At 45.6% G+C, this 132,586-nt stretch overlaps 1 protein-coding gene and 1 long non-coding RNA gene across 2 annotated transcripts; one reads left to right on the top strand and one right to left on the bottom strand.

The window, feature by feature from the left end:
* Positions 1-19,647: 19,647 nt before the first annotated feature.
* Positions 19,648-101,919, top strand: LOC141111265 (indolethylamine N-methyltransferase-like). Its single transcript, XM_073603409.1, has 4 exons — positions 19,648-19,826; positions 30,629-30,836; positions 52,538-52,543; positions 101,392-101,919. Exons 1-4 carry the CDS (start codon positions 19,676-19,678, stop codon positions 101,813-101,815), a joined length of 789 nt encoding a protein of 262 aa, XP_073459510.1. The 5' UTR covers positions 19,648-19,675; the 3' UTR covers positions 101,816-101,919.
* On the bottom strand, positions 79,783-90,063 carry LOC141111266 (uncharacterized). Its single transcript, XR_012236407.1, has 2 exons — positions 88,779-90,063; positions 79,783-83,568 (listed from the first exon to the last, which is right to left on the bottom strand). It is a non-coding gene; the product is annotated as an uncharacterized lncRNA (long non-coding RNA).
* Positions 101,920-132,586: the final 30,667 nt, after the last annotated feature.

The following is a 132,586-nucleotide window of genomic DNA, read 5'->3' as shown; positions in this document are numbered from 1 at the left end:
AATACACCTCTGTACCGGCGGTGTGGATGGGGGACTTTAATATGACCCTCATTCCCACTCTAGACCGAATGGGCACACCGGACCTCCCCCTAAACCCACCGGCCCATACCAGACTACACTGGATACTAGGGATGAGCTTCGAGTTCGAGTCGAACTCATGTTCGACTCGAACATTGGCTGTTCGCAAGTTCACCGAACAGCGAACAATTTGGGGTGTTCGCGGCAAATTCGAATGCCGCGGAACACCCTTTAAAAGTCTATGGGAGAAATCAAAAGTGCTAATTTTAAAGGCTAATATGCAAGTTATTGTCATAAAAAGTGTTTGGGGACCTGGGTCCTGCCCCAGGGGACATGGATCAATGCAAAAAAAAGTTTTAAAAACGGCCGTTTTTTCAGGAGCAGTGATTTTAATAATGCTTAAAGTCAAACAATAAAAGTGTAATATCCCTTTAAATTTCGTACCTGGGGGGTGTCTATAGTGTGCCTGTAAAGGGGCGCATGTTTCCTGTGTTTAGAACAGTCTGACAGCAAAATGACATTTTGAAGGAAAAAACTCATTTAAAACTACTCGCGGCTATTGCATTGCCGACAATACACATAGAAGTTCATTGATAAAAACGGCATGGGAATTCCCCAAAGGGGAACCCCGAACCAAAATAAAAAAAAAAAAAATGACGTGGGAGTCCCCCTAAATTCCATACCAGGCCCTTCAGGTCTGGTATGGATATTAAGGGGAACCCCGGCCAAAATTAAAAAAAAAAAATGACGTGGGGTTCCCCCTAAATTCCATACCAGACCCTTCAGGTCTGGTATGGATTTTAAGGGGAACCCCGCGCCAAAAAAAAAAAAAAAAAACGGCGTGGGGTCCCCCCAAAGATCCATACCAGACCCTTATCCGAGCACGCAACCTGGCAGGCCGCAGGAAAAGAGGGGGGACGAGAGTGCGGCCCCCCCTCCCTCCTGAACCGTACCAGGCCACATGCCCTCAACATTGGGAGGGTGCTTTGGGGTAGCCCCCCAAAACACCTTGTCCCCATGTTGATGAGGACAAGGGCCTCATCCCCACAACCCTGGCCGGTGGTTGTGGGGGTCTGCGGGCGGAGGGCTTATCGGAATCTGGAAGCCCCCTTTAACAAGGTGACCCCCAGATCCCGGCCCCCCCCCTGTGTGAAATGGTAAGGGGGTACATAAGTACCCCTACCATTTCACGAAAAAAGTGTCAAAAATGTTAAAAATGACAAGAGACAGTTTTTGACAATTCCTTTATTTAAATGCTTCTTCTTTCTTCTATCTTCCTTCATCTTCTGGTTCTTCTGGCTCTTCTGGTTCTTCCTCCGGCGTTCTCGTCCAGCATCTCCTCCGCGGCGTCTTCTATCTTCTTCTCCTCGGGCCGCTCCGCACCCATGGCATGGGGGGGAGGCTCCCGCTCTTCTCTTCTTCTTTTCTTCTCTTCTTCTCTTCTTCTCTTCTTCTTTTCTTCTTTTCTTCTTTTCTTCTCCGGGCCGCTCTGCAATCCATGCTGGCATGGAGGGAGGCTCCCGCTGTGTGACGGCGCTCCTCGTCTGACAGTTCTTAAATAACGGGGGGGGGCGGGGCCACCCGGTGACCCCGCCCCCCTCTGACGCACGGTGACTTGACGGGACTTCCCTGTGACGTCACGGGGAATGCCACAGGGAAGTCCCGTCAAGTCACCGTGCGTCAGAGGGGGGCGGGGTCACCAGGTGGCCCCGCCCCCCCGTTATTTAAGAACTGTCAGACGAGGAGCGCCGTCACACAGCGGGAGCCTCCCTCCATGCCAGCATGGATTGCGGAGCGGCCCGGAGAAGAAAATGAAGAAGAGAAGAAGAGAAGAAAAGAAGAAGAGAAGAGCGGAAGCCTCCCCCCCATGCCATGGGTGCGGAGCGGCCCGAGGAGAAGAAGACAGAAGACGCCGCGGAGGAGATGCTGGACAAGAACGCCGGAGGAAGAACCAGAAGAGCCAGAAGAACCAGAAGAACCAGAAGATGAAGGAAGATAGAAGAAAGAAGAAGCATTTAAATAAAGGAATTGTCAAAAACTGTCTCTTGTCATTTTTAACATTTTTGACACTTTCTTCGTGAAATGGTAGGGGTACTTATGTACCCCCTTACCATTTCACACAGGGGGGGGCCGGGATCTGGGGGTCACCTTGTTAAAGGGGGCTTCCAGATTCCGATAAGCCCCCCGCCTGCAGACCCCCACAACCACCGGCCAGGGTTGTGGGGATGAGGCCCTTGTCCTCATCAACATGGGGACAAGGTGTTTTGGGGGGCTACCCCAAAGCACCCTCCCAATGTTGAGGGCATGTGGCCTGGTACGGTTCAGGAGGGAGGGGGGCCGCACTCTCGTCCCCCCCTCTTTTCCTGCGGCCTGCCAGGTTGCGTGCTCGGATAAGGGTCTGGTATGGATCTTTGGGGGGACCCCACGCCGTTTTTTTTTTTTTGGCGCGGGGTTCCCCTTAAAATCCATACCAGACCTGAAGGGTCTGGTATGGAATTTAGGGGGAACCCCACGTCATTTTTTTTTTTAAATTTTGGCCGGGGTTCCCCTTAATATCCATACCAGACCTGAAGGGCCTGGTATGGAATTTAGGAGGACTCCCACGTCATTTTTTTTTTTAAATTTTGGTTCGGGGTTCCCCTTTGGGGAATTCCCATGCCGTTTTTATCAATGAACTTCTATGTGTATTGTCGGCAATGCAATAGCCGCGAGTAGTTTTAAATGAGTTTTTTCCTTCAAAATGTCATTTTGCTGTCAGACTGTTCTAAACACAGGAAACATGCGCCCCTTTACAGGCATACTATAGACACCCCCCAGGTACGAAATTTAAAGGGATATTACACTTTTATTGTTTGACTTTAAGCATTATTAAAATCACTGCTCCTGAAAAAACGGCCGTTTTTAAAACTTTTTTTTGCATTGATCCATGTCCCCTGGGGCAGGACCCAGGTCCCCAAACACTTTTTATGACAATAACTTTCATATAAGCCTTTAAAATTAGCACTTTTGATTATTCATGTTCGTGTCCCATAGACTTTAACGGTGTTCGCATGTTCGAACGAACTTTTTTCCTGTTCGCATGTTCTGGTGCGAACCGAACAGGGGGGTGTTCGGCTCATCCCTACTGGATACTGACTGATTTTGCTCTTGTTGACACTTGGCGCCACAAACACCCACACTCTAAAGTCTTTTCATGTTTCTCAGCCAGTCATAACACAATGTCACTAATGCCGCGTACACACGAGCGGACTTTCTATCCTACTTGGTCCGGCACACTTTCCGACGGACTTTGTCCGCCAGGTGCGCCGGACTTTAAAACGAACGGACTTGCCCACACACGCCGGGATTTTCCGGCGGGCTAAGTCCGCCCGTCTTTCCGACGGACTTTCGCCGGAGTTCCGGCGGACTTTCAGAATGAACGGACTTGCCCACACACGGACAAGTCCGTTCATTTTGAACGTGACTCAGGTGCGACGGGACTAGAAAAGGATGTCAATCTTGCCGCTTTTATCGGCTAGATTGACACCTTGCGAGCCCCGTCGCGGGGCATACCAGGCCCTTAGGTCTGGTATGGATTATAAAGGGGAACCCCGCTACGCCGAAAAAACGGCGTGGGGTCCCCCCTAAAATCCATACCAGACCCCGATCCGAGCACGCAGCCTGGCCGGTCAGGAAAGGGGGTGGGGACGAGCGAGCGCCCCCCCCCTCCTGAACCGTACCAGGCCACATGCCCTCAACATGGGGGGTGGGTGCTTTGGGGGAGGGGGGCGCCCTGCGCCCCCCCCCCCAAAGCACCTTGTCCCCATGTTGATGAGGACAAGGGCCTCTTCCCGACAACCCTGGCCGTTGGTTGTCGGGGTCTGCGGGCGGGGGCTTATCGGAATCTGGGAGCCCCCTTTAATAAGGGGGCCCCCAGATCCCGGCCCCCCACCCTATGTAAATGAGTATGGGGTACATGGTACCCCTACCCATTTACCTAGGAAAAAAGTGTAAGTAATAAAACACACCACACAGATTTTTAAAATATTTTATTAAACAGCTCCGGGGGGGGGGTCTTCTTCCGGCTTCGGGGGTCCCTCCGCTTCATCTTCTCCCGGCGTCCGGTTGGTTCTTCTCCGCTCTCCGGCCTCTTCTCCCGGTGTCGCAGGTCTTCGGCCGGCCCCTCCGCTCTCTTCATGTAGCTCTATTGCGAGCGGAGGTCCGGACTTCTGGGCTTCTTGGCTTCTTGGCTTCTCTTCTCTTCTCTTCCCCCAGATGTTGACACGACGCTCTCTCCGGCTGGACTGGTCTCTGAGGGCTGCGTTGTGACTTATATAGGCGGAGACCCCGCCCCCATATGATGTCACAGTCCCTGGGCATGCTGGGACTGTGACGTTTTAGGGGGCGTGGTCGGGGGGCGTGGTCGACCACGCCCCCTAAAACGTCACAGTCCCAGCATGCCCAGGGACTGTGACATCATATGGGGGCGGGGTCTCCGCCTATATAAGTCACAACGCAGCCCTCAGAAACCAGTCCAGCCGGAGAGAGCGTCGTGTCAACATCTGGGGGAAGAGAAGAGAAGAGAAGCCAAGAAGCCAAGAAGCCAAGAAGCCCAGAAGTCCGGACCTCCGCTCGCAATAGAGCTACATGAAGAGAGCGGAGGGGCCGGCCGAAGACCTGCGACACCGGGAGAAGAGGCCGGAGAGCGGAGAAGAACCAACCGGACGCCGGGAGAAGATGAAGCGGAGGGACCCCCGAAGCCGGAAGAAGACCCCCGAAGCCGGAGGAAGATCCCCCCCGGAGCTGTTTAATAAAATATTTTAAAAACCTGTGTAGTGTGTTTTATTACTTACACTTTTTTCCTAGGTAAATGGGTAGGGGTACCATGTACCCCATACTCATTTACATAGGGTGGGGGGCCGGGATCTGGGGGCCCCCTTATTAAAGGGGGCTCCCAGATTCCGATAAGCCCCCGCCCGCAGACCCCGACAACCAACGGCCAGGGTTGTCGGGAAGAGGCCCTTGTCCTCATCAACATGGGGACAAGGTGCTTTGGGGGGGGGGGGCGCAGGGCGCCCCCCTCCCCCAAAGCACCCACCCCCCATGTTGAGGGCATGCGGCCTGGTACGGTTCAGGAGGGGGGGGGGGGCGCTCGCTCGTCCCCACCCCCTTTCCTGACCGGCCAGGCTGCGTGCTCGGATCGGGGTCTGGTATGGATTTTAGGGGGACCCCACGCCGTTTTTTCGGCGTAGCGGGGTTCCCCTTTATAATCCATACCAGACCTAAGGGCCTGGTATGCCCCGCGCTCGCCGCAATAGGAAGATTTGTTTTTCCTATTGCAGCGAGCGCGAGATGCAATACCATCCCCTCGTGTCGTATTTGGTCTGTCGGACCAGCCTACACACGAGCGGGCTTTCCGTCGGACCAGCACACACACGAGCGGACTTTCCGCCCGAAACTGAGTCCGACGGAAAGATTTCAAACATGTTTAAAATCTAGGTCCGGCGGGCTTTTGGGAAGAAGTCCGCCGGAAAAGTCCGCCGCCGCCCACACACGGGCGGATTGTCCGGCACACTCTGGTCCGCCGGACCAAGTATGCCGGAAAGTCCGCTCGTGTGTACGCGGCATAATTGATTTTATTATAATTTCAAAGACCCTGATGCCTAAACTGGGAGATGCGGGCTTTGCTCCGTGAATACTCTCAGATCACGCCCCTTATTGGATTACAATTCAGCTCCTCAAGGCCTCCCCTGCTCCTCCTTGGCGGTTAAACCCGTTTTGGCTGACTGCCCTGCAGGACCAAGATGATATCCCCACGGAATTGCAATACCATTTTACAGCCAAGAGGGAGTCAGCCGCACTGGTGTAGTGTGGGAGACGTTTAAGCTCCACGCCCACTCCCTGCTCTCCACACGTATTAATAGACTTAAGCGATCATCGAAACTCATTGTCCAACAGGCTACAGAACACCTACAGGTGCTGGAGGAGGCATTCTACCGGGACCCTTCGCCTAGCACTGCCAACAATCTCAAGATCCAGACGCGACAGGTCTCCCAACTACATATTGAGAAGGCCAAGCAACGCATCTTTTTCTGCAGGCAAAGGGTATTTGAGTACGGAGAAAGATCGGGCAAACTCCTTGCATATCTTGCTCACTTAGATTTGCGTCCCCCGGTGGTGGTGTTGTTAACTGACCCCCAGGGGAACGACGTCACTGATCCGCAACAAGTAGCAGAGGAATTTGCAAGATTTTACCGCGCACTTTACACCTCCCGGGTCACTCACACTCCCCAAGATACCAAAGACTATTTAGCGAGAATTAAATTCCCTAGATTGACTGATGCCCAACGTGAACTTTTAGAAGCTCCCATTACTAAGGAAGATATCTCTGAGGCCATCTCCTGTCTGGCTACATCTAAGGCTCCGGGTTCAGACGGCCTACCACTTGAATTTTATGCCACCTACTCTGAAATTTTAATCCCTAAACTTCATGATCTATACAAATCCATATTTGATACGGGAATCCTACCCCCCTCTATGAGAGAAGCTCAAATTGTGGTAATCCCTAAGCCTGGTAAGGACCCTAAATACCCGGAGTCTTATAGACCCATCTCCTTACTACAGGTAGACATTAAAATACTTGCCAAGATTCTAGCCTCCCGCCTTAACCAGGTCATTCTTTCCCTGATCCACCCTGATCAGACAGGCTTTATGCCGGGGAAGAACACTGCTATGAATATTCGCCGTCTATTTATGAATATTCAGGGGTCCCACGATGAAGTCGGCTCGAGGGTCGTGGTGACTCTGGACGCCACCAAGGCCTTCGATTCTGTGGAGTGGAACTACCTATGAGAGTGCCTCTCAAGATTTGGACTTGGCCCCAACTTTGTCCGCTGGGTCCAGCTCCTGTATCAATCCCCTAAGGCTAAGGTGTTTGTAAATGGCTGGCTCTCCAATCAATTCCCACTGGAGAGAGGGACCCGACAAGGCTGTCCCCTCTCCCCCATGCTGTATGCATTGGCTGTGGAGCCGTTGGCCATTATGGTTCGTGTGGACACCAATATTCGAGGCCTCAGGATAGGGAATCTTGAAGAAAAGATTGGGATGTATGCAGATGATACGCTCCTCTACTTGGCCGACTCGGGTCCCTCCCTCGTAGCAGCCCTCCACTCCATAGAGCATATTGGTAGTCACTCGGGCCTAAGCATAAATTTGTCTAAATCCCAGATCCTTCCGATTAACCATTTCCCCCCTGCACTCACATCACCCCCTCTGATGCTCCCCAGGGTCTCTGTAATCAAGTACCTCGGTGTGCAGGTTACTAGATCGCTTACAGACTACTCACTCCTGAATATTGAACCCTTGTACACTCTGATCAAGACTAAGACACAATATTGGGCTCAACTACCCCTGGGTGTCATGGGATGCATCAGTCTAGTCAAAATGATACTTCTCCCAAAAATACTCTATCTGGTGTGGCATGCTCCCCTGTATATACCACAAAAAATTTTCAAGACAATTGAATCTATTCTCAATTCGTTTATATGGGGACACAGCAGACATAAATTATCCTGGAAAATACTTAAGAACCCAGTGACATTGGGAGGAGTTGCTCTTCCAGATTTTCAGGACTATTATCTTGCCTCCCAATTATCCCACTTCTATCATTTTGACAAGAACGAGCTACCAAGATACCAACTACTAATCTGTGAACACCCTAATAACCCTGCTCATACCCCACTTCAGTCAGTCCTAAGGGCCCCATCGACAGGACATACCCCCCAATACAAAGCAAGCATGTTGACACATCATCGAAGGGTGTGGCGGTTGGCACTACAAAAGCTTGGGACTCCGCTGATTCATTCCCACACCCCCTTTGGTTCAACACATGCATGCCTGAGCTGTTGTCTATCCCAGACCCCGAGGTTTGGATACGCAACGGAATCTTGTATATACACCAGATTATGACCACCACAGGACTTAAAACATTCCAAACACTAAAAGACGAATTCTCACTTTCCAACCACCTCCTTTTCAGGTACTTACAACTTCGCCATGCTATACAAACTCAGTTTGCTGGTTCTAACCCATCCCTTATAGTCCCCTCCATAGTTGACACGATTACAGGTGCCGAGCCAGCCAAACTAATCTCTACTCTCTACTCTGCCATCCGTCTTCCCAACTCCGTAGCTTTGGCCTATAGTGCTAAGACTAGATGGGAGGCGGACGTTGGACTGATTGAGGATGAGGATTGAGATGAGATCTTTTAAGACATTAAAAAAGTTTCCCCTAAACTGTCAGACTGCCTAACACAGTTATATATTATACATAGGACATATCTGACTCCTCAGAGGTTAGTGCGCTTCAAACCCATGTATAATCCAGGATGCTGACTATGCGACTACACCCCGGGCTCCTTTTATCACCTCATATGGTCCTGCCCAACTATTCAAGCGTATTGGATACAAGTAATATGCTCCCTGCATGATCAAATGGGCTCCCCGGCTACCCTAGATCCTAAGATGTGTCTGCTCGGTCTGCTACCTGACTTAGATGCTGACAAACCCCTCTGTACCTTTTTACATGAAACACTATTCTTGGCGAGAAAAGTGATTGCCCGTAATTGGATGCAGGCCCTACCCCCTACAATCCAGTGTTGTAAAAAAGAAATCAATGACACTCTCCCATATAAGAAGCTGATTTATGTACATAGAGGATGCCCACTTAAATACGAGCAGGTCTGGAACAGATGGTTGGAGGATGGTGAAACATGTACTTGAAATGTTGTCATGTTCATCTCTTATCTTCTTCTCTCCTGTTCCCCCCCTTTTTTTTTTCCCCCTTCTTCTCTATTATGTACCGGCTTCATGTCCGATGGATATGTTATCCTATATCATGTAGATGACTTAATCTACTCATGTATATATTACTGATTTGGCCATGTTGACTTATGTTATTTTATGTACCAAGCATATATTTTCTCAATAAAGTTGGTTTTCTAGTTAAAAAAAAAAAAATTCGTACCTAGGGGGTGTCTATAGTATGCCTGTAAAGGGGCGCATGTTTCCTGTGTTTAGAACAGTCTGACAGCAAAATGACATTTCAAAGGAAAAAAAGTCATTTAAAACTACTCGCGGCTATTAATGAATTGCCGGTCCGACAATACACATAACAGTTCATTGATAAAAACGGCATGGGAATTCCCCACAGGGGAACCCCGAACCAAAAGTAAAAAAATAACTAATAAATACAGGAGCAGGGGATTATAACGGTGCTAGAGTGAAAGGTATGACAATAAGAAAGAGATATAAAATTACAAATATTTTATTTCACATTAAATACATAGATGGAGCAATAAGATAATTAACAACAACAAAAAAAAAACATAAATATTGCGTGTGACCCAAATGCAGTAGGGTGGGCCAGATGGAGAAGGCCTTTGAAATAAGGGCTCGGTTTCCTACATGTTTCGCCAAGCCATTGGCTTCCTCAGGGAACTAGAGCTCTAATGCAATACCATAAAAATCTATACATTGGGATGCAAAAAACATCATGTAAGTAAATAGGAACATTAGAATGGACAGTTATAAATATTACTAGATAATGGTATGTTGTGGCTGGACACCTTCACACGGGGAGGCAACCACGTACAGACCCCGGGATCCCAAACATACCTGAGCAACAGACACCCAGGGGGCGCGCGGCGAAAGACCCCCGGAAGGGGGGTGGGCAGGCTGCACCGTATATGTGCTTGCAGGGGGCACACAGAAAACCTGGCAATTAAATATATTGATATTTAAGAGTTAATAGTAGGTATATGGATATTGGGTATTTATAGAACATTTAGTTTGAGGAACAAGGGGGGATAATGCATTATACATCAATTATGTGGGGCATAAAAGCCTCTAAAGAACTTACACTAATAATTAAAAGCAAGTTGATTAATCAAAGGGAAAACGCCTGTAGATGGATGCCAGGATATACAGGAACATATGGTAAATGTTGTTAGGTAATGACCTAAAGGAGGACATAAACAAATTGGCATTGTGGGTATATTAAACAATGATTTTGTGGAAGGGTAAAACAAATGAACAAAAAATTGCTTACCTAATGAGCTATTTGCAAGACATGTGACTAACACCAGATACCAGTGTTCACATGATTTGCATAAGAATAGGATTGAAAGGTGGCAGGGAGTTGCTAGGTCCTAAAAGAGGATAATTAAAAAGAAACTAGATTAGGAATGAAGGAGTAATTTAATTGGGAATGGGAGGCTGAAATGAATGGCAAAAGACAGCTTACCTAGTAAGCCATTCAAAAAAACATGTAACTGTATAGGTATCGGTGTTCACAGAGTTACCACAGAGGTCACAAGTTGAGCAGTAGCAGAGAGTTAATGAGTCCTGGGGAGAGATGGATACAAGCTAAGTAGAATAAAAAGGCAATTTGTTAGGAGTAGCTAAGAAGGTAGATCATAATCCAAGATTACCTGGCTAGTATGTGCAGAGCAGAGACAGGCGTTTCCTACGTCCAGCGTAGTGATCTAGGACTGGCCGGCTACTTATGTGCCCCCCACACCTGATCAGATAGTGATCAGGTGTGCAGACGCTAGAAAAAGGTGTCCGCGCGTGCGTACTGGACAGCACCCGGGAGACTACAAGCTCCGGCATGCATCGCGCGCGCATGCCCAGGCAGCACGGCCCCGCACAGCCAATGGGAGGATGGAGACGCCACGGAGCAGGCGGTCCCAAGGCGCCACCAAACTCCCATCCACCGATGGATTGCAGGAAGCCGGGCAGCGTGAGCAATGCGCGGACACCTGGGGCAGACAAGGATTGTACTGCCCCGGGCATCCGTACAAGCACCGGCAGCGCTAGCTCTGTCCAGCCCGACAGGGGGCCAGAACAGCGCCACCCCATGGGATGAATGAGGAGCAAGCGATGAAAGCAATCAAGGGGTCGGACCCCCCAGTAATGAAATGAGACATGGGCAGGGGCGCAGGATGAGGGGAAGGTTCCCAAATCGGCCCAACATTCCCCAGGGGTCTCTGGGGGCAGATGGAATAACCCTGCGCCTCGGCCCGCAGTATCCAGCCACAAAGGCCATACGAAACATAGAGAACCACAGGGTCCAAGTTAAACAAAAAATATGAATAGCATGCAAACAAATACAGAAACTATTGCAACACTGATACAAATAAAGTGTGTATGATAAAGCAGGAAGCATCAAAAAAAGGAATAAAGAAATGTCGATTCGGCAATGTCATAAGGTGCAAATACAGGGGTAGATGTTAACATGAACATGTTTTGTGAACCACTGTTATTGTTGTAATAAGATGTCGAGAACTATGCAAGAAGAGCACAGCGACAAACCATGGCAGAAGGAAAAAGGAGAAAAAAAGAAGAAAAAAAAAGAAAAACGAAAACACAAGCGAAAGGAGACGAGAAGATGGAAGGAAGAGAGAAATAGTAGGAGAAACACTATACATGGCGTGAGTGGGAAAGGGACATGTAGAGCCTAGATACATGAGATTTTGGGGTAGATGAAATGAACTTGAACTAGCGGATAGCGTGACTCACAAGAAAGGTTTGAAGCTTATGTGTTCATTAAGCCCGGGGAATTTTGTGGCCTGTAAGGTGTGGATCCATTTAGTTTCCAATTGTAATAATCTGTTATCAATGCTCCCACCTCTGGCATGTAGAGGAACATGTTCGAGTGCGGAGAATTGAATACAATAGGGGTCAGAGTTGTGATGAGCGGCAATGTGCCGATTAATGGCTGTAGTAGTGATATTTTTGTATAACGGTTTAATGTGGTCTCGAATGCGAACCTGAAAGGGACGCTTGGTTTTTCCGACGTAATACGAGCCACATTGGCATTGGGCCAAGTATACGATTCCTACGGTGGCGCACGTGACTCGATGTTTAATGGTGTGAGTTCTTCCATTAGGCAGGATCACTTCCCTAGAATTAATTACAAAGGCGCAAACATCACATTTGCCACACTGGTATGTTCCAGTGCCAGTGGGTATATGTGGAGTGTCACTTGAGTGATGACTTTGAATTAGTCCGTCTCGAAGTGAGGGAGATCGACGATATGTGATATCGGGGTGAGTTTTGACATATTTTGAAATTGTGGGATCTGCCGTTAGTAGCGGCCAAAATTGGTTAAGAATGTGTCTGATTTGGGTATGTTGTTTGGAATACTGGGTAATTAGTCGTACAGGTTGTCTAGTGTCTGGGGATTTGTCAGAAAAAACAAGGTCCTTTCTATTGTATTTTTTTGCCTTGTTGAAGGCTTTTTTCAAAAGAGAGTGGCTGTAGCCTCTGTCCAGAAGTCTACTATAGAGTTCCTGTGCTGCCTGGAAAAAAATCTCCCTCAAGAGTACAATTTCTTTTTAGTCTGAGATATTGGCTGAACGGAATGCTTCTCAGCAAGGGCTTGGGGTGAGCACTACTGGTGTGCAAAATTGTATTACCCGATGAGGGTTTCCGATATAGGGCAGTGTGTATCTGGCCATTGGAATGTAGACTGATCTGGAGGTCCAGAAAGTGGATCTGCGACTGGCTGCATTCCATGGTGAATTTGAGATTGAACACATTCTGGGTTAGGTGCTCAACAAAGAGCATGAGTTCATCTTTGGTGCCTGACCAGAACAGTAGTATATCGTCTATATACCTGTACCAAGATATGACCTTGGACAGGAGAGGAATGGAATGGGCCGTGTCAAACACTTCTCGCTCCCACCCCCCCCAGGTACAGGTTGGCGTAGGCAGGGGCACATTTGGTCCCCATAGCCACGCCCTGTACCTGGAGGTAGTGGGAGGAGCCGAACATGAAATAGTTGCGTGTCAATATGAAACTGAGTAATTGAAGAACGAAGTCTCCGTAAGCATCATATTTTGGGCCTCTCTCTCGGAGTAATTTTTCAATGACTAAAGTGCCTCTTTTGTGTGGAATGATATTATATAGACTTTCAACGTCTAGGGCTACCAGCCAGGTGTTTTTTGGTAGGGATTGGCCATCTAAGATACGGAGAAGATGGATAGTATCTTTTATATAGGAAGGCAGGGAGGTGACAGGGGGTGCCAAATATTTATCGACTAATGCACTAGCATGTTCTGTGAGGCACTTCCGTCCAGAAATGATAGGGCGGCCTGGTGGATGAATTAAAGACTTATGAAGTTTGGGTAGGGAATAAAAGGTGGGAGTTTTTGGTTCCCTGACATTAAGGAAGTTGTGGGGCCGGGTAAGGATTGTGGGGATGAAGCCCTTGTCCCCATCAACATGGGGACAAGGTGTTTTGGGGGCTACCCCAAAGCACCCTCCCAATGTTGAGGGCATGTGGCTTGGTACGGTTCAGGAGGGGGGGCCTCCTGAGCCTTTAAAATTAGCACTTTTGATTTCTCCCATAGACTTTTAAAGGGTGTTCGAATTTGCAGCGAACACCTCACAGCCGATGTTCGAGTCGAACATGAGTTTGACTCGAACTCGAAGCTCATCCCTAGTTTCTAGTACTTATATTTGGTGTACACATATGTTTTATTTTCTGGATACTATGTACAAAAATATATCTTTATTAGGGCCTGTTCACACTGGTGCGCTGTGCGAGATTGCATGTGATTCGCACCGCACTGCAGTGCAAATCAAATGTGATGTCCGTGCAGTGCAATTTCAGCCATACAGATAGTGCATCGCATTCAGACTAAACTCGCACAGGACCCTTTTTTGGTCCACCTCAGAATCGGATCGCATGGGTGTTCACACCTATGCGATCCGATTCATGTCTGAACTGTCAGTTCGCAGTGCGATATACAAGCTGAAATGGGGGTGTCATTAACATTGTATGACACTCCCCAGCAGTTCACATATGGCAGTGTGAACTGCCGTGCGAGTCGAGTGTGATGTGGGAACCAGCAGTGGATTTGCAGGGTTCCCGCATCGCAGCAGTGTCAACCGGCCTTAGTCTGCATAGTGAAATGTCTGCACAAAGGAAGATTATAGCTTGATTGGCACACCCTTTCTTATCGTTCATCCGCTATAAAGATAAAAGACAAAATTCTATAAGGGGTGTGGTTTATGAAAAGCGGGAGGGGTCAAAAACGATGGGCGGGGTCTGGCGCCCCCCAATCCAAAAACTTCACCAGCCACCACTGGTATGGTGTTGCTTTTCAGGGGTTGGACTTGGCCCCTTAGTTCCAGTGAGGGGAACTCTTAAGCCATCAGCATACCAAGACATTTTGTACAATTTCATGCTCCCAACTTTGAGGGAACAGTTTAAGCATGGTCCCTTCCTGTTCCAACATGACTGCACACCAATGCACAAGGCAAGGCTCATAAAGACATGGATGAGCAAATTTGGGGAGGAGGAACTTGACTGACCTGCACAGAGTCCTGACCTCAACCCAATAGAACACCTTTGGGATGAATTAGAACAGAGACTGCGAACCAGGCCTTCTCGTCCAACATTAGTGCCCGACCTAACAAATACACTTCTGGAAGAATGGTTAAACATTCCCATAGACATACTCCCAAAGCTTGTGGACAGCCTTTCCAGAAGAGTTGAAGCTGTTATAGCTGGAAAGGGTGGGTCAACTCAATATTGAACCCTACGGACTAATGCCCCGTACACACGGTCAGATTTTCCGACGGAAAATGTGTGATAGGACTTTGTTGTCGGAAATTCCGACCGTGTGTAGGCTCCATCACACATTTTCCATCGGATTTTCCGACACACAAAGTTTGAGAGCAGGCTATAAAATTTTCCGACAACAAAATCCGGAATCGGAAATTCCGATCGTGTGTACACAAATCCGACGGACAAAGTGCCACGCATGCTCAGAATAAATAAAGAGATGAAAGCTATTGGCTACTGCTCCGTTTATAGTCCCGACGTACGTGTTTTACGTCACCGCGTTCAGAACGATCGGATTTTCCGACAACTTTGTGTGACCGTGTCTATGCAAGACAAGTTTGAGCCAACATCCGTCGGAAAAAATCCATGGATTTTGTTGTCGGAATGTCCGAACAAAGTCCGACCGTGTGTATGGGGCATTAGATTGGGATGCCATTAAAATTCATGCACATGTAAAGACAGGTGTCCCGATACTTTTGGTAATATAGTGAATATACCCAGGTGCATGTGCAAAATTCCTTTTGCTGATATACCTTTTTGTACATTGGATGGATGTATGTACTGTTAATAACCTTTTCTTATATAAAGCTTGTATTATTTCCATACAGGTGTGCATTTTTAGGCATTGTGAAGCACAATTTGTTAAAGTATAAAAAAATTATATAAACAGCAATGGCACTCACAAGCGGGTGTGGTGGGGGATGAAGTTTGCAGTGGATGGGAAGTCCAAGTGTGAACTGGGAGCTATGGTCTTTATCCATTATAGGAAGAAGGCAAGCTGTATAGAGGGAGCGAGATCAGCCTGAGATCTGTCCAGAGGGAGCCAGTGTCGAGCTGCCCTGTATAGCCGGGATGGTTCGTCTGGTGTTCGGATATCCATCCAAAGTATGTATCTCCAGTGGGAGTGTACAGAGGAGCTGCCAGTCCATCTGCCATGAGAACCAATGAGAACGCATTTCAGAAGCAAGCCACACTATTTTCAACAGCCTCTTTTTATTATTGACATTTATTCTTATACCACCGGGAATAAGACTTTTTTTTTCTGTTTATTTTAATCAGTTGCTTAATTATATCCTATGACCTTATATCCTATGACCATGGGATTGGCACAGAGATAGCGCTGTAGTGTATTGTGTTTTGTGGTTTTATCTTTATACTTATGGTTAATGGTATATGCTGATAAATTTACCACAGCTCTGTCACTTTAAAAGCATGAATATTTGCCTTGGACTGCTTGCTGTTTATCAAGTACCAGAATTTTAGGCAGTTGTTTGTACTATTAATCTTTATCCACAGTGCTGTTCTTCTCATGCTAATATTATCACATCAATAATACCATACATGATCTCATCATATATGCATTTGTGCATAAACTACAAAATTAATGAAATTGGTATAATAATTTTCTATTTCTTGTTATATCAGTTTCATTCGTTTTGTATATAATGCACAAATGCATACAGTATATGATGAGATCATGTACGGTACTATTGCTGTGATAATATTAGCATGACAAGGACAGCGCTGTGGATAGAGATTAATAATTGTATATGCTGGTTGCAGTAGTTCCTTTGCACCCAATTACTTTGTTTAGATTTCTGTTTAATTTCTGAGGAAGGGAGTCCCCACTGTTCACAGAGGCCCTGCCCTGGGTGGAGACACTGCCAACTTTATTATTAAACTCACACTTCTACTTACTGACTATTCTGGTTCTCTTATTTTCCTTGGGTTTAGTGCAATATCCTGTTTGGGATTGCTATTTCCCATACCCGCCCCCCCAAAAGAAAAAGTGAACTACACTCTTTAAACTTTTAGTCAGGAAAATATGAAATATTGCATACACTTCCATAATATTTACTAATAATATTTCTAGTCAGAAGACAAGCATTTCCAATTTTCTAATTTTTCTGTCTATAAAACCTGGTACATACTAATGTCGCGTACACACGATGGGACATTCCGACAACAAAATCCATCGGATTTTTTCCGACGGATGTTGGCTCAAACTTGTCTTGCATACACACGGTCGCACAAAGTTGGTCGGAAATTCCGAACGCCAAGAACGTGGTGACGTACAACACGTACGACAAGCCGAGAAGTGCTGCTCTTCTGCTTGATTCCGAGCATGTGTGGCACTTTGTGTGTCGGAATTGTGTACACACGATCGGAATTTACGCAATCGGATTTTGTTGTCGGAAAATTTTAACGCCTGCTCTCAAACTTTGTGTGTCGGAAATTCCGATGGAAACTGTCCGATGGAGCCCACACATGGTTGGAATTTCCGACAACAAGCTCCGATCGCACATTTTCCATCGGAAAGTCCGACCGTGTGTACAGGGCATTACAGTTTTTTTTTTCAGACTGAACAAAAAAAATGAAGAGCTCGGGAGGAGCCACTTTCCTAACTATCTGATGTTAGCGATCTCCCTGGCTGAGCTATTGTGTTCTGACAGGAGCCCCTGCCAGAAAACACTGGTCAGCGCTCGAAGCCATTGGCTGAGTACGCTGATGGGGTGGTGATCAGCAGACCTTTTTCACTCATGCCCCTTCAACAGAAGGGCCGAATGTCAGCCAATTTCTATTGAATCGATCTTTGCAACCTGACGTGTGGCCTGTGTGTGTGGCCCTTACAGGAGTTGTAAAGTCAGAAGGTTTTTTTTATCTTAATGCATTCTATGCATTAAGATAAAAAGCCTTCTGTATGCAGCAGCCCCCCCAGCACCCCTAATGCTTACCTGAGCCCCATCTCTGTCCATCAATGTCCATGAGTGTCTCGGCCATCTGAGACTCTCCCTCCTGATTGGCTGAGACTCAGCAGCGGTACCCACTGCTGTCAATAAAAATTAGTCAGCCAATCAGGAGAGAGAGGGAGTAGGGCCGGCCCGCAGTTCCATGTCTGAATGGACACAGGGAGCTGTGACTTGGCTCGGGTGCCCCCATAGCAAGCTGGTTGCTCTGGGGGCACTCAACAGGAGGGAGGGGCCAGTAGAGCCTAAGAGGAACCTGAGCAGAGGAGGATCCGGCTGCTCTGTGCAAATCCACTGCACAGAGGAGGTAAGTATGACATGTTTGTTATTTTTATAGAAAAAAAATTAGACTTTACACTCAATTCTGAATATAACTTGTAGATGATGCTAATCATTTCCCAAAATTTACATTCTTCACTTGCAGAATATTGGAAACTTTCCCTGTAATGCCCATTTAATACTTTATTCAGAGAGGAAATTCAAGAGAAAGAAATGCACCTAAATTAGTTTATCAAGCAGGGTTTTAAATGTGATTCTGAACAGGAAAACATAACCTCTCCGGAGGTGTTACCACTTGCTGATTGCATTGTTAATGCACGGATACTGGATTTCATCAGGAAAAATGAAAATGAATGCATTTTAATCTCTAACCACCTCTGTACCATGTGCACATCTTCAGACCACCTCTGTATGATTCATGTCCGTATCCTCTGACCAGCTCTGTACCATGTTCACATCCTCTGACTACCTTTGTATCATGTCCACAATCTCTGACCACCTCTGTATCATGTCAGCAATCTCTGACCATCTCTTGTCTTGTATCATATCTGCAGTCTCTGATGGGAAGTCTGGAGAGGCATTGAAAGTTAGAACGCCCCCGGGATGGGGATTACAGGAGGAGTCAGTGTGGACTGTGGAGAAGAGACTATAGCATAAAACCAGAGCCACCAAGCTGGAGCCGACTGACTGAGCCCTGCACGGTGCTCCTGAGAGGAGGTCAGTGACAGCGCCATCAGGCCAGTCTGGGGGGGGGTCACTGGTGTAAGTGGGGAGTAAATACAATAATGTAAGGGGGCTCTGATATAAAGGTTCCCCCTTATATAAGGAACCCCCCCTACGTTAGTGTATTCACTCTGCAGTGGGTGGACTGGACTCTGGTCACCAGAGTGCCCCCCACATCAGAGTTCCAGGTGTTCCCCTTTCCATCAGTCTGCAGGGGGATTTCTGCAAAACCTGGTGTATAGGGGAACTCTGATGTAAAAGGCAATGCTGCAGACCCTAATGTAAGTGGGAACTCTGGTATAAAGGGGAATGGAGTGGACTCTGATAAAGGGTGGTCTCTGGTGACCAGAGGCCACCCCTTTACATCAGAGTTCCCCTTTAGATCATGATCTGCAGAATTCCCCTTTATGTCAGAATTCCCTTGCACTGTAAGGGGGAATCCTGCAAACTCTGATGTAAAGAGGAACTCTGTGTTTTTGACATTTGTTTAACTTAAACACATTACTAATAGCACTAGCTACATGTTTATAGTGTAAATATTAATATTTGCACTGTTTAGCAGTGAAAACTGCCATTTTAAGTACATTTGCAGTGTCATAAAAAAATTTGGCTCTGTCAGTAAATTTCATGATTTTCCCCAGTAAAAAATTGGTGCTGTTTGTAAATTTTGGCATCCTGCCAGTAAATTGCACTTCGGGGGGTTGACAACACTGAATCCTTGTAACCAACTACAAGAAACGTCTTACCTCCGTGATTGCGAACAAGGTTTTCTCCACCAAGTACTAAGTCGTATTTTACATGGGGATCAAATACTTATTTTAGTCACTGAACTGCAACTCAATTTTTAGCATTTGTTTTATGTGGTTTTTCTGGATTTTTGGTTGATATTCTGTCTCTATCATTACAAAAATACACCTATGATAAAAAATTATAGACCCTTCATTTCTTTGTAAGTGGGCAAACTTACAAAATCTGCAGGGGATCAAAAAAATATTTTCCCCACTGTATAATATTTGGGTGTTCTAAGTCATTTTCTAGCAAAAAATACAGATTTTTACTTCAAAACAACAAATGTAAAAAGAAATCCTGGTCTTAAAGTCATTAAACCTTTGCAAACTCAGATGGCAATCATACCTCAGTCAGCACTATTCCCATGACTGCTTTATAAATATATTTATGATTATATTACAATAAAATGTAAACACCTTATTTCAAAAGAATATAAATAGAACTCAAACATTAAAGTTTAGTTGAAAGCAGAAATCAAAGAGGTGAAGTTCAGCATTGCAGGACGATGGATTCCACAACTCATAAACTCTATCATGTACATGGAATGGATTCCAGAAGTCATCTTGATATGTATTTCTCTAATAAGGAGGACATGGTCTTTGCAGAGGATACTTTAAAATTTCCAATGGCGATGATTCACTATCAGTTCAGCACCGGTATGTACAGCATAGATTGATATTTTCAACAAAAAATGTTGTTAATAAATCTAAGAGTATCATTCACATAAGTGGCAGTCCCCATAGCTCTGACCTCACAGCTTCCTATTGCTGGTAGAGGGGGAATGCTTTATTTCTTACTCAAAAATCAAACTGTTTCTATAAAAAAAAATATATACCTCACTATGGGCTCTTCCACATTTTGTTGTCTTACAACCTGCAATTGAAATTTATTTGATTGTTTTTTTTTAACACTGAGGTACATTAAATTAAATTAAATTTGTAAATAAATAACAATAACAACACAAAAACATTGGGTTTCCTCTGGAGCAACCAATCGCCCTCTGATTTAGTATAATTGGTTGAATAAAGTCTACTTTTGGGTAATTAATGTTCCTGGAGTAAGCAAGTCCAGGATAAGGGTTTAGACCAGTACCAATCAAGGTTGGGTTCTAGAAATAATTTTTAGAAACTTCTCCAGTGGGTTTTGAAAAACATTTAATTGTGAAAAGCTGTCTTGGGTGCCACTGCCATGGGAGGCAAACAACAACTTCCAGATTAAGCCTCTGTCCATTTACTCCATCCAATGGCACAATGAAGGGATGGAGAACTTCAACTTGAAGTTTAGAGGTCAACAGTGGCAGCCTGATCCAAAGAAGATTATTGTAAAACAGAATCATAAAATGGTACCACATTTTGATGAGACGATAACAAATGATAATTTATTTCTTATGACTGTTTTATTTGGTGAATATGTCACTCTTAGTCATTATATTATCACTTTTTATGTATTTGCTTGCAAAAGGTAAATTCACAAACATTATCATACTTGTTTTCTATCTTTAAGGCCCAGTTTACACTTGTATGACTTGTCATGCAACTTTGGACCCCAAAGTCACATGACAAGTTGCACCCCATGTTTTCCAATGAGTACTGTTCATATTTGTGCAACTTAAGACTCAGGACTTTTTTCCTTTCACTTTTAGGAGCGTCATCCGTTTTTTTTTTTTACAGATTAAAAACGTCTCTCCATGTTATTCTATGTCTCCACATAAGTTTATAGGAGCTTTTAGTGGCATAGGCGTTTTCAAGCTGCAAAAAACCCCAGGGCCAGCGTGTTCTTGAGCAGCAGTGTTACAGCTGTAAAAAATGCCTGACAGCTAAAAGCATGTTAATGCTGTATACAGTGTTAGGCCGTGTCAATCATTTTTAAGCTGTAGTAATTGGATTTGGGAGTGGAAAATAGAAGAGGGCAGAGAAACACTGCTCAACACTAATGCAGCTAAACGCAGCTAAACACAGCTAAATGGGCATTAACGCCAATGCAAAATGCTTCTAAAAGCACGTCTTTCCTGGTGTCAGTACTGGCTTTGCAGCTTGCTTTTTTTAACGCACTGTGTGCATGAGGCCTTAAAATCACAGTGACTATAAGTAGTTCCTGTACTACTTTGGTCAGACTTTCATGCAACATGAGGGCCATAGACTTCAATGTAAACCCTCAAAAGTCACATGAAAGTCACACCTGAATCATATACATGTGTGTGCGACTTTGTAGAGCATACAGAGTCACATGGTCAAAGCCAAAGTCACAGCAAAGTCGCATCAAGTCACACTGTAAAGTCACAGTGGAAATCACACAATTTTGAAGTCGCACGAGTGTGAATGGAGCCTAAATGATCAGAACATATGTAGAACAAAGTGACTGTTTCTCTGCAAATGGCCCTCTGACCCCTTTATACTATATTGCTCATCTGGTGCTTTCATATATGGAGGATAATGTGACATACAGTATCTCTCAAAAGTGAGTACACCCCACACATTTTTGTAAATATTTTATGATATCTTTTCATGTGACAACACTGATGAAATGACACTTTGCTACAATGTGAAGTAGTGAGTGTATAGCTTGTATAACAGAGTTATGCCCCGTACACACGGTCGGACATTGATCGGACATTCCGACAACAAAATCCTAGGATTTTTTCTGGTGGATGTTGGCTCAAACTTGTTTTGCGTACACACGGTCGCACAAAGTTGTCGGAATTTCTGATCGCCAAGAATGCGGTGATGTCAAGCACGTATGACGAGACTACGAGACTAGTAAAGGCCAGTTCAGAACCAAGCGCGGCACCCTTTGGGCTCCTTTTGCTAATCTCGTGTTAGTAAAAGTTTGGTGAGAGACGATTTGCGCTTTTTCAGACTCGTGGCTTTCAGATCGTTTTCTGCCATTCAGTTTGTGCTTGTGGGTTTGTATCGGCTCTTCAGTGCATGCAAGCAAGTTTCGCGTGACTTAGTCATTGTGTTCTTGTGCGTTCGTTACTGTTTTTCAGGTCGCTCTTCACAGGCCTTGCTGTTCTTCAGTGCGTTCTGTTACTTCGTTCTGAGCAGCCGACCGTTTTCTAGCCATGTTGCGTATGCGTACTCCTCGTAGAGTTTGTGCTGTGCGAGGGCTTGGTGTTGGGGTCCTGACCTTGACACAAGTCCAGTCCATGAACAGCGTGGGGAGGAGTTCATGGACCAAGAATTGGTTGATTCAGCGTGACCAGTTCTCTCATATGCCTTTGCTCTGTGAGATCCGTGAGAATAATCCTGATGATTTCAGGAACTTTCTCAGGATGACGGACCCCGTATTTCACCATCTGTTGGCTTCGCTGACCCCTTATATTAGCAGGCAGGATACCTGCATGAGGCAAGCCATCACTCCGGAGCAGAGGCTCGTCGCTACCCTGCGGTACTTGGCGACTGGGAGAAGTCTGCAGGACTTGAAGTTCTCGACAGGCATCTCCCCCCAGGCTCTGGGTATCATCATCCCAGAGACCTGTTCTGCCATCATCCAGGTCCTGCAGAAGGAGTATATGAAGGTAAGATTTGTATCCTTTAATGTCACATTTTATTGTATTTAATGTTTGATAATGTATTGTATTTCTTTCCTCATTCCCTAATTACCATGATTGGAATATGCTGTGAATGTCCCCTTTGTTCTCATGCATGCTGGATTTTTCTGTAATTAATTTTTTAGGTCCTTCATACAGATTGTCCTTCACTAACCTCCCCAGCATGCTCTACGGGCCCTATATTCACCTAATGTAGTCACTTAAAACAATGTATTTTATCAGCTCCATAGTAGTGCTTTACCCCAAACACCCTCTGAAATGTTTAGAAATGTTATTTTTGCTTTAAATTCAGGCAAAGTGGCAGAGGCTTTTTTTTGTGGTGTCCCCAAATCATTTTTAGTAACCCTCCCTCCCCCAACTGCTAAGTCAGCTGATCCCAATTCTCTATCTATCCTCAATCATCTATCTGCTGACTTTGCCAAACCCATACACACTATACCCATCTCTTTAGTGATCAGATTTATGGATGAATTCCCCAAAGCATGTAGTGCAAGGGCCTGCCTGTATACTTTCAAATGGTATTGTTTGAATTTTTTAAGATCCTATTATTATTTTGAGTCAGGTAATAGCAGAATGTTCAAATGTGCTCAAATGTGTACAGTGTGTGTTTATATCTTTGTATTATGACACTTCTTACCTGTCCAGTGGGCTGCCAATAGTGTAACTAAGGAGGGGCTGTTCCAAGTAATACCCTGTATTTAGCCATTCATCTGTCAATGAAGTGAAGAGGATTACCTGTCCAAGATTTACCCTCCCCCATAATGTTAGAAATGGCCCATGAGAGGGGCGGGAGGGGGAATATGATAGGTGTACCTTATACTTTGGTGTTGTTAAATTCCCCTTAATAAATGCTATCTTGAGGTTGCCCCAGAATGTTTGTGCCTAATCTGCTTGCCATGTTTCTGAGCAAAAATATTAATTGTTTTCTTTTTCCCTCAACAGTTTCCTTCCACGCCACAGGAATGGCAGACTGTGGCCTCCCACTTTGCCCAGCGGTGGGACTTTCCTAACTGCGGAGGGGCAATTAATGGGAAACACGTCCACATCATCCCACCACCCAACTCGGGGTCATACTATTTCAACTATAAGGGGTTCAATAGTATTGTGATGTTGGCGGTGGTGTTGGCTAATTACGACTTCTTGTATGTGGACATGGGGAAGAATGGCCGGATGTCCGATGGTGGAGTCATCGCCCAGATGGATTTCTACAGGCGTCTACCAAATGGCAGCTTGGATTTGCCAGCTCCAGAGGACAATGTGGAAGGACTCCCATTTGTGTTCGTTGCTGATGAAGCGCTTGCGCTGGGGGACCATCTTATGCGGCCATTCCCGATGAGGACCCTCACCCCGGAACAGAGGGTTTTTAATTACCGGCTGGCCAGAGCCTGAAGAGTGGTGGAGAACACATTTGGAATCCTGGCCAGCCGGTTCCGCCTATTTCTGACACCTATCCACATGGCGGAGTATAAACGTAATCATATAATCATGGCGTGCTGTATTCTCCATAACTTTTTATGGAAACATTCGGCCAACTATGCTGGCTCAGTTGGGCCTGAGGCCGGAGTGATCCATGAAACAACACTGACGGCGCTTGAAAGCGGCCGTCCTGGCTTGCCCTCCCTGAGTGCCCGTGATGTCCGGTTACGATACCTGAAGTTATTTGCGGGTAGGGGGGCCATCAATATGCCTGCAAATTTGTGAAGCCTTTTTCAAATAAAAAAAGCCAAAAAAAGAAAATCGTTGTGGACATTTACTGCTTGTGTTTATTTTAGCTGAGCCTGACAGCAATGTGGGGAGTCCTGAAAATGGCGTGATTGTGTAACCTTATACAAAGCACTGTTGGCTGTTATTTACTAAAGGCGTATACATTTTTTATACTACAAGTGCTCTTGAAACTGCAATGAAAATGCTCTTGTAGTGCAAAGAGGATTTGCCATTAGGAAATAACCACCATTTTATCCGAAAACAGCAATTACATTACCACAAAAGTGTTGTAGCGTTGAGACAATAAACCACACATTCTTGATTAACAAACTTTTTAATACCTGCACAATCACATGTGCATTTAGAAAAGGTTTTTAAAACAAACCAACATGTTTGTTGTATAACGATTTTTGGGGTGGCATTATCAAAAATAGAAATGTCCATTTACGATAAAACAGGCCTGTGTAAAACCAACAAGAAAGACAAAAAACTTGAACTTACAAAGTTCACATATGGTAAAACTTGAAGGCAATATCAGACATGAGTATTTAGGAACTGTGTTTGATATTGCGTTCAGATGGGGTCAAATCACCCCTTGAAAAGCCAAATTTGGAAGATGCACACCAATTTATGAATGTCAACATGTGCTAGCTGCCATCACGGGGGATCAAGGGACGTGTTTTGGGGGAGCAAGCCCTTCCTCACCTCTACTTCATTATTGAGGAAGGGGTTGCACCCCCAAAATGTGTCCCTTGATCTCCAGTGATGGCAGATAGCACATGTTGGCACACTGTGTGCATCCTCCAAATTTGGCTTTTCGAAACATTGCAAAAAAATGTAAAACATTGTACCACACAAAAAAGTGATTTTGTGGGGTATTAAATTCGCCCCAAAACATCAATGATGTTATTATTTTTTTGAAATACATCATTGATTTTTATCTTGATGTTTTCCAATTCTAAATTATACCCCATGATCTCCCCGATCAGGATCTGGGCACTTTCTGATGTGAAAGGATCTCGATCCCTAACATCACGATCACCTAAAAAGAGAGAAACCAAACAAAAACAGGTATCAAAAATCTGCCGGCATCCATCTCTTACCTGAGCCTGTGGTCACAGACACTCACCTGTTGTGGTGCCAATTTCAACCACATCTTCTTCCTCCTCCTGCTCCACTTGGGTTGGGGGTATTTCACCTTCTTCCACAGGTGGGGGGTCTCTGGTCTCCTCGGATGAGGGGTGTCCTCCGAGTCTTTTCTCCCCTATGTAAAACAAAAATGGTATAATTAGCACACAGTGATTTGATGGCAGAACTATAAATAGGAAACATTGCTTGGAAGTGGGATACAATTGTCAATTTTGGCAGAGTTCCAAGATGTAGCATTTTTATTGTCCTTTGTGAACCTGCAATACTTACCTGTTTAGTACAAGCTTCACAGATGGAGACCCCTCTATAGTTTACACTGGAGCACCTGTGTGCCCCCCTAATAAAAATGGTGTTCTTGTGTCCCACACTAGTGCTCCAGTGTCCAGATGTGAAAACAGCTGCTCAGTGTCCTCTCCTTACACAGAATCTAGTTTGCATTTCATTCTAGTAACAAACTCATCTACACAACCAAATATTTTGCATCCAAGTAGGCCCTAAAAAATGTTGGCAAATGCATATGGCCTAAACAATGGTGTTTTAGAGGGCAAAAAAAAAAATGTTTGATACGAACGAATAATGGGCCCATGAACATTAAAATTGACATTTTAAACTGTACAATTAAGAAAAGCATATGGAGCAGCACGAACATAATAAACTGAAAAAGAATAGGAACACAGCACAACTACTTACTTTTTTGCAGCACTCTCCGGATCTTTCGGTACTGCTCGGGCTCTCTTAATTTGAGGTCTGACCACCGCTTCCTGAGCTGATCTTTCGATCGTCGTACCCCGAAATTCCGGTGCAGACTTTTGACCACTTTCGCCATGATCTTGGCCTTTCTGATATTGGGCCTTCTTCAGGATGTCCACCATCTCCAACATCTCCCCAAAGGACATATTTGTGGCCTTAAATCGTCTCCTTCTGGATCGGGATGTTTCCAGATCCGGGCTTTCCTCCTCCTCCTCCTTGTTACTATAATTAGCACGCACCTGCTCTGACTCCACCATGTGCTCTTCACCCACTGCGCCAAATGAAAAGGGGCGGGGAATAGACTAGAAAGAACGTCAGGGGCGGGCGGAGTTACACGCATGCACAGTGTGTATAAAGCGTAACACGCGTGCGTAGTACGTACGATCTGTGAGCGGACGAAGGAGCATTGGACGCGCTGATCGTAAGAATGAAGGTAAGAGCCAAACTTGTGCCTATACTGCTTCTAGATTGAGGCCTATATTGTAACAAGATTAGGAGAGTTTTGTCTGACATTAGGCTTTGTCTTGTGTTGTGTCTTGCAGTGAACATGGATATCTTATTAAAAGATAATGACTTCATATCACTATTCACTGATATGTTAAGGGAGCTGCCATGTCTGTGGGAGATCAACAACCCACATTACAAGAACCAAACAAAGAGGAAGGCAGCACTGGATAAATTGTTGGAAATTGTGAAGCAGGTGATCCCCACGGCAGACATCACATTTTTGAAGATCTTAATTGGTGGCCTGAGGAGCACATATGTAAGGGAGCGCAAGAAAGTCCAGGATTCGCAGAGATCCGGAGCAGCAGATGACATCTATGTCCCCAGGATGTGGTACTATGACAAGCTGCATTTTCTGGCAGGCCAAACTGAACTCAGGTCATCACTCTCCAGTCTTCCTTCCACGCTTCCTTCCCCCCCAGCTGAGGCTTCTGACGCCCAACCTGGGCCTTCCAGGCAACAACATGTGGAGGAGCCCAGCTTGAGCCAGGTATAGCCTTCCTCTAAATATTTCAGGTTGTCCAATCAATGATGTTAACTAGATGTTAGTTTGGAGTACTAATTTCTGATTGTGATTGATGATGCAAAAACTAAAACCACGTCCCTTTTTCATACACAGGGAAGTCGCAGCCAGGAGGTGGCTGGGCCGAGCCGGCTGCCTGATATGCTGGTCCCTCCCCAACACCTGGAAAGAGAAAGTGGCAGGAGGAGGAGTGCCCTAGAGGAGGCTGCCATAGGCCTCTTTTGGAGGGCTACAGAGGCCCTGGGTGCACCACACACCGTGGAGGAGGACATTGCTGCCATCATTGCTTCAAAAATGCAGAGGATGGAGGAGGGACAACAACTCATGTGTGAGTCGCTCATATTGGAGGCTCTTAATAAAGGTATGAGGGGCCAAATTACATCTCAGACACACCTTTGCGAACTCACAGATGGTCCTCCTCCTCCTCCTGCAGGTCCTCCTCCTCCTCCTCCTTCTCCTCCAGGTCCTCCCAGTCCTCCTCCTCTTCCAGGTCCTACTCCTCCTCCTGCCACATCTCCAACAGCACAGCCTGGAATGAAGCGTGGAAGGAAGACCAGAAAGTGATGACCCTGGATCCAGTCTGGTCGGCCAAAAGATGCAGCCTCTTGTGGTACCACAGCCTGGGGACACAGATGTCATCTGCTACTTTCCGGATCTCTGGGACTTCTGGACCAGACTGCCCTCCCTTACATATGGACTCCTCAGGCCACCAATTTTGATGTTCAAGAATTGTTGTCTGCCCTGGGGGTCCAAGGCTTCGCTAATTTCTCCTATTGATCCAGTGTTGCCTCCCTCTTTGTTTGGTTCTGAGCCCTTAATAAAGGATTTTTGTTTGGAATTATACTTGCCTATGTGTGTTTGACTTGAAAAAGGAGAGTTGGCTTGTGAGGATTCAGATACATATCAAAAATACAATGTGAAATTAACAAGGGACACCAACAACAAACAATCTCCTTGAGATTAAATAATAAAAGATATCAATGGTGTTGTGGTAACTTGACACACAAAACACACACAAAAATAGTCTGGAGTAAAAATAAAAATAAGATTAAACAAAGATCTCCCTTGGAAAAAATACAAACATAAATCTAAACCAAAAATGGCTTTAAAGCCAAAAAAAAAATAAAAACATTCTGTCAGATGTGACAAATAACAATATATTCAGGGAGTCCCAAGAAAAAAAAAAAAAAAAAAAGTTTGTGAGAAGTGTGTGTGAATATGAGCAGCAAAACTACTTAATTCTTGTCACATTATAAAGAAGAAGAGAGTGCGCTGTATTAAACCATTTTTAACATTGCACCGTGACGAAAGTGCTGTATCCATTGCGAACGCTAATTTTACCAGACCGAGCTTTTCCGTGTCGAAATTTCTTCTGAGCATGCGTGGCACTTTGTGCGTCGGAACAGGCCACACGCGATCGGAATTGACGCGATCGGATTTTGTTGTCGGAAAATTTTATCTCCTGTTCTCAAACTTTGTGTGTCGGAAAATCCGATGGAAAATGTCCGATGGAGCCCACACACGGTCGGAATTTCCAACAACACGCTCCGATCGGACATTTTCCATCGGAAAATCCAACCGTGTGTACGGGGCATAAATTTGCTGTCCCCTCAAAATAACTCAACACACAGCCTTTAGTGTCTAAACTGCTGGCAACAAAAGTGAGTACACCCCTAAGTGAAAATGTCCAAATTGGGCCCAAAGTGTCAATATTTTGTGTGGCCACCATTATTTTCCAGCACTGCCTTAACCCTCTTGGGCATGGAGTTCACCAGAGCTTCACAGGTTGCCACTGGGGTCCTCTTCCACTTCTCCATGATGACATCATGGAGCTGGGGGATGTTAGAGACCTTGCGCTCCTCCACCTTGCCCCACAGATGCTTAATAGGGTTTAGGTCTGGAGACATGCTTGGCCAGTCCATCACCTTTACCCTCAGCTTCTTTAGCAAGGCAGTGGTCGTCTTGGAGGTGTGTTTGGGGTTGTTATCATGTTGGAATACTGTCCTGTAGCTCAGTCTTCATAGGGAGGGGATCATGCTCTGCTTCAGTATGTCACAGTACATGTTGGCATTCATGGTTCCCTCAATGAACTGTAGATCCCCAGTGCTGGCAGCACTCATGCAGCCCCAGACCATGACACTCCCACCGCCATGCTTGACTGTAGGCAAGACGCACTTGTCTTTGTACTTCTCATCTGGTTGCCGCCACACATGCTTGACACCATTTGAACCAAATAATTTTATCTTGAACTCATCAGACCACAAGACATGGTTCCAGTAATCCATGCCCTTAGTCTGCCTGTCTTCAGCAAACTGTTTGCGGGCTTTCTTGTGCATCATCTTTAGAAGAGGCTTCCTTCTGGGATGACAGCCATGCAGACCAATTTGATGCAGTCTGCGGCGTATGGTCTGACCACTGACAGGATGACCCCCCACCCCTTCAACCTCTGCAGCAATGCTGACAGCACTCATACATCTATTTCCCAAAGACAACCTCTGGATATGATGCTGAGCACGTGCACTCAGCTTCTTTGGTCGACCATGGCAAGGTCTGTTCTGAGTGGAACCTGTCCTGTTAAACCACTGTATGGTCTTGGCCACCATGCTGCAGCTCAGTTTCAGGGTCTTTGCAATCTTCTTATAGCCTAGGCCATCTTTATGTAGAGCAACAATACTTTTTTTCAAATCCTCAGAGAGTTCTTTGCCATGAGGTGCCATGTTGAACTTCCAGTGACCAGTATGAGAGAGTGAGAGCGACAACACCAAATTTAACAAACCTGCTCCCCATTCGCACCTGAGACCTTGTAACACTAACCAGTCACATGACACCGGGGAGGGAAAATAGCTAAATTGGGCCCAATTTGAACATTTTCACTAAGGGGTGTACTCACTTTTGTTGCCAGTGGTTTAGACATTATTGGTTTTGTGTTGGGTTATTTTGAGGGGACAGTAAATTTACACTGTTATACAAGCTATACACTCACTACTTTACATTGTAGCAAAGTGTAATTTCTTCAGTGTGTCACATGAAAAGATACAATAAAATATTCAAAAAAAATGTGAGGGGTGTACTCACTTTTGTGAGATACTGTATAATGGTGGCTGGCCAGGCAGGAAATCCCAGAGCCATATTATATGTTGGTTGGGAACAATTTTTTAAAGCTATTTTCACCTAGCAGTGTCATTAAATGCCAAATGTTATGAAAATGTGAAATTTCTTTTTAGGCAGTGAAATTAGTTTCGGGTAAGATAACATCTGAATCTCTAATATCCCTCCAGGTCGAGCTGAGGGTACATTTTTGATTGACATCAGCATTGGTTCCTTCATTCACCATCTTTATTCCGCCTCTAAGTTTTTCAAAAAAATAGTCCTATTAAGATTCAAAGAGAAATGTATCAGGGAACTGAACAGATGGCTACATGACCGTACCGGAGCATATGATTGGTCGCATACATCATCAGCCGCAGCTGAGTTAGAAGGAACGAGGTGACTTGTACCCTTTCTGATTTTTGCACTTTAGGTTGCAGAAGATTGTTTCTTTAAAGAAAACTTCAATTGTTTTTGAGTATATTTCATTTATTAAGTTATTTAAAATAAAAACTTTTTTCATGTTTTTAGTCAGGTGACTTTGAAATATTGTATTTCAAAAGTTCAAATCTATGTTTTCATCAGCAGATGGAGCTCTCAGCTCTTTATAGTGTTTTTAATCAGGCTCTCCTTATCTACTGTGCTGAAAAAGCCTATTCACCTTGTTTAAAGTAGAAGTCCAGTCAAATCTAAACTTAACCCTGCTCTCACCCCCATTCTAAGCCCTATACTAACTACCCTGTAAAGGAAGGATGTCTATGCTTACCTATTCTGAGGGCCCTCCAAACCGACTACAGATGCCCCATAGTAAGTCTATGAGTGAAGAGTAATCACTGCTCAAGGTCGTTCTCCACCTGTTCCACCTCAACTGCACAGTACCAGGTGCCGGCCCTGTCCATTACAGGCTTCACAGTAGAGGAAAAGGGTCTGGTCGGCCACACATCTGATAAAATCACTTTTATTAAGAAGACATATTCCAAATAGATACTCCACAATGTACAATTGAGGGAAAATAGCACTAGCTCGATTGTACATTGTGGAGTGTCTATTCAGGATATGTCTAAATTAAGGTGATTTTATCAGATGTGTGACCGACCAGACCCTTTTCCTCTACTGTGAAGCCCATAACGAACAGGGCCAGTACCTAGTAGTGTGCAGTGGAGATTGTACAGGTGGAGATCAACCTTGAGCGGTGATTACGTGTAACCTATAGGCTTACTATGGGGCATCCTTATTTAGTTGTCTCTCCAATACACTGAAGCCGGCTCTGGGAGCCGATCATGTGACCAACCAGACCATTTTCCTCTACTGTGAAGGCTATGGGTGATGTCACCACCCAGGCACTGCAGCCGTTGTCGGCGATCTCTCCTCTCCAAGGAAGCCGGCTGCTGAGAAGATCATGTGACGGGTCCAGAGCACCTTCAGAATAGTTACTCTGGTACCTATTAACTTTACAGGGTAGTTAATATAAGTCTTAGAATAAAGGTGGGAGCAGGTGGTGTTTGATTGGACTTCTACTTCAATAGCTCAATCTGTAACTTATATATATAGAACTTAGATCAGCGATGCCTTGGATTTAAGCAGTTCCAATTCTCTCTAGTTTTTCTGATAGACATCAGCTTCAGTGTCCCCAATGCAGACAAAGGATTTCAACTGTGTTGAAGTCAATAGGGGTACATTTTTTGATGGTCACTTTTGGCCCTTTGATAAGGGAGGTGTATTAAAATATCCCAGCAGGCTTGTGTTTCATAAGCAGTTGGTATTGGCCCATTAACATGTAGAAAAGTACAGAGATCTTGCACCTACTGTAATTGCTTGTTAACCACTTGCTTACTGGGCACTTAAACCCCCTTCTTGCCCAGGCCAATTTTCAGCTTTCAGTGTTGTTGCACTTTGAATGACAATTGCGTGGTCATGCAACACTGTACCCATATGCCATTTTTATCATTTTTTTCCACACAAAAAGAGCTTTCTTTTGGTGGTATTTAATCACTACTGGGGTTTTTATTTTTCACTAAACGAATAAAAAAGACCGAAAAATAAAAAGAAAACGGTTTCATAGTTTGATATAAAATTTTGCAAACAGGTAATTTTTCTCCTTTATTGATGTGCGCTGATGAGGCTGCACTAATGGGCACTGATAGGCTGCACTGATGGCCACTGATAGGTGGCACTGATGAGGCAGCACTGGTGGGCACTGATCAGGAGGCACTGATGAGGCTGCACTGAAGGGCACTGATAGGCAGCACTAATAGGCACTGGTAGGTGGCACTGATGATGCAAAACTGGTGGGCACTGATTGGCAGCACTGGTGGGCACTGGTGGGCACTCTGTGTGGGCACTGGAGCCTCTCTGTGTGAGTGACCGATGTCCTGTTTACAGAAGCCAGTGATCATTTTTTTTTTCTCCTCACACTGTCAGCGAGAGGAAAAAAATCTTATTACTTGCTTCTGTTTACATCACGTGATCAGCTGTCATTGGCTGACAGCTGAGCAAGTGGTAAGGGATCTGTGACCAGCCAAGTCTCATTGACTGGATGAGTAAGGTAAATATTAATGCATATAAAAAGAGAAGTGTAATAATAATTTTCTATAAGGAGATGTATATATATATATATTAAAACAGAATTCTAGGCAGATATAAAAGACTCAGATTAACAGAGCTCTGTAGTAATTTTAAATGCAAACAGTGTACCTGAATCCAACCTGTTATCCGCCTCTTGCAGTCTCTGTACTACAGGACTGGAGTGTGAGAGGAAAAAGCAGCACATGTTCATGTGGTGATAGAAGTAAGGAGCAGAGTGACAAAAAGACAAGACCATCACTGTGCTGCTCCTCATATCACTGTCCAGTCACAGAGTGCGGAGGGTCCAGGACAACCTGGGCTAGGAGGAATTGGGTTCAATGATCCTGGCCATCAGACTGAGGACAACAAGTGGCAGAAAAATTGTACTATGGGGGATATCTCTGGACTGAAGGTGAATATTGCAGAAAAAACAGGTTGTATTATTTTATCTTTTAACATGCTATTCATCTTACTGATTGGTATGGATAGGTGACAGTGTCAAAAAAGAGACACCACCATCCCTGAATAAAGTATGTAAACAGGAGGGTAATTTAGTGGGATTTTGTGGGTGCCAGGCAGATAGAATTAGACAAACATCAAAGTCAAAAAATAAATATCACATTTTATTAAACATGAACAAAGTTTGGCAAAATTGGGAGCCTGATCCCCAGTCAGGCGACCAAGAAAATGGGGGGCGTATTGGACTATTACGGTACAGTACACAAAACAATATAGAGAATATATCAATAATATAAAAGTGTAATCGATTTTATTGATGCAAAGGACAAATCATAGGTAATACGTTGAAGCACAATAAAAAAAGAATAAAATAACAAAGACAATAGGGTCATGAGTTTGCAGTAAGACAATTAATCTCAGAAATATTCCTCGACTAGTTTCGCGGATGAGACCGCTTCGTCAGGAGGGAATCTGAAGATAGCAAGTTCTGACTAAACAGTCTAAACCTAACAATACAAAAAAAGTACAGTGAGATTACACAGAAAAAATATAAAATTGATAATAATATTGCAGCATCAGAATTAAACAATGTAATAAATTGGGGGGGGGGGAGAAAGGGACAAGTCTGCTTACCCATGTCCCAACAGACCCTGAGAGCAGGGCTCCTCCACCCAAGGTAATCTCCCATGGGGACCCGGGGGAGCTGAAAAGATGACGGGGATAGTAAGAATAAAAATAATAATAAGGTAGTTGGATATGTAAACTTGCCAGGGGGAGCTGGTAATATAAATGGTAGGAAGAATTGATACTTAGGTGAAAGTGTACAGTGATAGGGTGAATTACATAATGCACACATTGGGTGGAAGTAGTGCATGGGAATGTGAGACAACAACAAAAGAAACTGGTAGGCAGGTGGGATAGTGTTGGATGAGGTGAAGGGGGGTGAGTAAGGCAGAAGAGTGATGAAATTGAAGCCAAGAGTGGGAGTGAGGCGTGGGAAAGAAGAGGAACCTGGGGAAGGGGTAGAAAAGGGGGGGAGGGGAAAAGGGAAAGGAGGGGGGGGAAGGGAAAGAGAGGGAAAGGGGAGGGGGGGGGAATAGGGGGGGGAGAAAAGGGGGGGAAAAAAGGGAGGAAAAAGGGGGGAAGGAAAGGGAAAAAGGGAGGAAGGAAGGGAAAAGGAAAGGAGGGAAACCAGGAATGGTAGCGGTAAAGGGGAAGGGAGGCAGATGGTGGGGTGTGAAATAATAGGGGCAAAATTACCTGGTGTTGATATAAACATATGAGGGTGCCAGAGAATGCACTCTACACGGAGTCGGTATCGTGCCGGGCCAGAAAAGAGGTAGTTTGCAAAACGGGTAACAGGCGAAGGCATATTGAAACGTATTCGCCCATGCCTGGAGTATCTGGAGGGGAAGGCAAGGTTAGGATATAACCACTGCTGGTGTCGAGGGGTACAGGACTAGAGTAGAAGATAGGATAAGAATTCCCCTCAAACTTACAAGGTTGCGGCCATGATGCACGATCCCCCGAACCAAGAGCCGACCGTCTACAAACAGGCAGAGCCTGCTATATGTAGCTCCCAACCCAATGACGCTGACCACACGCCGGACGGCGCCGGCGCATGGCGTCACAAGGTCAGAGGTCCCACACAGCGCGCGCGCGAGGAGATCGCGCCCACGCACACGCGCACTTACCCTTAGGCAGACAGGGACAAGGTCCCAGCCAGGACAAGTGCAAGAGGTGGGGGCGGCCCTGTGTCAGAGACCGACCCCTCCGCCAGGGATCTCACCGAGTCGCCGCAGAGAAGCATAGGGGGAGGGCCAAGCACCGGCTTATGGCTATGGAACATAAAGGGGAAGCAGAGGATCCCAGTAAAAAAGCACTTGAAAGCAATTGATAATACAAACAGTAGTAAGGCGTATTGAATTAATAGAAATAATTAGAAATGACATAATATAACATAAGAAAGTAAATTAGGGATTGATAATACCCTAAGACACTGATGCTGGTCACCAACATGGCATAGACCCATTTTAACCCAAGAACATAATAAAATATGTGTATAAGTAACGGAGGGCCAGGGACAACAACCACAAGATTGGGTAAATCGTGTGGAAACTAGGGCGGGTAGCCAATAATTAGTGTCTAGCCGACCTAATGGGCGTCTGTCATGGAGGGTAGCATCAGGGATAATTGTAAAGGCGATAGTGATATAACGCAGGTAATAGTATATGCTGAAAGAGGCCGATAGGGGTAAATTAAAAATGAAGGGTGGGGTGATTGGGGCCAGGGAAGTGGAGGGCAAGCCATTAGCCATGTCCACTCCAATGGCTCACCAATCGCTCCCACTCAACATTGGTGCCGGGTGTGTTATCCACCCAATGTATACAATTAATAGTGTGGCCTCTGTAGTAAACTAATGAGGTAAACAAAGTTACATGTACCATCATCCAGGAATGAATAATTAGGCAAAATTGGGAGCCTGATCCCCAGTCAGGCGACCAAGAAAATGGGGGGCGTATTGGACTATTACGGTACAGTACACAAAACAATATAGAGAATATATCAATAATATAAAAGTGTAATCGATTTTATTGATGCAAAGGACAAATCATAGGTAATACGTTGAAGCACAATAAAAAAAGAATAAAATAACAAAGACAATAGGGTCATGAGTTTGCAGTAAGACAATTAATCTCAGAAATATTCCTCGACTAGTTTCGCGGATGAGACCGCTTCGTCAGGAGGGAATCTGAAGATAGCAAGTTCTGACTAAACAGTCTAAACCTAACAATACAAAAAAAGTACAGTGAGATTACACAGAAAAAATATAAAATTGATAATAATATTGCAGCATCAGAATTAAACAATGTAATAAATTGGGGGGGGGGAGAAAGGGACAAGTCTGCTTACCCATGTCCCAACAGACCCCGAGCGCAGGGCTCCACCCAAGGTAATCTCCCACGGCGACCCGATCAATTTTATATTTTTTCTGTGTAATCTCACTGTACTTTTTTTGTATTGTTAGGTTTAGACTGTTTAGTCAGAACTTGCTATCTTCAGATTCCCTCCTGACGAAGCGGTCTCATCCGCGAAACTAGTCGAGGAATATTTCTGAGATTAATTGTCTTACTGCAAACTCATGACCCTATTGTCTTTGTTATTTTATTCTTTTTTTATTGTGCTTCAACGTATTACCTATGATTTGTCCTTTGCATCAATAAAATCGATTACACTTTTATATTATTGATATATTCTCTATATTGTTTTGTGTACTGTACCGTAATAGTCCAATACCCCCCCCATTTTCTTGGTCGCCTGACTGGGGATCAGGCTCCCAATTTTGCCTAATTATTCATTCCTGGATGATGGCACATGTAACTTTGTTTACCTCATTGGTTTACTACAGAGGCCACACTATGAACAAAGTTTAAAAATTATGCTGACTGTACATAAATAGGACAAACAGCAGTACATATCAGATTAAATAATGAATAGGGGGTCACTCAGCACTAATCTCCTGACATGTTTCACCCGCTGGGGCTTCCTCAGGGGATGTTTGTTGAGGGACCAAAATGGATATGTCACTGCATGAAATAAAATACAATTAAGAACCATCAAAAACAGAATACAACAAAAAAAGTATATTTAGAAAAAGATCAACCGTCCAAAGCCAAAAAAATTCAACTGCCAGCCATTAGATAGTTCCCTGCAGTAAATGTAGAGGCAGGCTAGGAGAACAGGCACTGCGCTGTACTGGAAAAAGTTGGCCTAGATGAGCCCAGAAAAGGGCCTGTGGCACCAATCTCTGCCCAATGGAAAAAGGAGTATAAGTGTGATAACTATAAATTAGGGGAACAGGGGGAGGAAGGTGAGGTAGTGAAGGGTAGGGGGAGGGGAAGGGGAGGGCAGGAATGGAAAGAGGGAAAAAGGAAAATTGGAAGTGAGGTGTGGAGTGGAAGGGGAGGGAAGAAGAGGAGAGGACACATGGGAAAGATTAGTGAACAGAAACCAATGTGAGGAGAAACAATAACTGTGGGGTGATAACTAAATTAAATGGGTCAATGAGAGATGTACTTACAGGTCACCCAGCTAGGTCTAAGAAAAAGCAAGGGCTGCCAGATAAAGATGTTATCTAATTAGAAAAGTATAAACCATAATGAATATCTACTTCAATTGGTACTGGATATAAAGAAGTATATAAGGAAAGCGCACGCTGCCATAATAGGGTTAATTCAGGGGAGATTAAACCTACAAACAGTATAAGGAGACATATATATTGGTCATCCACATAATAGAGGACCATAATCCTGTGTACAAATCGTCTGTCCCCACTTTAAAAACAAAGAGTGGAAAAAGTTACAGACGGTAACAGGTGATTATAGTGAGTGAATAGTCAACGTACTCAGCATGGCTAATCAAAATCAGGGAAGTTTACCTTACCTTGTACAGGGACAGCAGCAGCGGGCTGCTACTTCCCCATCTGCTCGGAAATGGGCTAGGAAGGTTCCCCCTCCTGAGCGCCTGAGTCCTTCACCTGTCCCCCAGGTCCAGCATCCACATAGGAGCCCCTGTCTCAGGGACCCGCCTCCAGGGCCCGCTGCTAGTCTTCCTACTCCAAGTCCCAGCATTGGCCCTGGGAAGAATCCTCGTCGCCAGCAGGACCCGAGGGGGCATCCTGCTTTTACTTCCCCTCCTCCCCCTCTCTTCAGATTCCAGAGTTTGTGGCTGCCCCCCTGCTGAGGTGCTGAGCGGGGGGCGGCTCAGCTTGGGAGATGATTGGGAACACACAGTGGGGGGTGTCGCGGCCCCTCAGCTGCTCCCGGTGGGAGATCATCTGCCCTGGATGCTGGAGGAGATCACACAGAGGGGGGTCCGCTTTACTCCCCTGCCCGCCGCTGCCGCAGGGATCCATGGCCGTCGGCTCTCTCTGTGGCTTCAGTTCACAGAGGAGCTCGGCCGCCAGCAATTAGATCAGCTATAGGCAGCCTGGTAATGCCAGTGGAAGAAGGCTGGAGACTCAAGCTGGGGGATCCACCCCCTTAAAGAGACAGAATGTCCCTGCTTCAGCTGAGGGATCTAAGGTACCCCGCAGGTCATCATCCTTGCAAGATACGGCTGGGGCAGACGATGACGCTTCCGGGAGCCCTTAGCCAGAGTTGCCAGAACGCAGGCTGCAAGGGACGCCGATGCAGTGGGAATCTTCTGTAGCATCCGATGAGGTCACCAGCAAAGATGATAATGGGCGGTCGACTGAAAGGCACCCTGCCTTGTGGAACCAGCTGGGATCCAGATGAACAGCTGAGGCAATCGGGGACATGGATCAATGCAAAAAAAGTTTTAAAAATGGCCGTTTTTTCGGGAGCAGTGATTTTAATAATGCTTAAAGTGAAACAATAAAAGTGTAATAATCCTTTAAATTTCGTACCTGGGGGGTGTCTATATTATGCCTGTAAAGTGGCGCATGTTTCCCGTATTTAGAACAGTCTGACAGCAAAATGACATTTCTAAAGGAAAAAAGTCATATTAAAACTACTCGCAGCTATAATGAATTGTCGGTCCCGGCAATACACATAAAAGTTCATTGATAAAAATGGCATGGGATTCCCCCACAGGGGAACCCCGAACCAGGCCCTTCAGGTCTGGTATGGATTTTAAGGGGAACCCTGCACCAAAATTTAAAAAAATGGCGTGGGGTCCCCCCAAAAATCTATACCAGACCCTCATCCGAGCATGCAACCTGGCAGGCCACAGGAAAAGAGGGGGGGGCGAGAGTGCACCCCCCCTGAACCGTACCAGGCTACATGCCCTCAACATTGGGAGGGTGCTTTGGGGTAGCCCCCCAAAGCACCTTGTCCCCATGACGATGGGGAGAAGGGCCTCATCCCCACAACCCTTGCACGGTGGTTGTGGGGGTCTGCAGGTGGGGGGCTTATCGGAAACTGAAAGTCCCCTTTAACAAGGTGACCCCCAGATCCTGCCCCTCGTGTGACTTGGTAATGGGGTACAAATGCACCCCTACGATTTCACAAAAAAAGTGTCAAAAATGTTAAAAAAGACAATAGACGTTTTTTGACAATTCCTTTATTAATGTTTTCTTCTCTCCCCGCTTCTTCTTCCATCTTCTTCTGGTCTTCCTTCGGTGTTCTTCTTCCTCCATCTTGTTCTTCCCTCCAGATTCCGATAAGCCCCTGCCCAGATACCCCCACAAACACCAGGCAAGGGTTTTGGGGATGAGGCCCTTCTCCCCATCAACATGGGGACAAGGTGCTTTGGGGGGCTACCCCAAAGCACCCTCCCAATGTTGAGGGCATGTGGCCTGGTACGGTTCAGGAGGGGGGGCGTTCTCTCATCCCCCCTCTTTTCCTGCGGCCTGCCAGGTTGCGTGCTCGGATAAGGGTCTGGTATGGATTTTTGGGGGTACCCCACGCCATTTTTTAAAAAATTTTGGTGCGGGGTTCCCCTTAATATCCATACCAGACCTGAAGGGCCTGGTATAGAATTTGGGGGGACCCTCACGCATTTTTTAAAAAAAATTTTGGTTCGGGGTTCCTCTGTGGGGGAATCCCATGCCGTTTTTATCAATGAACTTTTATGTGTATTGCCGGGACCAACAATTCATTATAGCCGTGAGTAGTTTTAAATGACTTTTCTTCCTTTAGAAATGTAATTTTGCTTTTAGACTGTTCTAAACACGGGAAACATGCGCCACTTTACAGGCATACTATAGACACCCCCCAGGTACGAAATTTAAAGGAATATTACACTTTTATTGTTTCACTTTAAGCATTATTAAAATCACTTCTCCCGAAAAAACAGCCATTTTTAAAACTTTTTTTTGCATTGATACATGTCCCCTGGGGCAGGACCCAGGTCCCCAAACACTTTTTAAGACAATACCATGCATATAAGCCTTTAAAATTAGCACTTTTGATTTTTCATGTTCTTGTCCCATAGACTTTAACGGTTATTGCGTGTTCGAACAAATTTTTTGTCTGTTCGCATGTTCTGGTGCGAACCCAATGGGGGGGTGTTCGGCCCATCCCTACCTATAAAGTTTAAAGGAGAAGTCCAGCAAAAGCTTGTTTGTCTGAGCTTCTCCTATGGATCACAGGAGTGCAATTCGTTTTGCACCCCTGTGACCCATTTACAGCAGAGAGTGGACTGAAGTCCGCTCTCTGCTGATGTCATGGATATCAGACCAGGCACCACGTCATCCCGACAATGGGAGTCAGGATCCGCCAGGTGCCTGGACTGACACCCATCTCAGCCTCTCAGCAAGCCGCCCCTCCACAGCTCAGTGCTCCAATGAGTGAGGAGGGAGATGAGTAGAGAGCTGAGACTGACAGTCTAGAGCTCTCCTCTCACGGAGCTGTGAAAACTGAGTGATTGGCAGTGTTCGATTGCTCTGTTTTCAGTGTAGAGGCACCGGGGGGACAGATGCAGGATCAGAGCGATGCTGCATCCACCGAGGTAAGTATAAATTAAAAAAAAAACCTTACTTCTCTTGTAATTATTAATATTGGAAGTAGAAGAGAAAAATAACAGATCTTCCAAAGTCATAGGATTGACCCTGTCATGTGTCAAGGAGATAGCATAAGACGACCATATTGATACCTTAGAAATCTCCAATGGAGTAAAATCTTCTGCATGTTGCTATAGACCGGGGATCTCCAAACTACGGCCCTCCAGCTTTTGCGGAACTACACATCCCATAAGGCATTGAAAAATTAAGACATTCACAGACATGACTTGGCATGATGGGATTTGTAGTTCCTGAACAACTGAAGGGTCATAGTTTATATACCCCTGCTATAGACCAATGGTCTCCAAACTTTCTAAACAAAGGACCAGTTTATTGTCCTTCAGACTTTAGGAAGACCAAAAAATTCCCCTATGGTGGGATTTTCCAGGCACTACCATAAATAATACAGTATAGGTACAAAAATTGTTTTTATTACAAAAATCAAACAAAGTAGATAATTTAATAAAATATACAAATCAAATACAGAAACTATGTACAATTGGATACTTCAAAAGCAGAGTACATATCGCTAAGAATACAAATAGCATAACAATGGAGAAAAAACCAAAGGTCGGGATATAATAAGTCTCACTGAACCGACGCAGACTTTAGGAGGGCAGGACTGTGGACAGTGGGAGTAGAGAAGGTCATGACATCAGTGGGAAAAAAACAATGCTCTTATCATTGGTGTCAGTGGGAGGAATCGTGCCCCGTCATTGGTGTCATTGGGAGCAATTGTGCCCCTTCATTGGTGTCAGTTGGAGAAATTATGCCCTATTTTTGGTATAAGTGGATGTAAAAGTGCCCGAAGGGCCGGATAACAGCAGGCAAAGGTCCCCATCTGCTCCTCAGGCCACAGTTTGGAGATCACTGCTATAGACAAAGATAAAGCTCTCATGAATATTCTGTAATACCAATTGGAACTTCCATGCCCTGGACAGAGTATGCCTTTTTGATTATTTTTTTCTAGCTATGACACAAATGGTTCTGGAAGTCACTGGCTGTCTTTTGCATGGTTTTCTTGGTAGCACAAATACATTTTCCGTGGCACCATATTCTGCTCTTTTACAGGTAAGTTTGGATGGTAAGAGCATGAAGTTGGTCTATGATAAGTTTGGGAAAACTGGCAAGACTATTTCTTGATGTAACAACTTCCTTCCTGGACCAATTCTGACACTTCTCACATACATGTAAAAATCTACATTTGTTTTTGCTAGAAAATTATTTAGAACTCCTAAATATTGTATATACTGTATATATGTTTTTAGCAGAGGCCCTATAGAATGAAATAATGGGTATTTGTGCAGAGGATTTTCAAACACATTTTTTTTTTGGAAGAAATAGACTTTAGTGAATTTACTTGCACACAAACACAATATAATGCCAATTTTTTGGTAAAATATAAAAGATAATGTTATGCAGAGTAAATAGATACCTAACATGTCACACTTTAAAATTGCGTACGCCTGTGGTATGGTGCCTAACTACGGTACTTAAAATTCTCCATAGGCGATGCTTTAAACACTTTTACAGGTTACCCATTTAGAGTTACACAGAGATACCTTTTACCTGCTAACCTCTTGGGCCAGGTGAGGTGTGCGGTGGCTGGGCTATCTCTTCCTACTTCTGCAGTATGCTTTGGGTCTGGGGGGACCTCTCCTCAGCCTGCGCCCTCACTAGTCAGCAGCATCCAACTCATGGGACCTTGACAACAAGAGCGGGTACCCTTAAGCATTTATCATGTGTACTTATTGAAGCTATGCACTTTAGAGCCTGATTTCTATACAGGATCTTGCTGCTTGGTCAGTTTATATTTATATTTATTCTTATCTTCATTGCTTATGATTTATGCCTCACCTGAAGGCACTACTCTGGTGAATGAGTTGTCAGCTGGGGCACATCCCAGCATGTACACAGGTCTAAAAAATCTCAACATTGAGGCTAAGTTCTTGTCTCTGACTGGATCATATGGACTGTTGTGAACAGTTGGACAAATTACATTTTTTGAGACTTTTTGATGGTTATCAAGTATAATGGCTCCTTGGATGTCTCAATCTGACACTTTGCTGAATGTGTGAGCCATGGCTGATATTATTAAGTTACACAGCTGGGGCACTTTTTCTTAACCCTTTAGATGCAATTTTCTGCACAAATGACCTTTGTTTAGGGGTCTAAACTTATCAGATTATTTTATCTTTCATTTGTATATTCACTTTTTAGTGATTACATATAAAGTGAGACCTGGAGGCAGAGGTCGAAGTGGCAGGGTTCAGATTAGAGGGTCTTTGGGGTGAGGTAGTTCTCTCACATTCCAAGGAGTCAGGAGAAGTGGCATCTTCGGTTGCCCCCCCGCTGGAAGAGAGAGACAGAATGAGTGAAGTGGAGGCCTCGTTGGGCCAGGTCAGGGCTGCAGCGGAGGATCGGGGACTGCAGTGGCTGCAGCAGCAGCTATCAGACATGCTGGGGGAGTCGGGAGCGGCTCCCTCACCTGCTGCTTCCCCATCTGCTCGGAAATGGGCTAGGAAGGTTCCCCCTCCTGAGCGCCTGAGTCCTTCACCTGTCCCCTAGGTCCAGCATCCACATAGGAGCCCCTGTCTCAGGGACCCGCCTCCAGGGCCCGCTGCTGGGATTCCTACTCCAAGTCCCAGCGGTGGCCCCAGGAAGAATCCTCGTCGCCGGCGGGACCCAAGGGGGCATCCTGCTCTTACTTCCCCTCCTCCCCCTCTCTTCAGATGCCAGAGTTTGTGGCTGCCCCCCTGCTGAGGTGCTGAGCGGGGGGGGCGGCTCAGCATGGGAGACGATTGGGAACACACAGTGGGGGGTGTCGCGGCCCCTCAGCTGCTCCCGGTGGGAGATCATCTGCCCTGGATGCTGGAGGAGATCACACAGAGGGGGGTCCGCTTTACTCCCCTGCCCGCCGATGCCGCAGGGATCCATGGCCGTCGGCGCTCTCTGTGGCTTCAGCTCAGAGAGGCGCTCGGCTGTCAGCAATTAGATCAGCTATAGGCAGCCTGGTAATGTCAGTGGAAGAAGGCTGGAGACGCAAGCTGGGGGATCCACCCCCTTAAAGAGACAGCATGTCCCTGCTGCAGCTGAGGGATCTAAGGTACCCCGCAGCTCATCATCCTTGCAAGATACGGCTGGGGCAGACGATGATGCTTCCGGGAGCCCTTAGCCAGAGTTGCCAGAACGCAGGCTGCAAGGGATGCCGACGCAGTGGGAATCTTCTGCAGCATCCGATGAGGTCACCAGCAAAGATCATGATGGGTGGTCGACTGAGAGGCACCCTGCCTTGCGGAGCCAGCTGGGATCCGGATGAACAGCTGTGGCAATCGCGTCCTCCGTTTCCAGATTTTATGTCTGCATCGCAAACGGAGATGGCTGGGGGTTAGAACTCCTCAAGGCAAATGAGCCACGGAGGAGAGGGGCAGTTGGCAGATGCGGCAAAGTGCAAGATTTATGTGTGCTTTGAGGGCCCACTGGGGGTCCATCTTAAGCAGGGTGTCGGGGACAAAATCTGAAAAATCTGAAAGAAGGAATATGTTACTATTCTCCCTCTTGAAGGGTAAGGCGGATGAAAGCAAGAATGAGGAGGAGGCGAAGAGCTGCTGGCGGCTTATCCCCCATACTTTTTCTAATTGGCTTCAGGCTTTTGCCATCTTGGCCAGCGTCATTGGCAAAACGGCACCTGAAAATTGTTCTCCACTTTTTGCTTTCTTGACGCCATTGGGGAAGCGTATAGAGTTTACGGGGTACTGCTTGGCTGTGTTATGATGAGCAGTTCTGCCATAAGAGAGGGCCTTGCGGCCTGCTTGCGCTGGGATCATAAGGACTTTGGGTTTTGGATGAAGCTCATGGCTCAGGTGAGGGCTCCAGGGCGGCCCTTTCTCAGGGGGATAGAAGTGCGGGTGCTGCTGGACAGTCGGCCAACCTTAAAAAGGAGTTTGTCAGTTTAATGAGGGCTCATGCCGTCTTGGCGTGGCCTGTGGTTTTTGCCATGAGTGCTCAGGTTGCGGGGGTCACACAGTTATGCCAAATGTTTTAAGAGAGGGAAGTTCCAACTCGAGGATTCTGCTTCAACAGGGAGGGCACCGGTAAGGCTTCCCACGATCGTGCCGTATCTTGATAGATATCCACAGAGGGAGGTGGCAAATTTCCTGGCTGATGGTTTTGCTCATGGTTTTCGCATTCCGTGTTCTGTGCTGGTGGCTCCATCTTCATCTTCACTGCCTCTGTATTTTAAATCCACTTTTTCCTCAGGTTGTTTCTGACAAATTGGCAAAAGAGGTGGAACTTGGGAGAATGGCTGGACCATTTGACCTTCCGCCCAGTCCATCTTTGCAGGTGTCTCCATTGGGGGTGGTTCCCAAAAGGGAACCCAACAAAAAATTAGGTTAATACACCATTTGTAGTATCCAAAGGGAGCTTTGGTGAACTATGCCATTTTGCCGGACTTGGCTTCGGTGTCGTAAACATCGTTCGATGCCGCAGTCGGTTGAGTGCAACGTTATGGCCTGGGATCGTTGTTGGCGAAGACAGATGTCAAATCTGCTTTTTGCCTGCTGCCGGTTCACCATGGGAGCCGACATTTGCTGGGTTGTTTTGAGATAGGCAGTTCTTTCTGCTGTCTCCCGATGGGCTGCTCCATTTCTTGTGCGTTTTTTGAGGTTTTTAGCCCCTCGTTAAATGGGTGGTACGAGAGGAGACGCAGGTAAGATCGGTGATACACTATCTCCATGATTTCCTTTGCATTGGCCCCCCAGATTCCTCGGTTTGTTCTGTTTTGTTACACACTTTGGAATCTATTGCAACACGGTTTGGGATTCCTCTGGCGCCTGAAATCACGGAGGGTTCTGCCACGGTCATACAATTCTGGGGTCATTGACACACGAATAATGGAATGTCGCTTGCCGAATGACAAATTGGAAGATCTGCATTGGATGGTTGATGAGGTCTAAACAGCGAAGAGGGTTAGGCTTTAACAATTGCAGTCCTTATTGGGTATACTTAATTTTGCCTGCCGCATTATGCCTATGGCTCTAAGTTTTGGGATTGTCAAATTTGTTTTCATTGCGACAACATGGGGGTGGTGGAAGTTGTGTCCAGTCTGTCTGCCTCATCGCCACTGGTGGTGCGCTTACTGCATCACCTTGTCTTGCGGTGTTTAAGTTTGAATTGTTTTGTGCAAGCTGATCATGTCCCAGGTGTTCTGAATTCCATTGCCGTTTCATTGTCTCGTTTCCAGTGGGAGAGGTTCCGAAGGCTGGCACCGGCAGAGGAACAGGGGTTCCTTGTACGGAACAGCTGTGGAGACTGGCATTGGAGTAGCAGGGGAGCTGTTAAGTCGATTTGTGAGGGAAGGTACGTGGGCTGGATATTTGTTGGTTTGGGGTGAGCGGTGCGCTTTGGTAAGTTCGGTCGGTGGTTGTTTTTTTCATTCTGGATTAATTGTTTTTGCTTTTGGATTTTTTTTGTTGGTATGGAATTTTCCAGGGACACATCAGTTTTGCAACTGAACAAGGGCTTGGCTGCTTTAGCTTTCCTCTTTCGGATGCATGGCTTGAGTGATGTTACCAAAGACTTTATGGTGATACAGGCCATGAAGGGTGAAGATAGATACCAGGTGCCCGGTCTCATTTGATTTGCGTCAGGAATTAGTGGAGGAGTTGCCCAGGGTCTGCACCTCTGCTTATGAGGTGCGGCTGTTCACTGTGGCTTTTGCACTGGCCTTTTTTGGGGCATTCTGGATTGGGTAACTGGTTAGCAAGAACAGGTGTGATGTGGGTGGGCTGCGAGCCTCGGATATGACAGTGGCTGACAACTGCGTCCGGATTTATATTGGGAAATCTAAAACTGATTAGTTAAGAAGGGGGTTAGTGTGTCCTTGTTTCGGGTACTGCCAGCCTCGGTTTTCCCAGTCTCTTCTGTTCAGCGGTTTGTTGAGGCAAGGGGGTCGGCACTTGGCAAAAGAGTCGGTGCCTTTTTTGCTGCACGAGGATGGATTGTCCTTGTCGCGATTTCAGTTTTTGGCTGTTTTCCAACGTTATTTGGCTGGGGCGGGCAGCCACATTCCTTTCATGTGGGGGCTGCTACTGAGGTGGCCAGATGGGGTTTCGGCCCTCAGGTTGTGATATGTATAGGGAGGTGGGAGTCCGATCCTTTTAAGATTTATGTTTGCCCTCATTTGCTCTGAAGTTGTCATCTGTTCTTTACATTGTGGGTTTTCGTGTGGCTCTCTGTTTTCTTTTGTTTCCTTTCAGATCTTCCTCCTGGGCTTGTCTGGATCTTGGGGGATTCCTATGTTTTTGGGGGGCTGTGAGGGCTGACACTCATCCTGAGGGGAGGCAACTTGGCAGTCTACGGAGTGAAGCTATTCTAAAATGGCTGGGGATTCGGGGCATGATGTGGGGCCAGGTTCTCCCTGCATTTCATTACTATTCTAGAGTCGACAGGCCCCCAGATGTTTTAGTGCTGCGGGTTGGGGGTACTGAGTTGGGGGTCCGGGCTGCCAGGGACCAGGTGAGGGATGTCAAATTTGATGTTTGCGCTTGATGCGTGATTTTCCCAGGTGCATCATTGTATGGTCGGATATCGTGGCTAAAAAGGTTTGGCATTTTACTCACTCCATTGGTCAATCTGAACAAGGTGAGAATTAAGTTAAACAGGGAGGTAGGCGGGTTTGTGGCTAAGCTCGGGGGCATGGTGGTTCACCACCGGAGCTGGAGGATCAGTCTGTTTGCTATTGGAGGGATGATGGTGTTCACCTGAATGCACTAGGGACAGATATTTGGTCTTTGGGCCTACAGGAGGGGGTGCTGAAGGTGCTGCAGGTGTGGAGAGATTTGTTTGAATGAGGTGTCACTCAAGCTCATGTGGCGGGTCAAGGGGTCTTTGGGGGGTCAGTAATTACATGGTTACAAAATTGTGGGGTCCATTTAAGGTATGGCGCTTCCACTTGGTTAGCGGTGGCTCTCCCAGGAGCGAGGTCTCCTGGAGGAGGGGAATATGGAATTATGTGTGATGTCTTCGAGCCAGTTGGTGCGGCTGAGGGACATGGATAATTCCAGTTAAAATTGTGCCTTAAGGACACCCAAAGACCTCTGTTGTTGGGCATTACATTGTTAAATTTGCACTTATTGGTATGTTTTAATGTTATGTTATTTTATTCTTTGGTTAATAAAATTGGCTGCTGTGGCCGTATAAAACCCATGTCACTCAGTCTATGTCTTGATTCTAAGTTTACAAGGACCTAGGTTGACGAATCCTTTAGTCAAGTGAGACCTAGAGGAGAAAATGGATGGAGGGGCTGCATGACTAAGGGAGGAACAAAGTCAGGGAACGGTCAGCTAGGTCAGTGTGTTTGGTGGGGGTGTAGCCCTTACCTGATTGGAGGCAGAGGTCGAAGGGGCAGGGTTCACATTAGAGGGTCTTTGTGGTGAGGTAGTTCTCTCACATTCCAAGGAGTCAGGAGGAGTGGCAGCTTCCCACCCACCCACCCTGGTGTTAGGGGTTTATCGAAGTGGATAGGTAAGTGGTTGTATTTATGTGTCTAAAGTTTTTATTGAGTTTATACAAAACAAAAAAAACAAAATAAAAATAATAATAATAAAAAAAAAAAATAAAAAAAATATATATATATAATAATAATTCACTAAATGGTGTATGTTGCTTATTTTGTCACAGCAGTTGGCGGGTCAAGGGGTCTTTGGGACCAGTAATTACATGGTTATAAAACTGTGGGGCCCATCTAAAGTATGACGCTTCCATTTGGTTAGCGGTGGTTCTCCTGAGGGAGGGGATTATGGAATTATGTGTGATGTTGGAACGTCTTCGAGCCGTTTGGGGCGCAGATGAGGACATGGATGATTCCAGTTAAAATTGTGCCTTAAGGACACCCAAAGACCTCTTGTTGTTGGGCATTACATTGTTGAATTCGCACTTATTGGTATGTTTTAATAATATGTTATTTTATTCTTTGGTTAATTAAATTGGCTGCTGTGGCCGTATAAAACCCATGTCACTCAGTCTGTGCCTTTATTCTAAATTTGTAAGGACCTAGGTTGGCAAATCCTTTAGTCATGTTTTACACATTTAAATAATAAAGAGATGGAGCAAAGGGATGCCCCAGAAAACCCCTTGCAGAATCAACCAGGGTATATCCAAAAACGATAATAAACTTTATTACTGTCTCAAAAAAGTGTGTTAAAATTCCAAAAATTGTTAGATAATTCAAATAAGGGGTGCATCCCCATCATACCCGACAATAGGGATGAGCTGAACACCTCCCTGTTCGGTTCGCACCAGAACATGCGAACAGGCAAAAAATTTGTTCGAACACGTGAACACCATTAAAGTCTATGGGACACGAACATGAATAATCAAAAGTGCTAATTTTAAATAAAAAGTAAAAAGTCATAAAAAGTATTTGGGGACCCGGGTCCTGCCCAAGGAGACATGGATCAATGCAAAAAAAGTTTTAAAAACTGTCGTTTTTTTGGGAGCAGTGATTTTAATAATGCTTAAAGTCAAACAATAAAAGTGTAATATTCCTTTAAATTTCGTACCTGGGGGGTGTCTATAGCATGCCTGTAAAGGGGCGCATGTTTCCCGTGTTTAGAACAGTCTGACAGCAAAATTACATTTCAAAGGAAAAAAAGTCATTTAAAACTACTTGTGGCTATTAATGAATTGCCAGTTCCGACAATACACATAAAAGTTCATTGATAAAAACGGCATGGGAATTCCCCACAGGGGAACCCCGAACCAAAAAATAACAGAGGGCGGGCCACCTGGTGACCCCGCCCCCCTCTGACGCACGTGGACTTGACGGGGACTTCCCTGTGGCATTCCCCGAGACGTCAGAGGGGTCACCTGTTACATAATGGGTGACCCCGCCCCCCTCTGACATCACGGGGAATGCCACAGAGAAGTCCCTGTGCGTCAGAGGGGGGGTGGGGTCACCGGGTGGCCCTGCCCTCCATTATTTAAGAACCGTCAGAAGAGAAGCGTCACACAGCGGGAGCCTCCCATCCAATCGTGGATGCGGAGCAGAACGAGAAAAGAAGATGAAGAGAAGAGGGTGCCACTGAGGAAGATGACGAGAACACAGGAGGAAGAACCAGAAGAACCAGAAGAAGAAGATGGAGGAAGAAACCGAAGGAAGATAGAAGATAGCAGAAAGAACATAGAAGATAGAAGAAAGAAGATAGAAGATAGAAGAAAGAAGAAGCATTTAAATAAAGGAATTGTCAAAAACTGTCTCTTGTCATTTTTAACATTTTTGACACTTTTTTTGTGAAATGGTAGGGGTACTTTTGTACCCCCTTACCATTTCACACAGGGGGGAGGGTCGGGATCTGGGGGTCCCCTTGTTAAAGGGGGCTTCCAGGATCCAATAAGCCCCCCCCACCCGCAGACCCCCACTACCACCGTGCAAGGGTTGTGGGGATGAGGCCCTTGTCCCCATCAACATGGGGACAAGGTGTTTTGGGGGGCTACCCCAAAGCACCCTCCCAATGTTGAGGGCATGTGGCCTGGTACGGTTCAGGAGGGGGGTGCTCTCTCGTCCCCCCTCTTTTTCTGCGGCCTGCCAGGTTGCATGCTCGGATAAGGGTCTGGTATGGATTTTTGGGGGATACCCCACACCATTTTTTTTTTAAATTTTGCCCGGGGTTCCCCTTAAAATCCATACCAGACCTTAAGGGTCTGGTATAGATTTTGAGGGGGACCCCACGCCATTTTTTTTTTGGCCAGGGTTCCCCTTAATATCCATACCAGACCTGAAGGGCCTGGTATGGAATTTAGGGGGACCCCCCCACGTCATTTTTTTAAAAAATTTTGGTTCGGGGTTCCCTTGTGGGGAATTCCCATGCCGTTTTTATCAATGAACTGTTATGTGTATTGTCGGACCGGCAATTCATTAATAGCCGCGAGTAGTTTTAAATGACTTTTTCTACTTTGAAATGTCATTTTGCTGTCAGACTGTTCTAAACACGGGAAACATGCGCCCCTTTACAGGCATACTATAGACACCCCCCAGGTATGACATTTAAAGGAATATTACACTTTTATTATTTGACTTTAAGCATTATTAAAATCACTGCTCCCGCAAAAACGGCCGTTTTTAAAACTTTTTTTGCATTGATCCATTTCCCCTGGGGCAGGACCCAGGTCCCCAAACACTTTTTATGACAAAACCATGCATAAGCCTTTAAAATTAGCACTTTTGATTTCTCCCATAGACTTTTAAAGGGTGTTCCGCGGCTTTCAAATTTGCCGCGAACACCCCAAATTGTTTGCTGTTCGGCGAACTGGCGAATAGCCAGTTCAACATTTCAAAAAATGTTGATGAAATTATTTAGCTAAATGTCCATATCGGACTTGTAGCCATTACTGGTGTCCATATTTAAAGAAAGTTTCCTGATTAAATAGTTGATTTATAATTGGTAGATCGTTGTCTGAGCTAAGCGAATACTGATGTCCAAACTGAGATGCTACAAATATCAATGAAGACTTGTCAGGGGGGGTAAATGATTAGATAACCTTGTATAGGCACAAGAAAAGTATAAAAAAAATTTTGTTTCCTCCCGGTCGTTATTGGTTCTGCTGAAACATGCACAGTTCATAGGATCGCATCATATAATCACTACTAGTGTGGAAGGAAAATGAGGAAGGAGAGAAATGGTAGATTCAAATGGTAGCCCGAGGGCTCTCACCACTCCACAGTAACCACCAAGGGCTTCGTAGTCTCTGTGATCTCCCAGTTTTATTTAATTCCTCCGGTAGTGGCGATGCCGCTGACAAGTAGATCAGGTCAGAGTGTCGGCCTGTGACATTAGGAACTGGTTCACGGATGGAGAGAAGATCAGTCCTTGTTTTGCATGCAGCAATTTTACGTGCTCGTTTCAGAATGCGATGAGAGTAACCTCTCTAAATCGATCATAGAGTAGATCTGATTCTCGTCTATAGTCAACTTAGGTGGAACAGTTCCTCCAAACTCTTAGGAACTGGCCCACCGGAATGCCTCTATTCAGGGGTTTAGGGTGATAACTCTCAGCCAATAATAGAGTATTGGCTGCTGTATGTTTTACACATTGTTTTGGTTTCAGTACTTCGGCATGCCCCTACAGGGATTATCATATTATATTTTATATACCAAACACTTAGCTTATTGCTTCCACTTAGAATTTTCTCAGTGGACACTGGTATGCATGGTTTATTATGCTTTTTTGCAGTGCCGTCACAAAGTAATCTAGAGCGATGTTGAAATGTATAAGCATTATGTGTCAGCAAAAATCCACCCACAAAATTGAGCACTAATCTGCATGCTTACACCCAAGTACAAATCTGCCCACTGCTGAAATCTCCCCTCCGAGCACAAATCTTTGCCCCCATCCCCTAAATCCCCCCCAATAGAAATACCCCTCCCCAAGTCATACCTCCTACCACAAATCCTCTACCCCTCAAAATTCCCTCCAAGTACACATACCCTCCCCCTCAACCACCTCGCAGCGCCCCCTCACCTCACATGAACCCACAGTGCCCAGTGCAGCCACCCGTCGTCCCGGGCCTGCTTTTTTACACATGAACTTGCCCACCAGTAGGGATGAGCCGAACACCCCCCGGTTCGGTTCGCACCAGAACCTGCGAACGGACCGAAAGTTCGCACGAACGTTAGAACCCCATTGACGTCTATGGGACTCAAACGTTCGAAATCAAAAGTGCTCATTTTAAAGGCTAATTTGCATGGTATTGTCCTAAAAAGGGTTTGGGGACCCGGGTCCTACCCCAGGGGACATGTATCAATGCAAAAAAAACTTTTAAAAACGGCCGTTTTTTCGGGAGCAGTGATTTTAATGATACTTAAAGTAAAAAAAAAAAAAAGTGAAATATTCCTTTAAATATCGTACCTGAGGGGTGTCTATAGTATGCCTGTAAAGTGACGCGTGTTTCCCGTGTTTAGAACAGTCCCTGCACCAAATGTCATTTTTAAAGGAAAAAATCTCATTTAAAACTGCTTGCGGGTTTAATGTAATGTCGGGTCCTGGCAATATGGATGAAAATCAGTGAGACAAACGGCATGGGTACCCCCCAGTCCATTACCAGGCCCTTTGGGTCTTGTATGGATATTAAGGGGAACCCCGCACCCAAATTAAAATAAGGAAAGGTGTGGGGCCACCAGGCCCTATATACTCTGAACAGCAGTATACAGGCTGTAGGTTTGTTGTTAAGTAGAATCTCTTTGTAATTTTGAACGGGTACATTTTTAACGTGTTTAGCTCCAGCCAAAAAATCTTTTTTAAGCTTTTTGGAAAACATAGGGAAGGGTTATCACCCCTGTGACATTTGTTTTGCTGTCTTTCCTCCTCTTCAGAAGATTTCACCTCACTTTTTGTCCCAATGGATTGGAAAGCATCAGTGGAAAGGAGAAATGTTTTTCCCATATTAACTCTTACAGGAGAGAATTTCCCTTCCTAGGGGTAGATTTATTCTCACTTCCTGTTGTCTCCTTCCGTTTGCAAGTAGGAGTCGTTTGTAAGTTAGTTGTTTGAAAGTAGGGTCCTGCCCTATATACTCAGCAGAAATTTGGGCCTTAGGTGTTGCTGTGGCCACAACACTGTAAGCCCTCACAGGGCTCTGCTGTGAAATATTAGATCAAGAATTGTAATTACATGCCCCTGTTGAACAGGAGCTGAAAAATTAGGCCTTAGGCACTGGTGCTGGTGCCACAACACTGCAACCCCTCACAGACACTCTAGTTGGAATGCAGGAACGAGCCCTGCTGCAAAGTATTGCATCAAAAATTGTAATTACACGCCCCTGTTAAACAAGGGCTGAAGAATTGGGCCTTAGGCACTGGTGCTGGTGCCACAACACTGCAACCCCTCACAGACACTCTAGTTGGAATGCAGGAACGAGCCCTGCTGCAAAGTATTACATCAAAAATCGTAATTACACGCCCCTGTTAAACAGGGGCTGAAAAATTGTGCCTTAGGCACTGGTGGTGGCACCCAGAACCAAAAATGTTCTTACAAGCTATCAGCGTGATGATTGAGGAGGAAGAGGATAATTACTCAGGGATAGTCACTCAGCATCAGCATAGGCAGTCTTTGAAGGGATCTGAGATTTCAAAAAAAATTATTCGGTTACATCAGCATCAGGTGCTTGGTAGCTGGTGGTGATCCAAGACTCATTCATTTTTATGAAGGTCAGTCGATCGACCAAGTCAGTGGACAGACGCACCCTGTGATCGGTTACTACGCCTCCAGCAGCACTGAATGTGCGTTCCGAAAGAACGCTGGATGCAGGACAGGCCAGTAGCTCAATTGCATACTGTGCAAGCTCTGGCCAGTGATCCATCCTCAAGACCCAGGAACCCAGAGGATTTTCGGTGGGAAAGGTGTCCAAGTCTGATCTTGCCCCTAGGTATTCCTGCACCATGTAAAACAGACGCTGGGGATGGTTGCTGGAACCGATCATACCTTGGGGCTGCGGACCAAAAAATTGTCTGAACGCATCGGTCAGACGGCCACCTTCTCCACCGCTCCTTCTTTGACTGACCGAAGCCTCAGCAACACGTTGTCCAGAAACAGGAGTTTGTAACCTCCCAGTCTCTGGGAACGCGTTGCACAGACCTTTCTGCAAGGCCTCCCGAAGATGTTTCATCCTCTGCTCCCTCTGCGATGGCAAGATAAGGTCCGCAACCTTACCCTTGTAACGTGGATCAAGGAGGGTTGCCAGCCAGTATTGGTCCTTCTCCTTGATACCACGAATACGAGGATCCTTACGCAGGCTTTGCAGGATCAGGGAGGCCATGCAGCGTAGGTTTGCTGAGGCATTCGGTCCGGAGTCCTCTGGGTCACTAAGGACGACATGGTCCGCAGCCACTTCCTCCCAGCCACGTACAAGTCCATGTGTTTCTTGGGACTGATCCCTTAAAGACTGCTGCTGATGCTGAGTGCCAGGCTCCACCTCCATACTGACACAATCTTCCTCCTCCTCCTCCTCCTCTTCCTCCTCGTCCTCTTCCTGTGTGATCGGCGGGCAAGCAGGAACACTGTCTGGATAAAGGGGGCCTTGAGAGCTAAGGAAGTCCTCCTCTTCCTGCCTCTGTTCTGCCTCAAGTGCCCTGTCCATTATTCCACGCAGCGTGTGCTCCAACAGGTGGACAAGGGGGACAGTGTCACTGATGCATGCACTGTCACTGCTCACCATCCTCGTGGCCTCCTGGTGACAGGACAGTGCATGCATCCCTGATCATGGCCCACTGGCGTGGGGAAAAAAAAACAAGCTCCCCTGACCCTGTCCTGGTGCCATAGTCGCACAGGTACTCATTGATGGCCCTCTGCTGCATGTGCAGCTGCTGCAGCATGGCCAACGTTGAGTTCCACCTGGTGGGCATGTCACAGATTAGGCGGTTCTTGGGCAGGTTAAACTCCTTTTGGAGGTCCGTCAGCCGAGCACTGGCATTATATGACCGGCGAAAATGCACACAGACTTTCCTGGCCTGCCTCAGGACATCCTGTAAGCCCGGGTACCTGCCCAAGAACCGCTGCACCACCAAGTTAAGGACGTGAGCCAAACAGGGCACATGGGTCATTTGTCCCTGTCGGAGGGCATAGAGGAGGTTGGTGCCATTGTCGCAAACCACCATTCCTGCCTTAAGTTGGCGTGGCGTCAACCACCTCTGAACCTGCCCCTGCAGAGCTGACAAAACCTCTGCCCCAGTGTGGCTCCTGTCCCCCAAGCACACCAGCTCAAGCACCGCATGGCATCTTTTGGCCTGCGTACTTGCGTAGCCCCTTGAATGACTACGGAGCACCGCTGGTTCCGAGGAAGAGGCCATGGAGGAAGAAGAAGAGGAGGGGGTGGAGGAGAGAGGTGTGTCACAATCATTAGCATTTTGGAGGCATGGTGGCGGAACAACCTCCAACACTACTGCACCTTGTCCTGCATCCTTCCCAGCTGCCAGCAGAGTCACCCAATGCGCCGTGAAACTTAGGTAACGTCCCTGTCCATGCCTGCTGGACCATGAGTCAGCGGTAATATGCACCTTACCGCTGACCGCCCTGTCCAGCGAGGCATGGACATTGCCTTCCACATGCTGGTAGAGAGCCGGAATCGCCTTCCGTGAGAAAAAGTGGCGTTTGGGTACCTGCCACTGAGGAACCGCACATTCCACAAACTCACGGAAGGGGGCAGAGTCTACCAACTGAAAAGGCAGCAGTTGAAGTGCTAGCAATTTTGCCAAGCTAGCATTCAACCGTTGGGCATGTGGATGGCTGGGAGCAAACTTCTTTCGGCGGTGCAGCAGCTGGGGCAGGGAAATTTGACTGGTACAATCTGACGTCGGTGTACCAAAATCAGATTGCCCACAAGTACGTGGCTGTGACACACCTAATTCTACACCTTCATTCCTCTCAGTGCAGGTCTCAGAGAGGACTGAAGGTCTAGTGGGGTTGGAAATCTCAGCTGATGAGGAGCAAGCAGAGGTCCTCTTTGTTCTTTGGTGTGGGTCTTTTAGATACGCTTGCCAACGAACTGGATGGCAGGTCAACATATGTCTGGTCAAGCATGTGGTACCCAAGCGGGAGATGTTTTGGCCACGCGAGATACGCTTGAGACATATGTTGCAAATAGCAGCGGTGCGATCTGATGCACTCGTCTCAAAAAAGGCCCACACCAAAGAACTTTTTGAATAACGCGCAGAGACTGCAGCGCCCTGCACATTTGGAGCTTTGGGGTGTGATGCAGTCAATGTGCTGCCCTTAGGCTGGCCCCTGGAGGGCATCCTGCCTCGTTGGTGATGTGCCGCCTCCTCCTCCTCCTCCTCCTCCTCTCTCCTATCAGGCACCCACGTGGAGTCAGTGACCTCATCATCCCCTCCCTCCTCATCACTGGAGCAAACCTGGCAGCATGCTGCAGCAGGGGGAGCATGACTGCCAGATTGCTGTCCTTCTTGGGCACCCCCTCTGTCCGTGCTCGTGTTACTGCCTTCATCGAGCTCAGTATCATCATCAGAGCCTTCCAAACGCTGGGCATCCTCCTGGAGCATGTACCCAACACTGTGGTCAAACAGTTCGAGGGACTCCTCAGGAGGACATGGTGGGGCTAGGGAAGGAGTCACTGATGACATTGAGCCGAGGGAAGAGGCCGCTGCTTTGCCAGACAAAGTACCCTGGGCATGAGTGAGAGAGGATGAGGAGGATGAGGACGGCTTGGTCATCCACTCGACCAAGTCTTCCGCATGTTGCGGCTCAACATGGCCAGCTGCCGAAAAAAGGCCAAGCGTGTCCCATGGCCACGTGCTGATGAGGATGCACCGTCTCCATGACCAGCACTAGACACAGAGCCTGCTTGCCCTCTCTTATTGGCTTGTGACTGTCTGCCTCTCCTTCTTGGCCTTCCAGACATACTAATGGCCTGTAGCTGCACTAAGCTGGGATATATATATATATATATATATGTACTGATACTGCAGCTAGCAAAATCAACTGCCTGCCTGTAGTATGAGAACACCACCAACCTTCTACAGGTAGCTTTAGCTGAACACTGTGAGGTGGACGCACCCCACTAACTTGTAGGTTTAGCAGAACACTGTGAGCAGGACGCACTGCACTAACTGTAAATAGTCTAGCTGCCTGACTGTGGTACTAATAGGATCAAAAGAACACCAGCAATTTTCTTCAGGTAGCTGTATTTACTGTAACAAGACAAGCCTGACTGTCAGTAAGAAGATAACAGAAACGGATCTAGCTGAACACTGTGAGCAGGACGCACCCCACTAGCTTGTAGGTTTAGCTGAACACTGTGAGGTGGACGCACCCCACTAACTTGTAGGTTTAGCTGAACACTGTGAGCAGGAAGCACCCCACTAACTTGTAGGTTTAGCAGAACACTGTGAGCAGGACGCACTGCACTAACTGTAAATAGTCTAGCTGTCTGACTGTGGTACTAATAGGATCAAAAGAACATCAGTAATTTTCTTTAAAATACTGTAACAAGACAAGCCTGCCTGTCAGTAAGAAGATAACAGGAACGGATCTAGCTGAACACTGTGAGCAGGACGCACCCCACTAGCTTGTAGGTTTAGCTGAACACTGTGAGGTGGATGCACCCCACTAACTTGTAGGTTTAGCTGAACACTGTGAGCAGGACGCACCCCACTAACTTGTAGGTTTAGCAGAACACTGTGAGCAGGACGCACTGCACTAACTGTAAATAGTCTAGCTGCCTGACTGTGGTACTAATAGGATCAAAAGAACACCAGCAATTTTCTTTAAAATACTGTAACAAGACAAGCCTGCCTGTCAGTAAGAAGATAACAGGAACGGATCTAGCTGAACACTGTGAGCAGGACGCACCCCACTAGCTTGTAGGTTTAGCTGAACACTGTGAGGTGGACGCACCCCACTAACTTGTAGGTTTAGCTGAACACTGTGAGCAGGACGCACCCCACTAACTTGTAGGTTTAGCAGAACACTGTGAGCAGGACGCACTGCACTAACTGTAAATAGTCTAGCTGCCTGACTGTGGTACTAGTAGGATCAAAAGAACACCAGCAATTTTCTTCAGGTAGTTGTATTTACTGTAACAAGACAAGCCTGCCTGTCAGTAAGAAGATAACAGGAACGGATCTAGCTGAACACTGTGAGCAGGACGCACTCCACTAGCTTGTAGGTTTAGCTGAACACTGTGAGGTGGACGCACCCCACTAACTTGTAGGTTTAGCTGAACACTGTGAGCAGGACGCACCCCACTAACTTGTAGGTTTAGCAGAACACTGTGAGCAGGACGCACTGCACTAACTGTAAATAGTCTAGCTGCCTGACTGTGGTACTAATAGGATCAAAAGAACACCAGCAATTTTCTTCAGGTAGCTGTATTTACTGTAACAAGACAAGCCTGACTGTCAGTAAGAAGATAACAGAAACGGATCTAGCTGAACACTGTGAGCAGGACGCACCCCACTAGCTTGTAGGTTTAGCTGAACACTGTGAGGTGGACGCACCCCACTAACTTGTAGGTTTAGCTGAACACTGTGAGCAGGAAGCACCCCACTAACTTGTAGGTTTAGCAGAACACTGTGAGCAGGACGCACTGCACTAACTGTAAATAGTCTAGCTGTCTGACTGTGGTACTAATAGGATCAAAAGAACATCAGTAATTTTCTTTAAAATACTGTAACAAGACAAGCCTGCCTGTCAGTAAGAAGATAACAGGAACGGATCTAGCTGAACACTGTGAGCAGGACGCACCCCACTAGCTTGTAGGTTTAGCTGAACACTGTGAGGTGGATGCACCCCACTAACTTGTAGGTTTAGCTGAACACTGTGAGCAGGACGCACCCCACTAACTTGTAGGTTTAGCAGAACACTGTGAGCAGGACGCACTGCACTAACTGTAAATAGTCTAGCTGCCTGACTGTGGTACTAATAGGATCAAAAGAACACCAGCAATTTTCTTTAAAATACTGTAACAAGACAAGCCTGCCTGTCAGTAAGAAGATAACAGGAACGGATCTAGCTGAACACTGTGAGCAGGACGCACCCCACTAGCTTGTAGGTTTAGCTGAACACTGTGAGGTGGACGCACCCCACTAACTTGTAGGTTTAGCTGAACACTGTGAGCAGGACGCACCCCACTAACTTGTAGGTTTAGCAGAACACTGTGAGCAGGACGCACTGCACTAACTGTAAATAGTCTAGCTGCCTGACTGTGGTACTAGTAGGATCAAAAGAACACCAGCAATTTTCTTCAGGTAGTTGTATTTACTGTAACAAGACAAGCCTGCCTGTCAGTAAGAAGATAACAGGAACGGATCTAGCTGAACACTGTGAGCAGGACGCACTCCACTAGCTTGTAGGTTTAGCTGAACACTGTGAGGTGGACGCACCCCACTAACTTGTAGGTTTAGCTGAACACTGTGAGCAGGACGCACCCCACTAACTTGTAGGTTTAGCAGAACACTGTGAGCAGGACGCACTGCACTAACTGTAAATAGTCTAGCTGCCTGACTGTGGTACTAATAGGATCAAAAGAACACCAGCAATTTTCTTCAGGTAGCTGTATTTACTGTAACAAGACAAGCCTGCCTGTCAGTAAGAAGATAACAGAAACAGATCTAGCTGAACACTGTGAGCAGGACGCACCCCACTAGCTTGTAGGTTTAGCTGAACACTGTGAGGTGGACGCACCCCACTAACTTGTAGGTTTAGCTGAACACTGTGAGCAGGACGCACCCCACTAACTTGTAGGTTTAGCAGAACACTGTGAGCAGGACGCACTGCACTAACTGTAAATTGTCTAGCTGCCTGACTGTGGTACTAATAGGATCAAAAGAACACCAGTAATTTTCTTCAAAATACTGTAACAAGACAAGCCTGCCTGTCAGTAGGAATATAACAGGAACGGATCTAGCTGAACACTGTGAGCAGGACGCACTGCACTAAATGTAAATAGTCTAGAAGATAACAGGAACGGATCTAGCTAAACTGAATACAGTGTATATATATATATATATATATATATGCAACACCTGGGATGCATATATATACACAATACACTTTAAGTGCAGCTAACTGACTGACTGTCCTGCCTAATCTAGCTAACTCAAATGAAATGACACTGTCTCTCTCTCTCTCTAAGCACACCGGAACACACTGCACAGGGCCGCCGTGCAGGCGGCCTTATATAGTGTGGGGCGTGTACTAAATCCCCTGAGCCATAATTGGCCAAAGCCTCCTTGGCTTTGGCCAATTATGGCTCTCTGTTAAGGCGGCGCTGTGATTGGCCAAGCATGCGGGTCATAGTGCATGCTTGGCCAATCATCAGCAAGCAATGCACTGCGATGCCGCAGTGAATTATGGACCGTGACGCGCCACACGAATTTGGCGCGAACGGCCCATATCGTTCGCAATTCGGCGAACGATCGAACAGCCGATGTTCGAGTCGAACATGGGTTCGACTCGAACACGAAGCTCATCCCTACCCACCAGTGTAGCACATTGAGTAATATTTGCATATTTGAGCCATTTTTAAGTTTTTTTTGTATTATAGTCTATTCCACTATCAAGGAGAGTATCACCATCCTTTCACATGCATTTAATCAGATCAGGATTGAAAACATTTCTACCATGAGGGCTCGTTCACACAATACGTGCATGAAAACTGATGGGAACTGAAGTGAAATCCACGCAGATTTCACTTGCAGAGACATCAATTTCACATCAGTTTTCATGCGTGTCAGTTATGTGTCCTGTTCACACCAGTGTTGATGCCATGTTAGTTTTTTTCACATGCAGAAAACTGCATACACGTTGCAGATTCCTGCGCAGAAGTTACCCCCGCTCGCCCCCCCTTTCTCCTGTGAAGGGAGAAGAGACGGCGGCTCTCATTAGGTTCCACACCCAGCTTCCTGCCCGCTCCGTTTTTCCTTCCCCATTGGCAATAACTGAGGGCCAATCAAAGGAGACTAGGAGAGGAGACCATCATGGGACATGTAGTCCCAATTATTGGAAGCCCCATTTTCCACAGGGAGGAGGCTACAGCTCGATCAAGTGAGAGATTGAGAGACTGCAGCCTGGAAAAAAGCTGAGGGAGAGAGTGCTACAGGCCAAAGAACAAGGAGTGTGGTGAGAGGAAAACAGAGAAAGAGCATCACTGCCCAGCGCCACCAGAAAGCCACACTGCCCAGTGCCACTAAAGAGCCATGCTGCCAAGCGCCACCAGAAAGCCACGCTGTCCAGTGCCACTAGAGAGAGAGCTAAGCTGCCCAGCACCACCAGAGAGAGAGCCACGCTGCCCAGCTCTACCAGAGAGAGAGCCACGCAACCCAGCGCCACCAGAGAGAGAGCTAAGCTGTCCAGCACCACTAGAGAGAGCCACGCTGCCCAGCGCCAGCAGAGAGAGCGCCACACTTCCCAGCACCACCAGAGAGACATGCTGTCCAGCGCCACCAAGAGAGCCCCACTTGCCAGCGCCACCAGAGAGACATGCTGTCCAGCGCCACCAGAGAGACATGCTGTCCAGCTCTACCAGAGAGAGCCATGCTGCCCAGCTCCACCAGAGAGAGCCACGCTGCCCAGCACCACCAGAGAGAGAAAGACTGAGCCACTGCCAGGGTACAGACATGCTACACTACTGACCAGAGTCGTCCCCGGGGAACCCAGAGTGAGTGATTGTCAAGCTGGAGGGATCACTGCTGTAGTTTCGCTGGGTCTGGTAAAAGGACCTGTTGGCCATTATCCATTACTTATCCTAGGGACTGTACTACGTCTGCAGTCTCTGACCATGATAATGTGATAATGACATTGTCGAAAAGGGGCAGTGCATGGGTGACCCTAAAATGATGCCCCCCATGAAAAAAGTTCTGCAGACGCCCATGTCTGCAAGGGCACAAAACAATAATGGTTCTCTATGTGCCCTGTTCACACCACAACACTGGTATCACGTGTGGATTTTTTCTGTGCAGAAATCTTAAATGTGTATGCAGTTTTCCACACGGAAAAAAACATGACATGACATCAACATGACATGACATCAACATCGGTGTGAACAGGGCACAGAACTGACACGCATAAAAATGTATGTAAACTGACGTGAAACTGATGTTTGTGCAAGTAAAATCTGCATTCTCTTCAGTTCCCATCATTTTTCACGCACGTATCGTGTGAATGAGCCCTTACTCTTGCCTCAAGCTTACTTTTTTCTGTGGGATGCATCACAGTCTTGTGATATTTAACCACACAGATTTACCTCTTAGTTCAGCACTTAATTTATTCCTGTGAAATTATTTTTAGATTTACATATTCACCATCTTTGCTGGATTCCATAATATCTCATGAACCTACACAGACTATTCATATTATTCCCTTTTTTTTCCCAGTTGGAGATCATCTATTCACTCAAATTAATCTTGTAAATAGACTCATCCCAGTTTATTGTGTCCCTATAGGTTACTTTATCAGCTTGCTTAGATTGTGGTAGCTTTGCCCCCTATCTTACACAATATTTCTGTTAAACATTTGTGTATTGTCCCTTTTTCCTTCCTAGAATCTAGGACCTTTTCTTGTAAGTTTTACGATTGGGATTTAGTATGCAGGTTTATTATCATGGCACAATCTAAACGCCACAAGTTTTCCTCCTGTCTTTTAAGACATGTATTTTTTTTTTAGCTTTTTCGTACTACATATTTTAAAGTGATCACTAATAACTAAACAATAGGGATGAGCCGAACACCCCCCGGTTCGGTTCGCACCAGAACCTGCGAACGGACCGAAAATTCACACAAACGTTGGAACTCCATTGAAGTCTATGGGACTCAAACGTTAAAAAATCAAAAGTGCTAATTTTAAAGGCTATTATGCATGTCCCCCAGGGGACATGTATCAATGCAAAAAAAAGTTTTAAAAACAGACGTTTTTTCGGGAACAGTGATTTTAATGATGGTTAAAGTGAAAAAAAGTGAAATATTCCTTTAAATATCGTACCTGGGGGGTGTCTATAGTATGCTTGTAAAGTGGCACGTGTTTCCCGTGCTTAGAACAGTCCCTGCACAAAATGAAATTTTTAAAGGAGTAAAAGTAATTTAAAACTGCTTGCGGCTTTAATGTAATGTCGGGTCCTGGCAATATGAATGAAAATCAGTGAGAGAAAAGGCATGGGTACCCCCCACCACAGCCCATTACCAGCCGCTTTGGGTCTTGTATGGATATTAAGGGGAACCCCGCACCCAAATTAAAAATGGAAAGGCGTGGGGCCCCCAGGCCCTATATACTCTGAACAGCAGTATACAGGCGGTGTAAACAAGACAGGGACTGTAGGTTTGTTGTTAAGTAGAATCTGTTTGTAATTTTAAACTGGTAAATTTTAAAGTGTAGCTCCAGCCAAAAAATCTATTTTTAATCTTTTTGAAAAACATAGGGAAGGGTTATTACCCCTGTAACATTTGTTTTGCTGTCTGTGCACCTCTTCAGAAGATTTCACCTCACCTTTTTAGTGAAACAAGGATTGTTGATAAAGCATCAGTGGAGAGGAGACACGTTTTTCCCATATTAATTCTTACAGGAGAGAATTTCCCTTCCTAGGGGTAGATTTCATCTCACTTCCTGTTGTCTCCTTCCGTTTGCAAGTAGGAGTCTTTTGTAAGTTGGATGTTTGAAAGTAGGGGCCTGTCCTATATACTCGGCAGAAATTGGGGCCTTAGGTATTGGTGTTGCCACAACACTGTAAGCCCTCACAGTTACTCTTGGTGGGCGCAGGAATGGGCCTTGCTGAGAAATATTAGATCAAGAATTGTAATTACATGCACCTGTTGAACAGGGGCAGAAAAATTGGGCCTTTGGTGGTGGTGGTGGTGGTGTTCCCACAACACTGTAAGCCCTCAGAGTTACTCTTGGTGGGCACAGGAACGGGCCCTGCTGTGAAATATTAGATCAAGAATTGTAATTACATGCACCTGTTGAACAGGGGCAGAAAAATTGGGCCTTTGGTGATGGTAGTGGTGGTGTTGCCACAACACTGTAAGCCCTCACAGTTACTCTTGGTGGGTGCAGGAAGGGCCCTGCTGTGAAATATTAGATCAAGAATTGTAACTACATGCACCTGTTGAACAGGGGCAGAAAAATTGGGCCTTTGGTCGTGGTAGTGGTGGTGTTGCCACAACACTGTAAGCCCTCACAGTTACTCTTGGTGGGTGCAGGAATGGTCCATGCTGTGAAATATTAGATCAAGAGTTGTAATTACATGTCCCTGTTGAACAGGGGCAGAAAAATTGGGCGTTAGGCACTGGTGCCACAACACTGAAATCCCTCACAGATACTCTAGTTGTAGCGCAGGAATGAGCCTTCCTGCAAAATATTGCATCAAAAATTGTAATTACACACCCCTGTTGAACAGGGGCAGAAAAATTGGGCGTTAGGCACTGGTGCCACAACACTGCAATCCCTCACAGATACTCTAGTTGTAGTGCAGGAATGAGCCCTCCTGCAAAATATTGCATCAAAAATTGTAATTACACGCCCCTGTTAAACAGGGGCTGAAAAATTGGGCCTTAGGCACTGGTGCTGGTGCCACAACACTGCAACCCCTCACAGATATTCTAATTGAAGCGCAGGAACGAGCCCTGCTGCAAAGTATTGCATTAAAAATTGTAATTACACGCCCCTGTTAAAAAGGGGCTGAAAAATTGGGCGTTAGGCACTGGTGCCACAACACTGCAGCCCCTCATGGATACTCTAGTTGGAGCGCAGAAATGAGCCCTCCTGCAAAATAAAGCATCAAAAATTGTAATTACGCGCCCCTGTTAAACAGGGGCTGAAAAATTGGGCCTTAGCCACTGGTGGCGGTGCCCAGAACCAAAAATGTTCTTACAAGCTATCAGCATGATCATTGAGGAGGAAGAGGATAGTCACTCAGCATAACAGGATAGTCACTCAGCATCAGCATAGGCAGTCTTGAAGGGATCTGACATTTAAAAAAAAATTATTCGGTTACATCAGCATCAGGTGCTTGGTAGCTGGTGGTGATCCAAGACTGATTCATTTTTATGAAGGTCAGTTGATTGACCGAGTTGGTGGACAGGTGCACCCTGTGATCAGTTACAAAGCCTCCAGCAGCACTGAATCTGCGTTCCGAAAGAACGCTGGATGCAGGACAGGCCAGTAGCTCAATTGCATACTGTGCAAGCTCTGGCCAGTGATCCATCCTCAAGACCCAGTAACCCAGAGGATTTTCGGTGGGGAAGGTGTCCAAGTCAGATCTTGCCCCTAGGTATTCCTGCACCATGTAAAACAGACGCTGGTGATGGTTGCTGGAACCGATCATACCTTGGGGCTGCGGACTAAAGAATTATCTGAACGCATCGGTCAGGCGGCCACCTTCTCCAACGCTCCTACTTTGACTGACCGAAGCCTCAGCAACATGTTGTCCAGGAACACGAGTTTGTAACCTCCCAGTCTCTGGGAACGCGTTGCACAGACCTTTCTGCAAGGCCTCCCGAAGAGGTTTCATCCTCTGCTCCCTCTGCGACGGCAAGATAAGGTCCGCAACCTTACCCTTGTAACATGGATTAAGGGTTGCCAGCCAGTATTGATCCCTCTCCTTGATACCACGAATACAAGGATCCTTTGCAGGCTTTGCAGGATCAGGGAGGCCATGCAGCGTAGGTTTGCTGAGGCATGCGGTCTGGAGTCCTCTAAGTCACTAAGGACAACCTGATCCGCAGCCACCTCCTCCCAGTCACGTACAAGTCCATGGGTTTCTTGGGACTGTAAATGATCCCTTGAAGGCTGCTGCTGATGCTGAGTGCCAGACTCCACCTCCATGCTAACACAATCCTCCTCCTCTTCCTCCTCGTCCTCTTCTTGTGTGATTGGCGGGCACGCAGGAACACTGTCTGGATAAAGGGGGCCTTGAGAGCTAAGAAAGTCCTCCTCTTCCTGCCTCTGTTCTGCCTCAAGTGCCCTGTCCATTATTCCACGCAGCGTGTGCTCCAACGGGTGGACAGGGGGGACAGTGTCACTGATGCATGCACTGTCACTGCTCACCATCCTCGTGGCCTCCTCAAATGGAGACAGGACAGTGCATGCATCCCTGATCATGGCCCACTGGCGTGGGGAAAAAAAAACAAGCTCCCCTGTCCTGGTTCCATAGTCGCACAGGTACTCATTGATGGCCCTCTGCTGCATGTGCAGCCGCTGCAGCATGGCCAACATTGAGTTCCACCTGGTGGGCATGTCACAGATTAGGCGGTTCTTGGGCAGGTTAAATTCCTTTTGCAGGTCAGCCAGCCAAGCACTGGCATTATATGACCGGCGGAAATGCACACAGACTTTCCTGGCCTGCCTCAGGACATCCTGTAAGCCCGGGTACCTGCCCAAGAACTGCTGCACCACCAAGTTAAGGATGTGAGCCAAGCAGGGCACATGGGTCAGTTGTCCCTGTCGGAGGGCAGAGAGGAGGTTGGTGCCATTGTCGCAAACCACCATTCCTGGCTTAAGTTGGCGTGGCGTCAACCACCTCTGAGCCTGTCCCTGCAGAGCTTACAGAATCTCTGCCCCAGTGTGGCTCCTGTCCCCCAAGCACACCAGCTCAAGTACCGCATGGCATCTTTTGGCCTGCTTACTTGCGTAGCCCCTTGAACGCCTACGGAGCACCGCTGGTTGTGAGGACAAAGCACAGGAAGAGGCCATGGAAGAAGAAGAAGAGGAGGGGTGGAGGAGAGAGGTGTGTCAGAATCACCAGTAGTAGCATTTTGGAGGCGTGGTGGCGGAACAACCTCCAACACTACTGCACCTTGTCCTGCATCCTTCCCAGCTGCCAGCAGAGACACCCAATGCACCATGAAACTTAGGTAACGTCCCTGTCCATGCCTGCTCGACCATGAGTCAGCGGTAATATGCACCTTACCGCTGTCAGGGAAGACGTCTGCAAAGGACCACTGTTGTTTCCAGGCACATACCTGTGTGCAGGCGCCAACCAAGAATATCCAGAATGACTGTGGGCGCTTCCGCTGATGCGCATGCGCACGCGCAAACGGGACCACGCGTTGGTGTGCGCGCACGCGTGCGAGCCTGTTACCAGAACTGGCGCCAGTCGGTCTATTTAAACGGAGCTTCAACACTGGCTGTTTGCTGCTTGGTCTACAGCGTTACCTAAATCCTGATTCCTGTCTGCTTGACTTCTGCTACCGATCCGGCTTGTTCCCTACTGCCGCTGCCTGTTTCCTGCTCTGACCCCTTGGCTTTCCACGGACTATTCTCTGTCTCCAGTTCCTGTTACCTAGTGTCACGTACCTTACAGTGGAGTCCGAAATGACGAGGGTGGCCTCTTGCACGGTTCCGGTCCTAGCACCCCTGGAGGTTGAGACAGGGCTGCTAGGGCAATGGAAGGGCGCAGGTGCCTGCTGGCAGGATCAGGAACACCGGAGCCTTAGTGGAGCTGGTGGGATGCCAATCCTGGATTGGTTCAGGAAAAGTCCAACAGGAGTACTTGCAGGGTTGGGGACAGGCAGGAGTTGGCAACGTGCTGGCAGGAAGGTACACAATCGGCAGGCAGGTTCATAGTCAGGGGCTGGCGGTGGTTGGCAACGAGCTGGCAGAGAAGTACAAGACCGGAAGACAGAGCCGTAGTCAGAAGTTCAAGCCGGGTTCGGTACAGGAAGCAGAGGCAGGCAGAGTTGCAGGGATAATCCGAAAGAGTAGTCAGGAAAGCCAAGGGTTCAGGATCAAGGTTCAATCAAAACAGAAGCAAGGATACAGGAACTAGCTGAGACAATCCAGCACTGACACTAGTGTGCTGATCCTTTAAATAGGGCGCCTTGCGCCGTGATTCGTTGATGTGCAACGTGCCCATGCTGACGTGCATTCGTGCGTACCTGGCCCGGGGCTCGCTCATACCTGCCGAACGTCTGACTGGCGCACGGGAACGGCCACTTGTGATAGTTCTCTGACATTGCCCCCTCCTTACGGGCAGCCTCCGGATGCCCATCTGGGCCCTTCTCTCTGGATGAGAGCGATGAAAGGCTTGTATAAGTCTTGGAGCATGGAGGTTTGCCTCTGGTTCCCAGGAATTTTTTTCAGGACCAAAACCTTTCCATTTAATTAGATATTGGTTCTGTCCTTGCCTTTCCTGCAATCTATAATGGTCTCAATTTCGAACTCCTCCTCTCCATCCACCATTATAGCCTCTGGGGGCCCCACTTCACGACCTGGAAAGGGATTAACCACGTCAGGTTTCAACAAGGAAGTATGAAACACAGGGTAGATCTTGAATGAGTCGGGGAGTTCAAGTTCATAAGCCACTGGGTTGATTTTTCTCTTGACTGGGGAAAGGTCCCAGATATTTAGGTCCCAATTTCCTGGATGGACAGGCCAATTTCAAATTTATTGTTGAAAGCCACACACGGTCACCAACCTTCAAATCCAGTTCCCCCCTCCTCTTCCTGTCAAAGAACCTTTTATCTCCTGCGTCTTGGAAATGGTCTCCCTCAGCACCTGGTTGTTGGCAGCAAGGAAATTTAGTCTGTCCTGAACAGCTGGCAAAGGGGAATCCAGAATTAATGTTGGCAAGAAAGAGGGATGAAACCCATAATTTGAGAAGAAGGGAGATTGGTTGGTGGCTGCATGGGTAGAATTATTAAATGCAAATTCCGCCAAGGGCAGTAGTGAGGCTCAATCTTCTTGGGAAAAGGAGGTAAAGTAGCGCAAGTATTGTTCTAGCGTTTGATTGGTACGCTCAGTCTGTCCATTGGACTGGGGATGGTAAGCCGAAGAGAAATTGAGTTTGATGCCCAGTGCTTCACATAGTGCTTTCCAGAATCTTGAAGTGAACTGCACTCCACGGCCTGAGACAATGTCACTAGGAATTCCATGCAACCTGACAATTTCTTTAATGAAGACTTTAGCAGTTTCTGTTGCTGATGGAGTCCCTTTCATAGGGACACAATGTGACATCCTGGAGATGCGATCCACCACTACAAAGATAGATGAAAACCCTTCCGATGGAGGGAGCTCTACAATAAAATCCATCGCGATTTTATCCCAGGGTCTTTCAGGAATAGATAGTGGTCTTAATAGTCCCCATGCTTTGCTTTTGCTGTTTTTGTTCCTGAGACAGATTGAGCACGAGCCAACATATTTCCTGCAGTCCCTTGCTAAGCAGGGCCACCAAAAATGTCTCTGGATCAAATCCATGGTCTTGTATCCTCCGAAATGGCCAGCCAACGGGTAGTCATGGCATATCTGTAAGATAGTAGTGCGCAGATTCTGTGGTACGAAAACTTTATTCCCCTGCCAATAGAGCCCATCGTTTTCTTGAAGGTTCATATCTGGAGGCAGAGAGATTCCCCTGGATGCTTGATGGATCTGTGACATAAAATCGGTTTGTGTAAGCAGAAAATTTCCAGCCTGTAGGATGGTATCTGTTTGGGGTGGAACCTGGACTTCCGTGAACACACACAATAGCGCGTCTGGTTTCACACTCTAGGATCCAGTAGGTTATATGGAAACTGAAGCGAGAATAGAAAACAGCCCATCTTGCTTGTCTGGGTCTGAGGCATTTGGCAGTCCTGAGATACTCTAAATTTTTGTGATCCGTGAAGATCAGTATTGGGTGTGTTGCTCCCTCCAAGAGGTACCGCCACTCTTCCAGGGCCGATTTGATTGCCAACAATTCCCAGTCTCCCACATCGTAGTTCCTTTCTGAAGGCCCTAATTTCTTTGAGAAAAAGGCCACAGGGTGCATTAGAGCTTTAGGTCCTTGGCGCTGAGACAGGATGGCCCCTACAGCGCTCTCTGAGGCATCTACTTCCAGTATGTATGGAAGAGCGGGGTCAAGGTGCTTTAATACTGGGGCAGAGGTGAACAGTCCTTTTAATTTGTCGAAAGCAGCTAGAGCTACCTCTGTCCACTGAAAGCGGTTCTGTTTCTTGGTGAGCTGAGTGATGGGCATGGTGATACCAGAGAAGTTTTTAATAAATTTCCTGTAAAAATTGGAGAAACCGATGAACCGTTGTACCCCTTTCTTATCAACGGGAGGTGGCCAGGACATTATGGCTGCGACCTTTTGAGGATCCATTGCCATCCCTCCTGTGGAGATTACTAGTCCGAGAAAGTGAATGGTCTGCCGTTCTAATTCACATTTCTCGGCCTTGGCATAGAGTCCATTTTGTCTTAACCTAAGAAGGACTTGTTTCACATGGTCACGATGTAGTTCTAAAGAGACCGAGAAAATCAGAATGTCATCTAAGTAAACGATCATGAATAGGTCTAGGAAGTCTCTGAAGATGTTATTTACGAAATGCTGGAAGGTTGCCGCGGTGTTGCATAACCCGAAGGGCATAACGAGATATTCAAAGTGGCCAAACCGAGTCCGGAAGGCCGTTTTCCACTCATCACCCTTTCTGATTCTGATCAAGTTGTAGGCACCTCGTAAATCCAACTTGGTGAATATCCTTGCAGAGCGGAGTCTCTGGAGCAACTCTGGAATTAGAGGCAGGGGGTAGCAATTTTTAACAGTAATCCGATTTAATTCCCTGTAATCCACACATGGACGGAGTGAGTGGTCTTTCTTTTCGACAAAGAATATTCCAGCCCCGGCTGGAGAAGTAGAGTGACGGATGAACCTCTTCTTGAGGTTTTCGTTCACATAGTCTTTCAGGACCAAGAGTTCAGGTTCCGAGAGGGGGAAAATTCTGCCAAAGGGAATTTCTGCCCCTGGTAAAAGTTCAATCGGGCAATCGTAGGCCCGGTGGTGAGGAAGAGTGTCTGCTTTCTGTTTATCGAAGACATCCAGGAAATCATGGTATACGGATGGAACAAGGTCTTGGGATTCGGATGCTGGTTTTAGACAGCCAACAACTGGGGCTGAGTGGTGGAGGGTCTGGAGACAATTATGGAGGCAATAGGATGACTGGAAAACCACCTTGCCGGTTGTCCAATCTATCTGTGGGTTGTGTGCTTGCAACCGTGGCATTCCCAGAATGATTGGAAAGAGCGGTGAGGATATAACGTCTAGGCACAACAGTTCTTGGTGGTTGGGTGAGATGTCAGTGGGCAAAGGTTGAGTTTCTTGCATGATGGGCCCAGACTTGCTGTTGGACCCATCAGCTAGTCATATGGACAATTTATGTTGCTTAGACCGCAGAGGAATTTTGTGTTGCAGGGCGAAGGCATGATTGATGAAGCAACTACAGGCGCCTGAATCAACTATGGCCTGGACCAGGAGTACCCCTTCTGGAAGCTGTAGGGAGATGGGAACAGCAATGTGAGTCGATCTTGCTAGAGCCAAAGCACAAGGATCAAGAGGAGGAGAGTCACATTTACGAGTCTTGTTGGGACACATGTTGGCGTAATGACCGGCTCCTCCGCAGTAGAGACAGAGATTATTCGAACGCCGGCGCTGCTTCTCTTCTGGTGTCAATGGTGCACGAAGCAGGCCTAATTGCATTGGCTCTGGAGCTTCAGTGACTGGAGCAGGTAGTGGGGTTGCAGGAATAGGTGGGTGGCTGGGTACCTTGGGTAGCATCCACATGGGCCGGTACTGGCTGGTCCTTTCAGATCTTCGCTCCCTCAGCCGGCGATCGATCTGAATAGATAACTGAATGAGCTATTCTAGAGAATTGGGGACCCCCACACAAGCTAGTTCATCTTTAAGTGCCTCTGAAAGTCCTAAGCAGAACTGAAAACAGAGAGCGGCGTTGTTCCATTGTGTGTCGGAACTCCACCATTTAAATTCTGTAACATAGTCTTCCACAGGCCTACGACCCTGCTGGAGGGCGTGGAGACTGGCCTCAGCTGTGGTGGTACATTGAGGTTTATCATAAAGCTTAGCCATCTCATCCAGGAAAGAGTCCATGGTAGTTAGCAAGGGACTAGCTTGTTCCAATAGATGGTAAGCCCAGGTCTGGGGTTCTCCCTGCAATAATGAAATAATGAATCCCACCTTGGTACTTTCCAAAGAGAAGGTGCGAGGCTGTAGCAGGAAATACAGATGGCAGGCATTTCTGAAAGCGCGGAATTTGCTGCGGTCTCCCATGAATCTTTCTGGAGCAGGGACTCGTGGCTCTGGGGGTGGCACCACTAGTGCAGGAGTAGAAGTTGAAATTGAGGATGCAGGTGCTGCAGCTGTCTGGTGTGCTGAGGTGCTTGGAGAGAGAGACTCCACTCATTTCTCGAGTCGCTGGTAGCCATCCTGCAGGCCTTGGACTGCTTGAGTAAGGTTTGCAATCTGTTGGCACAGAGCATCCATAGCTGAGGCCCCCCTTTCGGACTCCATGTGGCTGGAGTCCGAAAGGGGGGCCTCAGCTAAATCCTGATTCCTGTCTGCTTGACTTCTGCTACCGATCCGGCTTGTTCCCTACTGCCGCTGCCTGTTTCCTGCTCTGACCCCTTGGCTTTCCACGGACTATTCTCTGTCTCCAGTTCCTGTTACCTAGTGTCACGTACCTTACAGCGGAGTCCGAAATGACGAGGATGGCCTCTTGCACGGTTCCGGTCCTAGCACCCCTGGAGGTTGAGACAGGGCTGCTAGGGCAACGGAAGGGCACAGGTGCCCGCTGGCAGGATCAGGAACACCGGAGCCTTAGTGGAGCTGGTGGGATACCAATCCTGGATTGGTTCAGGAAAAGTCCAACAGGAGTACTTGCAGGGTCAGGGACAGGCAGGAGTTGGCAACGTGCTGGCAGGAAGGTACACAATCGGCAGGCAGGTTCGTAGTCAGGGGCTGGCGGTGGTTGGCAACGAGCTGGCAGAGAAGTACAAGACCGGAAGACAGAGCCGTAGTCAGAAGTTCAAGCCGGGTTTGGTACAGGAAGCAGAGGCAGGCAGAGTTGCAGGGATAATCCGAAAGAGTAGTCAGGAAAGCCAAGGGTTCAGGATCAAGGTTCAATCAAAACAGCAGCAAGGATACAGGAACTAGCTGAGACAATCTAGCACTGACACTAGTGTGCTGATTCTTTAAATAGGGCGCCTTGTGCCGTGATTCGTTGACGTGCAACATGCCCATGCTGACGTGCACTCGTTCGTAAAAGTGTACTAACGTGCGTACCTGGCCCGGGGCTCGCTTGTACCTGCCGAACATCTGACTGGCACACAGGAACGAGCATTTGTGATAGTTCTCTGACATCTAGCACCTGTTGCCGAACCTGCTTGTGACCCGACTACGCCTCTGCCTGCTGTCTATGCCTGATTTGCCTGTCTGTTGCCAAAACCTGCCTGTGACCTGACTACACTTCTGTCTGCCACGTCTGCCTGATCTGCCTGTCTGCTGCCTACCTGATTCGTCTGAACCTGCTTCTGTCTGTCCAGCCTGCTGCAAGCTCCTGTGTCCAGTGGTGCATCTTTACCCATCTCCTGCCAAGTCTGCCAGCCATCTGCCACCTCTCCTGCCTGCTACCTGCTGTGTTCCGGCTTCCTGCTGCAAGTTCCTGGCTTTCGCCGATACAGACTTCTGGACTGATCATAGGCACTCTTACCCCACCGTGCTCCTTAACCTGCTGTCTCACTATCAGGGGCTCTCAAGCCGGAGCTGTACGAGAGGCCTTCCTCTACACGTTAGGCTCACCCACCAGGTACGTGACAACCGCTGACCGCCCTGTCCAGCGAGGCATGGACGTTGCCTTTCACATGCCGGTAGAGAGCCGGAATCGCCTTCCGTGAGAAAAAGTGGCATTTGGGTACTTGCCACTGAGGAACGGCACATTCCACAAACTCACAGAAGGGGGCAGAGTCTACCAACTGAAAAGGTAGCAGTTGAAGTGCTAGCAATTTTGCCAAGCTAGTATTCAACCGCTGGGCATGTGGATGGCTGGGAGCGAACTTCTTTTGGCGGTGCAGAAGCTGGGGCAGGGAAATTTGCCTGGTACAATCTGACATTGGTGTACCGATAGCAGATTGCCCACAAGTACTTGGCTGTGACACACCTAATTCTACACCTTCATTCCTCTCAGTGCAGGTCTCAGAGAGGACTGAAAGTATAGTGGGGTTGGAGATCTCAGCTGATGAGGAGCAAGGAGAGGTCCTCTTTGTTCTTTGGTGTGGGTCTTTTAGGTACGCTTGCCAATGAACTGCATGGCAGGTCAACATATGTCTGGTCAAGCATGTGGTGCCCAAGCGGGAGATGTTTTGGCCACGCGAGATACGCTTGAGACATATGTTGCAAATAGCAGCGGTGCGATCTGATGCACTCGTCTCAAAAAAGGCCCACACCAAAGAACTTTTTGAATAACGAGCAGAGACAGCAGCACCCTGCACATGTGGATCTTTGAGGTGTGATGCAGTCAGTGTTCTGCCCTTAAGCTGGCCCCTGGAGGGCATCCTGCCTCGTTGGTGTTGTGTCTCCTCCTCCTCCTCCTCTCTCCTATCAGGCACCCATGTGGAGTCAGTGACCTCATCATCCCCTCCCTCCTCATCACTGGAGCAAACCTGGCAGTATGCTGCAGCAGGGGGACCATGACTGCCAGATTGCTGTCCTTCTTGTGCACCTCCTCTGTCTGGGCACACATTACTGCCTTCCTCTAGCTGAGTACCGTCATCGGAGCCTTCAAAACGCTGGGCATCCTCCTGGAGCATGTACCCAACACTGTGGTCAAACAGTTCGGGGGACTCCTCAGGAGGACATGGTGGGGCTAGGGAAGGAGTGACTAATTCCATTGAGCTGAGGGAAGAGGCCGGGATGGCAGCTGCTTTGCCAGACAAAGTACCCTGAGCATGAGTGAGAGAGGATGAGAAAGATGAGGACGGCTTGGTCATCCACTTGACCAAGTCTTCCGCATGTTGCGGCTCAACACGGCCAGCTGTCGAAAAAAAGGCCAAGCGTGTCCCACGGCCACGTGCTGATGAGGATGCACCGTGTCCACGACCAGTACTTTTGCCTCTAGACACAGAGTCTGCTTGCCCTCTTTTATTGGCTTGTGACTGTCTGCCTCTCCTTGTTGGCCTTCCAGACATACTAATGGCCTGCAGTGAGATGTAGCTGCACTAAGCTGGGATATGTATATATATATATATATATATATATATATATATATATATATATATTTGTATATATACTGCAGCTAGCAGAATCAACTGCCTGCCTGTAGTATTATTAGTATGAGAACACCACCAATCTTCTACAGGTAGCTTTAGCTGAACACTGTGCAGAGGTCGCACTACACTAACTTGTAGCTTTAGCTGAGCACTGTGCAGAGGTCGCACTACACTAACTTGTAGCTTTAGCTGAACACTGTGCAGAGGTCGCACTACACTAACTTGTAGCTTTAGCTGAACAGTGTGCAGAGGACGCACTACACTAACTTGTAAATAATGTAGCTGCCTGCGGTAGTGATAGGATCAGAAAAACACCACCAATCTTCTACAGGTAGCTTTAGCTGAACACTGTGCAGAGGTCGCACTACACTAACTTTTAGCTTTAGCTGAACACTGTGCAGAGGTCGCACTACACTAACTTGTAGCTTTAGCTGAACACTGTGCAGAGATCGCACTACACTAACTTGTAGCTTTAGCTGAACACTGTGCAGAGGACGCACTACACTAACTTGTAGCTTTAGCTGAACACTGTGCAGAGGTCGCACTACACTAACTTGTAGCTTTAGCTGAACACTGTGCAAAGGTCGCACTACACTAACTTGTAAATAACGTAGCTGTCTGCAGTAGTGATAGGATCAGAAAAACACCACCAATCTTCTACAGGTAGCTTTAGCTGAACACTGTGCAGAGGACGCACTACACTAACTGTAAATACTGTAGCTGCCTGTCTGTGGTACTAATAGGATCAGAAGAACACCAGCAATTTTCTTCAAGTAGCTGTAAATACTGTAACAACACCTGCCTGCCTGTCAGTAGGCCAAAGCTCAAACACACATGCGCGTGTATGTATGTGTATATGTATATTACACACACACACTCTTATGGCAGAGCCAATGCAGTGAAAGAGAGGTATGGTAGCACTTTATTAATGGCAGAACTGGTCAGAGGGAGATATTTCCCATCTCCCCACCGACACACAGAGTGATAATGCTAATGCGCTTGGGGTAATTAGGGTGTGCCCAGGCACACCTGGCACACCCCCTGCGCACGCCTATGTATATATATATAGCAAAAGGAAGATCCTAGTACTAAAGTCATTTGTGCCAACGTCCCCGATAATATGTTAAAGGCATCAAGGAACTAAATATTGGGACTTTAAAGGCACAACTTTAATGAACTACAAAAAATATATAAAAAAGTAAACTTTTATATATATTTTTTGTAGTTCATTATAGTTGTACCTTTAAAGTCCCAATATTTAGTTCCTTGACGCCTTTATGTATATATATATATATATATATATTTATACACAACACCTGGGATGCATATATATACACAATACACTGTAAGTGCAGCTAACTGACTGACTGTCCTGCCTAATCTATCTAACGTAAATCAATTGACACTGTCTCTCTGTCTCTGTCTCTCAACGCCGGAACACACTACAAAGGGCTGATGTGCAGGCGGCCTTATATAGTGTGGGGCGTGTACTAAACCCCCTGTGCCATAATTGGCCAAAACCACCCTGGCTTTGGCTAATTACAGCTCTCTGTATAGACGGCGCTGTGATTGGCCAAGCATGCGGGTCATAGTGCATGCTTGGCCAATCATCAGCCAGCAATGCACTGTGATGCCGCAGTGAATTATGGGCTGTGACGTGCCACTCGTGTTTGGAGCGAACGGCCCATATCATTCGTAATTCGACGAACGATCGAACACACGATGTTCGAGTCGAACATGCGTTCGACTCGAACACGAAGCTCATCCCTACTAAACAACATTAAAAAATGTAATCCTTAACCACTTCCCGCCCGCCCTATAGCGGATTGACGTCCGGGAAGTGGTTGTGTTATCCTGACGTATGACGTCCAGCAGGATAACATGCCGCAGCGCCCCCTCGGGGGCGCGCATCGCGGCGATCGGTGGAGCGGTGTGTCAGTCTGACACACCGCTACACTGATCTTGGTAAAAAGCCTCCGGCGGAGGCTCTTTACCACGTGATCAGCTCTCCTGGCAGGGGGGGTCTGCGCTGATTGTTTATCAGCGCAGCCCCCCGCAGATCACCACACTGGACCACCAGGGATCGCCACTAGGACCACCAGGGAAGGGGCAACATGTGGATGGCCAGGTATGTACCCCATGGCCATCCACATGTGCCCAGTGTGCCAAATCTGTGCCAATCAGTGCCCACAAATGGGCACTGATTGGCACCATTATGTTGCAGTGATGCCCAGCAATGCCACCCTTAGGGGCATCACTGCAAACAAGCAGTGCCATCAGTGCCACCCATCAGTGTCCATTCATGCCACCTGTCAGTGCCCATCCGTGCCCATCAGTGCCCATCTATCAGTGCCCATCCATGCCCATCTGTGCCAACTATCAGTGCCACCTATGAGTGCCCATCAATGCCACCTATGAGTGCCCATCAATGCCACCTATGAGTGCCCATCAGTGCCACCTATAAGTGCCCATCTGTGCCACCTATGAGTGCCTATCACTGCCGCATACCAGTGCCACCTATCAGTGCCCATCAGTGCCGCCTATCAGTGCCCATCAGTGCTGCCTATCAGTGCCCATCATCAGTGCCCGTCAGTGCCACCTCATCAGTGCCACCTCATTGGTGCCACCTCATCGGTGCCCATCAGTGCCGCCGTATCAGTGCCCGTCAGTGCCCGTCAGTGCAGCCATATCAGTGCCCGTCATTGAAGAAGAAAACATACTTATTTACAAAAAAGTTTTAACAGAAACAAAGAAAAACTTGTTTTTTTTCAAAATTTTCGGTCTTTTTTTTATTTGTTGCGCAAAAAATAAAAACCGCAGAGGTGATCAAATAACACCAAAAGAAAGCTCTATTTGTGGGAACAAAATGATAAAAAACTTGTTTGGGTACAGTGTAGCATGACCGCGCAATTGTCATTCAAATTGCGACAGCGCTGAAAGCTGAAAATTGGTATGGGCGGGAAGGTGTCTAAGTGCCTGGTATTGAAGTGGTTAAACTTCTACACTTGTTGAATCATATTTTTGAAGCCTCCACATATAGACAAATCGGATAATCTTAGATTTCATACCCTCCTCTGCCCCACTCAGATGCAGATGCCACCCAGTTCTCTCAGTGTCATTCAGCCTATGGGGTTCCCCACTATAACATGACCGCACTAACCTACTGTACCATTACATATGGATAGGGATGGGCCAAACACCCCCCTGTTCGGTTCACACCAGAACGGGAAATGTTCTAACCCGAACGGCGAACCTCAAGTCTGTGAGAGCCAAACAGGAAAAATCAGAAAGTGCCCATTTTGAAGGCTTATATGCAAGTAATTGGCCATAAAAGGGGTATGGGGGTCTGGGTACTGCCCTGGGGGACATTAACCAATAACATTTTTCTTTTTAAAAACTATCGTTTTTTTTAGGAGTAGTGATTTTAATTATGCTTAAAATGCAACAATAAAAATAAAAAATTCCTTTACATATAGTGCCTGGGGGCTCCCTTTAATGTGCCTGTAAAGTGGCCATCTGTAGCATGCATAAAACATGCTACAGCAAAAATTAGATTTCTAAAGAAAAAACTAAAATGATTGCCGTTACAATTTCCGACATCCAGCTATTGAAAAAATAAAGGAAAAAATGGTATGGAGTCCCCTTAATCCATACCAGGCCCATACTACCCCAAAATTTTTAATTAAATGATGTAGAGCCCCCCCCATACCAGACCCTTAACTGAGCATGCAGCCAGTCAGGAAACAGGAGAGGACATGCGAGCCCCCCCATACAGGCCACATGCCCCAAAGCACCTTGTCCCCATGTTGATGGGGACAAGGGCCTCTTCCTAACAACCCTGGGCTGTGGTTGGTATGCTATGCAGGCAGTACCTACGACATGCTTCAGGTGCAGAACTTACCTCGGACATATTTTATCATCTGCTATGGGTCTGTCATATTATTCAGGAGTTCTGGGCACAGGTGGTGACATTTTTGCATGACACCATGGGCTCCCCACTGACCCTAGACCCCAAGTCGTGTCTGCTTGAACATTATCCTAATCCCAATATGGATAAGTTCACTAAAATGATTAAATATGAAACCCTATTCCTAGCTAGAAAATGAATTGCAAGAAGTTGGATGAGGGCTGATCCCCCTACACTCAACTCCTGGATTTGTGAAACTGTAAAAATGTGGAGAGGGTGTAAAAACCTTCTCCTCTCAGACACGTGTTATGTCAACAGTGTCTTAGGCGTTTTGTTCAAAAGTTCAGTAGCCAGGCTGTCTTAAAACAAAGTGTGAGTTTATTTGGTCACACTTGGCAACAACTTGAAAATATATACAAAGTTAAATTCTTCTTACAGCTAGATGTAGCAAAACAAAAATAATAATAAGAACAAAAACTTGTATCAAGAGAGTTCAAGAGATGCATCAGCTCTGTCTGTTTCTTCTCTATGTCAGAGAGGTGTCTGCTCTAGCAGCTGTTTGTGACGTAGGCTGTATATAGGCCTAATGTAAACAAAATGTCTTCTTAGTATAAGGATGCGTGTGTCCTTCCTCTTGTATGTGTGAAAAAGCAGTGAAGTCCTTCTGTGTGTGTGAGTGAAGGACGTGTGTTGTGTGTTGTAGTGAAGTGTCACTCTGTTTTTATACTATTTCAAATCAACTAGTCAGCAGACTAAAGTCATAGCCATATACGGCTAGAACTAAAAATGAAATGATCATATTCGTGATTATTCTAAATATTCTCTTTGCCAACAGCTGACACGTCTCTTAAACCTCTTTGATTGTCAGTAACACACAACAGATTCTTATAAAAAACTAAAGGTGAATGACCTTTCCAAATGGCCAAATTCTTGTAATGGATATCTTTTAAACTACAGAAATGCAATTCTGTACCAAATCTTACAAATGCATATTAAACTATAATTGGATACATATATAAATATATACTACTTCACACAAACTCAATCTAACTAATTAATTAAATAACTATATCAAATAACTAACTATATTATGGATAATATGTTTTTACCTTTAAAAAGATCTTTACAATAAAGTTTATGACAGATATACTGAGTATATTCTTATCTGTGAAATCACTGACCTACTGACCTTAGTCATTAACTCAGCACATGTAGAACAACTGTTACAGAAATGACATGCACACAACCTAGCTATTTCAAGATTTGTCTTATGCTGAGCTGAATGAGCTTTTTCAAAGTCAAAGCTTAAAAGGGACCCAGACTGCATACTTACAGATCTTGATTATAAAGCCGAATTAATATAATTATTCTACAATTCCCCCTGAATATAATTTATTATATTAACTAAATCACACACACTCCATTTATGGCCCTTTCATACACATTTTGAATCAGTTGTTCCAGATGTACCACAGCCAATCACAGGATCAGATAAGCCAGAAGTAATTTTCCGACTAAAAATACCTGTCATAATTTTTTCACCTTTTTTCATTTCTTCCTTAATCAATTTATAAAATCGTTTCATTCTAACCATAATACAGATTTGAAATAAAATACATAATATCATGATAATAAATATAATAACTATAGGATGCAATAATATATTTCCGGCAGCAGTTGTCACTGAGGTATTTCCCCAAACTGATACAGTTTTTTTAAAATTTGACCACCATGAATTAGCTGACATTTCAGACCATTCATGTTCTATCACTTTCAGATTACCCTGTTCATGCTTAAATATTATTTCTGCTTTTTGAAGTTCTTCAGATAAAGCAATTAATAAACCCTTATCCTTTTGTATGATGTCTGCCCATTCCTTCCATGGGAATTCATCTACTTGAGATATATTATATTGTATAGGAAGAACACCCACATTTCGCATAAACATATTAGTTAAATTTACTCTAACTCCATTAATACTGATTCCTGTAAGGTCTCCTTCTATACAATACAAACCTCGACTCAGGATTTCTGTTTGTGTGCAGGATAGGAAAAAAGCTTTAACTGTTTCAGTACTAGTCATAACTTGAAAGCAAACCTTCCTTTTTCCTACTGAAGTTACTAAGTCAAAGGAAGTTCTTACTTTTTTAATTCTTGCTGTACATAATGAATGATTATGGAAACAAGAATGAAAAATTCCTTTATCCTGCTTAGGCAAACAGAGTATTTTAGATTGAAAATGTAAACAGGAAGATAGATCAAGTTGTTCTGGTTCTGAATAATTATTATCCAGAGCAAAATCTGTAAACTGCAATTTATAATATAACAATTGAGTATCACTTACTGGTAATCCTAAGACTGTAATAGGAACCAATATTTGTTCCCTTCCTGCAATAGGAATCATTGAGGTACTAAAACATTCCTGCTGATTACATCCTACCCATTTATTTACCCATAAATCTGTATGATTTTTTGCAAATACATATTCATTAGGTAAACTTTGTAAAATACCTAGAGGAGTTATTCCACTTTGGAATGCTTGAGCTGTTATTTTAAAATTGGTAGAATACTCTGTCTGTATCTCTAAACATGTTCTGGCTATATGGGAATGTTGCTCGCTGTTCATTAAATCTAAAGTAATATTTTGTAAATGGACTACAGATGGGCCTATAACCGTTGCTGTCTTTATTATCATATTTTCTAATATTTGGTTTAAATTTCTCTGAACTTTAATACTTTTACTACCCATTAAGCCTGTTGATTCTAGATCAGATTTTAACATATTAATATCCATACTATTGGTAATGCTACCAATTGTTCCCACTCCTCCAAGAATCCCTTCTACAATACCTCGTTTATTCCTGTTATTATTTTTACTATCTGTTCCAAACCATTTATCGATACCCAATTCCATATTAACTAAATACTCTTGACATTGAGGATACCTTGATGAAATTTTCCATTCAGAAATGTTAAATTTCCAAAGTATGATCATAAAACGTCCTTCCCTTAATAGATGTCTGGATTGGAAATGATTAATTTGAAAAGGACTGGCGGAAATAAATTTTCCGTTAGTACACTTAGTTTTTTCAGGGGATAAAACTACAACATTTGCATTATCACATTTCATAGAATAATTTTCCAAAGATAGGCAACACTCATATATACCCGAGTCATTTAGATTTGGACTAGCATGATGATAAATCAAGCTATTATTTGTCCAATCCAAATAACCAAAATTATCCTTATGAATAATATCAGCTGACCTATGAAAAAGACTACCCAATAACTCACCATTTCTCTTCCAAGTTAATAGTGAATTCTGAGGTAAATCTATTTGCATAGTACACATTAAAATTAAATTATCCTTTCCTTCTGTAACTGTAAGAGACCGCGGTGATACTTTTATGTCTGGAATAATCAAATCCACAACAGTAATCATCACCATCACTTTAACTTGAGCTAAACCTCTTACTATTTGAAAATCCCATGTTCTAGTTACATCTCCTTTTTCATCTCCTGTAACTTGTAAATGTTCAGGATCTACAAACTGTAAATAATATTGTGTTAGAAACCAAATATCAGTTTTGGATCCTCCTACAGAAGCAGAATGTATCTTACCATTAGTTACATCACCAGTCCAAGTTGTAGATTCATTTCCTTTTAAAACTATAACCCAGAATCCCATATCTGTTAAATTACACTCATATGTACCAGTCTTATTATTATGTACATATGATCCTTGCATTTTTACAAACTTTGTCTTGGATTCTATTCTAGCATAAATTTCAATATTGTTACTATGGAAAAAATAAAAATTCATGCAACAAGTAACCCCATATCCTATACAAGCGTATCCATATATGTCGTTACTTGTGTCAAAGTCACTGTATCTGGGAAAGTGTCTCTTATTTCTGGATAGCTGCAAGTCTCTTTTATGCAGAATCTCAGTCTTGTTTTCTTCTGCTGGGCTGGAAAAAGTCAAGTAAGTTTTTATGAAGAAAAATGTCATTAACAGAAAAAGGAGTCCTGAGATGATGAATTTTCCCCCTTTTATGTATTTTCTTTCTTTCCGATTTTCCGATGTTTTCTTAATTTCTTCTTGGAGCTTGTTGTTCCTCCATGTTTGATTATCAGATACCATATCTGCAAAAGAAAAGCAGTATCATTATCTTGGCATAAACAGTTTGCATTGATCAGTATGAACCCATATTTTTTGTTGCCTCCGTGCATTTTTCACAGAATTGAGAGGCCTTTGGACTTGTAACATTACACCTAGTGTATCCAAAATCTCATAAGGACCTTCCCAATTACTTTGCCATGGTCCAGTTTTTCGAAAAGTTTTAATCATGACCTGTCCACCTTCCTCAAATTTTGTGGTGTGTGGAGGAATCATTTTCTGCATGTGAGAAGCTGCATGTGGCAAGATCGTTTTCAGATTGTCTTGCAACATCTGTAACCATTTTGTTTTCTCAATTGCTTCTTTTTGCGGAGTAGACAAAAAAGGTTCATGTGGAAACACAAGCGGCATTTTTCTACCTGTCATTAGTTCAAATGGACTATATTGAGTAGATGAGGATGTTGTACTTCGTATGCTCATCAGAACAAACGGTACAGCATCTACCCATGTACTTCCTCTGTCTAGTAACATTTTTGCAATCCTGGATTTGATGGTTCTGTTCATTCTCTCCACAATACCTGCAGATTGTGGATGGTATGGAACATGAAATCTTTGTTGGATACCCAGAATTTTGCACATTGCTTGCATTACTTTACCTGTAAAATGCGTTCCTCGATCCGAACTGAGGTCCATTGGGATCCCCCAAGTTGGAAAAACATGATTAACCAACATTCTTGCAGTTGTTAATGCATCATCTGTGCGTGTAGGTAAGATTTCTACCCACTTCGAAAAGACGTCTACCAGTATAAGTGCAAACCTGAATCCTTTTTTACCTGTAGGCAATGGTCCAATATAATCAATTTGTAATGTAGACCATGGACCATTAGCTGGAGGAATTCTTTGTAAGGGAGGTTTTTGTCCCTTAGGTCTGGGATTCACTTGAGCACAAATAAGACAAGATTGAATTACATTGTCCACAGTTTCTTCCATTTTCTCCCAGTAAAACTTTTCTCTGAGAATCTCTAGCAATCTTTGCTTACCTACATGGCCTAAGCTTTCATGATTATATTTTGTGAACTCTCCTTGTAAATGTTTTGGTATTACAGGACGTAGAAAGCCATTTGAATCATGACACAATATCCCGTTTTCATAAGCAAAGGAAGAATTTGAATCAATCTGAGAAGCAGATAAGGAATGATCCTTTTTCTGCTCATCTGCAAAAGAAGGGACCTGTGTATCTGTTTTTCTGACTACACTCACTGAAACTGGCTCGGATGGAATCTCTGACTGCTCATTGACAGCTGCTTCTTTTGCTAATGTGTCAGCTACTCTGTTACCAATGCTTACTTCATCATTCTCTTTCTTATGAGCTGGTACTTTCACAATTGCATAGGCACAAGGCCTTTTCTCTGCAAGTGTAAAAATTGATTCTAAAATTTCTTTATGTGCCAAAACTTTGTTTGAAGCATCAACAAAACCTCTTCTTTTCCAAATTGGCAAATAGTCAGTAAGAGAACGCACAACATATGAACTGTCACTATAAATTACTAGTGGACCTTGGTTCTCTTCCTTGTCTACTGTCAACACTGTTTCCACAGCTAAAAGTTCTGCTTTTTGTGCTGAAAAATGTCCTGGAAGTCTGTGTTGTATGGCATATCCTCTTTTAGGAAACCAGATTGCATAGCCTGAAAAATACTCCCCTGAAATACAGTAACGTGAACCATCCACAAACACTGGTTCATCAGTCTTCTCTGCTTCTCTGCGAAACAGAGGAGAATAGGCATCCTGGACTTCACATGAACACTCATGTTCTAATCCATTATATTCCATCAATTGAGGGAGTACATATCTGGCATTATGGTCAACCTGGATCTGTTTAGGTGATAAAGTCAACAACCATTGTGAAAATCTTTGATTTGAAACACCTTGAATATTTTTCTCAAGAAGAAATTTCAGGGTGGAATGCGGTGTTTGTAAAGTAATTTGGTTAAATCCTACTATGTGTTCAGTTGCCTTTACTGCATAGTGGACTCCTACCAATTGTTTTACACATGTGTCAAAACCTCTCTCAACTGGGGTTAAAATCCTAGAGAAGTATCCCAAAATTCTCCAATTTCCTCCTTGCAATTGAAGCAACACAGAAGAAATAGCATTTTCAGATGTATACACCTGTAAAGCAAATGGTGCTTGCCTTTCTACTGTAGCTAGGGCTGGTGCTATTTGCAAATCTTTTTTCAAAGATTCAAAAGCCTTTTGATGTACTTCTGTCCAAGGACCAAAACCATTTTCCTCATTGGTCTTTAGAAGATCGTACAAACTTTTTGCCTTCTCAGCAAATGACTCAATGTACTCTCTGGAAAAATTCACTAATCCTAGGAATTGTCTCAGTGCTTTAAATGTATTTGGTGCAGGAAGTGCAGCAATAGCATTAATCCTTTCTTGCAGAGGTTGACGTTTACCCGGACTGATTTGAATACCGAGAAACTTGACCTCGCGTTTCATGAGCTGTACTTTACGAGTATTTAGCTTAAGACCTGCATCTTGCAGCAGATCAAACAATTCTGCTAAAAGGATCAAATGCTCTTCCTCACTTTCCGATAACAACAAGATATCATCCACATACTGCAAAATACAGTCTGGCCTAGAAAATTTTGATAAGATTTTCGCTAAGGCTTGATGAAATACGCTAGGACTTAGATGCAGGCCTTGAGGAAGACGATTGAAAGTATATTGTTCATTCATAAATGAAAATGCGAACTTATATTGGCAGGATCTCGTCAAAGGAATCGAAAAAAATCCGTTTGCCACGTCAAGCACAGAGAAAACTTTGGCTTTAGCATCAATTCGAGACATTATGTCAGGTGTTTCTGCAACTATCGGGGCACAATTTGGGGTATATTTATTCAGCATTCTGAGATCTACCAGAAGCCTGAAAGAATTGGGGTCATCTCGTTTAGGTACTACCCATAACGGATTGTTTGTCACTGAATTTGTTTTCCTAATAATACCCTGTTGCAAAAGTTCTTTAATAACAATAGATACTGGTTCAATAGACTCTGGTGGCAATTTGTATTGCTTCTGAGCTGGTGGATCCCGCCCTTGCACGTCTACCTCAATGTCTTTGAATAAACCTGCCTCATTTTTCCCTTGGCTCCATAGATTTTTGTAAGATTTGACCAATTGTTCCAGATCTTGATTGTCACCAATATCTGGCCATCTATGGTCTTCAGTAACCACTTCTGCTAAACAGATACTGCCGACTTCACAATAATCTGCTGGGTCAATTACCACAGGCTTACGATTAATGGAACCTTTCCAGATAACGCCATTACCTAGATCAATTATCCAACCTCTTTGTTGAATAATATCTGTACCAATTATATTCTCAGCACCGGGAGAATACCAAATGTCAATCTCAGTATCCAAATAATCAGGAATTTCAAATGAAACATTTCTACACTTTGAAGCTTTTGAATTACCTGATCCGTTAAATCCAACAACTGTACAAATTGCTGCATTTGTCAAAAGAGGTAATTTTGTACCTGTAATTGATATTTCAGCGCCTGTATCGATTAGAAAACTTAGCTTTTGTCCATTTAATTTTGCTTTTATATAAGGGCGTCCACATTTATCTAGACTTATTGGTGTAACATATTCTAGATAATGAGACTTTATTTCCCTTGTATCATTTTGTAGTCATGGGGTAGGCAATAATGCATTTGAATCACCATTGGTTGATTGCAAGTGCTTTTCATTCATGCCAGTGCTGATAGACAATTCTCTGATTTGTTTTATCAGAGGAGCATAAGGAGAAGAAGATTGAGTTACGTTAGGACGAGGAGGAGCAGATGGTTCAAGAGGTATAAGTCCATTTTCTTTACCTATATTTCTTGAATCTTTTATCTGCACATCCCTTAAGAATTTTTTACATTGATAACGTAAATGACCTGGTCTTTGGCAATAATAACAAGTGATGGGCTCTCTCTGTTTCACTTGCTTGCACCTGTCATAGTTACCACTAGCTGTCCATCCTGTCTTGTCTTTTGTCTGACTATTCCGTTTAAAAGTGTCATTTTGAACCAGAGCTATCCTAGACTTAAGATTGCCCTGTTTCATTTGTCTTCTAACTTTATCAATGAAACTTGACGCTTCTGATAAAGAATCTTTCTCTTGTGCGATAGCTAATGAAGCTGGATCAAGATATTTAAATTTCTTTACAAATGCTTTGATAATCCCTGAATCGCTTTCATCATCTACCCCCAAAATCATTTTATACGCTTTTGAGAATTTCATTTTGAAGGCAAATGGGTCTTCATTAACAGAAGTCTGTAAAGAGTCAAGTGTTTCAATTGATGGAACATCTTCACCCGTTGTACATAATAACAATTGTCGCAATCTGTCTGAATCGTCACTATGTATCTCCTCTCCATTGTCAGCAATCATAGGTGACTTTGTTAGTCGTCTAGCATAATGTGCAGGTAACCAAAGATAAAATATATGATTACGCTGTTCGTCTTTAAGGTTGTACCGATCAGTGTAAGACTCAAATATGTCTGCGTTATAAAAAGCATCCGCCTTTAAATCGTATGCTGGGATGTCTTTTAAAACTTTCATTAATTGGTCATGTATTTGTAACTTTAATTTTGCTGCACGGTCAAGTAATTTTTTTCTTCTAACCTCTGTTTGGTCTTCAGCGGTGTCTTCATTTATTTCCGAATTATCAGGAATATAAGAAGACGGAGCTTTTGTTTTTGATGTAGAGGCCTTCTTTTTGTCTTCTTTAGTTAGTACAGCAATCTGTGTCAATCTACTGTCATTCTGTAGTTTTTCCAAAAGATTTGTTTTAGAGTCAATTTGTTCCTCAAGATTCTCTATATAATTACAAAAAATCTCACAATTTGGACAGTCAGGAGAATCTTGAGACAAATTTTCATGTTTCCCTGTGTTCTGTACAGTGTTACATTCTGTCTTCTGTAATGTACACACATTTTTAGCAGGTAAATCAACATTAAGAATCATTTTGTTAAATATACTTACAAGCTTTAAAATATTAGATATTTTTTTACGCTGCTTATTTATAGTAAACCTAGCTGAGTCTATCTGGACATTAGCCTGTAGACATTCCTTGTACATATATGCCCAAAGATGACTGTCATTTGGATAACAAGACACATCTTTAAATTCTAGCTTACTGTCTCTAATTAACTCATCAATAAAATCCATAACTTTTACTCACCGTATTTAGAAGAATTTCACGTCTTCAACTGGCTCAGTTCCTTGGACCTTTCGTCCTCGTCTGATGGAACACAAACGCCTCTTTCTAGGTTCTTTGATCGTTTTTTCCCGAGACTTGATCAATCATGAAAATGTGTGAGTCTCCCCCCCTTTGTCAAGGAGCAGGGAAAAAAACTGGACTGGCTGGCAATCGCCAATGTAAAAATGTGGAGAGGGTGTAAAAACCTTCTCCTCTCAGACACGTGTTATGTCAACAGTGTCTTAGGCGTTTTGTTCAAAAGTTCAGTAGCCAGGCTGTCTTAAAACAAAGTGTGAGTTTATTTGGTCACACTTGGCAACAACTTGAAAATATATACAAAGTTAAATTCTTCTTACAGCTAGATGTAGCAAAACAAAAATAATAATAAGAACAAAAACTTGTATCAAGAGAGTTCAAGAGATGCATCAGCTCTGTCTGTTTCTTCTCTATGTCAGAGAGGTGTCTGCTCTAGCAGCTGTTTGTGACGTAGGCTGTATATAGGCCTAATGTAAACAAAATGTCTTCTTAGTATAAGGATGCGTGTGTCCTTCCTCTTGTATGTGTGAAAAAGCAGTGAAGTCCTTCTGTGTGTGTGAGTGAAGGACGTGTGTTGTGTGTTGTAGTGAAGTGTCACTCTGTTTTTATACTATTTCAAATCAACTAGTCAGCAGACTAAAGTCATAGCCATATACGGCTAGAACTAAAAATGAAATGATCATATTCGTGATTATTCTAAATATTCTCTTTGCCAACAGCTGACACGTCTCTTAAACCTCTTTGATTGTCAGTAACACACAACAGATTCTTATAAAAAACTAAAGGTGAATGACCTTTCCAAATGGCCAAATTCTTGTAATGGATATCTTTTAAACTACAGAAATGCAATTCTGTACCAAATCTTACAAATGCATATTAAACTATAATTGGATACATATATAAATATATACTACTTCACACAAACTCAATCTAACTAATTAATTAAATAACTATATCAAATAACTAACTATATTATGGATAATATGTTTTTACCTTTAAAAAGATCTTTACAATAAAGTTTATGACAGATATACTGAGTATATTCTTATCTGTGAAATCACTGACCTACTGACCTTAGTCATTAACTCAGCACATGTAGAACAACTGTTACAGAAATGACATGCACACAACCTAGCTATTTCAAGATTTGTCTTATGCTGAGCTGAATGAGCTTTTTCAAAGTCAAAGCTTAAAAGGGACCCAGACTGCATACTTACAGATCTTGATTATAAAGCCGAATTAATATAATTATTCTACAGAAACTAATAATACATTGCTTTAAAAGAAGTTTATCTATGTCCATAGAGGCTGCCTGTCCAAATACAGTGGAACCTTGGTTTACGAGTAACACAGTTAATGAGCGTTTTGAAAGATGAGCAACTTTTTTTAAAATTCTGACTCGGTTTGCGGGTATTGTCTTGCAAAACGAGTAGAATTCAAGCTAATGGGCGGTGCAGTACTGCATTTGGCCAGAGGTGCGGGAGCGTGAGTGTTTCCGAGCCTTTCCGAGGCTTTCCGAGTTCAGCCGAGCTGTCCCCGAGTATTTCCGAGGCTCTCCGATGCCCCCCCACCTCTGGCCACATGCGGTATTGCATGTAATAGAAGTCAATGCGGAACAAATTATCTTTGATTTCCATTGACTTCTATGGGGAAACTTGCTTTGATATGCGAGTGCTTTGGATTACAAGCATTCTCCGGACTATGCTCGTAATCCGGATTATGCTCGTAATCCAAGGTTCCACTGTACAACAAAATGTGGGATAGATGGTTGCAGTCGTAAGCAACATGTTGGTGACTTTGGAATATGTGTTTCTATGCCACATGAAGAATGATGGACCAATTTGTGTACTGCTTTGTCCCAGATTATGGTTGCCCAATAAAAGGGTCCTTTATTAATGGGCCACATGCCTTCTATTGGTAAAATTCCATTGACCTTATCACACCTATGCTCCACTTCCACTAATGCCCCGTACACACGGTCGGACTTTGTTCGGACATTCCGACAACAAAATCCTAGGATTTTTTCCGACGGATGTTGGCTCAAACTTGTCTTGCATACACACGGTCACACAAAGTTGTCGGAAAATCCAATCATTCTGAACGCGGTGACGTAAAACACGTACGTCGGGACTATAAACGGGGCAGTGGCCAATAGCTTTCATCTCTTTATTTATTCTGAGCATGCGTGGCACTTTGTCCGTCGGATTTGTGTACACACGATCGGAATTTCCGACAACGGATTTTGTTGTCGGAAAATTTTATATCCTGCTCTCAAACTTTGTGTGTCAGGAAAATCCGATGGAAAATGTGTGACGGAGCCTACACATGGTCGGAATTTCCGACAACAAGGTCCTATCACACATTTTCCGTCGGAAAATCCGACCGTGTGTACGGGGCATAACTGTTATTTGTACTCGGTTGACATGGATACCTTGTTTAGGAGTCAACCTCTTTGTTAGTGATTGCAATATTGTACTTGACTGCTGAGAAGCTTAGGCTTAACTTAACTTCCAATTATTAAAACCATAACAAACCTTGCCCCCCAAAAATACACATAGACCATTTTAAGTTGGAAGTAGGGCAAGGCCACAGCTTTATTGAACATATCGGTATAACAACCTTCAAATACCAATAACCATGAACCTTCAAAATTCCAATAACCATGCCGGTCACGGTTATACCGTGAGCATCTATAAACAAACCGTCTAGTCTAAGAGGCCTGTCTCCACCATCAATACTAGACAGGCATTAAACTGACCCCGTAATTCAACTTGAGGGCTTAGCCCATAAAGTAATACAAATTGCTGGCAAGGTAGAACTGTCACACGCAAGTCAGTGGTACACTGACTAGTGCCCCACTGCAGCCAGCGCTTGCTCAACACCACCAACGAGGCCCAGGTTGAAAATGTCAATGCCAATCTCACTCAAATGGACCCCATCAGGCTACAGTAAATCACTGTTGTCCCCTTCCAGCTCCCTGTGGCGTACCACAACACCACTGATACGACGAACAAACTTCGAAACTTGAGCATTCATCTTGCGCCAAAAACACTCCAGGCTCGCACCTGGAGCACGGTGAGCCCAGACCAGGCGGGGGACAATTTCAGACCAGACAACAGTAAGGTTAGTGAACGTGGCACGGCAATGAGCAATGTCACGTTTAATGGACAAAATGAGGACCACAGAATGAGACAGGCCTACGTCATTTCCCCCAGCATGGATGATAAGGACAATCGGACCTTGTACAAATCTTTTAAGGATCAACAGTTCAGGCAACATTTGCGCCCAATGAAGCCCACGGAAGCCACACCAGTGTATTCTGGCAACCGAGAAAGGAAATCCAAGATTCCTCCCATAGCGTCTGTTGGAGGCACGTCGGGCAGCCCAGTAAACAAAAGAATCTCTGATGATCCAAACCCGAACTGGAGGGGAACCTGAAATCAACACAAAAGATGAACATATAGGGAAAACCGAGAAGAATCCCACCTACCCAGGCGCTGCAGCTCATTGTCTGAAAAAAACATCCCATGCGCAGAGGTGGCTGCACCAATGCAAAAGGAGTGAAATCCGCAGGAGTCAGGCCCAACTGAGAAAGACAAAGGCGGAAAACCCGAAGGAACTGAAACCTGCTGAGATTGGAGGAATCAGCATGAACAAGATAAACAGAAGCATGAGGGTGGACAGAAGAAAAGGAAGAAGACAAGCGAACCGGGCAAAAGGGGCCCCCACAGGCCTTAAGGACAACGCGCTTACCTCTGGAAGACTGATCCATTTTAGAAGAGGGCAAAAGAATAGAGACAAAAGAATTAGAGGTAAGTACATTCTCGGTCAAAACTCCACCCAAGGAATGTCTATCCTTGGAGACCAGCTCGCTGATCCGAAAGGCACCAAAGAATGCCCAGGAAAAGGCAAGCTGGTAAAGGAGACTCTCGTAGGAGGAGAAACAAACCCTAGGTAAGATAAACAAAACACTTGTCAGAATTTGGACTGGGCGCCGGGAGTCGGGGAAGCAAGTCAGACGTCTCCATCCTCGCAAAACCCTCCGAACGACAAAATCCCTGGTGATGTTTTCCCAGGCAAGGAGCCTGAACCAAAAGGAGAGAGCAGAGAGAACAGTACCCACTGACGAATCAGAGACCTTCTTCTCTTGCAGGTGGACCAGATAGCAGAAGAGAGACAAGTGCTTGTCCTATGGGGTAGAAAGGAGGAACTCACCGCCAAGCACAGACACCCATTCAGACCAAATCCGAAGATAGGCCACCCACGTATTTCGATAGAGTGAGGCACCGACGTGGCTCAACTAGCTTTGGAAACGAGGGTCCACAAGAACTTCAGGAGGCCCACTGGAGAAGCATTCGGGGCCAGCAGAAACGGTCGAAATGTGAAAGAGAAAGGGAATCAGCGATAGCATTAGAAACACCAGGGACATGTTTCGCCCTAAACCACACATTCAATTGTAAACATCTAAGAACCAACCAACTGCGAGTTAGGCACTTCCTCTAGCTGCCAGCAGGAATGACCATGAAAGATCTGTAAGAAGGAAAGCCACACCTCCAAATCATCACGCATAGGCTTAGTTATGCGTAAGTAATGATGAGGAGCCGCTATACCCTTCGTGGCCCATGACAGCCTCCGACAGAAGGCCCTACCCATGGGAAGCACTCGGCAAGCAAAGACAAGATGTCCCAACAGGGATTGAAGCTGCTGGAGCTGGAGCTTCCTGGCGTCCCTAGCGAATAGCACCAAAGCCTTAAGCTTAGCCAATTTATGTGCCGGGAGCCGGAAGACCATTTCCACCGAATCAATTTCGATACTTAAAAATGACAAAACAGGGAACGGACCCTCGGTTTTAGCAATCGACAGTGGGGTGCCCAAAGGTACTACAAACCTTCTGAAAAGCTGACAACATGTGAAGTCAAACGTCACTACCCGCAGGACCTATAAACAAAAAATCGTCCAGGTAGTGTAAAACTGAGTGAAAGCCAGAGAACTGAATAAAAACCCATTCCAGGAAGCAGCTAAAAAGTTCAAAATAGTAGCATGAAATGGCACAACCCATGGGGAGGCACATATCCTCATAGCTGTCCTGGAAAAAACAACCCAGGAGATGAAAACAGTCCGGGTGGATGGGCAGGAGGCCAAAGGCAGATTCAATGTCAGCCTTGGCCAGGAGAGCAGAAGCACCTGCAGACCTAAGCAGACCAAGCAACGTATTGAAAGAGTCATATTGCACCCGGGACCCCTCCTTGTCAATACCGTCATTAACAGAAGAACCCGACGGAAAGGATAGGTGATGGATAAGTCGGAATTTGCCATGATCTTTTTTAGGCACCACGCCAAGCGGGGAAACCCATAAGTTGTGATAGGGAGTGAGGTCAAACAGTCCCGCCATGGGTCCGATTAGTAACTCTTGTTTAATTTTGTCAGCAACCACGGACTCAAACCACGCCGCAGAGTTGAAATTATTGGACATCGTGGGCTCATCCGACGGCACAAAGGGAATCCAAAATCCCCAGTAAAAACCGTCCCAAAGGATCGATGCCTCCCTACTGAGAGGGTATTGGGCGAGCAAGGGAAGCATCCTTGTGATGCTCACTGGCATCCTCCGGCTTAGGAAGGTCAGGTCTGTAACCCTGCTTAGTTGATTGAGGCCCTTTCGTCTTCTGGAAACAGCGGACCGCTGGGTGAGCCCCTCCGCAAGTGGAACACTCATGCTTAAAGCGACACGAGGTGTACCACTTACAGTGGCTTTCGTTAAACATCCAGCAGATGCCTTTCTTGGATGCTGCTGATGCTCCGACGAGAGCACCGGCAGGGGACTGAAAGGTGGTCGGTCTATGAGGGCACATGAGTAGCAGCCAAAGTCTCCCATCCTGGCTGTCAAAACGCAGTTCTTTGCGGGCGGTCATCCTCTGGTGAAACTGGGTGTCATAATTGAACCAGGACTGCCCGGCATACGTTTTGTATGCCCCCCAAATGAGATCCAGGTATACAAAGAGAGAGGGGGCCAGCTCCTGGAACTTCTCACAGAGCACCCCTGCATAGGCGCAGAAACCCTGCAGCCAGTTCCCAAATGTGAGAGGAAGCCGCTTCGCCTTTTCAGCCTGAACATTCACATCGATCTGCCTAGACCTATCCACTGTCTCCTTGTCAAACTGCACCAGCGTCAGTACGTCAACGAACTCTCAGCGCCAAATTTTTTCTTTGATGTCCTACGGCAGGTGCAGAACCACGGTGAAACAGACCACCGGGGGGCCACCCAGGTGAAAACTCGACCCCGGGGACGACGAGAGCGCCACGCCTGGTGTAACGCCCAACTGCATCAATACCGATTTCACCGCCACAAGGATGAGGTCGTTTGTGGAAACAGCGCAAGAATCACTACCCCAAACCACCCCACAGTCATACTCACACAATAGCGGCTGAGTAGGGGAACTCAGTGGAGGTCCATCACGTGTTGCACTTTGCCGCAGGTGGTCACTGGCAGGAGGAGCTGGAGGCGGATGCTGAAGCCCGGGCGAAAGACAGCTGATCCTGGGAGGAGGTGCAGATGGAAGAGAAGGCTGTGAGTAGCTCAAGTCTAAGGGAAGACTTAGACCCTATTGGTGAGTGAAATGACCAACAGGTGGCAGTGCAGAGCAGGAAGACTCACCTAGCAGCGCTGGAGCCTCCTGCCTCAAGTGACCAGTGAACCCAGGCAGATGAACAGTGACATTGTCACTTTGGGAGGAAATAGAACGAGCAGCAGGAGCAGAGGAGGATCCAGGAAGCAGAGGCTGGCCTGGGAGCCGGGAGCCTCCCACAGAGGAGCTGAGCCATCGCCCACACAGGTACCGATGCCCACGCGCCCCACGGAGCCATGCAAGGAGGGAAGGCAAAGAGCCTGGGGGAAGAACCAGGGAGCGGGCGCAAGCCAGACAGGGAGCCAGAAACTTCCCACTGTGAGGAGGGGCAAGCCCCGACATTGGTAATGGCACCACGCGGCTTTGGGAGGGGGGATAAGCACCAGCAGCAGCTCCCGCCAAGAGCTGAGCACCTGGAACAGTCTCTGGAGGGGGTGCCGTGCGAGCCCGAGCGGCTACCCCACAGTGACCAGCAGATTTCAGCGGGGCTCTGGGGCTCCTAGAGTGGGGGAGACGCTGCCGAACTGCCTGGGGAGAGCCGCAGCTGGGAGTATGCCGGGATCCAAGAGCAGTGCAGCGCCAGGGTTGAGCAGAGGAGCCAGCACCATCAAGGCCAGTGGCTCCCCTATTCTCCCTAGAAGCATGAGTTGCAGTCCTACGGGGGCTGGGGCTCAGCCTGAAGGGTTGACGGGTGGCCATGGGGGCCCTTGGAGCTAGCAGCAGGCCAGCCTTGGCTGCATCCACAGGTGGGGGGTGAGGGCCGGGGAAACAGTCTCACCAGAGAGTAAAGGCATGAGCCAGTCCACCTGGCCCCTTTTGAGCAGATCCCTGACCCTCTCAATCAAGGCATCGGTGTCCATGGTGAGTCCAGCAGAAATGCAGGGGAGGCCAACACTTGTGACCTCAAATTCTTCCGGAAGTAGTGGGACGTGCCTCTGTGTAGCTTTTTCTAGAGTTCAGGCTCCACCCCATCACCTCGTGCCATTGTAGCCAATCCCAGCGAAGCCACTCAGACTCCCTGATTAGGTTGACGCCCCGCTTGGTTGCCTAGCATCCATCAGTCAAGGCTCCCTTTCCTCAGGGTGGGGCGGGTCAGGGGGCCTTCAATACTGTCCATTGTACTGTATAGTGTTGTACTATTGGGAGATTCTTCCTTCGCATGTACTTGTATTAGTATCTTGTAAACAGTATGTTCTATATAATCTCCCATGTGTGATGATTTAATAAAGATCATATTTTTCAACAAAAAAAAAAATATAGACTGGTGCATGCTGGGCCTGTGATATCACAAGGGGCCCCTGGGTGATGTAGACAGGGGGCCCCACCCCTTACCTATATAAAACATGTCAAAGTGCAGAGCAGGCATTTGGCGGGAGGCCACCCACCGCTGTGCCGCGGGTCGCGTGATTGACGATTGATTTACATCAAGGGACACCATTTTTTTATTTTTTAATAAGGGATTTGTCAAAAACTTGTTTTTATTACATTTTGACACTTTTTTGGTGAATGGGTACTATTAATATGTACCTGATACCCATTCACATGGCTGGGGGGATCTGGGGGCCCCTTGTTAAAGGGGGCTTCCAGATTCTTATAAGCCTCCATCTGCAGACCCCCACAACCAAGGGCCACAGTTGTGGGGATAAGGCCCTTGTCCCCATCAACATGGGGGCAAGGTGCTTTGGGGTGGCCCCAAGGCACCCACCCTCCATTTGAGGACATGTGGCCTGGTATGGTTGGGGGGGCACTCGCTTGCCCCCCTTTCCTGACCTGCTGGGCTGCATGTCCGGATAAGGGTCTGGTATGGATTTTGGGGGGACCACATGCCATTTTTTTTTTTAAATTTATTTGGCGTGGGGTTCCCCTCCAAACCCATACCAGACCACAACGTTTTTTTTCTTTATGTTTTAACTGGCACTTATTTTTTGCTCAGCTGTCAGTTGGGGAAAACCCCTTGGCAGCTGAAGACTGAATGGGTGTTAAAGAAGCTGCGTCCGCCTTCCCGGCCCTGCTCCTTAACAACCAGCTTACACTGCACCGTAATTGGGCAAAGCTTTGCCCAATCAGGGCGCAGAATGCAGCGCTCATTGGCTTGGTCTCCTTCAGGATGGTATTGCATTTCATTCTCCCTTGCTTCGGAAAATAGGACACGACCATCTTGTTGTCTATTTGAATTAGAGTTTTCTTCCTCTTGATTAGAGAAGCCAAGAAGTACAATGTTTGTCATGCTGCTCAAAGTTCCAGAATATTAAAGACTGTTATTATTTCTGACCTTGGTGATTTGCCCTGGACTAGAATATCCTGAAAATGAGCTCTGCAGCTTTGAGTGCTGACATCTGACATATTGTGAACCAAGTGACCACGTCCAGCCGCTTTTGCAGATTCAATACCTAGAGCCAATTTGGCTTATTTGAAGTAATGATCTCCATATGCACTGGCTCAGGAAGCCTGTTTGAAAGCATGGAAATAAAAGCATGGAACACATGTCCTGTGCTTCATTGATAGAACACCACATTACTCTGTTACCTGCTTACTGGACATTACCCCACAACCACCAGAATAGGGTTCTTCATGAGGGACCCCTTTAGCACCTGTGGTATGAGGAATTCAGGGAGGAGAGTTTCAGAGAACCTGCTTGGAAAGGACCAAAAGAAGCAGTCAGGTAAGGGTAAAAATAGCAAAGAATGAATGGAGCAAATACGCTTACCGGAACAGGTGGACACGTTTGCCGTACGGCTAGGTGTTATACAGGCTTAAGGATCGATCGATCCAAATAGATGTTTGTTGTAGAGGCGTATACGGCAGGTTCCACTGGTTCCTTTGTAGCAATGGTACACGACCTAAAGACATCAGATGTTCCAGGTCTGGTTGCACGCACTTCTCCGACAGGTGTATATAGGAGGAATGCACCTTTCACAAAGCCATCATGGGGACATGGAAAAGGAAAAAAAGGCTCCACATAGTGCTTAAATCCAAAGAAGCAGGTTTATTATATATTTTCTTATATTTAGTTAATTACTATCATGCTGAACAGCTGATAGTCACATTTGTGTTGATTTTTATGTATAGCGCTGCATTGTTTTTTCTTTTCACTGTTCACATTGTCACTACTTTGTTGATGCTGGCTGCTATACACCCTCTCTCTCTTTTTTTCAGTAGTGCAACCATATCGTTATTTTATAAAGGGTAAAAATAGTACAAAAATGAATTTCATTAGTAATTCATATTTTGCTAGGGACAGTAGCTGCATCCTATTACTGTGAGGGAAAAAAAAAACGGATTCTGGTGCTAGGTAGAGTTTTTTTTATTCATGGAGTAGTCAGTCTTGTATCCCTGTAAAGTTTGGCCCATCAATATGCTGCCATGCCATGCACAGGAAAGAACTATTAGGCAGAATGCAAAAATGAGAAATGTATTTAGTCAAAGGTAAAATGTATTGAAATACAATCACAGTGAATAATCATTTACGAGAATGAACTTAAAGAGGAGGCCCCTGAAAAATTAAAAGTCATCAGCTACAAATACTGCAGCTGCTGACTGTTAATATATGGACACTTATCTGTCCAGGGATCCTGCAATGTCGGCACCCCAGCCGATATTCTGATTGACTGTCAGGTGCAATCGCCACCATTTCAGGTAAGGGAACCCGGCTTTTGGCTTCACAGCCAGGTCCCTACTGCGCATGCATGTAGCGCACTATGCTTTCTAATTGGTCTGGTGGCGGAGGAAGGAGTAGGGGGCCCCGTCTCCCGGAAGTGAGAAACAGTACACGTCAAAAACAGATACCCGTTCCCCCCTCCCCCCTAAAAGGTGCCAAATGTGGTAATGGAGAGGGGAAAAGATGGATAAGCGGAGGTTCCACTTTTGAGTGGAATTCCGCTTTAACAGGCGCTGACCAAAGAAACAAATTGTGTGTGATAAAGGGACAGCAAGAGCCATTTACTGTGTTTGGATGCATTGTACGCTATGTGGTAAGAAATTATATTGCCTCTTTGTTTTTTTAGGGTGCTATTATCACACTTTTTGGAGTTAATTTCCTAAAGGCAAATAGACGTTGCAAGGGAAGTTGTACTTTGCAAGGGAATTTTACCCTGCACTTAGCGAATAAGGTGAAGGTCTGCTGACTTCCATCATCTAATCACATGCAAGTAAAACTTTTTTTTCACTTTCTTTGTGCTTGATTTTATATTGTTTGCAAAGTGGAATATCACCTCATTCATTAAGCTCTGGGGAAAAATGCCCTTGCAAAGTGCAACTTCACTTTCAAAGTCAACAGCCTTTTCTGATTTTAGTAAACCAACCCCATTGTCTTACCAGTTCAAGGAACAACAAGCAAACACACAAACATGTCATTTCAGTGACAATAGCTTGTCAAGCAGCCCTCCAGATATGACCTCCTATTGACTGCAATGTAATTCAGTTTCAAAATCCTAGTGTAGCACCCTCCAGTGTGTGCTACTAGAAGGGAGATTAGGCAAACTATAGTCTAGCCCAGGGATAAACCTGAGTCACTGGATCTAGGTCAGGGTTATTAGAGGCCAGGGCTGGATGACTCATAGCAGCTCTCTGATAACCCCGCACTGTTTCTAGAATGTTGGAGAACATTCTGGAAGATAGTGGGCAAAAGCTGGGAGGGTTTGCTTTGAATATTTAGGGGTCCTTAGCCAATACCCAGGTTGGGGGCCTGGCAGGGAACTAATGAGCCATGCCAGCAGAGGAGTTGAGTGGCAGAAGGACAAGCAGTGTTGAAGGGAGTCTGTCGGTGGCCCTTGGGGGCCCCCGCCAGGAAGGGTTTTACCTCGGGCTGGAACTCGGGAGGCTGGCCTGGAAGGATCCCATTACAGGAGTGGGAAGAGAAAGCAGCCAGGTGGGCTGGTGGCAGCCAGGTGGGATAGCATTTCTGCAAGCAGTAGAAATGGGACAATTGTCTATGAGGAGGCAGAAGGTTGTGTGAGATACTGTTCATTCCACATTGTAAGTTTTTTTTAAGGGATTGTTCCTAGCCTGTAATGGCCTATTGCCGAACTAACTAGGGACTGTTAGTTCCCACAGGAGTGAACCAGCAGGATCTGTACAATGGAACCAAGTTTGTGCAGGTGGAAGGAAGAAGAGGAATCTGTAAATAGGGAGGAAGTTGTCCCTGGTTTTAATTGTTTTCAAGTTGGGTATCCCATAATCCCTTAACCAGGGCCATCTTAATACAAGGGCACTCCTGGGCATTGCCCAGGGGTCCCAGGTGCATGGGGCCCCGCAATATACTTGCAATACATCATATTTGCCAACTGTCTGGGACATTCATGCTTTTTACTAAACTGTCCTGAGATGGCCGTGTCCCGGGAAGTGTCCCAGAACCTATACTGTGCCCTCCTGATCTCAGTATTGTTCCCTCCTGACCCCTCCTGTACTGTGCCCTTCTGCATTCCTCACTTTACTGTCCCCTTTGTGTTGATTAGTCTTTGATTTATGGAATGTTTTCTTTTTGAAAAATGTATTTTATTGAAAGTACTAATGAATCTATGTTTAATTCTATCAACTATTTATACTTTATTTCTTGAAAGTAGGTGCGTAAGTTGGGGCAAGCTGGTAGGGGCCCCAGTGCATTACTTTGCCCAAAGGCCCATGATGCTATTAAGATGGCCCTGCCCTTACCCCATCCAAGTTATCATCCCCTAATAAAACAACAGAAACACAAGCCAAAGGTCTGATCACTGTGTCTGGCTACAAGAAGGAAATGCTGTGTGACTGGCTGTGCAGTAGTGGGGAACCCTGCCATTAGCAACTCCTACAGGGGTAGAGTTACACTAGTATGACAATTTTATTTTAACTTGTAAAATTACAGTCTAACTGTATTTTAGCAAAATTGCTTATCACGCCACATCACTGTATATTGAAATATTTCCTGTAATATCCATATTATGTTTTTTTTCTTCTTTCAGAGATCAACTTCAGGAGAAAGAAATGCGCCTAAGGTCGTCCATCAAGCAGATTTTGAAATGTGATTTTGAACAGGAAAACAGAACTTCCCCGGTGCTACTACCACTTGCTGATTGTATTATCAGTGCGTGGATATTGGAAGTTATCAGTAAAAATGAAGATGAATACATGAAGAATCTGGAGAAGATCATAAAGCTGCTAAAACCCGGAGGCCAACTGTTACTTATTGCAGGATTAGATACAACTTACTGGTTTGCTGGAGCAGAACGGTTCCATTTTTTAAAATGTAATGAGGAGTTTGTGAAAAACGCCTTTGGTAAGGTGGGTTTAGTCATTGATTACTATACAGTGCAGAGGAGACGCAATGTCAGTGATATCATTGATTATAAAGCTGTTCTATTCATTGTTGGATGCAAAGGGGAGTAGATGAGTGGAGCCAATAGCATTCATCTGGAGCCAAATCGAGTCAAATAGAATTATGTTAGCCTCCGGGTTTTATTGCAGTCAGAAATCACAGCAGTTGCGCTAAAGTCAGCAATGTTATTTTGCATCAATCTGTGTTAAATTGTGTTAACAAATATCACTATCTTAATAAAGATCATTCAGAATATAAATGTGTGTTGACTTGTCTTAGAGCAATATTGTAAACCTTTTATGTATACAATATATCTTTTTATCTATTTATTGATAACCAACACATTTCAGGACATTTACTGTGTGCCTTTCATCAGAATATAGATAAAGATTATATAAAAATATAATATCAGATACAGTGTATGGACAATATATTAGAAAACATAAAAAATTAACATTATCAGGTTCAATACCTAAACATTATTAAAAGTTTGTGAGGAAAAAAAATATAGAAGAGATTAAATTGATAAGTGTTGTACAGGACGGCAGGGATGGGCCCTGGCTGGCAGCTATATTTCCCCACTATTTGGGTTGTGTTCCCTTTAAGCACTTGCTTACTGGGCACTTTTACCCCCTTCCTGCCCAGGCCAATTTTCGACTTTCAGTGCTGTCACACTTCGAATGACAATTCAGCACGGTCATGCTATACACTTTACCCATATGACATTTTTATCATTTTTTTCACATAAATATCCTTTTGGTGGTATTGATTCACCACCGGGTTTTCAATTTCTTTCTAAACAAACGAAAAAAGACCGAACATTTTTCAAAAATATTTTTTATAGAATTTAGAATTTGGCAAACATAATTTTTCTCCTTCACTGATGGCCATTATTAGGCGGCACTGATGGGAACTGATAGGTGGCACTGATGGACACTAATAAGTAGCACTAGTGGGCACTAATGAGGCTGTCCTGATAGGTGGCACTGATAGACCATACTGATAGGTGGCACTGATGGGCACTGGTAGGCAACACTGATACATGGCACTGATGAGGAGGCACTGATGGTCACTGATTGGCAGCACTGATGGGCACTGTTGGGACTGCATTGATAATCAGTACACTGATATTCATTGCCCTTAATATTAGTGTTGATGTCCCTTTAACACAAGCCGGTTTTTGGCTTCCTTCTTCTCTCCTAGCACTGTCAGTGTGAGGAAAGAAACACAGATAACCGGCTTGTGTCTACATCCGTGATCAGCTATCATTGGACACAGTTGATCACGTGGTAAAGGACCGCTGTGATTGGTCCTTTACCCCAAACTGTGATCAGTGAGTCTGAACCCAAGGGAGAGAAGAGGACTGACTTATGGTCCCCTCTGGATCGATAAGTCTTCATTTGGGACCCGAAAATTGGAATTTCTGGGTGAGAAGGAACTTCCATCCCTCATTACGGGGACTTTTACCCTGAAAGGGTTTACCCGTTTGCATCAGAGTCCAGAAAAGGAGGAGGAAACACTCAGTGCCAGTCTGTGAGGTGAAGTAGAGAAGAAACACAACTAAATGAGCAATGTGGGCTAGCACCTGGCTGAGACAAGGTTGCTGAACTCTGATGACCTTCTCTTTGGGACCTCTTAGGCATCCAGGAGATTTCAAACACCCTGTTAAAGTAGAAGTGTGACTGGCAGTGAGCCGAGCGTTTATGTTTTGTACCAACAATTGATCGACATTTTTTGTTTCCGGAGGACCAGCTGTTTTTTCTGTTGGCCTGTTTTTGACCATAAAAGGGACTGTTTGCTTTTACTAAGGTGCTTGGCTGATGATCTCCGGCTCCAATATCACAGTGTATATATAATAAATAAACTACATTTTGTAAATAGCATGCCAAATAAATTACTTTAAATATTAATTAGATATACACATCATAGAAACTAAAAAGTAAATGTTTACATTATCACAAAAGGTGACTTTCTTTAGTTATACTTTTTCGATTCTATAATGTGTTTATATATGTAGTAATAACTAATGATTTGTTATTACTATAGTTAGATAAAGCTTTAGGTTAGTGTATTTTTTTAAAGCAGTACCAGGGACAGTACTAACATAAATGACTTTTGCAAAGTACCTGCAAAAAGGCATCTGCAGGTCTTCTGGCAGAAGCTGCATAGTAGCCAATTACAAGATGTGCTGACCAGGATATTTGAGGCCACATAAATGGAGCCATGTAAGTAAAGAACTATACTTCAAAAAAGATGTCTTTTTCACAAGATAGAATATACAAGGCTACCGGGATTGTTGGAGAATAAAAATCACACTACATAGGTTTAACTGTATGTTTTTTTTTCAACATTATAAACTGCATAACTATGTAAAGGAACAGAAATGAGGGTAATTAAGTGTTCTTGCATAGCAAGACCACTTACTGTTATCTCACATATATATTATTAGTGGGACTGCTTTAGCAGTCCCACTATTGTTATTCGATTTTATTTATTTTTAATATTAATTTTAATTTTAATTTTATTCCGTACGTTTTTTGACTCTGCGTAACTTCTGCATACTTTCAGCTATTAAAACCATTCAACTATCAAAATGTTCGTCTCTTTTAGCTGATGTGTGCTCTTTTTCAACTTTTTTTTTAGCATTTATACTTTTTAAAATATTAAGCTTTTTATCACTTTTTTTTAACATTGAAGTCAATGGGAGCATGCTTGAAATCCTTAAATTCTTCTTCCGCTCCCAAAAATTTCAGCTCCTTCATACTTTCACCTAGAGACACCAAACAAACTTTAAAATGTTCACAAAATATTCAGCTATCTGGCTATATCTTTTCAGTTTGATATCTTTTACAGTTTTTGAGAAAAAGCTTTTTGTTTAGAGGTCATTTCAGGAAATTTTAGCCATTAATCAGAGTGTACTGTGTTTGTTTTGTTGCCATGGTTACCAAAGCTTCTGTTATACACAGGGCGGGAGGTGGCTGGAGCATCTCAGCTCTGAATACAGAGCCCGGGGGAGGGGACAGACACACCATGTACTGATTTATAATAGAGGAATATGATGGGGCAGTTTTGATAGGGCAATTCTGATGGGGCAGTTTTGATGGGGCAATTATGATGGGGCAGTTTTATTGGTGGCAATTATGATGGGTCAGTTTTGATGGTGGCAATATGATGGGGCAGTTTTGATGGGGCAATTCTGATGGGGCAGTTTTGATGGTGGCAATATGATGGGGCAGTTTTGATGGGGACAATTTTAATGGAGCAGTTTTAAAGGTGGCAATATGATGGGGCAGTTTTGATGGGGGCAGTTTTGATGGGGGCAATATGATGTTGCAGTTTTGATGGGGCAATTCTGATGGGGCAGTTTTGATGGTGGCAATATGATGGGGCAGTTTTAATGGGGACAATTTTGATGGGGCAATTCTGATGGGGCAGTTTTGATGGCAGTATGATGGGGCAGTTTTGATGGCGGCCATTTTAGCAATTTAGCTATTCAGCATTCCCACGCATTTTCCCCAGGAAATGCATTTTCTAGACAATTCTGATGGGGCAGTTTTGATGGTGGCAATATGATGGGCAGTTTTGATAGGGCAATTCTGATGGGGCAGTTTTCATGGTGGCAATATGATGGGGCAGTTTTGATGGGGCAATTCTGATGGGGCAGTTTTGATGGTGGCAATATGATGGGGCAGTTTTGATGGGGACAATTTTAATGGAGCAGTTTTAAAGGTGGCAATATGATGGGGCAGTTTTGATGGGGCAGTTTTGATGGTGGCAATATGATGGGGCAGTTTTGATGGGGCAATTCTGATGGGGCAGTTTTGATGGTGGCAATATGATGGGGCAGTTTTAATGGGGACAATTTTGGTGGGGCAATTCTGATGGGGCAGTTTTAAAGGCAGTATGATGGGGCAGTTTTGATGGCGGCCATTTTAGCAATTTAGCTATTCAGCATTCCCACGCATTTTTCCCAGGAAATGCATTTTCTAGTTATTATTATAGCCAAATTTACCACCCTAACTCCTCCCACAATTTTTACACTACATAGACAAGTAATATACCGAAACGTGCGGATTGTTCCCGAATGGTGTGCTATTACTTTGTGCAACGTTTCGCCGAATGGTTCACAAAATATCGTCATTTTTGCGGCGAAATTGGTCCCATAGGAATGAATGGGGAAACTAGAGTGGGAGGTGACAAAGGCTGAAAAATCAGAACATGATTTCTAAACTGCCGCCACTCCCTCATTTTCAAGCCCACCTACACAAATCTTATATCAAAACGTTCAGCTATCCCTGCTGCTACTAAACATGTCCACGGCTAAGCCATAGTCCTGATAGTTTTCACAATATGACCATTTGTTTGCAACTCACACCGTCCATTGACATTCATTATAACTACACTCTAGCCCCTTCAAATTTGAAGAACAATATCTAAACTGCGACTGTGCCTTCAATTTTAATATTTCAGAGACATACTATACATCAAAATCTAGGTCTGGGTCTTGTGATTCTCACAATATAAAGATCTTCACTGTAGGATTTGATAGTTTTTAAAATACGGCCATTTGAATTACTGCACAGTTACTACAGCTATCATGGTCCTGTGTACTGTGTATTGAGCAGTATTTGTGAAGCATAAACAGGGCATGAGCGTTGTTAGGAAACAGTGGTTGTAAACACAAGATGCTGAGACCCCCCAAATGCATGTGGTCATACCTTCATCTGCTAGACTTGATAATGCTTGTAGACTCCTCCCACAGTTTTTACACTACAGAGACAAGTAATATACCGAAACGTGCGGATTGTTCCTGATTGGTGTGCTATTACTTTGTGGAACGTTTCGCCAAATGGTCCACGAAATATCGTCGTTTTTGCGGCGAAACTGGTCCCATAGGAATGAATGGCGAAATGTTCAAAACTAGAGTGGGAGGTGACAAAAGCTGACAACCCCATGATCAGCCAAAACATTATGACCACCCCATAATCAGCCAAAACATTATGACCGCCCCATGAAAAAAAAAATTATTTTGTGGAACGTTTCACCGAATGGTTCACGAAATATTGTAGTTTTTGCGGCGAAATTGGTCCCATAGGAATGAATGGTGAAATGTTAAAAACTAGAGTGGGAGGTGACAAAAGCTGACAACCCCATGATCAGCCAAAACATTATGACCGCCCCATGAAAAAAAAAATTATTTTTGAAAAAAAAAAAAATCATTTTTGAAAAAAAAAAAAAATCATTTTTGAAAAAAAAAATCATTTTTGAAAAAAAAATCATTTTTGAAAAAAAAAATGAATTTTTGAAAAAAAAAAATCATTTTTGAAAAAAAATAATTCATTTTTGAAAAAAAAAAATTCATTTTTGAAAAAAAAATAAAAATTCATTTTTGAAACAAAAAAATATATTTTTGAAAAAAAAAATTTCATTAAAAAAAAAAAATCATTTTTAAAAAAAAATAATTCATTTTTGAAAAAAAAAAACTTTTGAAAAAAATGTTCAGCTCTTTCAGCTAATGATGGGACTTCAACTTTTTTACTACTATTTATACTTTTTAAAATATTAAGCTTTTTAACACTTTTCACAGTTACTCAAGCCACTCCACCCAGTTACTCCGCCCACTCCAGTTGTAGAGGCAAGAACACTTTTCACAATTTCCCCAGAAATTGTAGCTTTTCTAGTTATAAGATGCAATAGGCCAGGCCTAGTCTTATCTGTACCTGTTTGCCAATGCTGTGTCTTAGACCAATAGAATTGGAAAAACAAATTATCAAAGTATTCTCTACCTCATGGAGTTGGTCACATTTGAGGTCCTGCATTCAGCACCTTCTTAAAAGATAGCACTGAAATTGACAGCTACAGTCCTCATTTTCTATGACCTATGGTGATGAGTGCCAGAGCCTCCTGGCCCTTTGAGGGGTTTCAGAGGCAGGGCGGGGTTTATGATCATGTGACCGCCATGATTGTCTGTCACAGCAGTCACATTATTGGAAAGCTTTCTGCTAGTCGCCGGTAACTGTGCTGGGAGCGCACAGGGCGCGCTCTCTATACAGCTGTGTTCATAAAATGATATGAAAATCTGCAGCCAAGAGTTGTGCAGTGAATACTCCAAGTGTGAGGTCTGTTACACAGGCTGGTGTGGGTGGTCATAATATACTGTATAAGTGCAGCAGAGATTGGGGGAAGGGTGTTAGGGTAATGTGAGCTAGTTCATCTTTTCATAAAAATTTAAAAATTCTTTGATTTTCACTTGTTAGAGCCTCAAAATGATTACATATACAGTACCTGACCGCGAGATTGTGTTTCCAGCGCGATACCATCGCGCTGGTTCTCGGCGACAGGGTACTGTGAATGTCGCGCTGGCTCACTCATCGGGAAAGGAAAACTTTGTTTTCCTTCCGCGATGAGTGACAGGCAGCGCTGACAGCTGTCTAGTATGAATCCTGAGGCGGGAACACCGCGCCAAATTTTAAATGAAAAAACCGGCGTGGGTTCCCCCCTAGGAGCATACCAGGCCCTTAGGTCTGGCATGGATTGTAAGGGGAACCCCCTATGCCGAAAAATCGGCGTGGGGGTCCCCCCCAATCCATACCAGACCCTTATCCGAGCACGCAGCCCGGCCGGCCAGGAAAGGGGGTGGGGACGAGCGAGCGCCCCCCCCCTCCTGAGCCGTACCAGGCCGCATGCCCTCAACATGGGGGGGGTGGGTGCCTTGGGGGAGGGGGGGCGCCCTGCGGGGCCCCCCCACCCCAAAGCACCTTGTCCCCATGTTGATGAGGACAAGGGCCTCTTCCCGACAACCCTGGCCGTTGGTTGTCGGGGTCTGCGGGCGGGGGGCTTATCGGAATCCGGGGGCCCCCCACCCTGTGTGAATGAGTTTGGGGTACATGGTACCCCTACCCATTCACCTAGGCAAAAGTGTCAGTATAAAAAAAACACATTACACAGGTTTTAAGAATAATTTATTAGTCAGCTCCGGGGTCTTCTTCCGACTTCGGGGGGTCTCCTTCCGACTTCTCCCGGTGTTCGGCCTCTTCTCCCGGGCCCCGCCGCTATCTTCTTCCAGCTCTATTGCCAGCGAGGGGCCCGGTCTGCTGCCGCTGTCTTGTCGCCGCTGTCTTGCCGCCGCTGTCTTGTTGCCGCTGTCTCGCCGCTTCTTCTCTTCTTTTCTTCTTCCCCGATGTTGACACGACGCTCTCTCCGGCTCGAATGCTGTGTGCGAGCTGCGGAGCCATTTATATAGGCGGTAACCCCGCCCCCTTACGACATCATGGTCCCAGCATGCGCAGGGACTCTGGCGTCATAAGGGGGCGTGGCCCCAGAGTCCCTGCGCATGCTGGGACCATGATGTCGTAAGGGGGCGGGGTTACCGCCTATATAAATGGCTCCGCAGCTCGCACACAGCATTCGAGCCGGAGAGAGCGTCGTGTCAACATCGGGGAAGAAGAAAAGAAGAGAAGAAGCGGCGAGACAGCGGCGACAAGACAGCGGCGGCAAGACAGCGGCGACAAGACAGCGGCAGCAGACCGGGCCCCTCGCTGGCAATAGAGCTGGAAGAAGATAGCGGCAGGGCCCGGGAGAAGAGGCCGAACACCGGGAGAAGTCAGAAGGAGACCCCCCGAAGTCGGAAGAAGACCCCGGAGCTGACTAATAAATTATTCTTAAAACCTGTGTAATGTGTTTTTTTTATATTGACACTTTTGCCTAGGTGAATGGGTAGGGGTACCATGTACCCCAAACTCATTCACACAGGGTGGGGGGCCAGGATCTGGGGGCCCCCTTATTAAAGGGGGGCCCCCGGATTCCGATAAGCCCCCCGCCCGCAGACCCCGACAACCAACGGCCAGGGTTGTCGGGAAGAGCCCCTTGTCCTCATCAACATGGGGACAAGGGGCTTTGGGGTGGGGGGGCCCGCAGGGCGCCCCCCCTCCCCCAAGGCACCCACCCCCCATGTTGAGGGCATGCGGCCTGGTACGGCTCAGGAGGGGGGGGGGCGCTCGCTCGTCCCCACCCCCTTTCCTGGCCGGCCGGGCTGCGTGCTCGGATAAGGGTCTGGTATGGATTGGGGGGGACCCCCACGCCGATTTTTCGGCATAGGGGGTTCCCCTTACAATCCATGCCAGACCTAAGGGCCTGGTATGCTCCTAGGGGGGAACCCACGCCGGTTTTTTCATTTAAAATTTGGCGCGGTGTTCCCGCCTCAGGATTCATACCAGACAGCTGTCAGCGCTGCCTGTCACTCATCGCGGAAGGAAAACAAAGTTTTCCTTTCCCGATGAGTGAGCCATCTCGGCGCTGGCTCCTGCGACGGGGCTCGTAGGTGTCAAATCTCGCCGAGAAGTGCGGCGAGATTGACACAATATCGCGGTCACCTACTGTAACTTCTCTAAAAGACAGAAAGAAGTAAACTTTTTTTAAACTGAAACTGTTCCATGTTTACAAGGCTTTCAGAACTTACAAGTGTTACTGCTGCCAACCTTTCTATTCAGCTGACCAAGAGTCAACACTCTTAAATTCGATGACGGTGTCCTCTATTGTTCAACTTAAAGTGAAAGTAAACCCATCTATCATTTTCATCCAAGGAAGCTGTCATCTTGGTCTCTGTTTACTCCTCAACTGCCATTAAGCTGCACATGTGATCAGTTGATTGGATGGTTTATCGGGTTCTATCTGGTTGAGGTCAGAACTCTGTGCAGGCCAGTCAAGTTCCTCCACACCAAACTTGCTCATCCATATCTTTATGAACCTTGCTTTGTGCACTGGTCCAAATCCCTGGGTGGAGGATTATGGTGTAGTGCAGTGGCGGCCTGTCCATAGGGGGCACCCGTGCGCTGCCCCCCTCCTGTGTAGTCACAAAAAAAAATTTAAAACGATAACATTTTTTAAAACTGCCCCTTTAAGAAGAAAAAAAAAGTCCTTTAACCACTTCAGTACCGGGCACTTATACACCTTCCTGCCCAGACCATTTTTCAGCTTTCAGTGCTGTCGCAGTTTGAATGACAATTGTGCTTTCATACAACACTGTACCCAAACTAAATTTATATCATTTTGTTCCCACAAATAGAGCTTTCTTTTGGTGGTATTTGATCACTTCTGCGTTTTTTATTTTTTGCTTAACAAATAAAAAAAGACCGAAAATTTTGAAAAAAATAAAAGTTTTGCTTTTGTTTCTGTTAAAATTTTTTGTAAATAAGTAAGTTTTCTCTTTCATTGATGGGCACTGATAAGGCGGCACTGACAGGCACTGATAAGGTGGCACCAATGAGCGGGCACTGACGGGCACTGACGATGGGCACTGATATGCGGCACTGATGGGCACTGGTAGGTGGCACTGATGGGTGGCACTGATATGCAGCCCTGATGGGCATTGATAGGTGGCACTGATGGTCACTCATGGGTGGCACTGGGTGGCACTGGTGGGCACTGATGGGCACTGATAGGCTACACTGATGGGCACTGAAAGGCTGCAAAGATGGGTTCTTATGGGTGGCACTGATGGGCACTTATAGGCGGCACTGCTGGGCACTGATAGGCGGCACTGCTGGGCACTGATGGCCACTGATAAGTGGCACTGCTGGGCACTGATACGCGGCACTGATACGCAGCACTGATAGGCATCCCTGATGGCACTGGCATTGGTAGGCATTGTGAGTGGGCAGTGATTGGCAGCTTCCTGGGCATTAATTGGCAGCTGCCAGGGCACAGATTGGTATTTCCCTGGGGGTCTAGGGGGCATACCTGGTGGTCCAGTGTGGATGTCTTCCCTGGTGGTCCTGGGCGGCTTCCCTGGTGTTCCTGGGTGGGATCTGAGGGGGGCTGTGCTGATAATCAAATAGGAAATACCCCCCCTGTCAGGAGAGCAGCCGATCGGCTCTCCTCTACTCGCGTCTGTCAGACGCGAGTGAGGAAAAGCCGATCACCAGCTCTTCCTATTTACATTGTGATCAGCCGTGATTGGACACGGCTGATCACGTGGTAAAGAGTCTCCGTCAGAGACTCTTTACCTAGATCGGAGTTGCGGTGTGTCAGACTGCATATGGTCACAGGCAATGGTGACACGCTGCATCTGGTAGCAGGTGGATGTGGCAAATGACATTCTGCATCTGGTCGCAGGCAATGGTGACACACTACATCTGGTGGCAGGTGACAAGCTCAGGGTTCCCACTGATTCTGCGTTCTGGTGAGTTGGACTATTTCATTATATATTACAATGTAGTAATAGAAATAATGTGATTTGATCATCCTGACACCATATTAAGCATGGTGTTGGGATGTTTTCAGTGCTAGCACCAGCCATTCACTCGACAAATCACCCCCACCACTGAATTCCCTGTCAACCCTGAGACTACATCCCCCTGGTCAGTCTGGAAATGTGGTCACTCTACCAGGGGGGCAAGGTGGCAATTTCCCCCCTGGCCGCTCAGATGCCCCATACAAAGGCTGAACCGCTTCCCTCAGATCCATCCCAAACTCAATAAGTATCCATATTGCGCATTTGCATATAGTTTTATATACTGTTTTGGTGCATGTTTGCAAAAATAAAGTGGGCTGGTCTGGGTGAAGTCCAGGGCCAAATGTTTGTACCAGTCCAGACCTGCACTGATGTAAGAAGGGAGTGAATACAATAATGTAAGGGGGCTCTGATATAAAGGTTCCCCCTTATATCAGTAACCCCCTTACGTTAGTGTATTCACTCTGCAGAAGGTGGACTCTGGTCACCAGAGTGCCCCCACATCAGAGTTCCAGGTGTTCCCCTTTACATCAGTCTGCAGGGGGAATTCTGCAAAACATGATGTAAAGGGGAACTCTGATGTAAAAGGCAATGCTGCAGACCCTAATGTAAGTGGGAACTCTGGTATAAAGGGGAATGGAGTGGACTCTGATAAAGGGTGGTCTCTGGTGACCAGAGCCCCCCCCCCCCTTCACATCAGAGTTCCCCTTTAGATCATGATCTGCAGAATTCCCCTTTATGTCAGAATTCCCTTGCACCGTAAGGGGGAATCCTGCAGACTCTGATGTAAGGAGGAACTCTGTGTTTTTGACATTTGTTTAACTTAAACACTACTACTTTAAACATTACTAATAACACTAGCTACATGTTTATAGTGGAAATATTAATATTTGCACTGTTTACCACTGAAAACTGGCATTTTAGGTACTTTTGCAGTGGCAGTAAAAACTTTGGCTCTGTCAGTAAATGTCATGATTTTCGTCAGTAAAAAAAATCGGTGCTGTTTGTAAATTTTGGCATCCTGCCAGTAAATTGCACTTGATGGGGGGGTTGGCAACACTGAATCCTGGTAACCAACTACAAGAAACGTCTTACCTCTGTGCTTGCCAACAAGGTTTTCTCCACCAAGTACTAAATCATATTTTATATGGGGATAAAATGCTTATTTTACTCACTGAACTGCAACTCAATTTATAGCACTTGTTTTATGTGGTTCTTCTGGATTTTTGGTTGATATTCTGTCTCTGTCATTTAAAATACACCTACTGTATGATAAAAAATTATAGACCCTTCATTTTTTTGTAAGTGGGCAAACTTACAAAATCTGCAGGGGATCAAAAAATAATTTTCCCCACTGTATAATATTTGGGTGTTCTTAGTAATTTTCTAGCAAAAAATACAGATTTTTACTTCAAAACAACAAATGTAAAAAAAATCCTGGTCTTAAAGTGGTTAAACCTTTGCAAACTCAGAAGGCAATCATACCTCAGTCAGCACTATTCCCATGACTGCTTTATAAATATATTTATGATTATATTACAATAAAATGTAAACACCTTATTTCAAAAGAATATAAATATAAATTTATAAACATTACAGCTTAGTTGAAAGCAGAAATCAAAGAGGTGAAGTTCAGCATTGCAGGACGATGGATTCCACAACACATAAATTCTATCATGTACATGGAATGAATCCCAGAAGTTATCTTGATATGTATTTCTCTAATAAGGAGGACATGGCCTTTGCAGAGGATACTTTAAAATTTCCAATGGCGATGATTCACCATCAGTTCAGCACCGGTATGTACAGCATATATTGATAATTTCAACAAAAAATGTTGTTAATAAATCTAAGAGTATCACTCACATAAGTGGCAGTCCCCATAGCTCTGACCTTACAGCTTCCTATTGCTGGTAGAGGGGGAATGCTTTATTTCTTACTCAAAAATCAAGCTGTTTCGATTAAAAAAACTCACTATGGGCTCTTCCATGTTTTGTTGTCTTACAACCTGCAATTGAAATTGATTTGATGGATATTTTATAACACCGAGGTACATTAAATTAAATTGAATTTGTAAATAAATAACAATAACAACACAAAAACATTGGGTTTCCTCTGGAGCAACCAACTGCCCTCTGATTTAGTATAATTGGTTAAATGAAGTCTACTTTTGGGTAATTAATGTTCCTGGAGTAAGCAAGTCCAGGATAAGGGTTTAGATAAGTACCAGTCAAGGTTGGGTTCTAGAAATAATTTTTGGAAACTTCTCCAGTGGGTTTTAAAAAACATTTTTTGTATCATGGCATACAATATGGTTAAAGTCAGAGAAATAACAATAAAAAAAAAACAAAACAAAAAAAAAACTTACATAATACTTTAGCAATGAACAAGGAATGGTTTCCTGTATTTGTAACATAGACCATACATACAGTACCTGACCGCGAGATTCGCGCTGGTTCTCAGCGACAGGGTACTGTGCATGTCGAGCTGGCTCACTCATCGGGAAAGGAAAACTGTTTTCCTTCCGCGATGAGTGACAGGCAGTGCTGACAGCTGTCTGGTATGAATCCTGAGGCGGGAACACCGCGCCAAATTTTAAATGAAAAAAACGGCGTGGGTTCCCCCCTGGGGGCATACCAGGCCCTTAGGTCTGGCATGGATTGCAAGGGGAACCCCCTACGCCGAAAAATTGGCGTGGGGGTCCCCCCAAGTTCCACACCAGACCCTTATCCGAGCACGCAGCCCGGCCGGCCAGGAAGGGGGGTGGGAACGGGCGAGTGCCCCCCCTGAGCCGTACCAAGCCGCATGCCCTCAACATGGGGGGGTGGGTGCCTTGGGGGAGGGGGGCGCCCTGCGGGGCCCCCTCACCCCAAAAGCACCTTGTCCCCATGTTGATGAGGACAAGGGCCTCTTCCCGACAACCCTGGCCGTTGGTTGTCGGGGTCTGCGGGCGGGGGGCTTATCGGAATCCGGGAGCCCCCTTTAATAAGGGGGCCCCCAGATCCCGGCCCCCCACCCTGTGTGAATGAGTTTGGGGTACATGGTACCCCTACCCATTCACCTAGGGAAAAGTGTCAATATAAAAAAAAACACAGTACACAGGTTTTAGGAGTAATTTATTAGTCAGCTCCGGGGTCTTCTTCCAACTTCGGGGGGTCTCCTTCCGACTTCTCCCGGTGTTCGACCTCTTCTCCCGGTGTTCGGCCTCTTCTCCGGGCCCCGCCGCTATCTTCTTCCAGCTCTATTGCCAGCGAGGGGCCCGGTCTGCTGCCGCTGTCTTGTCGCCGCTGTCTCTTCTTCTCTTCTTCCCCGATGTTGACACGGCGACAAGACAGCGGCAGCAGACCGGGCACCTCGCTGGCAATAGAGCTGGAAGAAGATAGCGGCGGGGCCCGGAGAAGAGGCCGAACACCGGGAGAAGTCGGAAGGAGACCCCCCGAAGTTGGAAGAAGACCCCGGAGCTGACTAATAAATTACTCCTAAAACCTGTGTACTGTGTTTTTTTTTATATTGACACTTTTCCCTAGGTGAATGGGTAGGGGTACCATGTACCCCAAACTCATTCACACAGGGTGGGGGGCCGGGATCTGGGGACCCCCTTATTAAAGGGGGCTCCCAGATTCCGATAAGCCCCCCGCCCGCAGACCCCGACAACCAACGGCCAGGGTTGTCGGGAAGAGGCCCTTGTCCTCATCAACATGGGGACAAGGGGCTTTGGGGTGGGGGGGCCCGCAGGGCGCCCCCCTCCCCCAAGGCACCCACCCCCCCATGTTGAGGGCATGCGGATTGGTACGGCTCAGGAGGGGGGGGGGGGCGCTCGCCCGTCCCCACCGCCTTTCCTGGCTGGCCGGGCTGCGTGCTCGGATAAGGGTCTGGTATGGATCTTGGGGGGACCCCCACGCCAATTGCAATCCATGCCAGACCTAAGGGCCTGGTATGCCCCCAGGGGGGGAACCCACGCTGGTTTTTTCATTTAAAATTTGGCACGGTGTTCCCGCCTCAGGATTCATACCAGACAGCTGTCAGCACTGCCTGTCACTCATTGCGGAAGGAAAACAAAGTTTTCCTTTCCCGATGAGTGAACCATCTCGGCGCTGGCTCCTGCGACGGGGCTCGCAGGTGTCAAATCTCGCCGAGAAATGCGGCGAGATTGACACAATCTCGCGGTCACCTACTGTATAACCTTTTTATAGAGTTGAACAAAATCCTTCGGACAATAATCTATTAAGTAAACTTGTTTTGTTTGATGTGATTGGAACATGTCGTGGTTTACTCGGTAAGATAAAATGTTACAGGTCCGACCTAGTAGGATGTTATCCAACGATTAAACCTTCTACAATTGCTTGTCCTTTGATCCAGGGAGCACATATTCTAAAAGTATCATGCGTTCATTGCTCATAACGCAATAGCGAATATTAATTCGGGAGATGGTAGGAGAAAAACAGACATAAAAGAAGAGTGTGTTTAGAAGGGGAGAAGAGAAAGAAGGAAGAAAGAAAGAAGAAAAGAGAGTAGAGTGTTCCCGTCTTGCCAGACCCGCTGATCCTATTCTGCCATGACCTTGCTAGATTTGATTGCCTAAGTTCCAACATAGGCAGCCCAAGGTTCCCAGACCGATTCAAGCCTAGCCACTGTATCTTTTAGTATGCTTACCATTTTTTCCTGGGCCATTATCCAGGATATTTTTCTTTTTGTTGCTGTAATGGAAACACTATGTTGTTTCCAAGCACTTAGCTATGGTTAATTTGGTGCCTAAGAGGATGAAGAAAATTAAGGATTGGGTTGCTTTGGACACCTGTGGTATCTCCTCATTGAGTAGTGCTATGGCAGGGTTCTTAGGGACTTGAATACCTGTGACTTTGCATATCATATAGAATATTCTGTTCCAGAATCCCCTGATTTTTGGGCACTCCCACCATATGTGTATCATAGAACCGTAGTTGTTGCAATTCCTAAAGCATAAAGGAGATGAAGTAGGGAAGATTTTTGACAATCTCGCTGGGACAAGATACCACCTGGTGAAAAGTTTAATGTTTGCTTCGATCAGTGCGGTATTACAAATTTGCTTGTATGACCGGAATACGTTTCTATTCCATTTATCCTCACTCCAGCTGATCAGAGTCTCTTTTTCCCAGTTCAGCATATATGGGAGTTTGGAGTTGTCTGAGGCTAGTGATAGGTAAACTACTGAGATGCCTCCCCTCTGCTCAGTCGCTTGACCGCACCATTGTTCGTATGTATCGTATGTATCGTATGTGTTCGTATGTATCGTATAGATAATTGTGAGACTCTGGCAGCCTGATAATACCAAAGTAGGTTGGGGGCACCCATTCCTCCTTGTTTCCTGCGTCTATAAGGAACCTTCTTGGAAAAGCGGTAATCAGCCACTCCCCAAATGAATTGTATCAGTTTGCTCTGAAATTTTTTCAGATGATCTTTTCTAATTGAGATTGGCAGAGATCAATAAAGGTAAAGCGATTTGGGTAGGATTGTCATTTTTGTTGCGTTTAGTCTCCCCAACCAAGAGATGTCATGAGCTGTCCAGTTTTTGAGGTCCTCAGATAGTCTTTTATACATTGGGGGAAAGTTGGCTTCATAGAGTGATTCTATCCTAGGTGTGAGTTCTACCCCCAAGTATCTGATTGTGGAGCTGCTCCAATTAAATTGAAAGGCGTTTTTTTAATTTTCTGCTACTGCTGTGGGTATATTCACATTCAGGATGTGGGATTTTGAAAGATTGACTGTCAGACCAGATGCTCTGGAGAAATGGTCCAAAAGTTTGCATATGTTAGGGAGGGAGGTGGTCGGTGTTGTTACGAATAGCAAAAGGTCATCCGCAAACAGCGCGCATTTGTGCATCTGCTGACCACAGGACACTCCACTAATGTCCTCATTGGTACGAATGGCTATAGCTAGGGATTCAACTGCTATCGCGAATATAAGGGGTGATAGGGGGCAACCCTGTCTGGTTCCTCTGGCTATTTTAATAGTATCAGAATAATAACCTTGCATTCTTATACGCGCTACTGGATTGGAATATAAAGCCGAGATTAGGCCCAAAAAATTCTGCCCGAACCCCAAGCATTGTAAGATGTTGAATATGTATGACCATGAGACGGAGTCAAACGCCTTTTGGAGATCAAGTGATAGACGCAATCCCTCCTGGTGAGATCCCCTGGACCAGCCCGATTGTAGGATGGAGATAACATCTATCGCTCTGCGAATTTGATCTGGACCCTGATGGCCTGGTATGAATCCCACTTGATCCTTGTGGACGTATAGACCTATAAAGGAGGCCATACGATCCGCAAGGATCTTTGTTAGAATTTTCAGGTCGTTGTTTATTAAGGATATGGGCCTGTAGTTTCCAACTTCTTCCTGGTCTTAGTGGGGTTTAGGAATTACTAATATATAGGCTGAGTTGAGTTGGCTGTATAGGGGTTCACCATTTGTTTTGGCGTTAAAGAAGCGTGTAAGGTGAGGCGAGACTGACTGTGCAAATGTTTTATAATACAGATTATAAAATCCATCAGGGCCAGGAGCGGATCCTCTCTTTAGCCGATTGATGACATCTAGTACTTCCTCTTCTGTAAATGGGGATTCTAAGATATTGTGGTGTTTAGTTTCTAACCTCAGTATTGGTATTGAATCCAAAAACAATTTCATGGAGGGCTCATTGGTTTTATTATCTGTGCTATATAACTTCTCATAGAATCTATGAAACGTTTCCATGATTCGTTGTGGATTGGTTGTGTGGTGGTTGCCCGTGACTCGTATTTTGGGAAAGTGTTGTTGTCTTGGTTGGGGAGTCAATTTGGGCGCTAGCATTGAGCCAATCGTGTCCCTCTGGTGATAGAATTTAGCCCCAGTCCATCGGATGTGTTTTTCAGCTTTAGATGTGAGAGCCAGGTTGAGGGACAGCTGCGTAGCATCTATTTTGGCTATAGAAACTAGTTTTGGGTCTCGCTTGTGAAGTTTTCGTAGGCGTTCGAATTCTGATCCTAGTTTTGTGATGTCTATCGTGTGTTCCTTTTTTTGGCCTGGGAAGACTTTTGGATCAGTCTGCCTCGAATGGTGGCCTTGTGGGCTGCCCAAAGAGTTTCGGCCGAAATCTCTGAAGTTGAATTTATCGGAAAGTATTCTTTAATAGCTTTTTCAATTTCTGCAGCCCTGGCCGGGTCGCTAAGTAGGGATTCATTTAGTCACCACTGCCAAAGATTAGATCGGTGTGAGCTGCGTTTAAGTGTAAGAAAAACTATGGAATGATCTGACCATATTGTGTCTCTAATGGTCGATTTGACCATGTTTGGGGCGTGAGCCATAGAAATAAAGATGTGGTCAATTCTACCATATGTTTGATGTGGATGGGAGTAGTGCGTGTAATCCTGTGTGCTAGGATTGAGTTCCCTCCAGGCATTTGTGAGACTGTGCTTGTGAATTAGTTTGGCAATTTTAAAGCTTCTTTTGGGAGGGCAAATGGTCTGAGAGCCCGGAGGTCTGGTTTTATCCAGCCCTTGGTCAAGGGCCATGTTTGAATCCCCTCCATAGATGACTGTCCTGCCCACCATAGGGGTTAGTTGTTAAAGCATATCTTTGAAGAACTTTGTCTCTGATTGGGTGCATAATAGGAAGCAAACGTGTACAATTGCTCATCTATCGTGCCTTTTAATAGAATAAATCTGCCGTCTGGGTCCTTATGTTCTAGTAGTGGTGTAAATTTACAGTTTTTGGATAAGAGGATTGCCACTCCCTTGGTTTTATCCTCGGCGTTGGCCAAGAAGAAAACTGGGAATCCTGAGTGGAGGAAGGAGGGACTGTACCACCTCGGAAAGTGGGTCTCTTGGAGAAGCACTATATCTATATGCTGTGAGTGCATTTATTGTAGGATTTTGCGTCGTTTGACTGGGGAATTCATCCCCTGCGTGTTGTGTGAAGCAACCCGCAGGGGAGGAGAGGGAATAGAGCGTTCAGCCATCGAGCGTGAGTGAAAGGCCCCCTGCTGCCAACCTGTCACCTACCTCAGAGATTGACATGTAGTCCAGATGGTTTCCATTCCAGCAAGATTTGCAATTTCTGTTCTGATCAGTGGGTGCTTTTGGATCTCGGAGTCTGGCAAAACGGGAAAAGAAGAAAAGTTTGAAAGCTGAAAGGAAGTGAATGGAAGAGAGAAGAAGAAAGGGAGAGTCTTCCAGAGACTCTGATGGACAGAAGGAATAGACTAACCTGCTGTCCACAAAATAGATTGTGAAATCAGCCTCCCCTAGAGGGGCTGAAATCCCATCAAATGGCCTTGAGATAGTCGAGATCATCGGATAGGTGGAGCGCAACATCGAGTCACCTAGATCAAGGCACAATATATTTCATAACTGTAAAAACTGTAAAGTAAACATAACCGACTACTGCCCTTATGAGGCTTAATGAAATTTTGGACCTGAAGGAAGATTAATGGGGGGGAAGGGGGGGAAGGGGGGGGGGGAGGGGGGATTGGGTGCAATTGTAACATGGCACATGGGGAAAGGGGTGGGAGAGATTAGGGGCCTAGGTTTGTTCAGGGGGAGATTAAAGTAGAAGACCCAGATTCATAAGTGTGAAGTTAGTCATGACCTGTTGTGGTTTTTCCACTATGAATTTGGGTCTTGGTTCGGGGATTCCAGTGAAAATCTTATAAGGGTTATATGAAATTTTAGGTTCCAAAAAGCATCTAAGAATACCCTTAGCAACTGTAAAAATGAGACACGAAAATATTCAGGAGCAATTTAAAACGGATACGTTCGTGTAGCTCGGGAAAAAAAAAGGGGATCAAAAAGATGGTGTAAAAAGCATCGCTGAAGGCACATTGTGCTGTGCAGCTTCAGAAAAAGCCTGGTCAGACCAGGGGTAAGAAAAAATGGAGGATGTGAGTAGACTGTCCTCTTGTAGATTCAGGGAGGTCTTCCTTCCTTAGATCGCTTGAAGTTGGACTTGTTCCATATCGGTGAGATGGGGCTGGACGGTGTCTGATGTTTCGTAGCTCCCGAGTGGGAATTCAGTGGTATCTGAGGCGGTTCCATGTTGATCAATTTCAGTCCCAGTAGTAATTTTTCGCCTTCCAGGAGATTGGAGAAGGAGTAGGTTTTGGACTTGAAAGTGAACCGGAGGGCAAACGGGAACGCCCACCAGTATTTGATACCTTTTTGGAACAGGATGGTCAATAAAGGTTTCAGCGTACGTCTTCTTTGGATAGTTGATGGAGATATGTCTGCAAAGATTTGAATCGGATGGTTTAGGCAAAGTATAGTCGCTAGCTTGCGGGATCTTTTCATGATCTCTTCTTTAACGGAATAAAAGTGAGGTTTCACTACTATATCTTTTGGTGCTCCATCTTTCCTCGGGGGTCCCAGTGCTCTGTGGGCTCTGTCTAGTTCCAATTTATGAGCGGGATGAGGCCCTTAATGAGATCATGCACCGCTGCTGTTATGTCGGTAACCGATTCCGGAAGTCCCCTCAGTCTGAAGTTGTATCTTCTCGAATGATTTTCGAGATCGTCTATTTTTGACAGAGCTTCATCTAGTTGATCTTGCAGGACTTGTATATGCGCAGAATTTTGATTTGTTTTTGCCACTGTGTCTTCCAGCTTGTGTTCTATAATTTCCATCCTATCCCCCAATCTTTGAAAGTCCTCTTTGATATCTCCTGTAATTTTTGCTGCTACAGACCTTTATCCAGAAGTGCAGACAGCTTATTAAATAGGTCTGCTGTATTTATGAGGGAATCTGTGGTGCTCTGCGTGCGGTGGTTTGGGGAGGCCAGGTAGGCCTCAGCAGGCCTTATGGGTGGGAACGTAAAGTCTTCCATAGTGTGTCCTGTCAGGGATTCCATGGAAGCAGGGGAGGGAGCCACCTCTTGTCTGGTACTCACTGCGTGTTCTGTTGGGAGGCTTGAGCCACGAATGTAGAGGAATCCTCCTCCATTTCAGAGCAGGGCTGTGCTGTGGAGTGTGTTGCGGCCGCCATCTTGAAAACGAGCGGCTCCGTTCGCGGGCAAAAGCTCGGTCCCAGGTTCCGTTTGGTTGAGCCCCTGGGCATATATGTGATCCCGGGCTATTCCCCTATCTGAATCTGCGGTCCGTTGGATCCTTGCTGGCCATAGTCGAGTGCTACGTGTGACGTCGGATCTAGGTGAAGCGGAGCTCCAGGCTCAAGAGGCCATCTTGGAGTCCTCCACACATGCACTCCCCTTAAAAAACATTTTATTGTGAAAAGCTGTCTTGGGTGCCACTTCCATGGGAGGCAAACAACAACTTCCAGATTAAGCCTCTGTCCATTTACTCCATCCAATGGCACAATGAAGGGATGGAGAACTCCAACTTGAGGTGGAGAGGTCAACAGTGGCAGCCTGATCCAAAGAAGATTATTGTAAAACAGAATCATAAACTGGTACCACATTATGATGAGACAATAACAAATGATAATTTATTTCTTATGACTGTTTTATTTGGTGAATATGTCACTCTTAGTCATTATATTATTACTTTTTATGTATTTGCTTGCAAAAGGTCAATTTACAAACATTATCATACTTGTTTTCTATCTTTAAGGCCCAGTTTACACTTGTACGACTTGTCATGCAACTTTGGACCCCAAAGTCACATGACAAGTTGCACGCCATGTTTTCCAATGAGTACTGTTCATAATTGTGCAACTTAAGACTCAGGACTCTTTTCCTCCCACTTTTAGAAACGTCAGGCTTTTTTTTTTTACAGATTAAAAATGTCTCTCCATGCTATTCTATGTGTCCACATAGGCTTTTAGGAGCTTTTAGTGGCATAGGAGTTTTCAAGCTGCAAAAAAACCCCAGGGCCAGTGTGTTCTTGAGCAGCAGCGTTACAGCTGTAAAAATGCCTGACACGGTAAAAACATGTTAATGTTGTATACAGCGTTAGGCCGCATCAAGCGTTTTTAAGCTGTAGTAATTGGATTTGGGAGTGGAAAATAGAAGAGGGCAGAGAAACACTGCTAAACGCTAACGCAGCTAAATGCAGCTAAACGCAGCTAAATGGGCATTAACGCCAATGCGAAACGCTTCTAAAAGCGCGTTTTTCCTGGTGTTGGTACTGGCTTTGCAGCTTGTTTTTTTCACGCACTGTGTGCATGAGGCCTTAAAGTCACAGTGACTTTAAAATAGTTCCTGTACTACTTTGGACAGACTTTTATGCAACATGAGGGCCATAGACTTCAATGTAAACCCTCGAAAGTAGCATGAAAGTCACACCTGAATCATATACATGTGTGTGCGACTTTGTAGAGCACATGCAGTCACATGGTCAAAGCCAAAGTTGCAGCAAAGTTGCACTCATCCAATGTGGCTTCAAAGTCGCATCAAGTCACACTGTAAAGTCGCAGTGGAAATCACACAATTTTGAAGTCACTCAAGTGTGAATGGAGCCTAAATGATCAGAACAGATGTAGAGCAAAGTTTCTCTGCAAATGGCCCTCTGACCCCTTTATACTCTCCTTACCCTCCCTCTTTCTCTCTGTCATTAAAGACAAGTTCCCATTTTTAAAAAATAATTAAAAGTCAGCAGCTACAAATACTGCAGCTGCTGACTTTTAATAATCGGACACTTACCTGTCCCACGGTCCAGCGATGCGGGGGATAGAAGCCACGCTCATCTCCCCCTCCGTTCGGCAGCACCGGCATTGCAACTGTGGGCGCCCGGCTTTGGCTTCACAGCCGGGCACCCACTGCGCATGCTTAAGCGGTGCGCACTGTGATTGGCTGCTCATTCATCTGGGACCTGTAATGTGTCCCAGATGATTGACAAGAGGGAGGGAGCAGAGCTGAGCCCTTCCTGCGCTGAGAGGAAGTGATGTCACCAGCCCAGGCACTGAAAGAGGCAGACTACGAGGGACCCCCTAGCAACAGGCATTTAGAGGTTAAAAAAAAATAATTTCCAAATGTTTTTTTAATTTTGTTTAGGCACATTCATGCATTTTTTTTTTTTGGGTGGAACAGCACTTTAAATGCCAAATGTTATGAAAATTTAAAATCTCTTTTTTGGCAGTGAAATTAGTTTTGGGTAAGATAACATCTGAATCTCTAACATTCCTCCAGGTCGAGCTAAGGGTACATTTTTGATTGACATCAGCCTTGGTTCCATCATTCACCATCTTTATTTCGTCTCTAAGTTTTTCAAAAAAATAGTCCTATTAAGATTCCAAGAGAAATGTATTATGGAACTGAACAGATGGCTACATGACCGTACCGGAGCATATGATTGGTCACACACATCATCAGCCGCAGCTGAGTTAGAAGGAACGAGGTGATTTGTCCCCTTTCTGATTTTTGCATTTTAGGTTGCAGAAGATTGTTTCTTTAAAGGCAACTTATATTGTTTTTGAGTATATTTCATTTATTAAGTTGTTTAAAATACAAACTTTTTTTCATATTTTTAGTCAGGTAACTTTGAAATATTGTATTTCAAAAGTTCAAATCTATGTTTTCATCCAGCAGATGGAGCTCTCAGCTCTTTTTTTTTTTTTAATCAAAAAAGGTTTTATTGAACATTCACATATTTTCCAACAATAATCAGTGCTCAGTTTGCAATTACAGATACATTGTTATTTCCTATTCGGTTAGCTCTCAGCTCTTTATAATGTTTTTATTCCAGCTCTCCTTATCTACTGTGCTGAAAAAGCCTATTCACTTTGTTTAAAGTAGAAGTCCAGTCAAATCTAAACTTAACCCTGCTCTCACCCCCATTCTAAGCCCTATACTAACTACCCTGTAAAGGAAGGATGCTTACCTATTCTGAAGGCCCTCTGGTCCGAACCGATTACGGATGCCCCATAGTAAGCCTATGGGTGAAGAGTAATCAACGCTCAAGGTTGGTCTCCACCTGTACCACCTTCACTGCACACTACCAGGTGCTGGCCCTGTCCATTACAGGCTTCACAGTAGAGGAAAAGGGTCTGGTCGGTCTCACATTTGATAAAATCACTTTAATTAAGAAGACATATTCCAAATAGACACTCCACAATGTACAATTAAGGGAAAATAGCACTAGCTGGTGTGCCATTTTCCCTCGATTGTACATTGTGGAGTGTCTATTCGGAATATGTCTAAATTAAGGTGATTTTATCATATGTGTGGCCGACCAGACCCTTTTACTTTACTGTGAAACCCATAACGAACAGGGCCAGCACCTGGTAGTATGCAGTGGAGGTGGTACAGGTGGAGACCAACCTTAGCGGCTGATGTCAAGCACTTTTCTACAGCAGAGAATGACATTTTCCAAACCGGCTTTGGGGCCCTGTATCTCAGGGCCACTTGGAGCTAGGAACCCCAGCTTTGGATATGTTATGGTACCAGTTCCACTGGGCGTGCACACCAAATTTGGGGTTCCTAGCACTAAGTGGCCCTGAGATATGGGGCCCCAAATTCGGTTCAGAAAATGTCAAGCACTTTTCTGCAGCAGAGAATGACATTTTCCAAACCGAATTTGGGGCCCCGTATCTCGGGGCCACTTAGTGCTAGGAACTTTTTGTGGTACCAGTTCCACTGGGTTTGTACACCAAATTTGGGGTGCCTAGCACCAAGTGGCCTGAGATACGGGGCCCCAAAGTCGGTTCGGAAAATGAAATTTTTTGCTGCAGAAAACTGCTTGACTCGAGTATAAGTGGAGGGAGGCACTTTCAGCACAAAAAAATGTGCTGAAAAACTCGACTTATACTCGAGTATATACAGTATATTAAAACTGAATTTTAGGCAGATATAAACGACTCAGATTAACGGAGCTCTGTAATCATTTTAAATGAGAACAGTGTAACTGAATCCAACCTGTTATCTGCCTCTTGCTGTCTCTGATCTACAGGACTGGAGCGTGAGAGGAAAAAGCAGCACACGGTGACGCTTGAGGAAGATACTAAAGTAAGAAGATTAGAAGAACTCATGGGATTCAGTGGCAGTAAATCAGCAAGTCTAGTGGGAAAGACTGGGAGCTCAGTGGGCTGACAATCTACAAGAAGTGATTGTATAAAAGTAAAGGAGTTTGTTACAATTTGTGTTAGGAACTGTTCTAAAACTGTTGCCAAATGAGACAGCGCTACTACACATGCAGATGTGGTGTCTTGCTGGATGCCTTTCCCTGCATGGCTGTCTACCTGTAGAAGTCTTGGAGTCTGCCAATTGACATTGCAACTACCTAAGGGTGTCCTTGCTCTAAACTCTCCCTCCCACCGTTCTGTTCAAGAGAACATAAATCTCTTTGCATTCAAGAAGTGTCTGGCGCCCATAAATCTACCTTACATTACACTCTATACAGAAGGATGTCAGCTGTCCCTGGCTCTGGAGGTTCTCATTAGAATAAAGGAGGCCTGGGACCTTGCTACACCAGATATGTTGGAGTAGCTGGTGGGTATTAGAGTGGTGTATTAGGCTGCCTATAGATGAGTGGGCTGAATGAAATAAAATGATCAGATCCCCCTATCCACACATTCAAGGTGAATAAATGAATCTTCCCTGCTGTGTTATTGTCTTCCTGCAGCACTGATCGAGCATGGAGAATTCAGCAGGGTAGTTGTACAGAAGTCAATCAATTCTGTATAACTACAGTGCCCATACAAAGTCCCTGCTGAACCGGTCTAATTTCGATCCATGTATGGCCAGTAGGGATGAGCCGAACACCCCCCAGTTCAGTTCGCACCAGAACTTGCGAACAGACCAAAACTTTGCACGAACATTAGAACCCCATTGAAGTCTATGGGACTCGAACGTTCAAAATCCAAAGTGCTCATTTTATAGGCTAATTTGCATGGTATTGTCCTAAAAAGGGTTTGGGAACCCGGGTCCTGCCCCAGGGCACATGTATCAATGCAAAAAAAGTTTTAAAAACAGTGATTTTAATAATGCTTAAAGTGAAACAATAAAAGTGTAATATTCCTTTAAATTTCGTACCTGGGGGGTGTCTATAGTATGCCTGTAAAGGGGCGCATGTTTCCCATGTTTAGAACAGTCTGACAGCAAAATTACATTTCAAAGCATAAAAAGTCATTTAAAACTGCTTGCGGCTATTAATGAATTGCCGGTTTGACAATTCACATAAAAGTTCATTGATAAAAACTGCATGGGATTTCCCCACAGGGGAACCCTGAACCAAAATAAAAAAAAAACTGGCGTGGGGGTCCCCCTAAATTCCACACCAGGCCCTTCAGGTCTGGTATGGATATTAAGGGGAAACCCATGCCAAATTTAAAAAAAAAAATGACGTAGGGGTCCCCCTTAAAATTCATACCAGACCCTTCAGGTCTGGTATGGATTTTAAGGGGAACCCCGCGCCAAAATTAAAAAAAAAATGGCATGGGGTCCCCCCAAAAATCCATACCAGACCCTTATCTGAGCACGCAACCTGGCATGCCGCAGGAAAAGGGGGGGGCGAGAGAGCACCCCCCTCCTGAACCATACCAGGCCACATGCCCTCAACATTGGGAGGGTGCTTTGGGGTAGCCCACCAAAGCACCTTGTCCCCATGTTTATGAGGACAAGGGCCTCATCCCCACAACCCTTGGCCGGTGGTTGTGGGGGTCTGCGGGCAGGGGGCTTATCGGAATCCTACCCCTACCATTTCACAAAAAAACTGTCAAGAATGTTAAAAAGAACAAGACAGTTTTTGACAATTCCTTTATTTAAAGTCCTCTTTTTTCCTTCTATCTTTTTTCTTCTATCTTCCTTCGGTTTCTTCCTCCATCTTCTTCTTCCTCCGATCCTCTGCTTCTTTCTCCGGTGTTCTCGTCCGGCATCTCCCTCCATGGCATCTTCTTCTCTTCATCTTCTTCTCTTCATCTTCTTTTTGGGACGCTCCACATCCATGATTGGATGGGAGGCTCTAGCTGTGTGATGCTTCTCTCTTCATCTTTTTCTCTTCATCATCTTCTCTACGATGGACTTTCCAAATGAATGGACCCGACGTGACTCGGGTACGATGGGACTAGAAAAGGAAGTCAATCTCGCTGCTTTCATCGGCAAGATTGACACCTTGCGAGCCCCGTCGCGGGGCATACCAGGCCCTTAGGACTGGTATGGATTTAAAGGGGAACCCCCTATGCCGAAAAAACGGCATGGGAGTCCCCCCAAAATCCATACCAGACCCCTATCCGCAGCCCGGCCGGTCAGGAAAGGGGGTGAGGACGAGCAAGCACCCCCAACCGTACCAGGCTGCATGCCCTCAACATTGGTGGTGGGTGCTTTGGGTGAGGGGGCGCTGCGCCCCCCCCACCCCAAAGCACCTTGTCCCCATGTTGATAAAGACAAGGGCCTCTTCCCAACAACCCTGGCTGTTGGTTGTCGGGGTCTGCGGGTGGGGGGCTTATCGGAATCTGGAAGCCCCCTTTAATAAGGGGCCCCCAGATCCTGGCCCCCCATCCTATGTGAATGAGTATGGGGTACATCGTACCCCTACCTATTCACCTAGAGAAAAAGTGTCAATAAAAAAAACACACTACACAGGTTTTTAAAGTAATTTATAAGACAGCTTCGGGGGTCTTCTTCTGACTTCGGGGTCTTCCGACATCGCCGCTCTCTCTGACCTCCTCTCCCTGGCCTCCTCTCCCAGTGTCCGGTTCTTCTCCCACTCTCCCGCCTCTTCTCCCGGTGTTCGACCTCTTCTCCCGGTGTCCGGTTCTTCTGCTGGCTTCTCTGCTATCTTCTGCCACTCTTTTGCTAGCAGTGTCTTCTTCCCTCTTCTCTTCTTCCGATGTTGACACGATGCTCTCTCCCGCGGTAATGTTGTGTGAGCGCTCCGCAATTACTTATATAAGCGGTGACCCCACCCCCTTATGATGTCACAGTCCCTGGGCATGCTGGAACTGTGACGTCATATGGGGGCGTAATCAACATCATCCGGTGACCACGCCCCCTCACATGGGGAGAAGAGGCCAGAGAGTGGGAGAAGAACCAGACACCGGGAGAAGAGGCCGTAGCTATCAGTCATGCTGGGGGGGTCAGGAGCGGCTCCCTCACCTGCTACTTCCCCATCTGCTTGGAAACAGGCTAGGAGGGTTCCCCCTCCTGAGCACCTGAGTCCTTCACCTGTGCCCCAGGTCCAGCATCCATGTAGGAGCCCCTGTCTCAGGATCCTCCAGGAATCCTCGTCACCGGCGGGACCCGAGGGGGGAGGGGGCATCCTGCTCTTACTCCCCCTCCTCCCCCTCTAATCAGATGCCAGAGTTTGTGGCTGCCCCCTGCTGAGGTTCCAAGCGGGGGAGCGGCTCAGTATGGGAGACGAAACACGTAGTGGGGGGTGGCATGGCCCTTCAGCTGCTCCCAGCGGCATATCATCTGTCCTGGATGCTGGAGGAGATTGCACGGAGGGGGTCCGCTTTACTCCCCTGCCCGCCGCCACTGCAAGCATTCGTAGCCATCAGCTCTCTCTGTGGCTTCAGTGCAGAGAGGACCTCAGCCAGAAATTAGATCAGCTATGGGCAGCAGGAGGGTTCGGGCGCCCTCTGCTTGCCCTCCAGCGTTTCTGCAGCATAGTAATGCCAGTGGAAAGAGACCGGAGACTCGAGCTGGGGGATCCGCCACTTTAAAGAGACAGCATGTCCCTGCTGCAGCTGAGGGTTCTAAGGTACCCCGCAGCTCATCATCCTTGCAAGATACGGCTGGGGCAGACGATGATGCTTCCAGGAGCCCTGAGCCAGTGTCATCAGAACGCAGGGTGCAAGGGACGCCGATGCAGTGGGAATCTTCTGCAGCATCCGGTGAGGTCACCAGCGAAGATGATGACCGATGGTCGACTGAGAGGCACCATGACTGAGGCAATCACGTCCTCCGTTTCCACTGTTATGTTTGCATCACAGATGGAGACGGCTGGGGGTTGGAACCCCTCAAGGCAAAGGAGCCACGGAGGATAGGGGCGGTTGGCAGATGCAGCAAAGTGCAAGATTTACATGTGCTTTGAGGGCCCGCCAGGTCTCCATCTTAAGCAGGATGTCAAGGACAAATCTGAAAGAGGGAATATGTTGAACTATTCTATATCTATAGAGAAGGGTAAGGCGGATGAAAGCAAGAAAGAGGAGGAGGCAAAATGCCACTGACAGCTTATCCCCTGCACTTTTTCTAATTGGCTTCAGGCTTATGCCATCTTGGCCAGCGTCATTGGCAAAAAAGGCATCGGAAAATTGTTCTCTACTTTTTACTATCTTGACGCCATTGTGGAAGCCTAAAGAGTTTACAGGGGTACTGCTTGGCTGCGTTATGATGAGCAGTTCTGCCAGCAGAACACCCTGCGGCCTGCTTGCACTGGGATCATAAGGACATTGAACTTTGGATAAAGCTCATGGCTCAGGCGAGGGCTCCAGGGCGGCCCTTTCTCAGGGGGGCTGGAGGCACGGGTGCTGCTAGACAGTTGCCAAACTTAAAAAGGAGTTTGGCAGTTCAACGAGGGGTCATGCCGTCTTGGAGTGGCCTGTTGTTTCCGCCATGAGTGCTCAGGTTGTGGGGGTCACACAGTTATGCCAAATGTTTTAAGAGAGGGAGGTCCCAACCCGGGGATTCTGCTTCAAAAGGGAGGGCACCGGTAAGCCTTCCCGCGATGGTGCCATATCTAGGTAGATATTCACAGAGGGAGGTGGCAAATTTTCTTGGCTGATGGTTTTGCTCATGGTTTTCGTGTTACATGTTCTGTGCTGGTGGCTCCATCTTCATTGCCTCGGTACAATGGCCATACAATTCTGGGGTATTGTCATTGACACGCAAATGATGGAATGTTGCTTGCCGATTGACAAATTGGAAGATCTGCATCGGATGGTTGACGATGTCTAGACAGCGAAGAGGGTTAGGCTTGAACAATTGCAGTCCTTATTGGGTATGCTTAATTTTGCCTGCAGCATTATGCCTATGGCTCTAAGTTTCTGGATTGTCAAAGTTGTTTTCATTGCGACAACATGGGTGTGGTGGAAGTTGTGTCCAGCCTGTCTGCTTCGCCACTGCCGGTGGTGCGCTTACTGCGTCACCTTGTCTTGCGGTGTTTAAGTTTGAATTGTTTTGTGCAAGCTGTTCATGTCCCATGTGTTCTAAATTCCATTGCCGATTCATTGTCTCGTTTCCTGAGCAGCTGTGGAGACTGGCATTGGAGTAGCAGGGGAGCTGTTACATCAATTTGTGAGGGAATGTACGTGGGCTGGATATTCGTCGGTTTGGGGTGAGTGGTCTGCTTTCGTAAGTTCGGTCGGTGGTTGTTTTTTTCATTCCGGATCAATTGTCTTTGCTTTTGGATTTTTTCGTTGGGATGGAATTTGCCAGGGGCACATCAGTTTTGCAACTGAACAGAGGCTTGGCCGCTTTAACTTTCCTCTTCCGGATGCATGGCTTGAGTGAAGTTACCAAAGACTTTATGGTGAGACAGGCCATAAGGGTTTTCGGCACGGGAGGGTGAAGTTAGATACCAGGGGCCCGATCTCGTTTGTTTTGCGTCAGGAATTAGTGGAGGCAGGGCCGTCTTTAATATTGATTGGACCCTGTGCAAAAAATTTCTTGGCCCCCCATGCAATTTAGCTCTCCACCTGCTCTGAGACATACAATAAATAGCAGCTAGACTCAAAATCAGTTTACTGAATCAGATCAGGCAGCGATTGCGATTGCCAGAGGTTACAGCACATCATTAAAACTTACTGACTGGTTGCTAGAGGTTACAGCACACATTACGGCTCACTGAGTACTTGCTAGGGGTTACAGCACATGATTTTTGCTTGTTGATTGGTTGCTAGAGATTACTCTACAGTAATACTGCTCACTGATTGGTTGCTAGAGGTTACAGCACATCATCTCCTCATTGCCTGCACACCATGGACTTGGGGGGTGAGCGGAATCATCAATAGACAGAAAACTCCTAGGGATCCTAGAACTCCTTGGATCAGTGGCAGTGCTGGGGGGAGGGGAGGGTGAGATAAATGGCAATGCTGATTTTTTTACCCACTACCAATTTAAAGAGGAGTTTCAACACTGGCCACCAATGTAATAGGGGTTTACACTGACCACTAATGTAATAGAAGCATTCACAGTAACCACCAATGTAAGGAGGGATTTACACTGACCACTAATGTAAGGGGAACATTCACACAGGCCACTAGTGTGAATGAAAATATTCTACACCAAGCACCAATGTAATGAGAAGATTTACATTGACCACGAATGTAACTGACAAATTTAGCCAGCATTCACATTTGTGTATCAGTAACGCATGCAGAATCGCTTTTTCTGACGCCACAGAAATGTGCTGCCCTTTAGCAGATACACAGCAGTGCCATTATTTGCTAATGACACGCTTACGTATCTGCTGACATGTGCCTTGGCACCGTGTGATTTTGAAAAAGGATTAGGGACTTTCTTCGGCATTTCTTGTGCATAGAGCAGCTCATTGAAATTAATGGGCTGCCCTACACACCAACTAAATCTTTATCCACCCTGTCAGTACAACTTTGCATCCTAAAACTCCTGCTAACCTCCACACCCCAAACCTCCCCCATACTCTCCCCTCCAACCCCCCCTTAACTCTACCTGCCTCCTCTGCTCATCTTTGCACCCACCTTCCTTACCTCTATATATCCCCTCCTTGCTCCCTGTGCGCCCCATACTG

This window comes from Aquarana catesbeiana, linkage group LG10, assembly GCF_042186555.1.
Source record: "Aquarana catesbeiana isolate 2022-GZ linkage group LG10, ASM4218655v1, whole genome shotgun sequence".
Classification (NCBI taxonomy): Eukaryota; Metazoa; Chordata; class Amphibia; order Anura; family Ranidae; genus Aquarana; species Aquarana catesbeiana.
The sequence above is the reverse complement of the archived record's forward strand: the minus strand, read 5'-3'. Positions and strand labels throughout refer to the sequence as shown.

Coding starts and splice junctions, on each gene's coding strand:
- LOC141111265 (XM_073603409.1), top strand. CDS start 19,676: ATGGATTCCACAACTCATAAACTCTATCATGTACATGGAATGGATTCC. Junction 19,827..30,628: donor TCACTATCAGTTCAGCACCG/GTATGTACAGCA, acceptor ATATCCCTCCAG/GTCGAGCTGAGGGTACATTT.